The 144179-nt window shown below is 36.7% G+C and overlaps 3 protein-coding genes across 4 annotated transcripts; 2 read left to right on the forward strand and 1 right to left on the reverse strand.

Moving 5' to 3' along the window:
• The first annotated feature begins 23625 nt into the window (after nucleotides 1-23625).
• Nucleotides 23626-89675, forward strand: LOC131143472 (pentatricopeptide repeat-containing protein At3g13880). Of its 2 annotated transcripts, XM_058091797.1 has the most exons (5): nucleotides 23626-25422; nucleotides 25899-27237; nucleotides 27348-27453; nucleotides 80102-80388; nucleotides 89319-89675. In XM_058091797.1, exons 1-2 carry the CDS (start codon nucleotides 23642-23644, stop codon nucleotides 26650-26652), a joined length of 2535 nt encoding a protein of 844 aa, XP_057947780.1. In that variant the 5' UTR covers nucleotides 23626-23641; the 3' UTR covers nucleotides 26653-27237; nucleotides 27348-27453; nucleotides 80102-80388; nucleotides 89319-89675. The 2 variants fall into 2 exon arrangements, with proteins under 2 accessions (XP_057947780.1, XP_057947781.1); XM_058091798.1 differs by lacking the exons at nucleotides 80102-80388; nucleotides 89319-89675 and adding an exon at nucleotides 49938-50183.
• On the forward strand, nucleotides 66402-68539 carry LOC131143473 (agamous-like MADS-box protein AGL80). The gene has a single exon (XM_058091799.1). It carries the CDS (start codon nucleotides 67581-67583, stop codon nucleotides 68235-68237), a length of 657 nt encoding a protein of 218 aa, XP_057947782.1. The 5' UTR covers nucleotides 66402-67580; the 3' UTR covers nucleotides 68238-68539.
• A 36172-nt stretch (nucleotides 89676-125847) lies between the features above and the next one.
• LOC131168104 (mitochondrial uncoupling protein 1) lies at nucleotides 125848-133253 on the reverse strand. Its single transcript, XM_058127310.1, has 9 exons — nucleotides 132898-133253; nucleotides 131797-132015; nucleotides 131626-131704; nucleotides 131152-131285; nucleotides 130969-131067; nucleotides 130770-130874; nucleotides 127594-127668; nucleotides 126768-126854; nucleotides 125848-126429 (listed from the first exon to the last, which is right to left on the reverse strand). Exons 1-9 carry the CDS (start codon nucleotides 132979-132981, stop codon nucleotides 126394-126396), a joined length of 918 nt encoding a protein of 305 aa, XP_057983293.1. The 5' UTR covers nucleotides 132982-133253; the 3' UTR covers nucleotides 125848-126393.
• Between the last annotated feature and the right edge of the window lie 10926 nt (nucleotides 133254-144179).

Here is a 144179-nt window from a genome sequence, read left to right on the forward strand (position 1 = left end):
TGAAAGTTGAAATGTGAATACTGGAAAGGTGAAAATTGCAATGAGAATTCTACAATGTGAATACTAGAAATGTGAATATTGCAATGAGAATATTACAACGTGAATACTGAAATGAGAATATGAAAATGTGAATATTGCAATGTGAATGCTGCAATATGAATACTAAAATATGAATGCGAAATGTGAATGATGAAATGTGGAAATGAGAACCCTGATGGACGATTGTTGATATAGAGCTCGGTACCGTTGCTAATGAGGTGTTAGTGCAACCCCACGATCTCATGGTGAGTGTGGTGTTGATTGTCAATTGAGCTAGTAAGAAGGGTAGTTTTGCCCCCTAGGTCTAAACTAGGTTTATGGAAGACCAATCGTATTACAGACACATGGATGAATTTCCTATTTTGATCTAACTGGGTAGGCTAATCGCGGTTAGATCCCGCCTTTGGGTTGCATAACCTCGACCATGGGGGGAAGCATGGCGTGGAGAGAATATCCTCAAGGCAGCCATGAGTAACATATGTGGATGTATTGGTTATTGAGGACACTCATGTGCTAGATGATGAAATGGAAATGAAAGAGAAAAGAAAGAGTGTGAGTATAATAACATAAATATATAAGGCGAAGTAAAACTCTCCGCCTAAGGGCTTACTAAGTAAGGTGAGTGCCCTGATAAGTATCAGCTGTAGTCATACCCGAGTTAATCAAACAAGGTTACAAACGATATCAGAGGAGAGGGGAGCTACATGTATGGGCGTGTAATCTCCCCTATCCTTGGAAACTTTCGCTATTAAATATGTGTTGTATGTGAATGAGTTGAAAAATGGAAATAAAGCTTATAAAAGCTTATGTTTTATATTAATATGATTATGAGTATAATTGGTATATTTTCTTAGATGGTATTATCACTAAAATGAATAGATATAATGATATAAAGAAACTTATACTGCCACACACTATAAATAATTTATTCCATCTTACTGAGATGTGTCTCAATATCTAAATATTTCAGGAAATTGTGACAGACCAACAGATAGAGCTTCGAGATAGAAGGGAGGCTGCACTCTGTGTAACGACCTGCCTATTTTTTCATATATATATAACAACATACATAATAACCTTGTTAATCTGCTTATAAACTAGACTAATCAAGATCAACTCGGACCCGTGGGTACCGAGGAAATACCTGTCATACATCTCTGATACCTAAACAGCGGAAAACATAAATTACATACATACCGTTCAACCAGTCACAATACCAGAGTTTCACTAAATCTGCCATATACGTACAGTCATCCACAAAAAGACCCAAAAAGTCAACCTAGGATTATAATCCAAAAACAACCTAACCCTAGCTCATCTACTTACCTTTCGGACAGGGTAGTTCAGTCAATCTCTACTGCTATGGAGCCCAGTCTGCCTACCTATCTAAATTTCCTGAAATGTTTGTAATGCTGGGGTGAGACACCTTTTAGTAAGGGAGATAAACTAATATCATTGTGCGGTAACATGAGTATTTTTCGTGATTTACATATAAACAATACATAATTCATATCTAAATAAAACATGATTTGTCATAACATAGGTTAACATACTAAATTTCTGTATAGGAAAATTATCTTATAGGACTATACCGTAATTGAAATATTACCCAGGATAGATAGATAGTTAGCTATTGTCATGTCTTACCCCCCACATGACAGGGTTATGCGGCTCGCAGGCAGGACCTAGCAATGGCTAGCCAACCATGCTAAGCCAAACATAGGTGTGTAACTACAATGGACTTGTTCCACTTGTACCAGACTACCAAGGGAACTATGACACTCCCATAAAGCCACATCGACTACCATCTCCCACACTACATAAGATATGTGGTAGCACTAACGTAAACGTAAACACACAATTGCGGTATTGTGCTTCATGAACTAAACTAGGCTATCCGAAATTGTGATAACATATAATACATTTCATGATATTGAACATACTAGTTTCATATTTCAGAGTAAAACATGACATGATAATATTTTCTTGAATCTTGACATAACATGCATAATTACGACATTTTATGTTGTCATATCATAACGTAAAAATCATGACACCGGCACCGGCATAACATGACGTACTTGTACATGAAATTCTTGCACTTGTTAACATAATATTTTTAAAACCATAGTTTTTGTATTGTTTTTATGGTTTTCCTAAAAAATGTTATAACATGCTTATCTTGGAAAAATCATAATATTTCAAAATAACATAATTTTTATGGAAATATTGTACTCATGCCACACAAATGTAATAGCCTCATAATGTAATGACCCGAAGAATAATGGTATTTAAATAATAAAAAGAAAGGAAAATGGAAACAGGAATAGAAAGAGGACGTCGACGATGTTGCATTTTGGATGGGATAATTTCGAGAAATTTTTCAGCTCCTCGTCGACAAACACAGGGGACTCACGAGGAGGGTATAAGAGGAACTCGTCGATGAGGACAGGTCTCATCGACGAGGATAGGTTTCGTCGACAAGAAGATACCGAGAGATGATTTATGGAAACCTAAAATTCGTCGATAAGGGTTGAAGTTCGTCGATGAACTTTCTACAGGACTCATCGACAAGGTGATGTGGCTCATCGATGAATCTCGTACGATAAATAGGGTTAAGCGTGATTTTTCAGTCATTTTCCTGCGCAGAACTTCTCTCTCTCTTACCCTTTGGTTCCTCCTCCTTCTCTCTTTGATTTTGGGCCAGATTTCTGCCGGTTTGAGGATATGAAGCCACCACAACACTCCTAGGAAAATTCTCTACAAATCTGCCGGATCAGATCGTTGGTGGGGCTGAGTTGGAAACCATCCCAAATCCAGGATAAGACTTTCTACTCAGTATTTTGTTATTTGACAGTTGTAAAAAGCGTAGTACACGTAGAAATATTGAACTTTAGTTTTGGGGAATGTTATTTCCAGGGTGTTGAGTAGGGAACCCTGCGAGTGCGGGAAAGATTTTCTTAGGGGTTTTTCAGGACTCAAGTAAGGGGATAAACTAAGCTAGTATTTTATGAAAAGTATTTATAATATTATAGCATTTGATTTCAAGGAAATAAATATATTTATATATGATTTATATTTGGGAAATACTGCTAAAAATGATGGTATGTTAGATATATGAAAAACCTGTTATTGTGGCATGAGTAGAAATTGTTATGAAATACTATTTTCTGAGAATGTATTAATTATATGAATTTTTATAATGAAAACTGGCGTATGGGCCAAGACTTTTATATATGTTTGCCGGCGTATGGGCCGAACTATGTGTATGATTTGCCGGCGTACGGGCCGAGTTATGGAAATGATTTGCCAGCATACGGGTTGTGCTATAGATATGATTTGCCGGCTTATGGGCCGAGCTATGGAAATGATTTGCCAGCGTACGGGCTGTGCTATGGATATAATTTTCCAGCGTATGGGCCGAGCTATGGTAAAATGTGAAATACTGGCGTACGGGCTAATGATTTTCATGATATACATATATATATATATATATGCGAAATGAGATGATTGATTTGATGATTAATGATATGAAATATCCATGTATCACAGTTTTAGTATATGTTATATGATATAAAAACATGGTTGGTTTGGTCTAAGCTAGCACTTGCACAGTACCGTTGCTATGTATCCATGGTCATCATGATCATGATATTTGTGTTAACGCTGTTGTATAGAGTGGTGTCAGATTGGATGGTCGATGTGGTTTTAAGAAGTGTGTGAGCGCCCCTGGTGTACAGACCAGGTCTGGTAGACCCATCAGACTTATAGACTGTACTTTTGACTTGGTAGTGGTCGGCCAACCATCGTCAGGTCCCGCCTTCGAGCCACACAACCCAGTCATGTGGGGGTAATACATGACAACAGCCAGTTAACCTACCAAGAATGTTTTGTATTATTATTATATGAGATTATATATGTTTATAAAAATGCAGTATGTTCTGCCAAGTTTTGATGAAATATATGTTTTCCCATATTTGACATAACGGTTTACTGAATATGTTCTGTATGGTATATGTATAACACTGAATACTCATGTTGCCACACACTAGTATTAGTTTATTTCCCTTACTGAGAGGTGTCTGACCCCGAATTTTATAAATATTTCAGGAGCCCCTAATAAGAGAGTGGGTAAAACCCCACTGATCTAGTACGATTGGTCTGCCCTTCTAGAAGGGTAAGTGTTTTGATAGGGTCAGATGTACTTTGTGAGATGGCCCTAGCTATCTTTTGGGTTGTGTACTGTGTGTATATAAATACAATGGATGTAGTAACTCTATTATTATGATGGATGATTTTGTATTTATGATAGTATGATTGTGTATTTCCTGCTGCTTAGGCTTCCGCACTGTGTTACTGATATATCCCTGGTACTTACGGGTCCAGGTGGATTATGATCTGTTGAGCTTTGTGATATTGTATTATATTATGAAAAAAAAATGTGAAAATTAAGCAGGTCATCACACATAAATTCATAATTTGTTCTAAAATCATATTTTCTTATAAAATGTGTTAAAATCATTTCCCTGTTAAATAATAGTATTCCCCAACATAGTTCTATAACATACATATTTTCTTGAAAATAAATGGTGTATAATAATAATAATTCCATGAAAAAGGTTGACTTAATTTATCCTCTTACCAGACTTACTAAGAAACTTACAAAAATAACCAAACATACTCCTATGGTGTTCCCAACTCAAAAACCTGAAATTACATTTTTCCTAACAAAACTTTAGTATTATTCTATCTAAAGAATTTTCCTCAGTCTAGAAATACCAAATACCTTATAAAACTTAAAATAACCAACTTACCCAAATTTTGGGATGGTGCCCAAATTGGCCTAACCAACGAACTACTTCAGCAGACTTGAAGAGAATCTTCCCAAGAGTAACATGGCAGCTTCCGATGGTAGAACTGGCAAAGGACGAAGCCAGAAACCTAGAGAGAAGGTGGGGAAGTCTAAACTTAGAGAGAGAAAGAGGTTCAAGCAAAATTCTCACTGAAAAACCTGAGCTCAACTTATCTATAAGGCGCGGATTCGTCGACGAGACATGTCACCTCATCGACAAGTCCATGAAGGGAGTTTGTCGACGAACACGTACCCCTCATCGACGAATTTAATGCCCTAAAATCAGCCCTCTTGCTAATGTCTCATCGACGAGACACGCATCTATGTCGACGAGCCCAAGAAGCCTGTTCATCGACAAGCACTCTGCACTCGTCGACGAGACCCTACTAAATCCCTTTTTTTGAAAAATTCTTTTCTCTCATTTCTTTTATTATTTAATTACTATAATTCTTTGAGTCTCTACACCCTGATAGACAGGGTGAGTGTTTTGAACTAGGGATGTATGATGCCCCTAGGGTGTTTTGCTATTTTGGAAATGGGTTAGACCTGTATATATATATGGATATCTAGTACTCTGGTTATTTGTATTCTGGATGATTTGTATATATTGACTTCCGCTGATAGGGTTGTTATATAAGTTTGACTGATTACTCGGTATCCCACTTCGGGTCGGGTTATGTTTAAATGGTATCAGAGCTTTTGACGTGACCGATGTTTGAGTATGCTTGATTATTAATTATTAATATATATATATATATATGGTATAATCGGAGCGTCACAGTTTGGTATCAGAGCCTAGGTTACTTGGTTCTGCAGACTTTAGTAAACAGCTGAATACAATACCAAAGTATAGGAATGAATTGTGAGGAGAATAGGAGATGAGTAGATTGAGATATGAATCAGTTACTATTAGAGGATGAGATTGGAATTTAGGGTTCTATCTTGCAGCCTGGACGCAGGAGTTCCATGGTTGTTTCTATGATTTTCCTAGGGTGACGATTTCTGGAAAACCATGGATACTATCGCCGGTTCTTATTTTTGAGTTGTAGGATTGAATCTTAAATTGGGATTGAGGATATTGGAGAAAAATGATTATAGAGGAATATTTTATGAGTTTAGTTTGTTAAGTGTATTAGTGATGTTGAGATGATAGAGTTCTAAGACTATTTTATACCATTTTTAGGATTAATCCAGAGAATAGCAGTGCACAGGCTAGAGGGGACGATGCAGGGTCTTCCAACATGTGTGGTGGAGACCCTGATGCAGTACTATGTAGCATCACCCAGCAGGTGATGGCAAAGATGGCTAGAGGTTCAAGGGAGCGGAGCTACACGATTGTGCAGTTCACGCGCGTGAGACCTCTGTCGTTCTCCGGAGGAGTTGACCCACTAGTAGCTAAGAAATGGGTCTAGGATATAGAGGATATGTTGGCGGTTCTTGCATGTACAGATGAGTAAAAGGTACTGTCTGCAACGTTTAAGTTGACTGGGGAAGCTAAACGCTGGTGGAGATTAGCGAGACTTTTAAAGGAGCAGAGACTTGAGACTGTAGCGGTGACCTGGAGTCGCTTCAAGGAACTATTTTTTGAGCGGTACTTTCCCTCTACTGTTAGAAGTGCAAAGGCAGCGGAGTTTTTGCACTTGACGCAGGGGTAGATGACGGTACAGCAGTATGTAGCCAGATTTGTCAAGCTGTCCCAGTTTGCCCTGTATTTGGTGTCGGATGAGGAAAAAAAGTGAGAAAGTTTGAGGAGGGCTTGAGACAGAGTTTGTTCAAGCAGGTTATAGGCTTCCAGGCTCAGACTTTTGTAGAGATAATGGATAAAGCTGCAGTGGTTGAGAATGACTTGCAGAGAGGCGCTGCAGCACCAAACCAAGGAAAGAAGCTCGTGCCTTCAGATTTTCAGGTAGGGTCCAGCTGAGTACCTTGGAGTAGGCAGGATAAAAAAGGAGGATGGAGACAAGGAGTGGGAGATCTGGCAGTACAGAGCGGACAAATGCCCCCTCATTGTCCTTGTTGACTTTGGTGCAATCCCAAGAGGGGGGTGAATTGGAGATAAAATTCTTCCCAAGTTCAACTAATCCAGCAACAGTATTACACAACCTAGGGTCAGTCTAAATATGTAATGCAGAGATGATATATCTATTAATTTTAAGCGCATGCAAAGCAATTTAAGTATCTCTCAACCAAAAACAATAACGTGTCAACTAGATATGCAGTATATTCAATAAGGAAATTAAACCAAGCACAAAGCAAAAATATAAAGTAAGGAAAGTAAAGGTGACACCAAATATGTTATCGGGGTTCGGCCAATACTGCATATGTCCCCACCTCGGCTCACAAGAACAAGGATTCAACTACGACTCACTTAATGGGTGGAGAGCGACACCGTTTACAAATAGATCAAATTAAAGAAGGGCTAACCTTAACCTTTACACACTCTCCTTGCAGGGCGAGAAGATCCTGATAACTGATCCTTACGGGCTAAATCAAATCCCCTCAGGTCACGCCCAGAATACAATAAATGAATATGAAATTTTGTGTACAATTCAAGCGCGTCTACACAAGCATATATGTACTACAATATGGTCCCGATAAATGCAATCACAAATGATATAGATTTACTGCTCAGGTGATATCCAATATGTAAACTCTCCAAAATATGTGAGTGTAAGTATAAGTGAGAGTTCAAGCTTTGATTCAAGATATGATATTCAACAAACAATTAATAAAAGGAAGTTAAACACAATCCAAATCAACTATCCCAAAGATTTTGTAAATGAAAAGTACAATAGGTATTATGGATTGATTCTTGCAAAACCAATATCAATGATTATATGTAAGTTTTCAAGTCTTACAATATGAGGGCCAAGAATAGCAAGAAAAAATTGAGATCTTCCTAATCGAGTATTTATAAATGAAATACTATGGGAAAAATCAAATAAGCAAGAACTCTTAAAACGGTTTTTTCGAAATGTATGCGTTTGAGAGACTAGTTGCCAAAGGAAGGATTTGTAAAAATGTATACAATAACCACAATAACTTCCCTTCTATCTTGTAATTGATTTTGCATGAGATGGGAACAAACAAAACCAACACTCAATCTCAAAAGATGTTTACAAGAGAGTATGAATGAGTTTTTTCACAAATATGAGCTTCGAATGAAAATAGTATAACAAAAGAGTATGAAAAATTTGAAAGAAAAAATTATAATCACCTTTTTCTAATCATGTTTCTAATTAGGTCAAATGAAGTGCTATATATAGGAACCCTTAAAATTTTGACCGTTGGGGACCTATTTGGAATTTTGAATAATGTTTAATGACCTTTTAACCCCATTTGCTCTTAATTACCACTATTAAAAAATATGCAACTCGAGAATTTCAGTCGACTGAGTTATAGGTTCGGCCGCCCGAACAGACACATGCAGAAAAGCTACTTTTGAAGTTCAGGTGCTCAGGGTTATGTTTGGGTGACTGAGGTCAAGGCCATTTTCAAAATGTCTGAGGCTCAGTCGCTTGAACCTAAGTTCAGTCGTCTGAGGTGAAAATGAACATGATATTCGGGTGCCCGAGGATGCTGGAAAAAGTCAAGATTTGAGTTAGGCCGATCGTGAACACTCAGTTCATTTTGGTTCGGTCACCTAAAGTCAGGTCACTATTTGACTTTTCTTCGTTCGATCAACCGAGACATTTTACCTTGCCTGGTTCGGTGGCTCGAAGCCTTTACAATTTTAAGCTAAGGTCCTGTTTATGATTTAAAGTTCACCCCTGATTACATAGTTGATAGTGGGGATTATTCTAAGTATTTGTGCAAGGACCTAGAGTCTATCTAAGGTCTTTTTACTTAGTCCCAAAAATCCGATGTCGGTCGACCGAAGGGTGATCCCTAAGGTCAATCTATGGTCTTGAGCATTTAGTCCTATCATCCATGTGATGCAGTTATTACAGACCATACTATATTACAGTCCAGAAAGAAGAATATATAAAAATTACAATTACAAATGAACACAATATTCTTCCTTCTTCCTTAGGGTCACCATACACCACCACGAGATAGGATTCCTTTCAATTTCATGCGTAGAGTGAACCTGCATACATGCTCAGGGCAAACATCAATACTAAGGTATTTGTCATTATCAAAATGGGATATGACCAATTAGGGCAACAGTCTCATATGCTACAGGAGACACCTAGGGGAGTGTCAGGTCAGGGAGATTGTTTGTTATCGATGCCATCAGCTTAGGCATATGGCGAGAGACTGCCGCGCACTGCCAGCTATCGCACCTGTTCCTAGATCATACAGAGGAGGTCACCAAGCACCTCGAGTCAGACAACAGAGGAATACCGTCCCAGCACGAGTTTATGCACTGACACCAGGAGATGTAGAGACGGCAGTAGATGTTGTGACAGGTACTATTTTAATGCTGTCATATAAAGCTACTGCTTTATTTGATTCAGGGTCAATTCATTCTTTTATTGCCCGGGAATTGCTTAAGTTGTGTGGGTCAGAAACTCAGCAATTGGATGTTAGTTTGTCAGTGGCTACGTCAACAGGGGTTGTAGGGATAAATAAGAAGGTACTCAGGAACTATCTAGTCGATATTCAGAGGAGGTCTTTATCAACTAACCTGGTAGTGTTGGATATGCATGGGTTTGAAGTGATTCTAGGGATGGACTGGCTAGCCACCCACTATGCTAGTATTGACTGTTATCAGAGAGAGGTAGTATTCAGAACTCCAGGAGGACAGGAGTACATATTTGTGGGGTCATATGTGTGCACCCCACCACAATTATTATCCATCATTCAGGCGAGGAGGTTGTTGCTAAAGGGTAGTCAGGGATATTTGGCTTGTGTGAAGGAGGTATCAAAAGGGGAGTTAAGATTATAGGATATCCCGGTAGTGAGGGATTTTCCTGATGTTTTTCCTGAGGAGTTTCTGGGACTACCTCCTGATCGAGAGGTAGAGTTTGCTATTGATCTAGTTCTGGGGACAACGCCGATTTCGAAAGTGCTGTATAAAGTGACACCAACGAAATTGAAAGAATTAAAGGAATAGTTGTAGGAATTGTTAGATAAGGGGTTTATTCGGCCCAGTGTGTCGCCTTGGGGAGCACCGATTTTGTTTGTAAGTGAAATTAGGATAGCTTCCCAAGAAGGGGGTGAATTGGGATTTTAAAAACTTTCTTTTAGTTCATTTTAAGAATACTTAACTTTTTTTTATTGTTTAACCAATTCTTTGACTTGTTTGTTTAATTTGTAAAACACACAATAACTTGGTTTCTTTTATACAATCAACAACACAACTAATTAAATCCAATCTTCAACCACACTATCCAAACCAATCAAACACAATTGGAAGCAAAACAACGAAGTCAAGATTAAGATAATTGCATCACTATTTAGATTGAAGAAAGCATTCAAAATTCAATACTTTTGGAATATAAACACACTCCATTCAATATCAAACTTTAAACAATTTAACTTTCAGTTTTTTTGTTTGGTTTGCAGCCATGTAGTGAATTTGAATCAAACCCTGTATTAATGAATTTGCTTCTTCAATATGATGTTCAATATAAAATCCAATCACTCTTTCCAAATATTTAGAATTCAAATAAACTCTTAGTAAATTTATCTTTGGGTGTTTAATCAAGTAACATACTCCCGTATGGTTTCCACAAAGTAAGGTTTAACCAACATACTCCCTTTCGATTTCTGCAATCCCAAATCAAAATTGAACCTTTAAGTTTATTTAACTTCGAAATTATGTAGTTTGTATGTTTATCAATTAAACCATCGACGCAATTATATATGTACTGAAAGTAAAAAGTAAGGGAAAGAGAGAGAAACACAAGATTTTACGAGCTTCGGCTTCAACACAGCCTATGCCCTCGCCTTTGGCAAACCACCAAAGAGTTCCACTATCGTAGTTCATTCACCAGGTGGAACAAAACCTTTACACACTCCTTCAGTAGGTTAGAGTCCGCCTCTCCAAACGATGTCCCCTCGTTCGGTCACTCCTTAATTAGGCTAGAGCCCGCCTCTCTAAGCAATATCCCCTTGCTTAGCCAACGATCCGAACACCTCGAACCGTCCAAGAACTACACAAAATATAAAGAAAATACTGCGTACAAAGCACTCTCAAAATAGAGTAGATTAGTACAATTTTAGCTCTAAGTACTTTAATAATTTAAATACCACAAAGAAGGAGAATTGAAGCTCAAGAGTAGAATTCACCAAGGGTTCCTTTGTGATTTAAGAAAATTCAATATGAGAACCTTGGGTTGGTATTTCAACAACAATTCAAATGATCTTCCTTCAGCAAGAGTTTGAGCAATTCAAAGCTTTGAAAGAGGTTAAGAGATTTTATACAAGTGTGCTGTGTAATTGCTTGTCTTTTTAAATCTTGAGATTAAGGAAGTATTTATAGGCATTCTAAGCTTAGTTTCCTTGTTCCCCAAGTGACTTTGAGTGTTTCCCAAGTTTCTACAATGTTCATATTTTGAAAAACCAATTTTTGAAATCTTCCTGTTGGAGTTTAAAAAATAAAACCCGTGGAGTCAGTCAGGTGGACAGGAGACTGAGTAGTTTAAAAATTACAGGGTCAATCGGTTGGACAGGTGACTGACACCATTCTGTCTCCCCAAAATTAATTCAAGAATTTGTCAGTCGACTGGAAAAAACACAGTATATTTTGGGTTAGTCGGCTGATTGTCAGTGTGCTGGGTGATTTTGCCTTTGTTAAGTCAGTCGGCTGGACAGACAAAAAACTGGTTTTTCTTTTATGTTTTTCAAATTCAGTTTTACACTCATGATGTGATTTTTCATAAAATATTTCCAGGGATTTAAAAATAATTTTCTTAAGTCCATATTGGTCTCTTAAAGAGCTTCAACAATATTTCAAAAGATATTTAAATATTAAAGCACTTACATGAAGACTTCTAAACTTTTTGTTAATCTTGAAAACTTTGAGTCTACATGCTTTGGTCTTTTTATCTTCAAGCTTTAAGATACTTCAAGCTTTTCATTGAGTTCTTCTTTATCTTCAAGCTTTAAGATACTTCAAGCTTTTCATTGAGTTCTTCTTTATCTTCAAGCTTTACCTTTGATGCTTGATGTCTTGAAGAAACTTTCACTTGACTTGTCTTTAATTTCCAAGCTTGTATCTATGACAAATGTGAGTGACGAGATATATTTACCTGAAATAGAATCACTCAACAACATATGTTAAACCATCTACATTTGTTATCATCAAAACAAGATTGAAAAACCTAGTTAGGCCAACAGTAAGGAAGAAAGATGGGTCGATGAGAATGTGCATCGACTACAGGGAAATAAATAAAGCGACTATCAATAATAAATACCCGCTTCCCTTCTTCTATGATTTATTTGACCAGCTACAGGGGACACAGACTTTCTCGAAAATAGATCAACGGTCTGGGTATCATCAAGTAGAGGTTAGAGCAGAGGATGTTTCAAAGATAGCATTCATGACTCGATATGACCACTACGAATTCTTAGTTATGCCATTTGGATTGACAAATGCTCCTACAGTATTTTATGGATTTGATGAACTAGGTATTCCACCAGTATTTGGATCAGTTCGTAGTGGTGTTTATCGACGATATATTGGTGTATTCAAAGAGCCCAGAGGAGTACGAGGAACATCTGAGGATAGTGCTTCAGGTGCTGAGGGAAAGAAAACTGTATGCGAAATACAAGAAGTGCGAGTTTTGGCTAGAGCAAGTTACTTTCCCTGGACATGTGATATCTAGGGGTGGTATTTCAGTAGATCCGAGTAAAATTGAGGTAGTAGTAGACTGGATACAACCAAAGAATGTGTAGGAGATCAAAAGTTTCCTAGGATTGGCTGGGTACTACCACATATTTGTTGAGGACTTTTTGAAGTTGTCGGGTTTATTAACTAAATTGACCAGGAAAGGTGTGAAGTTTGAGTGGACCAACAAATGTGAATGGAGCTTTCAGGAGTTGAAGCAGCAACTCATCACTACACCGATTTTGATGATTCTTTTAGGAGAAGAGGGTTTCGGGATTTATAGTGATGCATCACATAAATGGCTCGGATGTATGCTAATGCAGCAAGGGAGAGTAGTAGCATATGCCTCTCAACAGTTGAAAGAATATGAGAAGAATTACCCTACCCATAATTTGGAGTTAGCATTGGTAGTTTACACACTGAAAATTTGAAGACATTATCTCTATAGGGGGTAGGTGTGAGATTTTTACCAATCATAAGAGTTTAAAGTACTTCTTCACATAGAAAGAATTAAGCATGAGGCAGAGGAGATGGTTGGAGCTGATTAAAGATTACGACTGCACCATCAGTTATCACCCCGGAAAAACTAATGTGGTGGCTGATGCTTTGAGCCGAAAATCAGTAGGTTCCAATATCTGCAGTAATGATGTTGTAACACCTTGAACCCTTAAACCCGGGTCTAGTGCGTTATACCTGATAATCTATAATCCATAATATATGTAGCAGAAAACATAAACATAATCTCCATATATAATACCATAATACCGTAATACCAGAGTTTACTATTCCTATCTAAATTCCATATAATTCATTTATCACCTGCATTTCCATAAATCTACATAACTCCCAAAACATTTCAGTATTTTAACAATCATTCCTTACTCAACATCCTTAAAACATAACGACATAAAACATAAAACATATACTTAAACTTAATATAATCCCACAGTATATAAAAAATATACCCTTTCTCTTTTACAATCCTCAAAAGACTATAAACCCTTGAGCTCCCTAAGCCTGACCTCGAGGATATCCTGAAAAAGAAATAATAATATTCGGGTGAGACACATCTCAGTAAGGGAAGAAATATACATATTAAAACAACGTGTGGCTAACATGAGGTATATGAATATCATTTTAAATACATTTGCAAATCATTAACGTAACATTGAAAACATTCTTTGAACCTAATCATTCACAATCAAAGATTTAACCCACTAGATTACCCAAGGATAGGGGTGATTACCCACCCATACATGTAGCACCCCTCTGCTCTGACACTTAGGCAACCCGGAGGTCATTACTGAAGCATACGAGGGCACTCACCTTACTCAATAAGCCCTCAAGTATTAGATTGATCTCGTACTCACACAGTTCAACAATGGTTTACCAGCAAAGGCCCTAAGGATAGGGAAATCTACCCGCCCATACAAGTAGGTTCCCTCTGCCCTAGTACGTTATGCAGCTACTACCACATCCAAAGTTACTAGTGCATTTGCCTTACTCAGCAAGCCCTCAGGCGAAGAGTATGTCCTGCCCAATCATAAAATGTTCTACATACATAGATACTTCTAATATCATAAACATTATTCTTTTTATCATTATTAAATCATACTCTATTCATGTTCATAGCTTAAACATTGCATTGCATTTCACTTTACGTAATCTTCAACATTGCATCGTTCACATTAGTCATTTCATTCCATTGTCATTCCTTTGTCATTTCATTGCATTTTCTTTTCTTTCCTTCGTACTACAACAAGTCTTTAGCCATCATCAATTAGTCTATAGCTCCTTTTAGCTATCATCAGTTAGTTTACACATAAGTGTGCTAGAATCTGCTAACATGACTCTTTTTAGCTATCTTATATTTACATGGTTGCATTTAACATAGACAAGCAACATAGTCCATATCATATTTTATTCGTAATGCTTTACTTACTTAGCCCGCATCTCATACATTTATCATATATTTGCACAAAATTTACATTTACTTATGCCACACAATTTAGTCGTAAAATTCATACATATTCCTGTAAAATAGGCCAACCCACATTTAAAATTTATATGCTGAAAATACATTTCATTTCTTACATAATTTCTCAGAAGTTACTTTTCACTTTCATTCGTGTACTTTCACATATACATAGCTATATAAGCAGTCTTAGGCTCAGAAAACATAATTTTACATTGTTGACATTTTATAATTTACACCAAAACATACATATAATGTAACATAATTTACTACCTTTAATTTCATAAAATCTTATTTAATATATAATTTCCCCTTACCTGAATTTCGAACTACACTGGTAGGATCCCCGAACTGATACCCACAACGTTTACTTGGATCCTGAACCAAAAATCCTATTTTAATTAAAATAAATTCCAACTAATTCAAATCTTAAGAAAAACACTTATTTACTACTTCCTAGGCTTCATATAACATTATTCATTAAGAACATCTCAAAATAATTCACTTACCCTGATTTTGGGATGTTTCCCAAACCCCACAAACCAACGATCAGCTCCTACAGCCTTGAAGAGAATGATCCTACGAACCTCGTGGTGGCTTTGGATCATCAAATCGGGTCAAATCCAATCCGAAATCGAAGAGAGAAGGCTGGTAGGACTGTTTTAGAGAGAGAGAGGAAGAAGGTTCATGAGTTTCTTGCTGAAAATGAAGAAAACTCTATTTATAGACAATGCTTCGTCGACGAGACACATGGGTTCGTCGATGAGGCACTGTAAATACTTCATCGACGAGAAGATACTTTTGTCGTCAAATTTCAGAGTTTCCAATATACCCTCTCGGGATTCCTTTGTTGACGAGGGACTTAGTTTGTCGACGATCTCTAGAAGGACTCTCATAGACAAAGACAAGACTTTCATCGACGAGGCCTATTATTTCTTCTAAAAATCCTTCTTTTTTCCCTTATTACCCATTAATCCCTTTCATTTATTGTATTTCCTAATTATTTTAATAATTTTAATTTCCAGGTCATTACAGATGTAGCATCCAATCTAGATGGATTTAGAAAGGCTTGGTGTGAAACTAGTAGAGGGTGATTACCAGGCTTTTATTGTCAATCTCGTGCTGCAGCCAACCCCACAGGAAAGAATTAAAGTGGCTCAGAGGGGTGATGTAGAGTTAGTAGAGCTTATGGGAAAAGTATCGAATGGTCTGGAGGTAGATTTTAGTATCTTAGATGATGGAGCCTTGAGGTTCTGTACCAGGCTGTGTGTACCTTCCAACCCTGAGATTAAGAAAGTTATTCTAGAGGAAGCGCATCGGTCCCTGTATACTGTACACCCTAGTAGCACTAAAATGAATAGAGATCTTCGAGAGTCTTTTTGGTGGAGTAGTATGAAAAGAGAGATCACCGAGTTTGTGAATCAGTGTTTAATATGCCAGCAGGTAAAAATTGAACATAAGAGATTGGCAGGATCATTACAGCCACTCTACATACTTGAGTGGAAATGGGAACATATATCGATGAATTTTGTCATAGGATTACCGCAGACCTTACATGGACAGGACGTCATTTGGGTAGTGGTAGATCGACTTACGAAGACTACCCATTTCTTACCTATCAGAATTAACTAATCATTAAGCAAACTAGAAGATTTGTATATATAGGAGATAGTTATAATGCATGGCGTGCTAGTTTCCATAGTTTCGGACCAAGACCCACGGTTTACATCTTAGTTGTGGAGGAGTTTGCAGAAGGCCATGGGTTCTCAGTTATTGTTCAGCACATCGTATCATCCTCAGACAGATGGCCAGATGGAGAGAACAATACAGATACTGGAGGATATGCTGTGAGTTTGTGTGCTGGACTTCGGAGGTAGTTAGATAAAGTTTTTGCCATTGGTTGAATTTGCATATAATAACAGCTATCAGGCCAACATTGGGATGACACCATATCAGGCGCTATATGACAGGAGGTGCCGATCCCTGTTATGTTGGGATGAGATTGGGAAAAGACAGATATTGGGGTTAGAGCTGATACAGCAGACCCATGATAAAGCTAGACTCATCAGAGACAGGATCAGAACAGCATAGAGTCGGCAGAAGAGTTATGCATATACTCACCGACGAGAGTTAGAGTTTGACGCAGGAGATCATGTATTTCTAAAAGTGGCACCGTTGAAAGGAGGTATGAGATTTGGGAGGAAGGGTAAGCTAAGACCTAGGTATATTGGACCATTTGAGATTCTTGAAAGAGTGGGTCCAGTTGCCTACAGGTTGGCGTTACCACCAGTCTTGTCTAGAATCCATGATGTATTTCATGTTTATATGTTGAGAAAATACGTCTCATATCCCTCTCATGTGATTAGTTATGAGGCACTGGAACTCGATGATACCTTATCTTATAAAGAGATGCCAGTACATATTTTAGACTGAAAGGAACAAGAGCTGCATACAAACAGGATTCCACTAGTAAAAGTGTTATGGTGCAATCATACAATAGATGAAGCTTCCTGGGAATTAAAGGAACAAATGTGCCAGAAATATCCACATCTCTTCAGTGGAGTTTAGTGTTGAGCCAGTCAGAGTAAAAGTAAAGGTATGTATGTTGAATTGTAAAATGACAACCGTGATAGAGGAATTGTGATAGACAGCACGGTACCGATGCTAGCGGATGATAAGTGCAACCACACGGCCTCGTAGAGAGTGTGAAGTGGTAGTTGAATGAGCTAGTGAGAAAGGTAGTTTTGCCCCCTAGAGTCCGGACCAGGGTTAGGCAGGCCATTCGTACTACATATGAGTATATATGGATTGTTTATTTTGATCTAACAGGGTAGGCCAACCGCGGTTTAAATCCACCCTTCGGGTCGCACAATCTCGACCATGGGGGGAAGCATGACATGGAGAATATTCTCAAGGAAGCCATGAGTTACAGACGTGGATGTATTGGTTACCGAGGACACTTATGTGCTAGATGATGAAATGGAAATGAAAGAGAAAAGAAAGAGTGTGAGTTTAATAACATAAATAAATAAGGTGAAGTAAAACTCCCCACCTGAGGGCTTACTAAGTAAGGTGAGTGCCCTGATAAGTGTAGTGTCGATCTTGCCACGGGTAAACAAGGAGCATATCATCATTTTTGGACTTGATGAAAAGTGTAGTGTCGATCTTACCACGGGTAAACCCATTTTCTAATAGAAAACCACTAAGCCTCTCATACCAAGCTCTAGGAGCTTGTTTCAATCCATACAAGGCTTTAGATAATTGGTAAACATGATCGGGATATTTATGATTTTCAAAACCGGGTGGTTGTTCTACATATAATTCTTCATTAATGTAGCCATTTAGAAAAGTGCTCTTAACATCCATTTGAAACAATTTAAAATTTTTAAAAGTGGCAAAGGCAAGTAGCATGCGAATGGCTTCTAATATAGCAACATGAGCATATGTTTCATCAAAGTCAATCGCTTCCTGTTGGTTATACCCTTGGGCAACTAGTCTAGCTTTATTCCTAGTTACTACCCCATTCTCATCTTTCTTATTTCTATATACCCATTTAGTTCCAATGATTGTGTTCTCATTAGGCCTAGGAACTAAGGTCCACACTTTACTTCTTTCAAATTGATTAAGCTCTTCTTGCATGGACATCACCCAAGACTCATCTTCTATGGCTTCTTTAATAGTTTTAGGTTCTTCTTGGGATAAGAAAGCAGAATGATTCACTATATTTCTCAAAGAGGATCTTGTGGCTACACCACGGGATGGTTCGCCTATGATTTGATCTATGGGATGATTTCTAATGTATTTCCAATCTCTAGGCAACTCCTGATTTCCATTTTCATTATCTTCAAGCGATTTTTCATTTACTTTTTGATTTTCATTTGCATTGTTTTCAATAGACATTTTCTGTAAGCATTTTGTAATATCAATATCATCTTCATCATCTTTATTAGAAAATGGATTAGACTCATCAAACACAACATGAATGGATTCAATCACAGTTAGAGTTCTTTTATTGAAAACCCTATATGCTTTACCTACCCCAATGATGCGTCCTTTGGCATTGTCGCCAAATGTCACATAACCTCCATCCTTGGGAACAATTGAAGTGAATTTTCCCTTGTCTCCGGTCATGTGTCGTGAGCACCCACTATCCAAGTACCACCAGTCCTTGGAGGAGGATGATCTTAGGCATACCTGCAAAATAAGCTAAATGACTGATGCTGGTCCCCAAATTTTGTTGGGTCCACGGGGGTTAGTAGCAGGATCTCCCTTAACTATCCATACCTTCCTAATTCTAGCATGCTTATTCCTAAGTGGACAATCAAATTGAATGTGACCAATCTATTTACATTTAAAACATTTCAATCTACACTTAGGTTCTTTAGGGGGAATATGAGATTTTGACTCACGTGTGAAATGTCATAAGTAAAGATTAGGTCGTCTAACACTTTCAATACCATTAAAACAAAGACCCTCTTTACTTAAGGAGTTTCTTTGGGCACCAAGTAATTTTTCAAAATTCTCTTTGCCCTTGGTGAATTTAAAAATAATTTTGGAGCTATTCTCCAATTTTCTTTCAAGCTCAACAATAGTAGTATTCTTTTCTTTTAAAATAAAGGCATTAGAGGTTTTTGCCATATTAAATAATTTTGACCAATTTTCACATTTCTTTTTCAAATCATTATTTTCTTTGGTCATTTTGCCTAGCAATTTTGAAACACGAATGTATTCAAATTGCAATTCTCTAAATGTAGGCATGCTGTCATAATCACAATCATCAGATGAATAATAAGAAGATGATGAACAAGAAGACAATACCTCATCCTCGTGTGCCATCAAAAACAGATTAGCGACCTCCGTGTCACTATGATCCGAATCTGAGTCGCTGCTGTTGAATTAGTCCCATGAAGTCCCAGCCTTCATGGCTTTCTTCTTTTTCTTAGCCTCCTTTTTCAACAGTGGGCAGTCAGGTTTGACGTGCCCCACTTTGTTGCAGTTGTAGCACGTAGGAGCATTTGATTTTTCCTTTCTTTTGCTGGACTCTCCCTTCTCATTAGTGGAGTCTCTGCATTTTCTAAATGGCTTCCTGTTCTTCCTGAAAAATCTGCTAAACCTTTTTGTTAGCATAGCCATTTCATCATCAGTGTCAGACTCACTATACTCACTAGACGTGTTATTAGATGCTTTTAATGCACTCACTTTCTTAGCCCTGTTATACTCATTAAGTCTTTCATTTATGGACAGTCCATAAGTGATCAAGGAACCTATCAGTTCATCTAAACTCATGGCCTTAAGGTCTCAACCCTCAGCAATGGTTGTAGCCTTAGCTTCCCAAACAGGAGGTAAGCCTCTAAGGATCTTCCTGATCATCTCATATGCGGGATAAGTCTTTCCTAATGCATGTAGTGAGTTTATGATGTGTGTGAATCTAGTGTACATGCTCTGAATGGACTCACCTACACTCATCCTAAAGGCCTCATACTCACTGGTCAACATATCTATCCTACCGTCTTTCACATCTCTAGTACCCTCATATGTGACCTCTAACTTATCCCATATTTCTTTTGCAGTAGAACATGCCATAATTCTGTTAAATTCATTTACATCAAGACTACGGTATAAAATATTCATGGCAGTGGCATTAAGACTAACAACTTTCATATCATCCTCAGTCTTAGGAACCCTAGCTGCACCCTCAGTTTTCATAGGAACATAGTTTCCTTTAGAGACAATCCTCCACACCTTCCAATCAGTATTCTGAAGGTAGATGCGCATCCTCTGTTTCTAGAAGGTGTAATTAACACCACTAAAAATAGGAGGTCGTGTGGAAGATGGTCCCTCAGGGAAAGGGGTCACGGAGTTATGAGCCATATGTGATCTTTTTGCAAAATAACAACTAGTCTTTGCAACCTGTCTCTGATACCAATTGTTAGCTTTATCGTGATCCCAAGAGGGGGGTGAATTGGTGTTTTTAAAATTTATCCCCTAGGTAATCCTCCTAATAAGAGTATGTTCACAATCCTATGGTCAATCTAGTATGAGTAATATCAAAAATTAAATAAAACAGTTTAATCAATTACACAAGCACCAGAAAGCAGTAAAGAGAAAGGTGACACACAAATATGTTATTGAGGTTCGGCCAACTGCCTACGTCCCCGCCTTGGCTAACCAACACAAGGATTATCACAATAACTTGCTCACTTAAATGGGTGGAGCGACACCTATACAAATCAGGTCAAATTAACATAGGGCTGACCTGAACCTTTACACCAATCCTTACCAGGCTGGATTACTGCCCCCTCAGGCCACGCCTGGAATCTCTCAGATATACAAACAAAAGTTACAGTATAAGGGTACTTTCATGTAAAGCAGATTTGTACCCCAAATGCGCACAATCACAAACACCACAGATGATTTAAAATGTAAGCTCAATGTGGTCTAGATAGTTCAACTCTCAAAGATATTTTCTATTAGTGTAGTGAGTACGTGAGAGTATCAATAACAATCTGTGTATTTCAAAATGTTTCAATCAAATGTGTTCACATAGAATACCAAGCAAGCCTCAAGAATATCAATCAGTAGAATATCTCAATTACATGAATATTTATATGCTTGGATTGCAAAATAGATAATCTTTGTATTCAGCAAATGATATATACACTTGAATAAATATTGCCACACAGATTAATGTAACAAACACAAATATCTTTTCACAAATAGTTCAATAAAGATTCCACAAGATATTTGAGTAAGTTTGAAAATGTTTTTGCAAACCAAAAACAAATACAAACTTCCAAAGGTATTGCAATGAGAATGCAACACTCGGAAGTTCACCACAAGCCTTCTTAAGGTAGGCTTATTAGAAAAGCTTCCTAAGAATGTTTAAGTTATGCTCTCGTGAAAATAGATTCAAGCACTCAAGAAAAGAGAGAGCAAACCTCTAAATAAACACACTCAATACACTTACAAATGATTCAAAGAAATGAAGAAAGTAAGTTTGAGTGGATTTGGAAATAGTACAAACAGTAGGAAGTATTTAGCTTGAGAGAGAAATATGATTTTTGTTTTTGCTAATCAATCGTTAATTCTCTCAAATGAAAGGATATATATAGACATACTAGAATTTTTTGACCGTTGGGGACCTATTAGGAATTATTAAAAAAGTTTAATGACATTTAAACCATTTTAACCCTGTTTAAAAAATATTTAACCGCGGTAAAAATCAGGGCAACCCGAGAGGTACGGTCGACTAGAAATGTTTCGGTCGACCAGGTCTTATATGGTTCGTTCGACTAGGCGAATTTTGAACTAAGAGCTTGGTCGACCAGGAGAGGGTGATTTTTCAATTTTCTAAGGTTCGGTCGACCGGGCCATTTTGAACTGGCTGGTTCGGTCGACCAGACCATTGGGATTTCTCCTGAGGACCCTCGGTTGACGAGGTAGTTGGTGTACAAACCTAGCTCAGTCGACCAAATGATCAAAATGTTGACCAGAGAGGGTTTCGATCGACCGGGCCTTTTTTAACTATTCTAGTTCGGTCGACTAGGGCCTTAGTCAACTGTTGAGCCAGGCTTGGTTCGGTCGACCAGGGCAGAATGAACTGTTTGGTTCGGTCGATCGAAAGTGCACCAAGTGTGCATTTCGGTCCCATTTTGAGACATACAAACCCTATTCAAGTGTCTAACAAACATATGCGCAAATGTATGTGTCCTAGGGTCACTTGGGGTCCAATTTGAAGACACCGAAAAAGTCTGGTGTCGGTCGACTGAAGGGAAAACCCTAAGGTCTTTTTACGCTCACTTTTAGATCGTATCTGATTTGAGCTTAAAAGATAAACCATGCATGTGTTGTGAGTGCTTATTACAAACCAGATATCCTATTTACTATTACAGACCAAATAGATGTGAAATGCATTACAAAAAGAGATTGGGTCTTCAACTTTACTTCCTCTTTGTGCTGCCAATGTATCTGCTAATGTAGACCTGCACATGAATTAGATTATTTATTAAATACAAAAGTATTTGTCATTATTAAAATCGAGCGTGACCTATAAGGTCAACAATTTGTCTCTTCCAAGATACAACAGTCTAATTTGAATTGTTTTACTCTCTCAAATTCCACACAAATGGAGGAGTCCAAAGTTCCACAAAAAAAAAAAAAAAAAAAAAAAACACATTTCTTTGCTTATCAAACTCTCTAAACTCAAAAGAAGGATGATATGATGAGAATGAAGAGAAGAGATTGGTATATTGTGCTAATGTCCCAAGGGTCTATCTATAGGCACAAAATGACCCTTCATTCTCCATGTACTTAATAATTAAGATATGTATATATTAAATAACCCTAAATTCAAGGTACATTCATATAATTAATCTTATGCATTTATGAGATACATGAATGAATGACCATAACCCAATCCAAGGTACATTTTTTTCCCCCAAGATAACAATAAAATAATAATTATTATAATACACTAATAATATAATAATATTAAAATACACTAAACTTAAGAAATATTTCTTTTTATGTCAAAAAATTATTAAAATTAATAATTTAAGTTTTTCAAATTAGAACTAAAACAAGTTGACATAAATTGGTTCTCTTGTCTCAGGCACAACTAGAGGTGGCAAAACGAGTCGGAACCCGACGAGTGACCTATAACCCGTGTTCCGTCCCTTTAAATCAGTTTTAAGTTTAGCATGTGGTGATATGTTTGAACTAGGCGGATTAAAGAGGCACAAAGAGAATACCTACTATTATCCCCATGTAAAAAATCTATTTCAAATAGTATTTTTAAATAAAAATTTGGGTTTTTATTTTATTTTATTTTTTTATTGATTGGTCGTTATTTTCTTTAAAAAATATTAGTCCATCCAATTTTTTTGGACACATCAGTACCGAAAATAAAATTTTACCCGAACTTTCGTATTTTTAATTAAAATAAATTTAAATTCATAAGAAACTCGGGCTTCCTCCGCCCTCCTTCCAAGGGCAAACTATGGTACTGGTCCTACTGGAGGCGAAGCGGACAAAATTCAAAATCTCCCTGAGGACGGTTGCCTTCTATGATCGCTTCAATTTGTGCCGGCACCCCAAGAACCCTTTAACAACGTTGCCTCAATCCGCAGACGCCCCACCGCAATTTGCTCGAACATGTTATCGGGGTTTCTTTCTGAACTCCGTTGCTTACACAAAGCTAGTCCAATTCTCAGCAAGAACTGGGTCCCTGATCCATGGCAAGCTTGCCCACGCCCACATGATTAAAGTCTCCTTCAAGCCATGCCTATTTTTGTTGAATAATCTTCTCAATATGTACTGCAAATGCAGTGAAATTGATATTGCCCGCCAACTCTTCGACAAAATGCGTAAACGTGATGTTATATCTTGGAACTTATTGATTTCTGGATATACCCAGATAGGTTTTTATGATAGAGCAGTGGGTGTATTTAACGAAGCAAGAACCGCTGGTTTAAAACTTGATAAATTCACTTATTCATGTGCTTTGAATGTGTGCGCTCAAACTGGGGATCTAGAATTAGGTGAGATGATTCATGGGTTGATCATTGCCTGCGGGTTAGGTGCACAAGTTTTTTTGACCAACTCGCTCATTGACATGTACTCCAAATGTGGGCGGGTTGATCAGGCACGGTTTGTGTTTGAACATTCTGATGAGTTGGATGATGTCTCTTGGAATTCCATTATTGCCGCTTATGTTCGAACTGGCGCAAATGAGGAGATGCTGAGACTACTGGTAAAAATGCATCAGTTGGGATTGAATTTAAATACTTACGTGCTGGGAAGCGTTCTTAAGGCCTGCTCCTTGGACTTCAGTTATTCTTTAGAATGTGGAAAAATGCTTCATGGCAGCATTGTCAAAACTGGCATCAATATGGATATTGTTGTTGGGACTGCACTGCTTGACATGTATGCCAAAATAGGGGATTTGCATGACGCAACCCAAATATTTAAGCTCATGCCTAGTCACAATGTTGTCACCTATAATGCCATGATTGCAGGGTTCCTCCAATCGGAGACTCTTTGTGAAGCATCGGTGAATGAAGCCCTAAATCTTTTTCCTGAGATGCAACAAAGAGGCATTAGACCTTCAAAATTTACATTCTCAACCATACTTAAAGCTTGTAATGAGGTTCAGGATTTTGAGTATGGGAAGCAAATTCATGCACAGATATGCAAGAGCAACCTTCAGGCTGATGAGTTCATTGGAACTGCACTTATTGAATTGTATGCTGCGTCAGGTTCAATTGATGATGGTTTAAAGTGTTTTAATTCGACTCCCAAGTTAGATATTGCCTCATGGACATCTATGATTTCTGGTCATGTTCAGAATGGGCTGTTTGAGAAAGCAGTGACTCTGTTTCTTGAACTGCTGGCATCTGGAAGAAAACCTGATGAGTTCATAATATCCAGTATGTTGAGTGCTTGTGCCAATTTTGCTGCTGCAAGGTCTGGGGAGCAGATCCAGGGTTATGCAGTGAAAACTGGAATTGAGAATTTTACTATTATCCAGAATTTGCAGATTTGCATGTACGCAAAATCTGGAGACATAGATTCCGCTCAACTGACCTTTGAGGAGATGGAGAATCCTGATGTTGTCTCATGGTCTGTGATGATCTGTAGCAATGCACAACATGGATGCGCAAGAGATGCTCTGAATCTTTTTGAACTGATGAAGGGTTTTGAGATTTCACCAAATGATATTACATTGCTTGGAGTCCTTACTGCGTGTAGTCATGGGGGACTTGTCAAGGAAGGATTACAGTAAGTTTCAAACCTCAATCTACCTCCACTTTAAAGCCTCTTTCTCTGCCACTCCCATTTTTTTGTGGTATTCTAGATTTCTTTTTCTTTTTATTTTTTTTTCTAAAATGACATGTTCGTTATTTAAGGTTCTGCGTTGGTATAACTTTTTGGGTACTGGAATCATTTTAAGACATAGCATGAAGTAATAATGAAAAAATTAATGTTAGCGGAAAAAGAAAAACTTCCAAATTATTTTAAATGGTTAAATTATTTGGCAAATATTTGGGAAATTTTCAGATTTGCAATGTTTGGTAATTTTCTGCTTACCTAATTGGGCTATGCATGATTGATCAAAAGGCAGGTTATAATTATACAATGGGAAGAAAATTGTGGAACTATACGTGTATGCTTTTCTAGAATTATACTTGGATAGTATTATTGCATGGTTTATTTCATGTAACTGGTGAGGTCTCATTTATCTTTAATGATGTCAGATTCTTTGAAAGCTTCAAGAAAAATCTTGGCATGACTCCAAATGTAAAGCATTCTGCCTCCATTGTTGACCTTCTAGGCCGTGCTGGAAGACTTGCTGACGCTGAAAATTTCATTATGAACTCGGGCTTTGAGGATGATCCTGTAATGTGGCGGGCCTTGTTGAGTGCTTGCAGGGTCCATAAGGACACCTTTGCCGGGAAACGTGCTGCAGAGAGAGTGATTGAGCTTGAACCTCAAGCTGCTGCATCTTATGTGCTTCTTTACAACATATACATTGATGCTGGAGTACAAATGCCAGCCACCAAAATAAGGGAATTAATGAAAGACCGTGGAGTTAAGAAGGAACCTGGGCTAAGTTGGATTGAGGTTGGAAACACAGTTCATTCTTTTGTAGCGGGTGATCGATCGCACCCTAAGAGTCAAATAATTCTTGCACAGTTAGAAGAAATGTTGGAGAAGATAAAGAAGATAGGTTGCATCCATGACAAACTCGTTTCTGATTCTTCTGATCTTGAACACAAGGACAACACAGTGGTGAACTACCACAGTGAAAAGTTAGCTGTGTCTTTTGGTATAATTAGTTTGCCAGCAATTGCTCCTGTACGAGTGATGAAGAACTTGAGAGTTTGCCGTGCTTGCCATGAGACAGTGAAGCTCTTCTCAAGGGTTGAAAAGAGAGAAATAATTCTTAGAGATCCAATTCGTTTCCATCGTTTTAGAGAAGGTTCTTGTTCTTGTGGAGATTATTGGTAGGGATTGAGTTTGGATATTTGGAGTACTACGTTAAGAAACATCTCTTTATTTTAAATTCAGGTGGATGGAACAGTCATGCCATTCAAAAAGTCAGAATTCATAATTCAGTAAAACAAGGGAGGTTGGAGCAGGAAATGATCTTCAAAGATACAGAAGTCATTATATTTTAGATGATTGAATACCAAACCTCCCCCCCCCCCCCTCCACGCGGTCCCCCAAACCCCAAAAACAAACCGCAGAATGATTGTGGCATGTTATTATGATGACTACTTGGGACACATCGCTCATCATTTCCAGTATGGAAATTTAGGAAACAGGATTGATTTCAGCAAGGAAAGTTTCCACCAATTATTACTTGCTCTATTAGGGTTGGGGCAGTGCCTGCTGTCACAGTTGACAAGGTCAAAAGAAAAATTTTCTGCAATTTGTAGAATGTGGAAAATTTGGTGACTAATCTTTTCATGTAGTTTATTGAAATTGGAGTTCATCAATTTATCTCGTTAAACTTCCATCCCAAGCCTCATTCTGGGAACCTTACTGCTATTAAGGAAGCTATGGACCACGTCACCATCTTAATTATCTCAGGTAACTATTATTTACCATTTTTTAATCCACAAGAAAGAAAATATTTCACATCTATGTTGTTCCATATGGCTTCTGCTGATTCATGAGTTTTCATCTTCTTTTTCCTACAGTTTGAAGCTTATATTGTATCAGGAAACTAGACACTCTTTCCTTCTGTGTTTCTGAAGCATATAAGCATGCAAATACTTGGTTTCGCTATTTGCTGGCACATCTGAGGTATGCCCTTGTTCCCAAGATGGACAAGATGTTGTGGATATGGTAAAGCAAGTGCCATGTTAATACTAATGCCTCACCAAACAAAAGCATTGGAATATCTAGGCTATAGCATTGTAGCTTTGCTTTGGACAGATGAGTCCACTGATTTCTTTTTTCACTCTTCCCTTTCTCTTGTCTATAGTTTATATGTTTTTACACATGCTAAAATTGAGCAGATGACCATGGGTTCATTACTATTTTAATTTAGGTAAAGTTCAAGCATTTTAAAAGCAAAGTGAAGCCTAGACATTGAGTGATTTTATAAATGTTCTCAACTTTGACCTGCCATAAAAGTTCAAATGTGGAATAACATTTAGTTTTGAATTTGTGGGTTATCCTAGGTTAAACTTTAGTAGTGCTATAAGGAGTTTAAAATTAAGTCATTTTTTAAAGTTTTACAAGGGCCCGCCCTTCAACTTCAAGTCTTTTTGAGAGAGAATTTAAAATAATGCTTTTTATTAGATCAACAGTTATCCCAAAACTTAAGCTATGTGGGGTTTAACAATAAATATCAAGATACCCAACAAAATTCATTACTTGTGTGCCTACCATGGGCTTTGAGGATATAACAAATGAAACTTGAATGAGTGTACAAATGCAAACAGAACAAAGTTCACTATAACATATATAACAAGGAAGCACAACCATATCACACGACTCTGGACCAAGGATGTCTTACAGTTACATCTACTACTTCGATGCTATGTTAGACCACCAATTATCCAAAAATGTTAAGTTGTTAGGAATTAGGCCCAACAATTTATATTGAGTTACCTTAGAACTTTGATTGGTATGATCTCTTTATCCTTCTTGCCATTATAATTTTTGGATGTGGTAAGGGTGCAATTAAGATGGTTGGATCAATTATGTTACAAGAAATATCATGTTGTGAAGCCATGTGTTTTGGCACTAAATAGTGAAGGTGCCTGGGAGGTATTGTGCCCAATCATTGCAATGCGGGCTGCATGGATTTGGCTGAAGGCTGACTAAATCCCAATTAGAAAGCTGCTCAATCACAACCTATCATACTCTCAGGCTAGACTGGAGGTATTCAACACAAGCTTGGGCGAGGTTAAGCTATGTTCGGTTGGTAGGTTGGGGTGCATTATAGAACAGTTGAAGTTTCTAATGCACTAATAGTCTGTTTGGGTCTTTTTAAGATTGAGTTTTACAATGTCAACAAACCAATTATTATAACTTCAAATATGTCATATTATGTAAATTGAGAACTGTTGTAAAGTTAGAGATGGAGGAGAGAAGAAGAGAAGGAGAGGAGAAGAGGAGAAGAAGATAAAGAAGAGAGGAAACAACTGAGCAGCAGTTTCCGTGGAGTCTTATGTACAGCTCCAGGTCTGCCCTCTTATATAAAATATAATAAAAATCTTAAGGGAAAAAATACTCCCACTCACACAACCTAATTGCTGAAATAACCTATTCTCTCCCAATACTCCCCATCAAGGTGGAGGTGTATAAATATCACCCAACCACAGCTTCTTTGAACCATGAGACAAGGTTGGGTTAAATGAAGGCTTTGCAAAAACATTGGCTAACTGATCCACAGATTTCATAAAAGGAGTCCTCATTAACTTCTTCAATTCAACATCCTTCACAAAATGACAATCAACTTCAATGTGCTTTGTCCTCTACAGAATACTGGATTGCCAGTGATATAAATGGCAGCTTGGTTATCAAAAAGCATATCCATTGGCTTTGTTACTGAAAACCCCATCTCGGACATAAGAAATCTTAGCAGCATAAGCTCAGTCATAGTATGAGCCATATCTTGGTGTTCTGCAACAGCTTTAGATCTTACTACAATAGTTTGTTTCTTGCTATGGCAGGTAACAATATTACCTCTGACAAATGTACAATATCCAGTGGTAGACCTTCAAACATCAACAGAGCCAACCCAATATTTTGCAGAGTGTCTATCTTCTATGGTCTTTTTTTGTCTTAGTAAACAGTGAGGCCAAGTCTTGGTTTCGTGCTTCCAGGGGTCTAAGACAGGGAGATCCTCTTTCTGCCTTTCCCTTTAGTGCTTGATGTCTTAAGTAGGATGATTCAGAGAGTGGTAGATAGAGGGTTGGTGGAGGGGATTAAGGTAGGTTATGAGAATTGCATCATTTCTCATATTCAGTTCGCAGATGATACTATTCTCTTCCTATCAGATAGCATAAGCTGCTTCTCTAATTTGTTGACTATCTTACAGGAGTTTGAGAAAGTGTCCGGGCTGAAAATTAATTTCTATAAGAGCGGTTTGGTGAGTCTGGGTATTAATGTGGATTCTTTTGCTAGGCTAGCTGGTTGTGCCATTTGGACTTGGCATATTACTTAATTAGGTGTTCCTGTTGGTGGTAATCCCAATGCGGATTCTTTCCGGGACCGTGTTTTATAGAGAGTGGCATAAGGTAATTTGTAGTAAATTTCGAATGCTAAAAATGGGTGGGGATGCTAAAGTGGGAATTAACATTACTTATTCAAGTCCTTGGAATTTGTATCTCAGATTTATGATTATTTCTTTCGTAAAGTGCATTATACAGTGGGTAATGGGGAGCTTATTCACTTTTGGAGGATCATGGGTGGGGAGATGCCTTTGGCCAGTACTTTCCCTTGTCTTTTTTGTTTATCAAATCTTTTTGACACCCCAATTTCTGCTTTTCTTCTTTTGCAAGAAGATGGGCATTCTCGGAACTCACATTTTGGGAGAAATCTAAATGAGAGAGAAATTGATGAGATGGTTCTTTTGTTCGGGTTGCTTGATTCTTTTCATGTTCATTCGGGGAGTTATAATAGGGTTTGGAGTTTAGATCCTTCTGTGGAGTTCTCTTGTAAATCTTTTTTCACCTACTTGGCTTGTGATTCTACTGCAGATCCTTCTGCTTTGTATACTTTGTTTTGGAAATCTAAAGCTCCCTCAAAAAATAAAAGATTTCATTTGGACTGTGATACTTGAAAGAATTAATACTAATGATTTTATTTGGAAGAGAAGACCTAATTATGCCCATCCCCCGACATTTGTGTCCTTTGCATGAGGAGTGAAGAGACTTGTGCACTCTCTTTCTTCATTGCCCTTTCACCTTGGCTATTTGGAATAAGTAATTTGCTCTATTTGGCGAAAATTGGGTGTGTCCATACACTTTGATGGCCTTTTATACCATGACTTTGAGGAGATTTGGCAAAGGACAGGAAATCTCAATGGCATTGCACCGTTATGGCTATTATTTGGCATGTTTGGTTGGAAGGGAACACTAGAATATTCAAAGGTGTGGCTACTACTAACAATTTGCTTCGGAGTAGAGTGGTATATCTTGCGTCGCTGTGGGTGTCAGCAAATGGTTTTTTTCGTCATGTTTCTCTAACTAGCAGCAGGGTTGGTTGGCACTGTTACATTGAGTTTAGTTCTCTATTTAGGTTGCATTCTTTGTAACTAGTTTCTATTGATGTAAAGGGAAGATATCTTATTCTCCCTGCCTTTTCTTTTTAATTTTCCTTTCTCTTTCTAATTTCTGATGTACGTTCTTCTCTATTTTATAAAATTCTTTTGTTTATAATTTTTTTTAATACACCTTCAGCTTGAGGGGTAGTGTTAGGAGAGAATATGTTATTTTTGTAATTAGGTTGTGTTAATGGGGGCATTTTTGTCTGTAAGACTTTATTATTATTAATAATATATAAGAGGGTAGACCTGAAACTGTATGTTGAACTGTTGCCCAAATTTTGCTCTTCTTTTTTTCTTGTCCTCTCTCTCTTATTTTCTCCTCCAACTCTACAACAGAATCCAACTCAGTTCCCCCCCTCTCGTGCACTCTCTGCCACCTTCTCCTTCTTCCTTGTTCTCCTTTTGTTCTTCTATGTCTTGTTCTATTCTCTGCTGCTTAGCAGCCTTCTTTCCTCTCTCGTCTCTCCTTCTCTTCTTCTCCTCTTCTTTCTAATTCTCTCCATAACTCTCTCTCCCTCTCTCTCTCTCTCTCTCTCTCTCTATATATATATATATATATATATATATATTTATAATTTTCTGTTACTTGTCCTACATCAATTTGGTGTTTGAGAAAATTCAATTCAATCCCAGGCATCCTTGTGTTGCTCCGCCCGTTAACTGCCACCATTGTACATGGTAAGGCGATAACAATAGTTGTCATGTCTTTAATTGACTTCCAATTTCTTCCTATATTGCTTCAAATTTGAGAATTTCGACATTCATGCAAAAAAAAATCAAGGAAATTTGGAGGTTCAAAGCACTGTTCATCAACTGCAAATTTTCTAGAAAATTACAGTCGTGCCCCTTAGTTTCAACCTCCTCTTTCCAAGTATAATTTTATCACACCTCCATCACCACCAGAATCAGAACCCTCTGAAACACCACCTGCTGAAGTTTCCTCACCATTTGACCACTGGAGAAGTCCCACGTGCTGGCCAAACATCTTCTAACCAACCACCCTTTAAAATCCCATACCTGAAATTTTCTTGACATACCACCACCATCACTGAAACCACCACCCTTTGATCCACTGTCAGCCAGAGGACCATATTGGAGGCTCCTTGCTGGTGCCACATGCACCTCATGCTCTGGTGATGCGGGTGTGAGATAAATTCCAGCAACTTTTCTTGCTTTTATATTCATGAGGAATTTCCTCCAACCATGATAAATTTGTTTTTTCCCTTGAGATATTGAATTTGAAATGAGAAAATTCAAGTGTTAGTGTATGATACATGTTCTTCGAGGATAATTTGATTCTGACCCTGGATTCAAACATTTTTGGTGCTGTTTGGAGGCTATTTTTGAGGATTTGAGAATTCGGGAGTTGAGAAATTTCATGACTATGCTGAGAGCTTGATAATTGTCGTAATTTGTGCTTAAAGACTTGGTGAGATAACCAAAATTCTCCCATTCATCTAAATTAACGTTTACATGATTATAAATATTAGTAATAATTCCAAGTTTTTAGTTACCATCAAATTATTTTTTTTTTCTTTTGTCATATCGATTCCCATAATTCATTCATTGCCTGAATCATTGTTCGAACCCATACTCCATTGTTGTCACATTATGTAGGACCATGTCAACTTATGTGCATTATGTTCAATACCTTCATGTGTGTGCATTGACCTGTATCACTTGTAGTCAAGTTTAGTCTTCCATAGCTAGTAGGATTGTACCATATTGCATTACCTATGGACACCAACAAAAGCATTGAAACCATCCTCACTTAACTTGCACTAGTTAATACCCAATCTTTGTCTCTTTGGTTAGATTGTTAGCCCACTAGGTTTCATATTGATTTTGATGATGACAAAACAAATAAGAATTAGTATATATGTTATAGTTATTTACTTTTATGTTTATATATGGAAATCATTTTTGGTATTTAGGGCTAAGTATGTTAATACCTAGCTAGAAAGCAAATGTATCAACTCGAGTATCATATAGTAAAATGACTATATATTTTTATTGAAAGCTCCAAATGTGACAAGACTCTTTATATTGAAAAATTAACTCATAAATCTTTTCAAAAACATTCAGTTTGACTCTTATATATCTAGAGCTAAATTGGGTGTTTTTGTAAAAGTGCACCCTATGTCTTAAGAAAAAAGTCAGGCTATAATTCTATGCTATTTGTGAATCTAATTCTATATTTTATTCCGTGTGAGTCCAAAAATTATAATATTATTTCATATAAAACTAGACCCATCATTCTCTCTAGAAAAATTTTATGTAGACTTTTTGGAGCTATAATGTAGGATTAATAATTAAAACAGTATGGTCATTCTGTACTGCCATAAAGTCCGAATTAGAAATAAGTATGCTGCAGTAATTAGACATATCTTATTGTAGAATCTTTGAAAATATATATATATATATATATATTTATCTATTTATATGAAAGTAGATGTTATGGGGATTCCATAATGATATGACACACTTTATTTGTATAAATATTCAATTTTTTGTGATGAATTGTACAAATCAGCCATCAGATTCTGTCCTTTGTCATAAAAGCAGCTCATCTTATCTGTAGTGTTTGAATCTTATCTCTTCAATTGCTACTCCAATTGGCGTGATTCTTTTTTTTTCTTTAGAAACTAGACTCGTTGATAAGTCAATATGAATATTTATAAAATTTTATTTGATTTTTACTAGACCGTTTGTGATTTTATAAAATATATCATCTCACCTAAAACTTAGATTTCTTGTCATATCATTGATTGTTTAGCTCTAACTTTAATTACATGGAGCCAAAACCTCTCCAACTTCTAGCAAACAATTTTAGCTATAAAAGGAGTCCAATTTTAAGGAAAAAGCAGAAGAGAAATGGCTATAAAAGTGGTCTCCCATTCTCCTCCATATTTCTAAGTGATAGAGTGTTTTGTTCTTGCTTAAAAGAGTACTTTCTTGTAAAAATTCTTTTCATTAGTTTTAGCTCTCTTCCAGTTCCTAGTCTCATTTCTTTGAGAGAGTTTGAGTTGTAAGCTTGAGTTGTGGCATCAATCTGCTTAGAGATATTAAGCGACATCATTTGTAATTTCTCATCATTGTAAGTGTTATTTGAGCCCCGATGAAAGGCTAGGTCTTGTAATTGTGCTCTTGCCCCAGTTGAAAGACAAGAAGTTTGCTAGTGGAACCTCAGCTTGGATTCTATCAAGAGAGTGCATGTAGGCGCTCGTGAAGGAGACCGAACCACTATAAAAGAGTTTGTGCATTTCTCTCTCTCCTCTCTTACATTACTTATTATTTGATTGAATTAATTGCTCAATTGTGTTTGTGCATATTTCATACATTATCTTGGGTTATTGAAGCATATAGGGTGAGTTATGAGTGAACATAAACTTATTTTTATCTAAGCTTCTGCAACGCATTCACTTGAATATACATACTACACTATTACTCACTAAGAGTTTGATAAAAGGAGTAAGGGTCATAAAAATTAGAAAATGACCCAATTCACCCCCTTCTTGGGTTTTCTAAAGGACCAACATACACAAGCTTGGATTTTGTGGACCAAAAATTTAAGCATTTCAATTTGTACAAGTGTCACGAGTCAAGCTTGTTCAGGGCATTATGCTTGCGTATGACCGCATGTATTTTGTATATGGGATGGGTAACCATCATGTATATAGTAGAATATGTTTTATTCTTCAAGTAAGATAATTCTTTAATGCAAAATGGAGAATCCTTGGTTAGTTTTATATTTCCTAGTGCAAGAGTTAGAATAACATAGAAAACTCTTTGGGAGAGGGTGAGTGCTCATCAATCAATTTTGATTTTAATTTTTTTATTTTTATTTATTTTTATTTTTATAGTAAAAAAAATACATCAAACAACAAAAATCAATGCAACCAATTCCTCCAATCCCTATTTAAATATTGAAAACTAGCTTCTCTAAAAGTTCCATGCCTGATACACCATAAAGAAGTCAAGAACTGAATCTTTTCTCACACCAAATACGAATTCAACTTCTTCTCGGAAAAAATCCGTGCATTAAGTTCCAACCAAATACCCTATAAAACTGCATACTTACTACACTTCCGTGGAGCTGCCCTTTCCTCCCTTCTTCCAAAGCCCGCAAAAGAAGTGATTAACAAATATTCCACTGAATAAGGGCAAACCAAACTTCATCAATCGTTGTACGACTAATTAGCTATTGTAGTTGTGTTTAGCCTACTTATATCCCTCTCTAAACATACGTTGCCTACGGAGGTGTTAAGAAGGAATTGTGCTACTTTATAGTTTACCGCTTGACTCTTGCCTACTTTCATACTTGTTTTTTTTTCTTCCGCTTAACTTTGCATCGATGGTGGAGAATTCGTTCATGTGGTGAAACCATGCTATATTTTTAGCTAACTAGTTAAGAAAGAGTGCTATAATAGTGTTGCATGACCTATCACAAGATGTGAAGTGTTGGACCCGTGATAATTGGTATCAGAGTTTGGTTAACTGCTTCGTGAATTTTGTTGCCTTTTTATTGTGAGATTGTGTGAAACATTGGTAAGACACCATGCAAATATTGAGAGAATTGAGTTGCTAGAGGCATAGGCTAAGGCAGCCAACCATGAACCATGTGGTGGCGAAGATGGCCAAACTTGCTGAATGTTGATCATGAAAACATCAATAGGGTTCTATTGTGGAAATGTCAGAGGACTTACACACTATTATAGAAGATATATAGATCTAGATGGGAATCTTAATCCCATGATGAACTTGATGGTTTGTGCTGTTGGGAATTCCAAATTTACGGGGGTATATTATGGAGCCATAACTTCGAGCATTTAGGGGTGCCCATGGTGCTAAGGGGTTGAATATTTTCTTTTTTGGCATGGAACAAGACTTTTGTGTAGCGAGGACCGACTCGAAGGAGGCGAAAGTATCTGCGAAGATAATGTACTTGAGTGTGAGCTAAGTTGGGATGGTGTACCAAGTAAGATGAGATACATAATGGATGGTGTGTAATTGATAGTTAGACATACTTGAAGAGAGAGTTCAAGGCCCAATTCTTCCTTGAAAATGTTGAGTACAATGCTTAGCATAAATTATGAGATCTTAAGCACACTGGTGCAACAAGGGAGTGTGTGAAACAATTTTTTTCTTTGATGTTGCATATTTGGACATGTCAAAAACAAACAAGTTATTGCACAAGCTAGCAAGGAGTTGAAGTCGGTTGAAGGGGTTGAAGTCGTGGGCAAGGGTTGAACTTCGCTAGCAAGGAGTTCAAGACTTGCTTATTGCACAAGCTACCGCAAAATGCTTAATTGACTATGTTGGAGAGAGTTCCATAATGTCCAAAGAGAATGACATCTTGGGTGGAAACAACGTAAAGCTTTTCAAGAGGAGCAACCCCAAAAGTGGGGGAGCTGATAATACCAAGGCATAAACTTCCTTTGTCTTAGTCATTCAACATAATCAATGGTAAGAATAAGCTAGCATGTTTCTTATGTCAAGGCCCTCACAGAGTTACTGATTGCTTTTACCGGTCATCGCTCAATGCCTTGTAAGATTCCATGCGGAGGGAGCATAAGGAAAGCATAAGGATGAGGAGAAAACCTCAAGGATGGGTGTAGTGCAGTTAGTCAATGTGTTGGAGAGACAGACCAAAGAACTAAAAGTTACCCAAGATTTAGGGTTAATGTTTGTGGATTTGTAGATCAATGGGAAGAGCACTCATGCTATGGTGGACACCAAGGGTACCCATAATTTTATCTCGTAAGTGGAGGCATAGAGACTTTTAAACTTGGAAAAGGATTTACGATGAATGAAAGCGGTTAGCTCTACAGCTTAGCCTACTCCAGGAGTAGCCAAGCAAGTGATTGTGAAGCTTGAACAGTGGGCAAGATATGCCAATTTCACAGTTGTGCTGATGGATGATTTCCAAGTGATACTTTGAATGGAAATCTTGAAGGAGACTAAGGCGGTACTGATGCTAATTGTTAGTTACCTTTGCCCAATGGGAGATCGCCCTTGCATGGTACAAATTGCTGAAATAAAGGGGTCAGTGGGAAGTTTCTTTTGGCCATGGAACTTAAGAAGGGATTTAAAAGGGATGAATAAATATATTTGGCCACGTTGGTGGTGAATGAAGAGGTCGGCCAAAAGCGAGTGCATATTGCCATCCAAGATGTGTTGGATGAGCATAAAGTGTGATGCTGAATAAACTATACAACTTGTCATGTAATTGGTGTAATTTGAAGAGGGAGGGGGGTGGGTGAATTGGAGATTTTAAAAATTCTAGGTCAAATATTCCACAACAGTGTGTCACAACCTAGGGTATATCTAAAACAAGTATTAAATTAGCAAATAGATGAACACACAAATAATTTGCACAGGTATTTACTTCCAGTATTTTCCAAACAATCGCAAGTAAGTATCTAAAGATTAGTGCAGTAAGTTTTGCAGATAAATATATTCAAGAAAACGCAAAAATGTAAAGCAAATGAAATAAGAGTGACACCAGATATGTTATCGAGGTTCGGAAACTGTGCCTACGTCCCCGCCTCAAGCTAACCAGCCTAAGGATTCCACTAATGCTCACTTACTGGGCGAGGAATACCCCAGCTCACATTCATAGGGCTAAACCCAACATATACAACCTCTCCTTCATAGGGCGGAGAATACCCTCCTTAGGCCACGTTTGGAATACAATAGTTAATAACAAATGTGTACAATAGAGATGCTTCTACAACAAGATAATGATGTACACCAATAAGCACAATACACTCAATAATGATGGGATATTAAGCTCAAGAGAGATCTAGTTAAACTATATGTGTGTGTGTGTGTATATATATATGTATGTGTGAGAGAGTGAAATCTTTGATTCAAGATAATATATTCACTAAGTGTATTATCAAAAGATCTTTAAGACCCCATGCAAATATCTCAAAGGATGTTCTTCAAATATGTAGCAAAGGAGATATTAGGGTTTGAGCTTGCAAAAACGTATTTATAAAAAGCACAATGCAAACCTTTGAATCTTGCAATGAGGATGCAAAGATTCACAAGCAAATGTAGAGTTTTTCCCAAGAAATATTTATGAATAAAATACAATGGGATGAACTCAAACTTACTCTCTTAAAATCGATATTCAACAAGCAAGAATGATTGAGAGTATAAGCTTTGAAGTAAAATATATAATGCTCACAATAAAAAACACTCAACCGAGCTTCAAATTGCAATCAATGTGCAAATGAAGAAGGTGGGTATTATGCTCTCTTTCTAGATGAGTATGCAAGTAATAATATGAAAGAGAGTAAGAAATATAAGCTTGTATGTGAGTAAAATAGCAAGAATAGAACTAAAAATTTTAGAGAGAAATTTTGCTAATCAAGTGTGCTAATCTAGCTTTGGAATGGAGTATATATAGACTCCCCAAAAAATATAACCGTTAGGGATATGGTTGGATTTTTGGAAATGTGCAATGAGGAAAATAATCATGTTTAGCGCTTAAAATTTCAGGCAACCCGAGAGGTTCGGTCGGTTGGTGAATGCGCCGATTGGCTGAACCATTGAAATTTAAAGCAGACCCGAGAGGGTCGGTTGACCGAGCACAAGGCCGGTCCGCTGGCCTCTTTGTAATTTTCAAAATAATTCAAGGCTCGGTTGGCTGAGGACAGAGCCGGTCAGTTGAGCCAGAGGTGAAAACCTAACTTACATAGGTTTGGTCGGCCGGGGTACTTTTAGGTCATTAAGACCGGTCGCCTGAGGACTATCTGTCGGCCGATATTTTTAGTAGTAAATGGTTCGTTTGACCGAGGCTTTACAGAGCATGCCTCACGTGGCATGGTCAGTCGATCGGGTTATTTAGTACATGAGGGATCGGTCGGCCGAGACTAGTTAAAACTTGAGTTTTTTGTCCTCTTTTTGGCCTTAAATTTATTTGAAACCCTTTGTAATTGTTTAATAACTTAGGTAAAAGGGTTTTTGTGAAAACATGTGTTCCCTAAGGTCAATCTAGGGTCTCTGTTGAGCTGTCATTCCCATCATGTTATGAATGCGTTATTATAGACCCAAAAAATAAATGCAATTACAATTGAGAAATGTGGTCTTCATTCCTTTTGCTCTTCAAATGCCATCCTGTGGTGTAAGCATTGAGGTTCTTATGGCTTCCATTGTATCCTTACCATTTGTGCGTGTTAAGAGTAATCCTATCAAAATGCTCAGTGCATAGGTAAGATACAAAGTGATTTGTCATTATCAAAATGGGATTGGACTCATAGAGTCAACAATCTCCCCCTTTTTGATGATGACAAATACACAAGCAAAATTGGGTATAACCTTAAAAGGCTCCCCCTAAGAATATGCATTAAATAAAAACTTAACGTTGTAGTTCAAGCATAAATGGAAGGAAGACATTAAACAATCAATCATGCATTCAATTTTTTGGTAGTCAGTATAGGTCAATTATCATGTTGTTGTCTTTCCTAGTTTTTCTAAGTTATTTTCACCCCTTTTGGCATCAACAAAAGGGCTAAAGGTAAAATTATATGAATTTAAATGAACCTTAAGCAGAGAAATTTTCTATTTGAAAAGGAATGAACTGTTTTGAATAAAGATTTATCGTTTTGAGCACAAAACAGTACTTCAATCAACATACAACTTCTTAGTTATATCAGCATGCATTTATTAATTCTGCAACAACCTTGCAGATGACATTCCATATAAGCATGCAGGCAATTCAGTATAGTCCAAGAGAGTTCATGCAATAAGTACAGTATATCCAATATCCATGAAAGAATATAGAACATGCAGTTCATTATGGATAGCAAATACATTTCTCATAAGAAGTATATGAAAACATGAAGTATATTAAAAACAATTTGTGAGAAATGTAAGTTTTCAGAGCCGTAATATTTTAAGTTAAGTTGCTCCCCCTCAGTTTATGCACTTTAGTATATTTCTAAGCAACTTCTCCAGCATGCAGTAAGCTTAATTCACATATAATCGATATAAATCTGTCCTCTTGAAGAGGTTTCGTGAGAATATCGGCTCACTGTTCATTAGTGCACACGAATTCAAGTACCACATCCCCCTTTTGCACATGGTCACAAATAAAATGATGTCTAATTTCTATGTGTTTGGTTCGTGAATGTGATATGGGGTTCTTTGTGACATTAATTGCACTAGTGTTATCACATTTTAAGGGAATTGTGTCATAGAGCTATCTGTAGTCCATGAGTTGTTGCTTCATATAAAGTGTTTGAGGACAACAACTTCCAACCGCTATGTATTTAGCCTCGGCTGTGGACAGTGCAACTGAGTTCTGTTTCTTGGAGAACCAAGAAACCAGAAATTGTCCTAAATAATGACAAGTGTCGCTAGTGCTCTTTCGATCTATTTTACTACTGACAAAATCAACATTTGAATAACTAACAATCTCAAAAGAAGTGTTCTTAGGATACCACAATCCTAGCTTAATGGTCCCAATAAGTTATCTAAGTATTCTTTTGACTGCTACTAAATGTGATTCTTTAGGTGTAGCTTGAAACCTCGCACACATGCATACACTAAACATAATATCAGACCTGCTAGTAGTTAGGTATAGCAGGCTACCAATCATGCCACGGTAGAGCTTGACATCTACCGATATACCTTGTTTATCTTTGTCTAGTTTTGTGGAAGAGCTCATTGGTGTTCCTAAAATTTTACTATCTTCCATATTAAATTTCTTGAGCAAGTCTCTAACATATTTTTTTTGGCATATGAAAGTTCCATGTTTGGCCTACTTAATTTGAAGTCCTAGGAAGAAGTTAAGTGCACCCATCATGCTCATTTCAAATTCATTTTGCATACATTTGACAAACTCACAACTCATCATTTGTAGCTCCAAAAATGATGTCATCTACGTAGATCTGTACTAGGAGCATATTATCGTTTTTAGCCTTAATAAATAGTGTTGTGTCAATTTTCCCTCTAGCAAACCCATTATCTAATAGAAAACCATTAAGCCTCTCATACCAAGCTCTAGGAGCTTGTTTCAATCTATACAAGACTTTAGTCAATCGATAAACATGATTAGGGAGTTTATGGTCTTCAAACCTTGGAGGTTGTTCTACATATACCTCCTCATTGATGTAACCATTAAGAAATGTGCTTTTAACATCCATTTAATATAATTTGAAGTTCTTAAAAGCAGCATACGCTAATAACATACGAATGACTTCCATCCTAGCCACAGGAGCATATGTTTCCTCAAAATCTATACCTTCCTCCTGATTATACCCTTGGGCTACTAGTCTTGCTTTGTTCCTAATCACTATTCCATTTTCATCATTTTTGTTCCTGGAGACCCATTTGGTTCCAATAACAGTGTGATCAATAGGTCTAGGAACTAATGTCTAGACTTTGTTCCTTTCAAATTGATTAAGTTATTCTTGCATGGACATTATCCATGATTCATCCTCTATGGCTTCATTGATGTTCTTAGGCTCCTCTTGAGATAAGAATGCAAAGTGGTTACACAAGTTTCTAAGGGATGAACGAGTAGCAACACCTCGAGATGGTTCACCTATAATTTGCTCTTTGGGGTGACTCCTCACAAATTTCCACTCTTTAGGTAGTTCATGTACCTCATTCTCTTCCTGATTATCTTGAGCCGGTGTTTCATTAATTTCTATGCTTTTTCATTGTTATTTTCAACGGATAGTTTCTCTAAGCCCTTAGTTATTTCAATATCATCCTTATCAGACCTTTTGGAGAAGGGATTTGATTCATCAAAGACTACATGAATGGACTCAATAACAGTCAATGTCCTTTTATTGAATACCCTGTAGGCCTTGCTATCAGGTGAATACCCTAGAAATATTCCCTCATTGGATTTTGCATCAAATTTACCTAGGTGTTCATTATCCCTAAGCACAAAGCATTTACAGCCAAAGACATGAAAATAAGAGATGTTTGGTCTATGGCCATTCCACAATTCGTAGGGGGTTTTGTTAAGAGAGGGCCTGATCAATACTCTGTTCATTACGTAACAAGCAGTGCTCACTGCTTCGGCCCAGAAATATTTGGGTAAATTATGTTCATTTAGCATTGTTCTACCCATTTCCTGCAAGGACCTATTCTTTCTCTCAACCTTACCATTCTGTTATGGAGTCCTAGGTGCTGAGAAATTGTGAGATATACCATGTGTCGCAGTAGTCCTCTACATCTTTATTTTTAAATTCTGTTCCCTTATCACTTCGGATGTGTGTTATTTTATACCCCTTTTCATTTTGAATTTTTCTACAAAGTTTAGTAAATTGCTCACATGTTTCATCTTTGTGTGCAAGAAATAATACCCATGTGAATCTAGAATAATCATCCACAATTACAAATGCATATGATTTTCCTCCTAAACTCTGAACTTGATTAGGACCAAATAAGTCTAAGTGTAGCATTTGAAGTGGCCTAGTAGTAGAGATGATTTTATTTTTCTTAAAACTAGATTTAGTTTGCTTACCCAGTTGACATGCATCACAAATTTTATCTTTCACAAACTGTGTTTTTGGTAAGCCTTTAACTAATTCCTTTTTGATTAGCTTTGACAATAAATCCATGCTAGCATGCCCTAGTCTCCTATGCCAAAGCCAACTAGCCTCATTTATAGTCGAAAAACATGTCACATGCTTAGAGGCTAAATTATCAAAACTAGTTGTCTACACATTTTCAAATGGTTCAGCAGTAAAGAGCACTTTATTTTCAGATGTGTTTTCAACGCATTTATCATGCTCAAATGATACCCTATACCCTCTATCACATAATTGACTTATGCTCAATAGATTGTGTTTCAAACCATCAACAAGCAATACATTATCTATCACAAGGGAAGGTTTCTTACCTATCTTACCTACGCCGATGATCTTGCCCTTTGTGTTATCCCCGAAGGTCATGAAACCTCTGTCTTTGGGGTGTAATAGATGCGAACTTGGCCTTATCGCTCGTTATATGTCATGAGCAGCCTCTATCCATATACCACTTGTCCTTTGTAGAGGACGATCTCAAGCACACCTCGTGGTCACTATGCGCCATTAAACACAAGTTTGCAACCTCAGTGTTGCTGGATTCAGTTTCTGAGTCGGTGGTACACTGTTTATCCCAAGATGTGCCGTCTTTCATTGCCCTTTTCTTCTTTTTTGAATCCTTTTTCAGTAGTGGGTATTCAGGTCTGATATGGCCGACTTTGTTACAGTTGTAGCAAATGAGAGGATTTGATTTTTCCTTTTTCCTGCTTGATTCTCCATTCTCATATTTTGAGTTCCAGAATTTTCTGGACGTTCTCTCATTCCTTTTAAAGAATCTATTGAACTTCTTGGTCAGAATTGCCATGTCCTCATCTAGCTCCTCATCTTGTCCTCACTTGAGCAGTTGGTAGAAGCTTTAAGAGCTGTCACTTTCTTTCCTCTATTGAGCTCACTCATTCTCTCATTTGTAGCCATTTCATATGTGATGAGTGACCCTATAAGTTCATCCAGTGTCATAGCTTTCAAATTTCTTCCTTCGGCTATGGCAATAGCCTTAGCTTCCCAAATTGGCGAAAGACCCCCAAGTATTTTCCTAATCATTTCTTAAGTAGGATAAGTCTTGCCAAGTGCATGTAATGAGTTAGTGATGTGTGTGAATCGAGTGTGCATGCTTTGTATGGATTCACCAGAGTTCATCCTAAATGCCTCATATTCACTAGTTAACATGTCAATTCTACTATCCTTTACATCTTTAGTGCCCTCATATGTAACTTCTAATTTATCCCATATTTCTTTAGCCGAGGTGCATGCTATGACCCTATTAAATTCATTAACATCAAGAGCACATTATAAAAGATTCATGGCAGTAGCATTTACTTGAGTTGCTTTCATGTCATCATTTGTATATTCGTCTTCAGTCTTAGGTACATTTTCTCTTTCTACAATTTTCATAGGGACATAATCTCCTTTGGAGACAACCCTCCACACCCTCCAATAAGCATTTTGAAGAAAAATACACTTTTTTTTTTTTTTTCCAGTAGGTGTAATTAACACCACAAAAAAATAGAAGGTCGTGTAGAAGAGCGTCCCTCCGCAAATGGGGTTACACCAACATTAGCCATTGCAATTTTTTACAAAAACGTTCAAGTCTATGCAATGAGGCTCTGATACCAATTGATGTAATTGATGTAATCCCAAGAGGAGGGGGGGGGGGTGAATTGGAAATTTTAAAAAATCTAGGTCAAATATTCCACAACAGTATGTCACAACTTAGGGTCTGTCTAAAACAAGTGTTAAATTAGCAGATAGATGAACATGCAAATAATTTGCACAGGTATTTACTTCCAGTATTTTCCAAACATTCGCAAGTATCTAAAGATTAGTGCAGTAAGTTTTGCAAATAAATATATTCAAGCAAACGCAAAAATGTAAAACAAATAAAATAAGAGTGACACCAGATATGTTATCGAGGTTCGACAACTGTGCCTACGTCCCTGCCTATAGCTAACCAGCCCGAGGATTCCACTAATACTCACTTATGGATGGAGCGTCACTGGTTACAACCTCTTCGCCTTACTGGGCAAGGAATACCCTAGCTCACATTCACAAGGTTGAGCCCAACCTATACAACCTCTCCTTCACAGGGCAGAGAATACCCTCCTCAGGCCACGCCTATAATACAACAATTAATAACAAATGTGTACAATAGAGATGCTTCTACAACAAGCTAATGATGTACACCAATACGCACAATTCACTCAATAATGATGGGATATTAAGCTCAAGAGAGATCTTGTTAAACTATATGTCAACTCTCAAAAAATGTGTATATATATATGTATGTGTGAGAGAGTGAGATCTTTGATTCAAGATAATATATTCAATAAGTGTATTATCAAAAGATCTTTAAGACCCTATGCAAATATCTCAAAGGATGTTCTTCAAATATGTAGCAAAGGAGATATTAGGTTTTGAGCTTGCAAAAACGTATTTATCAAAAGCACAATGCAAGTCTTTGAATCTTGCAATGAGGATGCAAAGATTCACTAGAAAATGTAGAGTTTTTCCCAAGAAATATTTATGAATAAAATACAATGGGAAGAACTCAAGCTTACTCTTTAAAAATCGATATTCAACAAGAAAGAATGATTGAGAGTATAAGCTTTGAAGTAAAATATATAATGCTCACAATAATGAACACTCAACCTAGCTTCAAGTTGCAATCAATGTGCAAATGAAGAAGGTGAGTATTATGCTCTCTTTATAGATGAATATGCAAGTAATAATATGAAAGAGAGTAAGAAATATAAGCTTGTATGTGAGTAAAATAGCAAGAATAGCACTATAAATTTTAGAGAGAAATTTTGCTAATCAAGTGTGCTAATCCAACTTTGGAATGGAGTATATATAGACTCCCCAAAAAATATAACTGTTAGGGATACGATTGGAATTTTAGAAATGTTTAATGATGAAAATAATCATGTTTAGCGCTTAAAATTTCGGACATCCCGAGAGGTTTGGTCGGCTGGCGAATGCGCCGGTTGGTTGAACCGTTGAAATTTAAAGCAAACCCGAGAGGGTCGTTTGATCGTGCACAAGGCCGGTCAGCTGGCTTCTCTGTAATTTTCAAAATAATTCAAGGCTAGATCGACTGAGGACAGAGCCGGTCAATTGAGCCAGAGGCGAAAACCTAACTTACATAGGTTCGGTCGGCCGGGGTACTTTTAGGTCATTAAGACTGGTTGCCCGAGGACTGTCTGTAGATACCTGAAGAATCATAGTAATTAAATAATAAAATGAAGGAGAGAAAAGGAATTTTAAGATAGGGATTTCAGCAGGGTCTCGTCGACATGGACGCATGTCTTGTCAATGAGACATTACCGAGAGGGTTCATTTCAGGGCCTGAAACTCATCGATGAGGAGTAAGTGTTCGTCGATGAACTCGCTTCATGAACTCGTTGACGAGGTGACGTGTCTTGTCGACGAATCTGTATTTTATAAATATCCTAAGTTCGGGTTTTAGCGAAGGAATTTTGCATGCAAGGGTTCTCTCTCTCTCTAAAATGTCTCCCCCTCCTCTCCAAGTTTTTGGCTTTGTCCTTCGCCGGTTCGACGATCGGAAGCCGCAACACTACTCCTGGGAAGATTCTCTTCAAGTCTGCTGGAGAAGTTTGTTGGTTAGGCCAACTTGGGCACTATCCCAAAATCTGGGTAAGTTGGGTATTTTAAGTTTTATAAGGTATTTGGTGTTTTTGGATTGAGGAGAATGTTTTAGATAGAATAATACTGAAGTTTAGTTAGGAAAAATGCAATTTCAGGGTGTTGAGCTGGGGAGCGCACAGGTGTAGGGTTGAAATATTTTGTGGGCTTCTTAGTAAGTCAGGTAAGGGGATAAATTAAGTCAGTATTTTTCATGAAATTATTATGAATTAAACAACATTTATTTTCAGGAAAATATGTATGATATAGAATTATGTTTGGGAATACTGTTGTTGAATAGGGAAATGGTTTTAACACATTTTATATGGAAATATGATTTTAAGATAAATTATGAGTTTATAAGGCTATGAACATTTGTGTGGCATGAGTACAATATTTCCATGAAATTTATGTTATATTGAAATATTATGATTTTCCAAAGATAAGCATGTTATAGCAGTTTTCAGGAAAACCATAAAAACAGTACAAAGACTATGGTTTAAGAATATTGTGATAACAAGTGCAATATTTTCATGTACAAGTACGTCATGTTATGTCGGCGCCGGTATTATGATTTTTACGTTATGATATAACGGCATAAAATGCTGTAATTATGCATGTTATGTCAAGTTTCAAGAAAATATTATCATGTTATGTTTTACCCTAAAATATGAAATTGCTATGTTCAATATCATGAAATGTATTATATGTTATCTCAACCCGGATAGCTTAGTTTAGTTTCACGAAGCACGGTACCGTAGCTGTACGTTTATGTATATATTAGTGCTATCACACATCTTATGTAGAGTGTGTGAGATGACAGTCGATGTGACTTCATGGGAGTGTCGTAGTTCCCTTAGTAGTTCGGCATAGGTGGAATAGGCCCATCGTACTTACACTATAACCGATATTGACTTAGCTTGGTCGGCCAATCATTGCTAGGTCCAGCCTTCGGACTGCACAACCCTGTCATGTGGGGGGTAAGACATGACGATAGCTAACTATCTATCTATCCCGGGCAATAATTTAAGTATGATATGTTTATATAAGATGATTTTCTAGTACAGGAATTTAGTATGTTAAACTATGTTATGTTAAATTATGTTTTATTAAAGAATGATACAACTGTTTATCCCTGATATGAATTATGTACTGTTTATATGTTAATCACGGAAAATACTCATGTTGCCACACACTGATATTAATTTGTCTCCCTTACTGAGAGGTGTCACACCCCAGCCATACAAATATTTCAGTAAATCCAGGTAGGAGGGCGGATAAAGCTCTGCAACAGTAGGGGTTGGCCGAACTACCTTGTTAGGAGGGTAAGTAGGTGAGATAGGGTCAGATGGGTTTTTGTGATTATGACCCTAGGATACTTGTTGGGTCTTTTTGGGGATGACTGTATATATATATATATGACTGATTCAGTAGAACTCTAATATGGTTTCTGGTGTTTTATGACATGTATGTGATTTTATGTTTTCCATTGCTTAGGTATTAGAGTTGTATGACAGGTATATCCCTGGTATCCATGGGTCCAGGTTGATCATGACTTTGGCAATTTAGCAGGTTATTAGAATCATTATGAATGTTATTATGTGGAAAAAAAATATAGAAAAATAGACAGGTCGTTTCACTGTCGGTCGGCTGAGATTTTTAGTAGTAAATGGTTCGATTGACCAAGGTTTTGTAGAGCATGCCTCACGTGGCATGGTCAGTCGACCGAGTTATTAAGTACACGAGGGGTCGGTCGGCCGGGACTAGTTAAAACTTGAGTTTTTTGTCCTCTTTTATTTGAAACCCTTCTTAATTGTTTAACAACTTAGGTAAAAGGGTTTTCATGAAAACATGTGTTCCCTAAAGTCAATCTAGGGTCTCTGTTGAGCTGTCATTCCCATCATGTTATGAATGCATTATTACAGACCCAAAAAATAAATGCAATTTAAATGCAATTACAATTGAGAAATGTGGTCTTCATTCCTTTTGCTCTTCAAATGCCATCCTGTGGTGTAAGCATTGAGGTTCTTATGGCTTCCATTGTATCCTTACCATCCGTGCGTGCTAAGAGTAATCCTGTCAAAATGCTCAGTGCACGGGTAAGATACAAAGTGGTTTGTCATTATCAAAACGGGATCAGACTCATTGAGTGAACAACTTGCCTCCACGATGAGGTGTGGAGCACAAGATCGAGTTGTTACCAAGGGTGAAGCCTCTTTGCTAAATGGCTATCTCGGGTGGTGCCTACAAAGTTTAGCGAAGTTGAGGAAGGAACTTGGTGAGTTATTTGAAGTGGGTTACATATGTCCTTCAAAAGCACCATTTGGAGTACCAATGTTGTCTAAGTGGAAAGTGATTGGGTGCAATACGTATCCCATTCCACTGATTGTTGATTTTTTTGTTGAAGTAAATCATGCCAAGTACTTCTCCAAACTTGACTTGCGGTTAGGGTACTATTAGGCAAGTGTTGACTTTTTGAGTCCGATCTCGTTTTGATAATGACAAAACACAATTATCTCATCTGTGCATTGAGTCTTTTAGCATGATCATTATATAGCACGCATGAATGGTACGGATGCTATGGAAGCCATGAGGAATTTGAAGCACATACGACCTGGCATATTCCATGAAATTAAAAGAGCAAAAGGATGAGGACACCTTAGATTTTCAGTTGTAATGTGTGTTTAGTCTCACTTGTATTTACATATTTCATAAGATATAGTTGGAAGCTCAAATATACCCTAGACTAACCTTTGGACTCGTGCATTTCATGAAAAATATGTTTACATTAGTTCTAGGTTGGATGGACTTGTTAGAGGCAAAATAATATTGGAAAATAGAGGCCTCATCGACGAACCCCATGGCCTCATTGACGAACGCATGAAGGCCACTTGGCAACGAACACTTTGTTCTCGTCGACGAAAAAATACCGAGAGCCCAAAAAGTTCAGACAGGTCTCTCGTTGACAAACTCAGGTTCTCGTTGACGAATGGGTGTTGTACACTCGTCGACAAATGTGTGCTATCGTTGACGAATGTCGCAGTGCAGAATGGCGTTTCAGCGCGGACATGGACGTAAATATAATGTTTTAAATGATCCAACGGCCATAAATGGTTTAGATGACGAGATTGCTTATATACACTAACCCAAAACCCTATGAGAGATAACAAGACAAGGGGAGATCACTTTGAGCATACTTTTGGAAAGCCTTTGCATACTTTGCCTACACTCTATCAAGTTCATTTTTTGGGCATTCTCTCAGCTGTTCAAGGGCATTCACGCACACATCTTGCTAAGCACGTTTGATATTGAGGTTTGGTATACAAGGTTTTATATTTTGGCACTTAATCTTCATTGTAAAAGTTTTTCTTCTTTCATATTTTTATTTAATATTTTATTAAGAGAGCAAGAACCCTAAATTTCATATTTTTGTTTGAAAAATCTTGTGGGAGAAGTTCATTCTAGGACTTTAAATCTTTGAAGCATTCTTGATATTATTTTTATTCAAAGATTTAATATTCTTTTATGCGTACCAAAAGTTATTTGAAAAAACCCTAGATCTCCAACACATATTATTTGAAAAATCAATTTTTGGAGATATATTGCATTGGGTGTAGATCTTTGAGAAAACTCATCATACATATTTTTTATATACAAAGATCATATATTTGATTATATTGAAATCATCACATACATTCATTGAGCTTCAAGTTATATCCTATGAATGTGTTTTACGAATTTATTGTACTCATTAGCTTGTTGAGGAGCATTTGAGTGTTCAGGAATTTCATTCAACTATTGTATTAATGGTTCAGGTTGTGAACTGGGAAGGAAGAAGCTGTATCTCTTGTAAGCAGCGGAGTAGGAGGAAGTTGTGCCTCTTGTAAGCAGCGGGTTTGTAATTGGAAGCTCCGCCCGGGTTTCAGGAGCAGATTAGTGGAACCCTTGGGTGTTTTGCGCAAGGCGAGGACATAGTTTGAGTTTTGCCGAACCTTGTTAAAAATCCGGTGTTTGCGCTCTCTCTCTATCTCTCTTTATATTTTCGCACTTATATTCATATTATATCAGCTGTGCATGTTTTAAATATTGGTTTATATGAATATCTAAAATATGTGAGAATAATTGGGTAATACTGAATTAATTGAGATATCCACTGATTAAATCAATTAAGTTGTATAATACTAAAATCGGTGTATGTCCAAATTTGTGTTTGTATGGTTGGGTTTTCAAGTAAGGATTGAAATACCAAAATATTTTTAAATACCCAATTCACCCCCCTCTTGGGATTACACCTAAATTAACAGCAAGGATTAAGGGTGTATTTGAGTCGAGTCTAGTCGAGTCAACACAATAGAATACTGAAACTCGACTCGACTTAAAAATGTTGAGCTCAAAACTTGTCTCAGACTTGATCAATTTCATAATTGTTAAATTTGAACTCGACTCGACTAGAAGTTCTTATTGACTTAAGCTCAACTCGATTATATATTAATATTGAATACATATATAAATATATGTATAATGTATATATAATATAAAAATAATAAATTTAAAAAGCTCGATTAGGCTCGAAACTCGACTCGAATACTATTATTAAGTTCGACCTCGACTTGTTAAAATACTTGAGTAGCTTGAACTCGACTCAAACTCGAGTAGAATCAAGTCAAGTTGAGTTAAGGGATGAGTAGAGTTCGAGTAGCTTGCGAATAAGCTTGACCCACTTACACCTCTAGCAAGGATAGAAGATGGCGATGAGCCGAAGACTTCTTGCATGGGGCATATGAATTCTTGGTGATGTACTTTGGTTTGATGAATGTGCTAGCAACTTTCTGCATGTTGATGAATCATGTGTTTCATGACTACCTCGACATGTTTGTCGTATGTATCTTGATGACATAGTTGTCTATAGTTCCACTTTGGAGAAATACGAATATGTCTATGGAAGGTGTTCCATAGGCTGAACGAGAATAGTCTTTATGTGAAGAAAGAAAAGTGTTCTTTTACTTAGAGTATAAAATTTCTTGGTCATGTGGGTGAACAAGGTTGTATCTGGATGGATATGGAGAAGGTGAGGGCTATTCAAGATTGAAAATCCCAACAACAGTCAAGGAATTGCGTCCCTTTCTTGGAATTGCCAACTACTATTGAGAGTTTGTTGATTGGTAATTGAAGGAAGCTATGATGCGAGATTGGGTACTTGGTGGTGTCTTGTTACAAAATGAGCATCTTGTTGCATACGAGAGATGCAAGTTTAGTGAAATTGAGCAGAAGTACACAACTCAAGAGAAGAAGATGCTAGCGATAATACATTGTCTTTGTGTGTGGCGACATTACTTACTTGGGTCAAAGTTCATGTTGAAAATAGAGAACTTGACTATCAACCATTTCTTCACACAATGTTAATTATCCTCCAAGAAGGACTGTTGGCAAGATGATGGAATTCTTGATCCTTATTCATATGCGATGACCTCAGAAAATTCAATAGAGTCCCAAATGGAACCTAGGCTAAAGGCTGAACTTAGCAATATGTTTAAGCTTTAATTTGAAGAGATTCAGACATCTCTAGACATCTCTCTTTAAACTACTCATTGCATCTTCCCATATAGAGAGGGAGAAGATGATGCCTCTGCATAATCTGATTATGGGGAGTAGCTATGTGTGGGTGAAGTAGGTTACCAAAGAGAGCGTGATCATGGTCCTTCTTGCGTTAAGGTGGAATTTCCTCAGCGGGACAATGATGACCCTATTGGTTAGTTTTCTAGGGCTGAAAAATACTTTCACCACACTTTAGAAACATCTAAAGTTGAGATTGCTACTATTTGTCTGGATTTTGATGCTATTCAATGGTATGACAAGTTTGAACGTATTATGGAATGCCTTCTTTGGCAGGATTTGTTTTTGGATTACTCGTCTGATTTGAGCCCATTGGATATGAGAAAATTAATGGAGAGCTTGCCAAAATTCGCTAAACTAGCACTATCTTGGAGTTCCAGACACGATTTGAGCAGCTATCAAATAGGAATAATGATTGGAATGAAGGCGAACTTGGTGGTACCTTTATTGAAGGTCTCCTACCTAACATTCAGCGTGAGGTCAAAATGTATTGGCCATGAACTCTGCAATTTCTTTTGCACAGTTAGTAGTAGAGAAGTTTGGAGAAGAATAACGTCACTCTAGCATGACCATTACTAAGCAGAATGTGCACTATCACACCACCTGTTCCTCGCAATCCTTTTGCTAAACAATTGACTCGAGACAATTTTAAAGAGCAAACGACAAAGGGTTTGTGCTGGCATTGTGATGAGAAGTGGCATCGTTGCAAAAAGGGAATTGATCCAATAGAGGAGCCTTAGGATGACTGTGCTTATTCAAATCATGAAGGTATGAAATGTGATGATAATGATGAATCTATCACTTTTTCAATTCATGCTTTAGTTGGGTATGCTAATCCTAAAACATGAAAATTAATGGCTTTCTAAAACACCAACCTTTTACTATCTTAATTGATACAGGTAGCACTAATAATTTCATAGACACTAAAATTGCTAAATGGCTAGCCTATCTTGTGGAGCAATGTGAAAAATTTGATGTGAAGGTTGCAGATGGTAGGACATTGATATGTCAAAGCAAGTGTCCAAAGGTTAAACTTATTGAGCAAAATCACGTGTTGCATGTTGATTTCTTTTTGTTTCCATTAGGAGACTATAAAGTGATTTTGGGTATTGAATGGTTAAGGACTTTTAGTGATATAGCTTGGAATTTTTTTAAACTGGTTTTGAAGTCCATAGTGAACGGCCAGAGAGTGACTCTTAAAGGCAAAATGTTGTGGTAATGTCATTACAATTTCAAGCCATTGTATAGATGAGCTCCTTCAAAAGGGTCTGGTACAACTTCGAGTACTAGAGTAGTTACAACATCAATTTGACCAGGATGAAGGGCTTGAATCTTTTATTTCAAAATTTACTGACCTATTTGTGGAGCTATAGGGATTGCCACCTTGGTGAACACATGATCACTGCATTCCTTTATCGCCAGACTATCTCCAGATTCGAGTATATGAGGTTGACATTTAGAATATTGCATTTAGAACTTGTGATGGCCATTTTGAATTCTTGTTTATGCCTTTTTGGTTAACCAATGCCTCTTCAACCTTCCAAAGTCTTGTGAATGACAATTTTTGACCTTACCTATGTTCTAAGCCATAAGAAATTTTGGATTGTTGAGGGGTCAAACGTAGAAGTTTCAGTTCACTAGTCTCACTTACCTGCTGAAGATGCAACTTGGGAAACTTGTCAATCCTTGTAGGAGAGATTCTTGGAGTTTATTGCTGCTTAGCCTTGAGGGCAACGTTGATTTGAAGGGAGCAAGAATGTTAGGATTCCCAAATCAATTATAAGACTAATGGCATACTTGATTATCATGTTGTAGATGCCATTGAGCACTCTAGAGATAAAGGTGACTTGTTGATGATTTTGAGGGGGTTGATAGCCTATTTGTGTGGTTAGGTGTGTCTTATCCACTAATATGAATAGTAAGAAGTGGAAATAGACCACTATTTTTCCACACTTTCATTCGATGTGGGTATAGAATTTGCTAGCTAGTTATTGATAAGGGAAGTAGAATGTGTTCTCCAAAGTTGCTCTAGGAAGATTGAATCTTAAGGGAGCACAACACCCCCATTCTTTTAAAGTTAATTATGTAAACATGACAAATATACTAGTGACTAAGAGGTGCCTTGTACCCATCCAGAGGGGAGATTATAAGGATTGTGTTTATTGTGTGTATCTTGAAGGATGTGGCCCATGTCCTGTTAGGGTGTTTATGGTTATATGATTATGATTGACCAATCATGGTAAGGAAAATACTTGTGTGTTTAGGCATAAAGATAAGGGGATCATCTTGACCGCCACCTAGCCCACCCCCAAGGATCCCAAGTTTAGAAACAAGATAGCCACTCAAGTCCCATTTCAAAAAGCATCCACTAGTTAGATCATAGGGCTTTTGAGTGAAAAGCTGAGAAAATAGGTGTTTATTAGCAATCATCACCTAAGAGGTCTTCCAAGGATAGAGAATTTCCATACATGTACCACTCGAGTTAGGAGAGTTGTCAGCTGAGTTCTCTTATGTAGTAGCTAATGAGCTTCCTAGCATGGTCATTAAAATCGTCATTCGGATCATAGAATCATACAATCACTTTTCTTGCTCCTTTTCTTTTTCTTAAGAAAGTATCTACAATCACTTTTAAGATATTTAACTTCATTGAATTTTTCTCTTTTTGATTGCTGTTTGCTCTGGTTATGTTGTTGTGAACCTAACAACTTCTTGTGCTGAGACTTGTATAGTTTGGCTTATTGCTTATTTCCACCTATTGCTAACATGTCTAGTGGTGCTGGTGGATTAGGGAAGTTTCAAAAGAAAACACAGCTGGTAATAGGTTTGATGTTGGATGGGAACATGGTATTGAAGTGGATAATAATCCAAAAAAGGTGAAATATCGGTATTGTGAAGTTATTTGAACTGGTGGTATCTATAGGCTAAAATGTTAGTATTACCGTATTAATGTTGGATGTTTCAAATTAAAAAGAAAATCTGTTTAATAGTCATTAGTTTTACTTTAATTAAATATAAGTTCAATTTAATATATTAGTTTTAACGTTTTTAGAATATGAACTACTACTTTAACGGTTTTGTATTTGAATGCTGGAAGTTATAGTTAATCTTACCTATATAAACTGTGATACAACTTCATTCCAATATACGATTTTTCTTCTTTAAAATAACTTTATCTTCTTCTCTCTCTTGAGATTTATATTTTGTTGGGTAACTAAATGACACTACATCTCCTATAGCTCTGGTGTTTGTGATTGCATACAAAACTGAGCTAGCTGAGTAATCCTAGAAGTTGTGCGTGTAGTGACTATATGCACCAAGAAATGTTCATTGTAGGCACGAAATCAGGTTTAAGGACCATCCTTCCATGCCTCAGTTCTAATAAGTATTTATGTTTTATTTAATCATAATTTTATTAGTAAATATATTTTCCTTCTATTATATTTCCAACATAAAACACCATCTTATTGGAACTAGGAAAAATGTCGATGCAGCAAAGCTCCAAAGGATGTGAGGAGAAAATTCCTTGACATTTTGCAAACCCAATTACAAGAATCTCAAAAGAGAAAAAGATCCATTCATAGTCTAGATGATGAATCCTATGAACAAGTGCAACCAATAACAAAAAGGGGTAAATTGGATGGTCTTTTCTCCAAATCAAGAAATCAAGCAACATTGAATCAAATTTTCAAAAAGGAGACCGGGTAAAGTTTGTCAGCAAATTGCTAGATTTTTCTAGCAATTTAGTTGTGAACAATCCAAAATTTGTGCTAATGCTTGATATGGTTGGGGAAATATGGTCTTAGACTTAAACCACCCTCTTATAATGAAATTAGGGTGAATTTATCAGAAATGAAGTAATTAGGGTTATGGATTTGATTGAAGAGTATAAGTAAGAGTGGAAGAGAATGGGATGCACTATTATGTCTGATGGATGGACTGGTAAGAAAAGGCATTCTATTTTTAACTTTTTGGTGAATAGCCCTAATGGAATGATCTTCTTATCGTCTTTTGATGCTTTAGAAATTTCAAAAATGCAGAAAAGGTTTTTGAAATTTTAGATGAGGTTGTGGAAAAGGTTGGAGAAGAGAATGTTGTCCAAATAGTGATAGATAATGCTTCACACTACAAATTAGCTGGTGAGATGCTGAAAAAGGAAAAAATTGTTTTCGACACCTTGCACTGTTCATTGCATCAACTGGATATTGGAAAACATGTAGAAGAAGCTCGATATATATATCGTGTGACAGGTAGAAGCATTATGGCATATATATATATATATATATATTCTAAGATCACTTGGTTGAAGGAGTTTACTACAGGGAGGGATCTCATTAGATCTGCTGTGGCACTTTGCCATTGCATACTTGACTTTATCTTGCCTTACCAAGCATAAAGGAGCCTTGATTTCTACGTTTTCCACACAAACAAGTGGACCTCTAGTTGGTTTGCAGCCTCACAAAAAGGGAAGGAGATTCAAAACATTGTGTTGGACACTCGAGGTTCTCGACGACATGTCACTTCTTGCCTGTAGGCTGCATTACTACCAATCAGGGTATTGAGGATGGTAGATTCAGATGCAACATCAGCAATGAGGTTTATTTATCATGCAAAAGGAAAAATACAATTGAACTTCAAAAATGTTCAAAAGAGGTAACTCAAGTATCTTTTGGTTTGTTTTAAAATGGCTTTAATATACAACTAGAGTACTTATAAATTATTAAGTCTCTTATTTTGTTTGTTCTTGTTTTAACTTTTGTTGGGGCATCATTGATGAGAGATGAGAGTTTCAACTCTACATACTGCAGCCTATTTTTTAATGTCCATTATCATTGTAGCCCAAATTTTAAGGTAGATTCGGAGGTTGAGATAGGTTTGAACAATTTCCTCCAAAGAATGGTGCATGATCTTGAAGAAAGAGTCAAAATAGATATGCAACTTGAAAAATTCAGGAATGCTACTGAACTCTTTGGCTTTGAATTGGCAAGAATGACAATAGAAAAGCTCCAGCTGATTGATGGGAATCTTATGGTAATGAGCATCCTGAGCTGAAAAGGTTTGCAATTTGAATATTAAACTTGATGTATAGTTCGTCTTGATGTGAGAGAAATTGGAATGCATTTGAGATGGTAAGAAAGACTAACTTTTTCGAGTCTCTTTGCATTAAAATTTACATTATGAAACTTTTGAATGATAAACTTGTAACTTATAATAGTATTGTGTATTTATATAGGTTACAAAGAGAAGAAAACGTTTACTCCTAAATAGGATGAAAGATTTGGTTTTGTTAGGTACAATTTGAAGCTAAAAGAAAGGCAAGTAGGAGGAGGCTGATTCTAAAGCTGGGAATTTGTGTTTTGATGATATCCCATCTCATGATGAATGGATAACAAAAAAGAAAGTCCTACTTTTTCACCCAATGGAAGATGGTTGGATGTTCTTGATAGGGGGCAGTTCATATGCAAGCCTTGAATGGTGATGAAAGTGAGGAATCTTTGGATTATGGAGAACTGATTACAGGACTTTACGAGAAGCATGTGAGTACAGAAAACTTTATATATATATATATATATATATATTAAAGCTAAAGGTCATTTGACGTCAAAAAAAATATTATAAACTCATAAATTTGTGTATTGAATAGGTGGTTCAAATATTGATGTTGGGATTGAAAAGGAAGATGAAATACAAATTCATGAAGTTGATAATAATGACAATGAAGTTGATGAACCCATGACTGATTCTAGAAATGAAGCATCCAATACATTTGATGATGATGAGGCCCTCAATGATGATATTGATGATGGGCTGGATGAAGATATTGATGATGGTCTTTATGCATATGACTTAGATTGTACCAATATTGACGATCTAACTTGATAGTTGGTTCTTAGTTGTTAATAAAACCTTTTTAAGTTTGTACGGTTATGAGTCTTAAGACCCAAGATGGTTTATTTGAGTGGTTGCTCATGCCCTTAGGACTTTTAATGCTCTTAGCACTTTATATATATATATCAAAAGACATTCATTAGATAGAATAAGAATGTACAATTAGGAGAAGAGACATCTTTTTAACGAAGTTAGGGAAACCCCATGGGGAAAAAAAAAAAAAAAAAAAAACCAAGGGGTGTAAAAAACAGCCCATGGAAATCAGCACAACCTAAGAAGTCAACAGAGAATGCCAAGCCGCTGAATATCTGAGAAGCATATCCCCTTAACATTGCCATTACACACACACCACAGAGAAGCCAAAAAATGAATCTTCTCCCACACCAACAAAAATGCCAATTTCTTCCCTGAAAATATACGGGAGTTTTGTTCCTTCTACAAATCCCAAAATACTGCAAATGAAGCAGTAATCCATAGTGCTCTTAGCACTTTTATGAGGGTTAACAACACATGCTTTTGCAGCCACTCATTGTAAGATTCCAGTTGTCTATTTCAATGATATACTGGTCTATAGTAAGACTAGGGAGGAGCACTTGATACATCTGTTAGAAAATATGTTACTTTAGTAATTAGGTTGTGATAGTGGGGGTATGTTTGCCCTTAAATCTTTTTATTCTTATTAATATATAAAAGGGCAGACCAGGAGCAGGATATAAGGCTCCAAGAAGAACTGAGTAATGGCTTTAGTAATTAGGTTGTGATAGTGGGGGTATGTTTGCCTTTAAATCTTTTTATTCTTATTAATATATAAAAGGGCAGACCTGGAGCAGGACATAAGGCTCCAAGAGGAACTGAGGAATGGTTTTAGTAATTAGGTCGTGATAGTGGGGGTATGTTTGTCCTTAATCTTTTTTTTCTTATTAATATATAAATGGGCAGACCTGGAGAGGGGCATAAGGCTCCAAGAAGAACTGAGGAATGCTTTTTCTTCTTTGATTCTTCAATTTATTTCAGATTTACAACATGGTACAGAGCAGTTTTTCTGTACCTGATTAATCTGACGTAGTTACAGCCCTCTCTTCCTCTCCTTTTCTCTCCCTTGTCAACCCTTAAAGTAGAAATCTATACATATATATATATATATATATATATATATATATATATATACACACACTATTTTTTCTGGTTTTGACAATAGGCGATGATAACACCTTCACCGATGTGCCTGCCTTTCACTATAGCTTCCTGATTAGGCCAGCTCTGGGAGGATCGGCTTAAGCCTATTGTTGCTAGGATTTTTTAGATAAGCTTGTAGACAGTGTTACACAGGCTTTGAGGAGAGGCCTGAAATCTTTCAACCGATTGGCTCCAAGGGACTTTGGAAGAAGAGCAATAAGCGTAGTGTTGAACTCTTTCAGTAAGCACCTCATTTAGGGTTATTTATCCTTCTCTTCTCAGCCACGAGCCACTTGTGGGTGTTGTGTGGCTCATGGTAGTTATCTCATGTAAAGACAGCACCCCACTGTTTCTTACAGACCGTTGTTACTGTTTTGATGTTTCATCTGACTGCTAGTCTAGTGATGATACTGTTATGATGCTGTAATTGTCATTTTCATGCCTGCCAATGCTTCTACCTGCTGCCAGGTTGGTTGTGGAGTGCCTGCACTGCTGTTTAAGTGTCTGTGCGGTGCTTTGTTGTTGTCTGCCCTGTTCTGTGTGGTCAAAGTGTGATCTTATCAACTGTGTGCTCAAAGCCAACTTTGACGTGGTGAGCAAGGAACTATTTATGTCTGTGATTCCTCCTAGGATACTAACTTTAGCTCTGTGGTTGTAGCTTCCTGTTGAAGTTCAGGAATACGTTTTGGAGAGCTATTGTGTGCTTGTGTGTTGCCTGATTTTGCAGAGTTTCTATGTTTATTCATTCCTGATATCGATGTATGCTTATTGCGGTGTATAGAAGGTGATTTTGATGGCCTCTACAGAGAGGCTAACATACAGATCACAGGCTCACAGCCATCAAATTGGTTGGATCCTCCGATTAGGCAACTACTGATTGTGGTATCAGGCAGTTCGTGCATATATATATTAAAAAGGAAGTCCAAGTACTTGTTGCATTATCCTCCATCTCCGGACTCTTAGGATTATAAAGATTGAATGATAGAGAATGGCATATTGCTTGTGTGGTTGTCGAATACCATGGAGCCACGAATTGCTGTGAACCTGATGTTTCATAGAACAGCCAAGGTGATATGGATGATCTTTGTGAAAGCTTCTCACAAGTTAAGAATCAAACTCATTCTTTTGACCTATATAAGAAGTTTTTCAGAAATGGTTTGTCATTCGCAACCATTCTAGCACTGTAACAGTCTGTAATGTTCCTTAATGGCTGTTATAGTGTCATAACGGACCATAACAGACTGTAATGGCTGTTATAGTTGTGAATTGAAGCACCTTTGGGACATCATCCCATAATAGTCTCGAAAGCCACCGATACCATTAATGTCTGTTATGCACTGATTTTTAAAACTATACTTTCTTGTTTTGAGTTTTCTGTGTGGGGGAAAGCGTGTTAAGACATCTTTGTCATCTAGGATTGAGTGTTGTAGTAACGCATTGTTTTCTCTTACTCATTTAGATATTTGGGGCCCTAGTAGAGTCAAAAATTTGATTGGTCATCAATATTTTTTGTCCTTTGTGGATTATTTTCATGTATCACATGGATCTATTTGTTAAAAGACAGGTCTGAGTTTTTGAATGTATTTACTTAATTTTATGAGGAAATACAGCTCGGCATTGGCAATAAAATTTTTTGATATGATAATGAATTTGAATTTGTTCAAAATGAGCTTTAGTATTTTTGCTTTTCCAAGGGGATTATTCATCAAATGTCATGTATACATACCAATGGAGTAGCTGAAAGAAAAATGGACAGTTACATGACATAGTATGATCTTTACTTGATGCAAATTGGTGTTGAAATAGAATAAGAAATTCAGAAATAAAGACTGAGATTTCAGGATAGTGTTTTAGCGACCTTTCTTGATTCAAATAACTACTAAATTTGTAAAATAATAAAGAGATGACTACTGTGAGTTTCAGTTCAGCAAATAAGACAATTTCTAGTCACAACAGCAACTTAATCCTCAAATCAATACCTGTTTTGACATTGTTTCAGAATGGTACAGCGGCTTTCTGCTAGCCTCTCGCACCTTTAGCTGTGATGGAGGGATTGAAAGGCACCGCAGGGTCGAATCCTCAAAACCCTAGCCTCCAAATCTTGACAACCCTAGCTGGTCTGGAGCTGAGCTCTGGAGAAAAATCCTCTCAAAGATAAAATGCCCAAAAACGTCCTGGAAAAGTGGCTGGAGACTCTTTTATATACTAGGCTTGAAGCTTCCAAAAGAAGCCAACTCCTATTTTGCACATAAAAGTCACTTATCTTCTAAAGTCCCAGCAAAAATAACTACAATCATAAAAATACCCCTGATTTTTGCAAAAATGAACCCTGAGAACCAATTTGACCAAATTAAATCCTAAAGTTCAGAAATTACAAAATTAGCCCAGCACCCAAAATAAGCAACACTCTATAGAAGTAGAAAATTAAATAAACACTGGCTCTAGGTCATGTGCTAGACATTTTAGGTTAAAGTTGGAGTAGATTAACTAGATTTAGGGTTTGAGTTTCTAAATCTCATGATTTAATTTTTTATAATAGCTTGCATCAACCACTTACTGACTTTCAATGATAACTTGCATTGTTTAGGTTGAAATCCAATACAATGTGAGAATTGATCATTTCTAATTCCAAGAAAACTATAATTTTAGGGTAATTTAAGAATTTTTAGCAATGACCTTTTTTCAATAACAACTAGCTTTCTTTTTGTTTTCAGGTTAGGTCACACAGCCTATGTTTTTTAGTTTAAGCACTAGTCCTTTTACAACCCAGATTTTTCGAAATAGAAGTATATGCGTAAGCCTCATGTCCAATTTTCAATATAGGGCTACAAAATTTTATTTACCAAATTATATATTTCTTCAATTAGTAGGTACTTATTCTCTGCTTGTGTAGCATTAAATGCCCAAACATCTTTGCACAGAGCCAGTCCCAAGCCCGGATAAAGGAGGAGGGTTACATTAGGTAGCTAACAGCCAGCATAAAACTTGTCAAATCAGATTTTATAATATGAATCTTTACCAAATGTTCATTGGGGCGTCTTGTATGAGCGATATGTTGCACTTATACCACTTGAGTGTAACAAAAAATGGACAAGGATGGGCTAGGCCGAGCTATTCTAGACAAGAGAGAGTCAAGAAGGTGGCACATGAAACTGGGGCTGGATTAGCAACTTGGACATAGGGACACTTATGGGAAAAAACTTGGAGTTAGTTGATAGAATGATTAGAAGAAATTTTAACGTAATATGCCTCCAAGGGACTAAGTGTGTAGGGGGACAAAACTGAAGAAATTGGAAAATTAGGATTTAAACTCTGGTACATTGGAAAAGAAAAACATAAAAATGGGATAGGGAATCATTGCAGAGAAAGACTTAAAAAATAATGTGGTAGATGTTAAAAGAATAGGAGTACTATCATAAAAATCAAGGTAGAGATAATAAATGTCTTTTGTGTATATGCTTTTGAACTAGGATTAATAGAAAACCTTAAAAGACAATTTTGGAAAGATATGGATAGTATTGTACAAGGGATACCAAGGTTTGAAAAAACATTCAAAGGAGTTGATTTGAATGGACGCATTGGAAAGGATAATAAAGGTTATGAGAGGATACATAGAGGCCATGGATTTGGAGAAAAAAAAAAGCCCAAAGAATGATTTTAGATTTTGCCATGTCATATGATCTTGTTATAATGAATACTTGCTTTAAGAAACGAGAACAGTTAATAATCTTCAAAAGCAAACAAAATAAAAACCAATAGATTTTTTTCTTAACATTAGGAGGGGAGATCATTTATCTTGTAAGCATTGTAAATTTATTCTAGGGGAAAGCTTGACTTCACAACATAGAGTTTTAGTATTAGATATTTGTATAAAGAAGCGGAAGAAAAAGAGGAACATAAATCAATGCAAGAGGATATGGTGTCTCAAGTGAGAAAATATAATAAAATTTAAAGATAAAATTATCAAAGAGGGTGATTGGACAATAAGGGATAAAGTAGATGTGAACACTTTGGGGAATAGAATGGTTAACCCTATTACAAAGATAGCAAAACAGATTTTAGGTAAATCCAAAGGAAGATTCCTGGACAACAAAGAAACCTGGTGGTGGGATCAAGATGTTCAAAAAGCAGTAAGTATAAAGAGGCAAGAAAAGAGGCCATTAGTGAAGTTAAATGTAGAGCTTATGATAATTTATATGCTAAACTAGATAAAAAAGAAGGGGAAAAATACATATAAACTAGCTAGAGCTAGTGAAAGAAAGTGCAAAGATTTAGGGAATGTAAAATTTATATAGGATGAGAATGATAATACCCTAGTAGAAGAAGAAAACATAAAAGAAAGGTGGCAAAATTGTTTAATGAAAACCAAATTCAAATCTTAGTACTAGAAGTGACAAATGATGAAAAAGACTAAAAATCTGAAATTTATTTGCAAAATTAGACTCACTAAAGTTAAGATGACTTTAAAAAAATGAAAAGTGGGAACTCTATAGGACTAGACAACACCCCAATTGAAGTTTGGAAATATCTAGGAGATAAAGGAAGTATAATTAATTTATGTAACACTATTATAAAAACCAAAAGAAAAAGGTAAGAGGAATGGAGGAAAAGTACATTAATACCTATTTATAAAGTAGAGGGACTTGCACGTGGTTTTTAATTGACTTAGAGAAAGCATATGATAAAATACATACAAAAATTATGTGGTGGGTTTTAGAAAAGAAGGAAGCATGCAACAAGTACACTGATGCGATTAAGGATATGTATGATAGAGTAATGAGTTGCATTAAGACTGCAAGAAGAGAGTCTAGAAAATTTTCAATCACAATTGGTGTATATCAAGGTTCTACTTTGAGCCCCTATCTGTTTTCTTTACTAATGAACTTAGGAATATCCAAAACGAGATCCCATGGTGTATGCTATTTGCAGATGATATTGTTTTGATGGGTGAAGTAAAAGTGGGGTAGAATCTAGTTTAGAACTTTGGAGAACAACTTTAGAGTCTAGAGGTTTGAGGATAAGTAAAAATAAGACAATATATGAAATGCAATTTTAGCCATGTAAAGAGGAATATTGAAGACAACATTAAACTTGATAATCAAGAAATCAACGACACTAAAGATTTCAATATCTTGGATCTATTATGCTAATGAAGGTAGAAGTTGAAGAGGATGTAGTACATAGAGTTAAAACAAATTGGGTAAAATGGAGGGGTGCGTTGTGTGTGTTGTTCGATCATAGAATACCATTGAAATTAAAAGGAAAGTTCTATATGATGGCTATAAGACCAACTGTGCTCTATGGATGACAATGTTGCGCAAGAAACATGTTCAAAAAGTAAATGTGGCTGAGATGCACATGCCAAGGTGGGTGAGTGGTATAACATCAAAGGATAAATTAAGGAATGAACATGTTCACAATAAGTTAGACATAGTGTCACAAACCCCCGAATAGGGGTTGGGGGTATCTGTTGTGGATATTGTAGATAATAGAGGTGGATGTTGCAGTCTTGCAAATAATAGATGTGACATTTCCGGCGGAGACTTTGAGAAGATGGTGAAGCCTCCCTAAATGCTTGCGAGAATATAGACCAGCGAGGACAGTGAGAGAGAGGGAGAAAAAGATGAGCATAGGGATACTTTTTTGCATTATTCCTCTTCCGGGGTTGAATTCCCTAACTCATGGGATCCCTTCACCTCTTAGCCATGCTACTTAACTTTCACATTCTCAGTGTCATAAGCATGAAATCACATAGGGGAGTGTTAAGCTTAAGCTTTTAGGTGAAGTGGTAATCTAACAACTTCAAATAATCTTGTGGTCCTCTGTACGCATTGAGAGAATCTTGCAAATGTGGAGCCCCAAAGTTTTTAGAGTATGCTGTTAGGTGATTTGGAGTAGCTTCATTGCTTGATATACATTGTTGAACCACAACCTAATAGCTTAAGCTTTTTGGTAAAAAGATACTCTAACAATGTATCAGAGCTGGTTACCAAGAGGTCCTAGGTTCTAGTCACTTTGCCTGCATTTATTGTGTGGTGTTTAAAAACAATTATTTATTCCCTATAATGGGTGTTATTTAGTGTTCATCTCTCCATGTGGTGTTGGGCTGCACATGTGGGTAAGTGTTAAAGCTTGATGTTGGCCCACAACCTAATGGCTTAAGCTATTAGTGAAAGTGGTACTCTAACATTCATGATTCAGTAGGAGAGTTTTGGACGCACGCAACATTGCATGGGGCAGGTATTGCCTTGGCTCTACTAAATGGCATTGGGGAAGTACTTAATGCACTCAAAGGGATTTTGTTTCTAGGCCTTAGCTGAACTTTGCGGTTCATTTGATAGAGTTCTGTAGATGTTCAGGATTCAAAAGGGACAAATTTGAGTCTTACTTGGAGATGATTTGGTGGCAATGGCTCTGATATGGTGGTGACAGTGGCAGTGCCAGTGGCAGTGACTACAATGACAATTGTGTGGTGGTGCTTTGTGGAAGAGGCATTCAATGGTAGTGATAGCAGTAGTGGTTGTTGGCAGCAATGCAGAACTGTTGTATGGTAGTGGTTGTTTGTACTGGCGCTGGCAGTGCAGGCAGTGATGGTAGTGTCGGCAGCAAGGTAGTGGTGCTGTGAGCAATTGAGGTAGTGATGTGATTGTGAAAGATTTGAAATGTCTTAATGGCAGGCATCACATTTGTTAGGCATGTATGTTTTGTATTGGGGAAACAAGTCCAACAACCAAGGGTAAAAAAGCTGAAGTGGTTTTCTAGTTTTCCATGTATTTTCCCCCCCTGACAGCAAAAGAAGAGATTTCATTAATAGATTAAGAATTTACATTAAGGAAAATAAGAAATCTCCAATAAAAATCTGGAACAAACCAGAAGGAAAATCCAAAACAACAAAAGAAAGAAAAAAAAAACAAATAAACCACAATTCCCAAAATCAAACCATCAGATTACTCCAATCTCCCAACTTCCAAAAAACTCACTCCCTTGAAGTACCTAAACCCAACACTCCTCAATAATATGCCATATAGTGAATCTTTTCTCAAACCAGTACCCAATTCAACTTCTTCCCTGAAAAAATACATGCATTACGTTCCAACATAATCCCAAAACACGGCAAAGAAACCACATTTCCATAAGCCAGCCCTGTCCTTCTTCCCCCCAAATCCACAAATGAGACAGCCAAAAATTCCTCCACGATCCTAGACAAACAAAGTTTTTCCCAAAACACCAAATAACTTGTTCCATACCCTCGAAGTGAAATCTCAATGCAAAAAGAGATGAGATGCTTTCTTTGAATTATTATAGCAAAGCACAAAAGTATTTGGAGAAGGTGCCTTCAATTTCAATGGTTTCCTAATCTGCTACAAGTTATTAGTATTGATTCTATTGCACGACCAACGAGATAAAAGCCTTAATTTTTGGGGGTACTTTGGCCTCCCAAATAATAGAATAAAAAGGAAAAGAAGAATTAGAATGGGTCAAAAACTTGCAAAAAGATTTACAAGAATATACCCCTGAATGATCCAATGACCAAGAGGGAACATCCATCCTCAAAGAAAGATGACAATGCCTCAATAAAATCAAGGAGGAGGACAGCTCATCCAGCTCCCTATCATTAAGAGGTCTCCTGAAATGAAAATCCCAAGAAGCAAAAGGACTATCTGAATCAACAGCAAGGAAATAAATAACGCTACTCTGCCCTGAGCTCAGACGGAGGATTTAACCCTAGCATCACTCACACAATGGAGGCTCACAGCCACAGCTTAATTTTATCATCTGTCTTCATCAATTCTTTGTGGAGTGTAAATTTATTAATCACTACATGCAATAGGTTGTTCAATTAATGCGAAAAAGCATATAATTTTCCTCTTTTACCAAACATACTTGTTTTGAATGTTTACGCAATGTGAACATTGATCTGCTTTCACATTGTCATGAAAATATATTAAGGAGTGTTTTGCAGTAATATGATGAGAAGGGCACTCAATTGCACTTGTTAGTTGTACCCATGCTAATAAACTGGTTGCCTTTTTTAGGATTGAGTTGCGAATTATCCTGCATTTAGTGTGCAGTTCTCAATTTTGCAATTAACACAAAGTGCCTTAAGTATAATAGACGCTGAAAATCTTCCTTAGTTGTCCATCTTTATTGTATTCAGTTCAATGAACAATGAAAGTGCTTCAATGAACAACCATCTCACAGCTGGAACTTGAACAGAGGTCTTTTGAGTGTCACAAAAACAGGTAGGAATGAAGAGCGCTAATAAAAAATATAAAAAAAGCGTTGCAAGGTTTATTTCTTTTTTATGTATGGGTTAGAAAATTTGTAAAATAATAACAGCCACCCCCTTTAAATTTTATACTTTTGTTTGTATTTATATGAATGTTGGTAACTATATGAAGCAAACTGGTAACAATAGAAAGAATATAGAAAATTAAAATAAATATATATAGATTTTTTGTGCTGTTTTATATTTTTATCTTCTTTCGTTATATTTCTTTCTTTCTTCTCTTTAATATATATAGCCATTTTATATGTTTGAAACCAATCAATTTTCTTTTAAATGCTTTGCTTCAATTTCATCTTTCTTTCATATTTATTACAATTAGTATTTTATTTATTTTTCTTTCCTTTTGCTGTGTTTTTATCTTGGTCCCTACAACTGTGAAATTCCAGCTTTGTCACAGTTCTAAAAACTAGTTTAGCCTCATCTCAATATTTCACAACTCAGAGGTTTTTTCTCATTTGCCTTTTGACGCGTGTCGCAAACCAAGACTTTGGTAATGAATAAACTATTCGTTCTTCATTTAACACCATTTACGTATTTCCTCGTGTCTCCACCTTTATATAAATCACTAGTTGGGACACTCAAGCACATCTATTTTCCTGAGGTGTGCGCTATCCTTGCTCCCTTCATTATGGGTAGAAAGAAGGTGAAGCATGAATTGATAGCTAATGAAACTGCCAGGAGAACCACCTTCAGAAAAAGGAAAGCAAGTTTGCTGAAGAAGACGAGTGAGTTGAAAATCTTATGTGGGGTGGAGGCATGTGCAATTATTTATGATTCTCAAAATTACCAGCTGGAAGTTTGGCCCTCATCACCAGAAGCTTGTCGTGTGCTTGAAAGATTTAAAGATTTGCCTCTTGCAAAGCAAGGCAAATATATGATGGACCAAGAAGGTTTTCTGAAGAAAAATCTGTGTAATCTGAGTGGAAGTCTGAAGAAGGAGAAGGAGAAAAATCGAAGGCTCAAGATGGAACTGCTCTTGTCCGAGTGCTTGCTGACTAAAACTCTACACTGTCTGAACAATATGGAGGATATGAAAGAGTTTCCCTGTTTTCTGGAGGAGAAGAATAATCTGATCACGAGGAAGATTGAATCCTTTTGTATCAACCCTTGTCAAGATGCTAATGGGAAAGATAATAACAATGCTGTGTAGCATGGGAAATACAAGCAGTCCCCCCTAAAGATAATTATTGAGTCTCGATACAGCATCATGCTGATGGCAGTGGCACAGCAGTGCATGATGTGCTGTTTTTATCCTATTTGAAATAAGTATTTCCCTATTATCCCACCATAATAAATGTATTTCCATTTCAGAATCTCTTAATTGAGTGGTCTTTGTTCTAATTTCTTGCTGTGTCTTTAGTTTTCTTTGTTTCTTGAATAATCTTTTCTAAATTGCTTTTCTACAGCAATTGAACTCCTTGTAATATAGGAATGGTTGTAAAAAACATAAAATGATTACAGTACATAGTAGATTCTCCTCATTTTGGAGAAAAAATGACGGCATTTTTTGCTATTTTGATTTAATGATGAGTGTTTTGATACTTTTTAATTGGAAACATTTCTTATGGAGAAAAAATGGACCATTGAGGAGTATGCGGATTCTTGGCAATATGTTGTTTACTGCCGAAAAAAGAAGGTTTTGGTTGTGTTGGTGGTTCTGTGCATAACAAGGGATGTTCTGCTAATGGTGGAACAGGAGTTCTTGGGTTTTTAGATGTCGAAATGGCTTAACATCTAGGCAAAGCAGTATGGCAGTGCTTTGATTGTCCAACATGAACTAATGGAGGAACATTAATTTATTAAAGATAACTAGAGAACTTAAATTGAACAGTGCATTTGGTGGAGGTTTTACATCTATCAGCTGAACTTTTGGGGGAGGAGAGGGGGGACTCCCTCTGATGGCTTGTGCATAGTTTTGAAGATATCGCTCCTTCTGTTTTTTTATGATGCTTTTTTCTGGTCCCCCCCCCCCCCCCCCCCCCAGGGGTTAGTTGTCGGCCTCTCTGTTTACTGGTATGTGTGGAAGATTTAAATTGCCTAGTCTTTGCATATCTTACATTTTTCAGATTCACTTTTTTCTGGGACCTATGATATTCGCTTTTGATGCATTGGGAGTTTAGTTGTGTTGGGTAATCCATTGCGAGATTAGTATTGTGGTGGTTGTTCTAGTGGGCAAGTTCAGTTTTTCAGTATGTTGGTGTTGTTTGTAGATTTGGTGTTCCATTTAGATGTATTGACAATTTTTATATTGTTGGGAGATCTATTGGAAGATTGTGTTTGTATTGAGTATTTCATGTGTTCGAACCTTTGTTCTAGTTTGAAATTATTGATATAATTAATTTTTTTTTTTTTTCTGAAAAAAATTGTTTAATACAGAAGTTTCAACTTCTTTACTTGCGACATTGCCTTTTATTGAAAGTAAATTTAATGTTGCATTTATTAGCCATTGGAAATTGTCTTTACTATATCTATTCATGTTTGACCTAGCACTTTCATTTTCCTTCCTTCCTTGTACAGCAATCTAGAAAACTTAAAAAATCATTGAATGTGAAAATTTGCCCTCTAGCAATTTTGTAGAAATATACATTCTAATTAATCAATTAGGTTTTCATGGCTTTATTTTGTGTATGTGTATTTGTGTATGTGCATTTTTTTTTTGTTATACTACCATATTGAAAGTCAGATGTCAGCAAAGTGCTTTTGAGTAGTGCCACCTTCTGCTTATTCATTTATCAAAAAATTGAATTTTAGAAACTTAACATATGTTGGAAACATGGGTTTTAGGTATCGGATTTGGATTTATGCAGATTTGGACAAAATACAAAACAAAGTTTGAACCCACACTAATCCAAATCCAAGATATGAAACATAGGCGGATTTATGTGTGCATAAGTGTATGTTTGTGTGTGTAAAAAATGAGAGGAGTGGGATGGAAAGGACCGATTTGCTATCACTTAAAACTGTGGAAATTATTTTCATTTTCTTAAATTGATGATGTAATAGAAAAAAGCAGAAAAATGTTGTTGGTTTTTGGATCACTTCTAACTGTTAGCAGATGTTATTCTTTGAGAGAGAGAGAGAGAGAGAGAGGGAGTAATAAAAAAATAGTCATGGGTTTTGTAAGCTGTCATGAGGGTCTCAATAGGGTTGAGGCTGTAATAGAATTGATCGATGAGTTGGGATGTCACTTGGGGGCTAGGAATATGAAATGGACCAACGTGGGTATTGAAGTATTTGGTGAATTAAGACAAGTTCAGGTATGCTCAACCACATCATCACGTATTTGTGACTAATAATATCTCTGCTTCAACAATGCCAAAGTGTGTTGCCATCCTGGATGACCTGTCCACATGGTATAATGGCACACTCTCAAAAGTGTCTTCCTCAGATCTCCAACTTGAGCCACAAAGATCTGGTTACCATGCGTCATTAGCAATCCATCTCCTAACTAGAGCTAGCATGTTTTGTCCACTTCCTTTAACTTTTATGAGATTTTGTACAACTAAATATGTGGCAAGGTTCTCCTTACTGCACTCCCACATTGTTGTGATAACCTTACTTATCATCAAGTGTGTTACCATTTGTAAGGCCACAAGCTTGGCATTCTTTCGCAGTGCATCTACAACTTGGTTCATCCACCCCACCTTGTGCTCAAATAAGAAATCAAAATATGACAAGAATTCTTGCCAATGTTCCTGCTTGGGTAATAACTTTGGTTGTGTAAAGAAATGACTAACAACCAAGTTATCTGTTTTCACCACAAATTTTGACTAAGTACGTAATGCTGCCACATGTAAAGACAATAGATCGCCGCTAGCATCTCTTTCTCTTGAGTTGTGTACCTTTGTTTAGCTTCACTAAGCTTACAGCTCTCGTACGTAGCAGGATGCCCATCATGTAACAAGACTCCACCAAGGGCATAGCTTGATGCATCTATTTGCACCTCAAAGGGTTTCATGATGTGCGGAAGAGTAAGTACTAGATTTCTCATCATGGCTTCCTTCATGTTGTTAAAGGCTCTCTGACACTTCTCTGTCCAGTTTCACTCATAACCCTTCTTCAACAGTTTTGTCAGAGCATCAGTTCTCCTTGAATACCCCTCCACAAATTTTCTGTAATAGTTGGCAAGTCCAAGAAAGGAGCACAACTCCTTCACTATCATTGGGATCTTCCAATCTTGAATAGCTGTTATCTTCTCCATATCCATCCTGACATGACCTTGCTCAATAACATGATCAAGGAATGTGATGCTCTGCTAAGCAAAAGGCACTTCTCTTTCTTCACATACACACTATTCTCCTTTATCTTGTCAAACACCTTCCATAGATGCTCTCTATGTTCCTCCAAAGTGAAACTTTAGACAACAATGTCATCCATGTATACCATGACAAACTTGTCGAGGTATTCATGAAATATCTAGTTCATCATGGTGCAGAATGTCACTGGTGCATTCATAAAATCGAATGGCATTATCAAGAACTCGTATGCCCCAGATCATGTCACACAAATCGTTTTTAGTACATCCCATAGGCTATCCTCACTTGATAGTAGCCTGATCTTAAGTCAAGTTTGGTGAAGCATTTTGCATGACTTGGCTAATCAAATAAATCATCAATCAATGGTGCTGGGTACTTGTTGCACATAGTCACCTTGTTGAGCTTGGGGTAGTCCACACGCATCTGCATGCTCCCATCATATTTTCTTTAAACAACATCGGTGCTTAGAACATCTCTTTAGAAGGATGTATATAGCCCGCTTCCAATAGTTCATCAAGTTCTTTCCTTAACTCTGCTAAATCTAGAGGCGCCATCTGATATGGCCCTTTAGAAAGTGGCTTCACTCTTGGTAACAACACGATCTCATGCTCCATAGCCATCATGGAGGCAAGTTGTGTGGTAGTTTGTTTGGCATCACAACTTTATACTCACCCAACATAGCTTGGATGGTAGAAGGGACCTACTCTTGGCTTACGTCTTCATTTACCACTAGTGCGGCAAGATATGTTCATTTAGCCCTCCTCAATCTTTTCTCAAGTTGCATGGCAGAAAGAAACTTCTCATTGTATCCTTTCTTTGCAATGGCTTGCACCATGCAAGGGTAGTCTCCCATCAAACAAAGGGAACCAGCAAATAGAATCTGTATTGCCTTAGTCTCCCTCAAGAATTTCATTCCAAGATTCACTTGGAAATCACTCAACAACATAGCTGTGAAATTCACATATCTTGCCACTATCCAAGCTTTATAGTCAATTTCTTGGCTACTCCTTGAGCAGGCTGAGCTGCGGAGTTAATTGCTTTCATGCCTCCTGAATCCTTCTGTAAGGATAAGTTGAGTCTTTGTGCTTTTGTTTGTGAAACAAAATTATGGGTAGCCCCAGTATCAACTATAGCACAGGTGCTCTTACCATTTATTTGTAAGTCAATAAACACTAACCCTTTAGCTTTAGTAACTTTTGGTTCTTTCATCTCCCTCTCCAACAAGTTCACTAACCGCATTGCACTCATCTTTGTGGTTTCCTCTTCATCCTCATCATCTTGTAATGCCCCGCTGCAATGTAAGCTTGTAAGGTATTAAGTGATGACTTGTGAGGGCAATCGGCAACTCTGTGAGGGCTTTGACGTTAGAGTATGTCATCTTACCTTTACCACTGGGTGCGTTGAATAATTGAGATGATGGAGCTTATTTGGAAGTTAATGCCTTGGTGTCAACTCTCTAACTCTTGGGTTTACCCTTCTTGAAATATTTTTTTGCTATTTCCACCCCGCCACTCTCTTTGGACATTGTGGAATTCTCTCCAATGTAGTCAATCAAGCTTTCCTAAAAAAACTTGTGTGGTAAGCAAGCATTGAACTCTTTGTTAGTGAAGTTTTTTCCTTGCCCACGATTTCAACTCCTTGAGAAAATAGAACAACTTATCTTTATTTGACATGTTTTGGATATCCAACATCAAAGTAGAAACTATTTCACATACTCCTTGATTGACCTATTGTGCTTAAGGTTTCTTAGTTTACGTCGAGCATTGTATTCAACATTCTCAGGAAAGAAATGAGCCTTGAGCTTTATCTTCAAGCATGCCCAACAATCAACTACACAATGTCCATTTTTAATTTTATCGTACCTGGAACGCCACCACAGCTTAGCATTACCAACCAAGTTCATTGTTGTAGTGGTTACTTTCACCTTTTTTGAGTCGGTCCTTATCATGTGAAAGTACGACTCCATATCAAATAAGAACATCTCCAATTCCTTAGCATCATGAGCACCCTCAAATGTTCTGGCACCTTGGTTCCTCTTACAAGAACCATCTAGTTCATCTTTGCATTCAGATTCTCCATCTGAGTCTGCAAAGTTTCTATCATGTGGTGTAGGTCCTGTGGCATTTCCACTATGGAACTTTGTTGATGTTTTTGTGATCCCTCCAAAGCATCAACACGTTCAGCAAGTTTGACCATTTCCATGGCCACATTGTTGGTTGTGTTAGCCTGTGCCTCTAGCGCTTTAGTTCTCCTAGCATTGGTCGGCATGGTGCTATTAACAATGCTTAACACATCCCACAACTAAGGCTATTAAATTCACGTAGCAATTAACTAAGCTGTAATGCCGACTATCATAAGTCGAGTGTTTCACAAGGTGTGAAATACTCGGTCTTATGAAATATTCGACCCCTAACACTTACACAACCATGCTCGATTTGTCTGTGTAGGATTTTGAATTTTCTTGAGTATCAATAGTTTATTACTCCTGAGTTGTGGTTAGTCTTTCACTTGTAGTAGCCACCTATACATACCCAAAGGAGAATCTGCTCTATAGCACTTTGATGCAGTATGCATGGAGGAAAGATAGTAGGATCCATCATATTAGACATATGACAAATTGGCGTTAATTACAGTAAGATTTAGTGGCAAAGAGAGATCCTCTCACATGGAAACTCAAAGGCTACAGAAAGGTGCCACTGGGTGAATCCTCAACCCACACTTCCACGTTCTTAGGAAAATTTTGAACATATTAGAATTTATAAGCAAAGTGAAATGGAAACTATGTATTACCTCCTCATTTACTTGGACTAACATATAGTGAAATGGAAACTATGTATTACCTCTTCATTTACTTGGACTAACATATACAACTTGACAAACTTGTGCAGTAAATGAGCCAAGGAAAATGACTGTTCTTGACTACAATTGTTTTTAACTTCTCTAGGCTCGAAAGACTTTGTAAAGAACTTTGGACTTGACTAATAAAGGAATTTTTTAATTGAAGTCGGAATTAGGAAATGACACACTTTGACTAGACCATAATAATGACTCTTAGAGAACAATAATTAGTAAATATGATCAAAGTCTTTAATTTTGATTTCGAATCAAATATCAGAGCTCCAAAAGTATGGAAATTTCAACGAAAATTTCAATTTCAATTTCAATTTCAATTTTGATTCGAAAAAATAATGGAAATCGGTAATAAATCATGGAATTCTTTTATGAAACTTTAGAAATGGTTAATAGACGTAATAACGTAAATTTTAGGACTAATATATTACAAGGTAAATGCATCTATGTTGTGTATGAGGTGGAAAAGTTGTAATATAATTTGTTTATAAGATAATGTGCATTAAAAATATTTAGTTAATACAAATGAAATTCCTAAATCATTTAAATACTACTTATTATACAAATAATGATAACTTAGACATGAATGCATAGATAAAAAATGTTGTTGTAAGTTTATTTTTTCATATAATTTCAAGGTCCCTTGTGATAATCTTTTTGTTTCAATAAAAAAATAAAATAAATTAAAATAGAAATTTCACTTCGCTCCTAAATCTCTTATTTGAATTTTGAGAAAATTACGTTATATAGCTAAAATTTCGACAAATTTTGTTAAAATTTCAAGATTTCGATAAATTTCAAATGATTCATTGAAATTTCAATGGAAATTATGTCAAATAGAAATTGATTGCCATTTCAATTTTTAGGGTGATGGAAATTTTGACAATTTCATGGAAATTTAAGACCATGGATATGATAACAACTACATATTAACTATGCTTCGCTGGTTAAGCAGTATTGCATCCGAAGAGCAGATAACTTAGCATGCATCGTCTGCATCCAATTAGGATCTGTACAAACTTCCTCAAAAACTGTGAGGTTCAAAATAATTGTAAACATATGCCAAGAAGGTAAAATAAAGAGAAACCCAAGTATTGAGGCTCAAGTACCTAACCTGTTATGTGTGAAGAGAGCATCTCCATTTTCAGATATCTCGTCAGATTTCTTAGATATGGATCAGAATGTTGAGGGCGAAGAAACAGAATATTCAAAAAGTAAAAGTTGCTGAGATGAGAATGCTTAGATGGATGAGTGGAATAACATTGAAAGATAAATTAAGGAGTGAACATATTCGCAGTAGTTAGGTGTAGCTCCTATAAAAGATAAGTTAAGGGAGGGACGACTCAGATGGTATGGACACTTGTAACATAGGCCACATAGTGCGCTAGTGAGGAAGAGTTAGTTAGTTACTGTTTGGGGGGGGGGGGGGAGTAGAAGGGGTAGGGGTAGACCTAACATAACTTAGGAGGAGATAGTGAGTAAGGATTTAATATCCCTGAATATGTCAAAAGAAATGGTTCATGATCTCATAAAATGGCGGAAAATGATTCATATAGCCGACCCCACCTAGTGCGACTTAAGGCTTGGTTTTGTTGTTGTTGTTGTCGTCGTCAGATTTCTTAGCATTGATAGTTTTCATGGGAGGAGAATCAGAGCTGGGCACAATAGAGCTGACGAGCGGAAATGGAGGTGGTTGAGGTAGGAGAATAGTCAAAAAGAGAGGAAGGGAAGGATCATCAGACTTGTTATGAGTAAAAAAGATGAGTAGATATGTCAATAAGTGGAGCTTACTCCTTAGAGGATTCATCTAGAGGAAAGGAATAAATACGAGTAAGTTCTTTGGAGATTAGATCAACACGAGAAGGGATAGTATAATAAAGAATATGCTCAAGTAAGATAACATTGTGAGATGCATTAAACCATCTGATTGATACCATATACAAAGAATATAAATAAAGCACAGTTGTGCATTAATCTTGTTGTTTTCCTACTTAAATAGAAGAAAAAAACAAGCAGAAGAAAATACACAATGAATAGACTAATTAGGAAACTTATAAAACAGATCTTTGTAAGAAGACTCAGACATGTGGTGGGCGTAGAGTTCAAAGATAAACTGCAATAAGAACTACTTCATCCCAAAAACAAAAGGCTCAAAGGACAAAAGCAAAAGAGCATCGGCAATTTCAAAAATATGTCTGTGCTTCTTGACAATACCATTTTGTTCAGGTGTACTTCAATAGCAGGATTGATGAATGGTACTGGCTGTAGTGAGAAAAGTATTGAAATTATTTAGGAAATATTCACGATTAAAATTGGATGTGAATAGTGGAACAGAAATCACGATAAATGCTAAAAACTATATTAATGAGACATCAGATACATCTAGTAGTAGCAACTATAATCGTGAATAAAGGAAGCATGTATACTCTTAATTAAGAGAAAAGGCAGCAATTTTCAGTCTCTATATTTTTCCCTCATTCTTCCTAAAGCACCCTAAATCTTACTAGTTTTCTTTGAATCATAAGATTTACAAATCATGGGTACATAATTAATCTAACAGAATAATTTTAATTTTAAATTTTCATTTTTTTAACTTCTCATTATCTTCTCAATTCTCATTTATCTCCTAAAAAAATTGTAAATTTGAAAAAAGTGGTGTGTGCCCACTACTAGTATAAATTAAAGGAAGAGAAATTAGTTTTCAGTCAATATTTTTCTCCTAGTTATTCTTAAAATGCCCCTGGCCTACCAAGTTATCATTTATTTACAAGATTTACAAACCATGGATGGATAAGTAATTTGATAAAATAATTTTAATTTTAAAATTTTTAATTTTTATATAACTTCTCGTTGTCTCCAGTAATATGCCAATTATGTAATATCTACATAATTTCCACTCTTTCTTTTGGTGGGGGGGTCGCTGTGAAGCATACACTGTGTGCCCAGGAGATGGTCTCCATATGTTTTGTGTGAAGAAAAAAGAGAATGGAGAACTAGAAGTAGAAATTATTTTATTAATTGGTAAAGCAGATGTACAACTATACATTCACTACAAGCAGGGATGTCACTCATGCTCACCGGACAGATGACATAAACCCGAATGCCATAAATTAAAATGAGAGGATGTTTTTTGTTCAGATGAAAGGATAATAATGTTGAAGACCCTCTAAGCTGCAAATATCATCAGCTCAATGCCCAGTCCCAATCAACTTCCCAAATTACTACATTAAAAATAAAATTGGAGGAAGAAAACACAACATCAAAGTTGACTGATGAATAACAAACTAAGAGATACTTGTGAACATAGAAAAAATTAGGGATAGATAATGCAAATGAAAAGAGGGGCGAATGGCATCGAAAGATACTGCATGCACATCTATGGGAGAGCCCCTGTTAGTGAACCTTGTAATAGGAGTTGGAAATGCACAAGTAACACAGTTACTGAAAGATGACAAGTTAGGTGTCATATGATGAGAAGAACATGCATTAGGAGATATACCTGGGCATGTGAACTGGTCAAACCTGTATGTGTCAGAGAGACAGTTGTAGCATAAGATTGATCCATGACAGAAGCATCAGATATAGAGTGTAGCTACACAATTGATCCATGATAGAAGCATCAGATATAGAGTGTAGTTACACAATCATCAACTGAATAGTGGTAGGGGGGGTGGTGTTAGTACCAAACTGTGGAGTTGTTAGTGCTGCCACAGTGTTTGGTGATTTCTAAAGAGATGGAGAATGAGGGACACTCTTAGAAAGGTCAGTTGAGAAGATGTGTGCCCTTTTTGACATTGTAAATTTGTCCAAGAAGATTTCTAGTCATTTTTTTCTTAATATGACAAAAACTATATTTTAACCTATACCAACTCTTGCTTTTGGCTTCCAGTAGGAGTAGACAATAGTGAGGCTATTTAATTGAACCGGCAAAAACTAACTGAGAGGGCAAACCAATGTTGCCACTTTAATGCACGACTTCTCAGCAACGAGTTCACTAACAGCCCAACAAACAGTGGGTAGAGGGGTACAATGAAGAACAACACCATGGACATAGTTTGCATAACTATTGAATTGCTGTAGATCATGCCATTCTGTAAGAGCTACTCGATTTCTATGAGAAGTCATTTGATTGTAGAACTCCTAGCTAGACTTAATCTTCTTGCCTTGCACCTCAAATTTCCATCTCTAACTCATACTATTACACAAACTCAGATTACATCACAAGAAATTCATACCTTTTCTGGCTCCAAAAAATTGTGCTACCAAGTACCTAAGCATTCGCCATGTGCCAATTAGTAACTGATTTGTAGAAGTCTTGAATCTTTGACTCAGAAGGCTTTCATTCAAACTATGTTGCATAACCCCATATTCATTTTTCTTTGCTCTCTTCTTCTTTCTAAAATGATGTCAGAGCAATAACTTCCAATCCTGTTTTGGCTTCTTCTGACTTTTAAAAAAAAAAAAATCTATTTTGAAGTGTTGTTTGTGTGATTTATACTGATTGGTTTTTTTTTTTTCTTCTATTTATGTGGCCTCTAAGCTGCTGTGTTTGATGTTTTATAGGTTTCTTTGACATCTCTTATGATCTATAAAGTATTTAAAGTCTCTTGTGATCTCCAGGAAAGTTTTCCTTTAGACCCACAGGCAAAAGAGGGATGGATGGATGCTCTCACATTTTTAGTTTTTGTACCTGTGCTAGATAAAATTCAAAGATTTTAAGTGTTCCTCAGCACCTGTAAACTGTGTTCCATCACCTCTAAGTGCTTGATCATCTATACCCAATATATCTGTTTTCTTGATTCAGGATAGTGAGGTTTAATTTCTAAAGGTTTGTAGCTGGTTTATTGTGCTATTTCAGCAGCAGAACAGTGACAAATACCTTGAAGCTATGACTAATCAGAACACTCCTGCTCTGCTGCTCAAGTTATTGCCAGACCTTGTATTTGAAATTTGGAGTTGATTTATTAGGTCTACAAATAATCTCTGATGGATACAAAGGAATGCCTTGGAACAACTACCTGATCATGATGTGGTCATGGAGCAAACAAGGACATATGCGGGCTCCAAAGTATGTGTTTTGAACACTTGTAAGCAGATATGGGAAGCTGCTTGTGAATGCTATTCTCAGTAGAAAGAATATTTTTTGTCTGTATATCAGCTGTTTGTAAATGTGATCAACTCGAAAATGACTGTGGATGAGTAGCTGGATGTCTACTGCACAGCCTTACAGGGATGAGAGGAACTGAATTGTTTATTATCCCCTCTCAGGGTTTTATTGAAGTCAGAAGATCTTAAGAGGTGGCCTGAGAAGTTCCTAGTTACCAAATCTTGTCCACTCTGCAAGTACCTACAGTCATGTCAAAGAAAAATACTTAGAAGGAATGGTTCCTCCACGTAGGATTTGGAATGCACCAATTAAAAGTTGTTATGTTAATATTTGGGCCCACTGAAATTATGTGGGACCCATATCATTGGGACACCTAACAATACCTCTCATTTGTATGGGTCCAAGTGCTAACATGACATCTTAGAGGGTTCTAAATCTTACGTGGAGGAACCGTTCCTTCTAAATGTTTCTTCCATGTCAAATTACATGCTTTGGCAGTTGGCTAATTAGACCCTACCTTCTTGTGGGGTTCATGTGAGATTATGGCAAGCTATTTTTACTGACATCACACTTCATTGGATATGTTACACCGCACTAGTGCGTACCTTTGAGTGCATTGTTTTTATTATAGTTGCAATTATGTTTAGTATTCTTCTCAAATCTCCCAACACACTCTGTGGCACAAAATTTCACGCTATTGTATTATATGTTTTATTTTTTCCTTTTATTTATTTTTTTTCTTTAGGGTAAATTTCACCATTAAATGAACTTGTGACTTATTTTCAATGTGGTCATTGGCAGCACAATTCACACCAAACTACTAAATGTGTTGCAATTGCATGGGATAAACGTTTGTATGCATGAACAGAATGTTGTCCTGGAAACCCAGTCAGCATTCGCAGTGCCATTTACTCGAATGTGCCATTTACTCTTTAGCAGCAATGCCCATTACACTCCACTCATTTCCAAATTAAGGGTTTTAGACACCTCCCAAATCTTGAGGATTACACTCCTTTGCCAGGGATCACGCTCCATCTTAACAATGCCTTCGAGGAGGAGATAGCAAGGGAGGGATGAGCCACTTTACGGTAAGTCATATATAGATCCTTTTTGTTTTGTAATTTTGTAATTTTGTAATTTTGCGAACTTTTTAGCGTCTGCATGTTCAACAGTAAGCTGCTTTATTGGCTTGTTAAGCCAATTTTTCCCACTGCAAATAGTTACCATTGTTTTTGAAACTAAATTTTTGCACAATTTCCATCAATTTAATCCACTAATTTGCTCCATTATTTATCTTTATTGCCTTTGGTTTGTGCTGCCATTGTGTTTGTTTTCTGCTGTTATTATATTATTTTTATTGTATGGATAAAATGTTGATTCACTTTTTGACTGTATTTGATTGAACATTTTGTTCCATTAACTTGGCTGAACATTGTTTCTGGCATTGTATGAAGAATATGTTATTTCATTAATTCATTCCTTCAATATTTGGCTTCAATTCATTCCCTTTTCTTTTTTCAGCTTTTGTTCAACAAGACAGTATTTGGTCGATTTTTTCTTTTACTCATGATTATGGGGGTACCGGGGACTATTTTTTTTTAAAAAAATTTTTATTCTATTAACTTATCCCATTAAGATGCAGGGGCAGCATCAAGGTCCTGCAGCCACGGAGGAATTAGAAGAGGGAGGGGAAGAGAGGAGATACCAAGGGGGGAAAATTCACGTTCAATTAAATTCAAATTCATCAACAACTGCCAATAACATGGCTTTCATACACTGTTTGTAAGAAAGCCTCTTTACATGAAATTACACATAAACCCCTAAAACTACATTACATTACAAATGTACCCCTACTTTTCACAAATATTACCAACAACCCTCGAATATACATAATCCTATACTAATTAACACTAAACACATAATAAACTACTCACTTAACCTCCCAATTCCTTAACCCTACTTTTCTTAATTATTCTCTAGCAAGATCCTCCCAAGATCTTGCTTCTTGTCCTACATCAACTCTCCCCTGGTTAGAAAAAATTTGGCCTTGAATTTTGAAATATTGCAGGATCAAAAGGGAGAAGCAAACTTGAGTTCTTTGAAAGCCAACGCTTGAGTGATACAAGGTAGTGTTATCAATCAAAGATATGTCATAAGGCTTTGGATGGGGTTCCGGATAAAGTTGCATACGAATGACTCCATTTTATGGAAACCAAATTCATTGGACATCTTCCATCAATAATGATTTTGCAAACCTTTTATCCACATTTGAGAAAGATATTGAAGAGCTTAAAATTGTGCCTAAGGTATGATAAATGACATTCCTTTTTCCTTTAATTTGTCACCATGTGGCTGAATTTATGGATATATATATGCTGCAACATAGATATCACCAATAACCCTCCAACACAATTTTTACCTAGCCTTACTCCCAATTTCTCAAAAACTATCTTCAATTCACCTCGATATTGATTGTCCTGCTGAAATGAAACAAATTCATGAAGAAAACTCACAAATTACAGCAAGAAAACCTGATTTTTAGTGCAGGAGTAACAATTTCTAGGGTTCTGTGCAAAAAATTATGGCATATGCTTGCTATATATTATGTCCACAATCAAAATATCTTCTTGCAGCTCAAAATATCGCGGAGAAAATCCAAAATATCCTGGCTGGGCAATTTCTTGTGACACTGGAAATAGGAGATGCTAGCAGACACTCACTCGCAGTTTTCAGCATGTGGGGCGCATGGCGAGCCAGAAAATTAGAAATGGTGCTCCGCTGATGAATGTTCAGGCAAGGGTAGATCAAGGGGTGGGGAATACGGTGCTGGTGGCTGTGTGTTAAAAAAAAACTCCGGAAATGGTGGATTTTGAAGGGGTTGGCAGCTGGTGAAGTTTGGCCGGCGCATGGTGGTCCTCTGGTGGTCGGCCAGCGATGCAATTTTGAGGGTGGTATGCGTGGTGTTGCAGGATGGTGGCTGGAAGCTGGTGTTCGAAGAAATGGGGACAGCTGGAATTTCCTGAAAAGTTCTGAAACTGCAGAACTGCTTTTTGTTTTTGTTTTTGTTTTTGTTTTTTTTTTTTTTAAATACTGAAATTTCAGAATAGAAGCTGGGATATGAGAGAGTAACAGAGGAGGAGAGATTAATGGAGATAATGGAAGAAGAAGAATACCAGAGAACAAGAAGAGAGGAAAGAAGCAGCAGCAGCAGAAAGGGAGGGAGAAGTTACACAACAGAGGAAGAGAAGGAGAAGAGAAACAGACAAGGAGAAGAGGGCAGACTGCTGCTGGGCAGCACAGAATTATGAACCGAACAGGATATCAGAAACAGAGAAGGAGAAGAGAAGGAAGAAGAGGAAGAGAAGAGGAGAAGAGTGAGTGGATTGAAGTGGAAGTATGGAGATTGTGGTTGGGGTCTGATACCAAATGATGCAGAGGCAGCATCGAGGTCTTGCAACCGTGGAGGAGTTAGAAGAGGAGGAAGGGGAAGGGAGGAGAGAGGAGATACCAGGGGGGAAAACTCACGTTCAATTCAATTCAAATTCATCAACAACCGCCTACAACATAGCTTTCATACACTATTTATAAGAAAACCTCTTTGCATGAAATTACACGTAAACCCCTAAAACTACATTACATTACAAATATACCCCTACTTTAAACAAATATTACCAACCCCCAATGTACATAATCTTATACTAATTAATACTAAACACACATAATAAACTACTGACTTAACCTCACAATTTCTTAAGCCTACTCTTCTTAATTATTTCCCAGCAAGGATCCTCCCAAGGTCTTGCTTCTTGTCCTAACATCACATTATTTATATCTAATCTCTTTGATTTGTGCAACCATTTTGTTCATTTGCCACTCATTATATTATTGCAGTAGCATTTTTTTTTTTTCCATTGCTTTTGTTCAACCTGCGGATAGTATTTATCGCTATTTTATGGTATGAGAATTTGTGGTAGAGTGTTTAAGCTATTGGACATTGAAGGAAGCATGTGGTGGTTTAGTTGAGAAGTTATGATTGTTCAATGGAGATGAACGATCACTCTTGTATAACAAGGACATGATTGAAGAGATAGTGCATGTGTAGGTATTTTTTGGAGAAATTTTTACAATGGAGTTCGCATAACGCAAAATAATAGGATCTACTTTAGATGACAGGTGTGTTCATGTAAGTAAGTGTATAGACATATACTTACAGGTTACAATATAACATTAGAGGAGGTAACATTGGTGGTAACATTTGTGGCGGTAATATTAGTGGTTGTCAGAGTAGTGGGTGTAATGTTATTGGGGAAAGCAATTTAGTTGAAAATGAAGACTATGTTTATTAGAATGAATACAATTTAGATAATGATGAGATATTCAAGGTACATTTGGGATTGAAAGTGGGTATTAGGAGAACATGGTATGGATGAGGGGAGCATAGTTGGTATAGGTGTTGTTATAGAAGAAGAAGCTTGCGCGTCACATTATGCTTCCTCAAATGATCTACGGAGTGCAACTCACTCTAACTTGGCGTTGAGGAGGCACCTTAATCTCAACTTAGGATGTTATTGAGTTTAATGCAAATGCTGATGTGGAGGCACCTTAATCTCAACTCAGGATGTTATTTTAAGTCATTCGATGAGTTCAAGGAGGCCATTAGACAATAATCACGCCAGGTTCCACTTCCAATTAGATTTGAGAGGAATGATAGGACTAAGGTGAAGGCAGTTTACAAGAAAAGTTGTCCATAGAATATATTAGTTTCTCATGGGAAGAGTGAACCCATAATATAGATTAAGTCCACCGAACACCTATATTAAGGAATTCCATAACAAATTTGCATTGTCAAAATGGTTGGCCAAACGGTATTTGGAGACTTATAAAGCTTACCAAACTAGTTAGGGCAAGGTTGCTCAAAGGGTGAGCTGTGCTATGTGACTATAATATCAAAGTGTTTAAAAGCAAGGCATGAAGAGAAAGGAGAATTAACATTGTGTTGATTGAAGATTGTGAGGACCGATATACCATGAATGAGTATTGTGGGGAGATTTAGAGGACATATCCAGGGACAACATTGATTCTAAAGTTACATAGAAACATTTCCTAGAGTGCTTCTTAGCTAGTATAGGAGGGTAGCGAGTTTAATTAGATGGCTGCTTATTAAAAGGAAGCTATAGGGGTCAGTTGCTTCCAACAGTCAAGATAGATGCTAATGATTGCATCCTTCCTGTCATATGCTGTTGTAGAGGTAGTAGAATGTGAAGACAATTGGGGTTGGATTCTTAGACTTCTTATGGAGGACACTGGTGTTGAAAACAATCACTTTTAGATTTTCATGTTTGATACAATAACTTGCAAATTTACACTTTGGTTATTGATTAATCAACTTGCATATTTCTTATGGATGCAGGGGCTTGTGCCTGTGTTGCAGCAGTTATTTATGAAGGTTTTGAGCATAGGTTTCGTGTGCAACATATTTACATAGGCAGTTCTTGAAAAATTATATATGCTATGCAACTAGGGCTATCCATGTGGCTGAGTTTGAGAAATGGATGAATTGCATAGCAGAAATATCCCCTACAACAGATGATTGGTTTTACTAGAGGCCTGCACAACTTTGGTCTAGGTCCTATTTTTCCTACAATGTTGAAGTGTGATAAATTATTGAGTATTCTTTGTGAATGTTTTAGTGACTTCATTCTTGAGTCTAGGTAGAAGTCAATATTTATCATACTTGAAGAAATTCGATGAAAAATAATGTATTGGATGTGTTTAAAAAAAAGGATGCAATGAAGAAAGCCAGTGGCCTAATATGCCCAAAAGTGCAAAGGAAGTTTGACTAGGAAAAAAAGGGACACTCTTATGCGCACCACAGTGATTTGGTGGTCTGGTGGTACTAGGTTCCAGGTTGCCTACCAAATGGCCAATTTGTAGTCTAGATAGTAGATGTTGCTCATGTAAGAAATTGGGCCTGATAGGCTTGTCATGCGCTTATGCAATTGCTTGCATGTTTTATAATTGTCAAAGAGCAAAGGACAATTTGAGTGATCGTTACAAAAGTAAAGGCATATATGAGGATATATAGAACATAATTAATCCCATTGTGATCCTACTAGTCTCATATGTTAGAACTCCCTACGATACAAATGATGTCATCTCTACCCTGAGTCATTGACTCCACCTGCATCACAATTTTCTTTTTGTACTAGTTTACACTGTGATACTACAAGTCTTTTGAGTTAGAACTCCCTGCATTTCTTCCCCGAGTCTCCAACTCCACTTGCACAACATGCTCGTTACTATTGCAACTTTCTGGCACTTGTTTCTCTTCATCTACCTGAGTACGCTGCACCATGACTTTAATCTCAAAAACCATGTCTCCACCAATTGCCACCTTGTTTGTCATTGGATCACATAGCTTGAACATACCATTCTTATACCCCAGAAAGATGCACCGTCTAAACTTTTCACCAAGCTTAGATCTCACCTCACTAGAGACATGCATGGCTGGACCTCCAAACTTTCTCAAACCAGAGAAGTCTACCATATAACTTGTCCAAACCTCTCTTGCAACTCTCCCATCTAGTGATACCCTTGACGATCAGTTAATCAAGAAACACATTATACTCACTGACTTTACCAAGAAATTCTTTGCAAGCCCTGCATACAACACAAAATGTTGTTCGCAAAACTCCTTCAACACCAGCATATTCAGTTCCAATGTCTGACCTAAAGAACTTTCTCCTAGTCTGGTTTTCCACCTTAGCCACAAGTTAAACCCAGCAAACATCTCCTACTTGTGCCGCATGAAGTACTCCCAAACCTTTCGTGATAAACGCACAAAATACCTATGTACAACTCGTAATGTTGCCCTTATCGGTCCCCAAACTTCCAAAATAATGTAGTTAAGAATACCCTTCATTTTATGTGTGGTTGTTTTACACAAAATAGAATTATCTGACTCAGAACGTGCAGCTATAGCTCCACCTACAACTGTGTTACCCAGCCATGCATAGATATTCCCTACTAACCTATGTCCCTTCCTCACCATCAAGACGGCTTTATGCACCTTCATTATTCCACTTTTAGACTTGTAACTATACCCGTTACAATCTAAAGTGTCCAATGAAATCACATTCTTTTGTAGATCAGGTACATGTCTTACATCACGTAACGTCCTTACCACACCATCATACATCTTGATTCTAATATCCCTCATTCCGACAACTTTGCAAGTCGCATTGTTTCCTATCAAAACGAAACCAGAAATCACTAAAGTGGCGAACCAAGCTTTGTTGGGCATAATGTGAAAAGAACATCCCGAGTCCAAGAATCCTTGAGGCATTTTGAACCCAATGAAATAGAAAGCATATCACAATCACTGCTCCCTAAGTCTCTTTCTTTCACTACATTCGCACATTTTGACGAACCTTTTTGAGTTTCTGTGTAATGACCCCAAAAATATTTAGGTGTAGTGATTTCAAAAAAAAATAAAAAATAAAATAAAATAAATAAAAAATATATAATAAAATAAATTAAATCAAATTAATTAATTAATTAATAATAATTATTATTATTAATTAAATAATATAATATAATATATTAATACATATATATATATATATATATATATATATATATATAACTTAACCTAATCTGAAGGATTTCAATCCTTCAAGAAAGTAATTACAGAGACAAAATTTTGTCTCTCTCTCTAGCTCTCTCTCCTTAATTTCTCGGTAAATTTTTGACTGATTGAAGAACGGAAAATACCCCTGAGTTCCATTTTCGGCCATCAACATTTTAACTAAAGTGAATTTGTGATTAGAGCGTTGTACGCACCACTCCTAGGATAAGGTAAACACATTCTCTCTCTTCAATTTCTTCCCAATATTCAGGCAAATTGACGATCGGACACCACCACAGGGTCTTGGCTTCGATCCTCGTCAATTTTATCGGAGCAAATTTTTGATTTGGAGATCCTAGTCACCACTCCAAGGCTAAGGTGAGAAATACAAATTATGTCAGTTATTTTAAAAATTCACCTAGTTAAATTATGATATATAATTACTGAAATATTGTATATGGATTTCTAAATAATTTAACGGGTATGAAAATTACGTTTATTTATTAAATTATAGTATTTGATTATATTAGATTTTTGGAGATATTCATGAGATTAAATTAAACTGTATGATTGGATTATATTAGTTTTTTAGAAATATTCCTAGGATTAAATTAAACTATAAGGATTTGATTAAATAGAATTTTTTGGAATATTTTGGAATTAGGTTAAATTGCAGGGATTTGATCATATTGGTGTTTTTAAATATGTTAGAAATTAAATTTAAATATGGAAAGTGGATTATACCCATGTTTTCTTTAGAATTTAATCGGTTAGCGAAAGCGCATGAGCCAGGAATGTTAGGATAGTAATTATTCCGAGGTTGAGCTGATTAAACTAGGGTGTGTGAATACAAGGATTTGTGCAAACACCACAGACACTGCTTTAGGATCCCTATAGGCATTTCTCCAGGAATCAGGTAAGAGGAATAGATTAGGTCAGCTTATTTTCTAAAACTTAACCGTTTAAAACTGAGATTTTAAGTATCAAAATGTTATACGTGATTTTTTGAATGGTTAGGCATATGGAAAGTTTGGATTATTATGGTTATAAGTATATTTGTGGGAAACAGGTATTTTGGGATTGAGTAAAACTCTGGAGTTTATTATACCATTATTTTCAACAATATAGTTATCCCGGACAGATTTTATATTATGAATTATTATTCAAATTGTGTGGCATGAGAATAAATATTTTTACTATGAATATAAGTATATTGGATTTTGTTATGATTGCATAGAATAAACATGGTTTGATAACAATGTTAGAAGGTTATGAATATTATAGAAATTACGATATGGTTCAATATATTATGACAATATAGTCGGCCCAGTGTCGTGATCAGTATACCTAGCCTAGTGCTGTGACAGTATAGCCGATCCAGTGCCGTGATCAGTTGTGATATGACAATATTTTATACAAAGATACGATATGATAAAATTTAACAGAGTTATAGAAAGTGTTTAATACAGAGCATTAGCATGACAATGTTTTTATATACAAGAGCTGTGGTATGATAATTTGTTATATTCATGCGGATGATTGGAAAATTGTAGCTCAACCACCTACGAATACATTTAGAAACTCTTACCTTACACACAAATTATATAACCTAAATCAAACAAATTATAAAACATGAAACATATGATCTTAAACTATGAAACATGTAATAACAATAATAACGCACAAATTATGTTTAGGACAACCCAAATTGCAAATATAACTACACGACGAAAACGCTTACCAAAACATAATATTGTTTGTCATGGTAGTAGTACAAATGGCAGGTCTGAGGGACGGCGGTACAAAACGCCTCAGACTCAGCAAATGTATGTGATGATTGGCTGGTTTGAGGGACGGCGGTATAAAATGCCTCAAACTCAGCGAGAGCATAGTATGAATAGATTATTGAGGGACGACGATACGAAACACCTCAATCATGCAGAAAAAGTTTGATATGAATCATGGTATATGTATATGATGAATATGAATAGCTAATTGAAGGACGGTGGTACGAAACGCCTCAATCATGCAGAAAATGTTGATATGTATCATAGCAAATGTATGTAATGAAATTGTGAATTGAATATGACTGGCTGACTGGGGGACGGCAGTACGAAATGCCCCAATCTCAACAATCGATTTATACGTGTATGCATCATGTGACTTGTAATTTATATATATATAGGGTTTTTAAGCTGAGTTATGAATTGAAAAAGAATGTGTGATATGAAATTGTACAGGTATGAGTATAGTTTAAATTGCTATGTCATTTCAGTAATTAAGAGATGAATCATATGTTTATATATATATAAACTCATTGCTACACACTAGTACTAATTTATTACGTCTTACTGAGAGGTGTCTCACCTTGATAATATTTTAACATTTCAGGATCACCAGGTAACCAGGCATAGAAGCTCAAGGTCGGGGTGTAGATATTACAGATAGTGTAAGTCTTAGTCTAGATCTATGTATATAAATATTTTAAGTTTTTGGATTATAGTTCCATCTTGGGAAATGGTATAGTATTGGTTGAGAGGTAGTACTCTGAAATGGATAGCTTTGGATAGGGACATTTTTGCTTCCGCAGACAGTGTATGGGGTAGATGTAATATTTATATTATCATATCTCTCTCTCTCTCTCTCTCTCTCTCTCTCTCTCTCTCTCTCTCTCTCTCTCTCTGTTGTTATTAAAATGAAAGAAAAAAAAATATATGGGGAATGTGATAGTATGGTATCAGAGATGTTATGTTGATGTCCCGATGGTGTATTATTATGATTATATTTATTATATCAGCAGGTATTTTTTGGGGCATTACATTCTGCATTCCTTTCCTTCTACTCTGGATACTCCAGTTTTATGTGCCCAATTTTCCCACACTTGAAACACCGAACGTCCTTCCTCTTCCTGGGCTGTGACTAAGTTTCATTATTACTTGATCCGCTCCAGGACTTGCCTATCCCACGATCCCGATTACCCTTCGCCTCGAGCCCTTCACATCGTTGGCCTTCTTCCTCTTATGGAACCCCAGCAATGCACTTGTGATATCCTCTAACTCCGGGGTTTCTTTCCCGCATGTTAGAGTCGTAACCAGATTCTCGTACATAGGAGACGTTGGTAAGGAATTGAGCAGCATCAACACCTTGTTTTCTTTCTCAAACTTCACATCAACTCGTTTCATATCACTGATGATCTGATTGAATTCGTTGATGTATTGATTCAGGTCCAAACCCTCTGCCATCTTAAGCCCGTAAAGTCTTTGCTTAAGATACAACTTGTTTGATAAAGACTTGGAAATATATTAGCTCTCTAGTTTTGACCAAACTGTTGCCGACGATTCCTCATCCATGATGTGATACATCACGTCATTAGCCAAACAAAGTCTGATAGTAGACACAACCTTTGCTTCGAACTCGTGTCATCTATGCCTTCCAGCTTCTTTCCGTATCGTGTCTTCACCATACCTTGCTGCACAACATGTCCTTAACCCTCCTTTGCCAAAGTCTAAAATTTCCCGTTCCATCAAACTTACCAATCTTGAACTTCGCAAAAGAAATCCCAGCCATTGCAATTTTATAGCTTTGATACCAATTATTGATACGAATGCGCAACGAAAACTCACAAACTCGAAACATTTCGAAACAAGCAATGCAAACACTCAACAATGAATATACGGAAATTAACAATCAACCACAATGAGAATAATGGAAAGTAATAAAATTAAAGACACAAAAATCTATGTGGTTCGGCAATTTGCCTATGCCCACGGGAGCAAGTGGTTGATTTTCACTATCTTATCAAACAAGGGCTACAAATATAGTTTATATACTAACCCTTAGGGGTGACAAAATGGGTTGGAACCCGACCCGGGTGACCTGTGACCTGCCCGTTTAAAATCGGTTCAAATTTATGCAAGTCAACCTGTTTATAAATGAGTCAATCCGTGACCCACTCGTTTATAAATGGGTCAACCCAGGTTTGGGTCGGGTCACGCACCAGGTGACCTCCTAAACCCACCCAATAACCCATTAACAGTGGAAGTATGGAGTGATGATGCCCAAATTTCAACAACGTTTGATGTTCCAAGATTGAGTCCTTCGCCACGGCAAGCACAAAGTTTGAGTCGCGTGAGGTTTTGACACCCGAGCGAGATGAGAACAAGTGCATCGTCGCCGATGCTAATAGATGTATGGTCACATTTGAGAGCAAGTTTGGTCACAAAGTCGAATCGAGAAAAGAGGGAAGGAATCATGGAGAACAGATCCGACTAGGCATTGAGCGACAGACGGTGACCTCGACCTCCAGCCACCGCCGGCAGATGAGAACAACGTTTCCCGTCATTAGGCCCAAGAGATTGGAAAACGCAAGCCAGACACTCGTCCGACAAGTCGAAGACCCCATCGATAATCCCCTGGAACTCGTCCCTTTCTTCTGGGAGCATTGGGGAGATCAGGGTCGTGGTTTTGCTCCTGGAGCGGTGGCTGTGACAGGTGTCGTGGCGGCTAAGGCCTGATCAGTGATGAGATGCCAACAATAGAAGGTGACTGGCCCATCAATGGCGATGGGAGGACTTCCGGTGGACTTGCGCGCACGTCACCTTCCTCCCCTTAACCTATAAGCAGCGTCGGGGTAGGAAATGAGAGCTACTCTTTGTCTATTGTCTTGTTCTTCCCCTTAATCTCTGCTACTCTATGTTGTTCTTCAAATTAGCATACAATTTTTATTTTTATTTTTATATGAAATGTTTAAAAAAATTTAAAATAAATAAATTAAATTTTTAAACGGAAACCCGAGACCTGCCCATTTTTTACATGGTTGGGATCCGTTTATGACTCGACTTGTTTACAACCCGCTCAGACCTGGCCTGTTTACACTCCTGTAGCAATTCCCGAAGGAAAGTCCTCCGAAATCTCTCAATATACTAATCTCATGATTCAAAATCTATGATCTGCAAATAACAAAATTGTTGACGGTTTTAGGCAAACAGTCAACGGAAAGATACTGAGAGCCGAATCCTACAAATGACTGAAACCGTCGACAGTTACCCACCGAGAGTAAATCGTCAATGCAACTGTCGACTACCTATCGATGGTTTTCCTTTGCAGCCTCCTTCCTTGTTCTTTGCATCACCATGCTTCCTTAACATATACATTCCCCTCAAATATGAGCCACATATCTAATAGTAAATATCAAAAGGTTTTTAAGAGGGGGTTCTTAAAATTAAATCCATAGAAATATGCTCAATTCATCATGAAATTCAATCATGCTCAACAATATACTCAACTTTCTTGGCAAGCTCGGTATCCACAACAACATTTTCAATGTGTTTAAGGTGATCATTATTCAAATATTTTCCATTTCAACAAAACATTCAATATTTTCAACCATGATTATCATCAACAAGAAATTTTTAATAATTTCAATCATGTCAAGATATGCATTGTGAGCTCAATATTTACAACATAGTATTCATTTAAGCATGTTTTTCACATCATCAATAAGTTAAATGTTCTTCAACAAAATAAGATCAACTTTTCAATATATATCCAATATTGCCAATCAAGAAATAATATTCAAATCTCATCAATATATATTTAAGCAACTCATCATGCTCAATTTTCAAAAGTGATCAATAAGATATTCAATTTTAGAGCATGCTCCCCTTAAATCAACACATACAAACTCAAGATTTAAGTAAGGTTTTCACAAGGGTCATTTCAACATAGAAGAATTTCAAAATTTTGAAATTTTGAGTAAGGTTTTAAAGCATGCTCCCCTTAAATCAACGCATACAAATTTAAATGAAAATTTTCAAGATGAATTGCACAATACCTTTAAATTTGGAATTTGATTGAAAATAGCTTTCATTGAAAAATTCATTAAAAAATGAAACTTGGGTTTTTTCGAAATCTTTTATCATTTTTGAAAGAAATTGTTTTTGCCCAAGGTTTCGTAAATAAGGGATCAAAATTATGTTTAAACTTGTGTTTCCCTTAAATTGCTTGAAATATAGCAAAATATATGCACAAAATATAATCAAGAACAGATATGAAGAAAGTATAGATGAGTTGAAATGGTGGAGGGAGTCTCTGGTTGTCGAAATCATCGTAGCTTCACATTAGAATGACAAGAACAGATATGAAGAAAGTATATAGAATAGCGTGGAAATGGTGGTTATTATAAGTATTGTATTAGGATAAAAGATACTAATCTTCTCTTAAAGAGTAAAAGAGGTAGACCTCTTTTGAAATTTAACCAAAAAAAAAAGAAAAAAGTATAATTTTTTTAGATTTTAAAAATCATAAATTTTTTTTTGAGACTTTACTAATTTTACAAACCCCACAAAATTTGTCAAAAAGAAAAATATTTCATTTTATATTTACTAAAAAGAAAATAAAATTTTTGAAAGTTATAAGAGTTTATAAACTTAATATGTACAGAAGTTGTAAGATTTTCAAAATATCAAAAGAGATTTAAGAAAATTTTAAAATATTAGTGAAGATTAGTATCTTTTATTCTAATACAATATTTATAATTTTGAGATTCTAATTTTTTTTTAAATTTTATATATATATTTACCTATATTTAGCAATATAAATTCTAACTTTTAAATTTAAATTTGTGTAAACTTGAATAAGTTTCAATACAATTTTACATAACACAAAATTTAAATTTTTAAAATTTCTCACAAAAAAATATTAATATAGTGTTTGCAAGTATAAATTTTAGTATTTAAATTCAAATGTGTATATATTTTTTTAAAAAAATTATAATTTTATATTATATTTTATTTCCATATATACAAAAGTGTCATGTCTCTCATGCATAATCTTTATATTATATTTTATTTACATATATACAAAAGTGTCATGTCTCATGTTCAATCACCTTTTTTACTTTTGCTTGCTTGCCTCTCTCTCGTCCACCATGTAAAACTCATTTGACCATCAAGCGAGTTTTAGAGGTATTAAAGTGAGAAATAAAGTTCCCACCAAACCTTCATTAAATATTTTAATATAAAATAAAATTTTTTTAAAAAAAGGTCCAATTTAAACTGATATTCGCCTATGATGAGATAATCAAACAGCCATGAATATGACTTTTTTTTCTCTACCATGAATAAATAGCTTTCTCACCGTATGTAACCAACATAGGATTGTTGAAAGAAAAATGTCTCAAAATTATGAGGTCATGATTAGCTATTTATTATTTTATATTTCACAAACTCTTATATTATCAAATTATATCTTATTAAATGTAGGTTGTCAATATAAGTCATTGGCCACTTATGATGGGTTGGTCTAAATAAATCTCTAGATAGGATCTTTACTTTTGTCCTTACAATAAATAACCTATTTTTACCATATACTAGATAGTTGAGGAAGAGGGACCCATGAAATTGGAGTTTAGTTTTAAAAATATATTGCTATTATTATTATTATTATTATTATTATTATTATTATTGTTGAAATTTAATTATTAATTTTTATTACTATTAATTATTTGTTTTTAGTCATTTTCTCTCTTCTTTAAAAAAAATAATACTAATTCAAATTCTTTTTTAAAACAAAATTATTATGTATTTCCTTATATATATCTTAATCCAATTGACAATAAGATAGGTAATATGTTCTCCTAGATTCGATTTACTTTCTCACTCCGTTGGCATGACTAAGTGACTCATCTCCTCAGATACTGGAATGTTGAGGACAAATGAGGTTCACAATTAATGGAATTAAGATAAAAGGAGCATAAAATAATAATTTATTTTCTTTTCTTTCTCCTTACATTAATAAGAGATATAATAATGATTACTGGTCACCCTAACAGGTCATGCGATAGTTCATTTTTATTAAATGTTACTATCTGGATCCTAAGGGACATGTTTGTAAAATATTTTTATAATTTTTTTTCAAGTTAGCAACCAAGTATTCATTTCTTAGTATTTTAGGTGAATATGATTTAGTGGTAATCATTCTTTTGAATGAGTGATGATAAGGCTGTTGATTATTGATCACTTTCCTTACACACAAATGACTCCCAAACCTATTTTATTGGTTCAAGATAATTTTATTTCTTTATAAAAAAAAAAAAAGGATTTTCTCTATATTATTTAATTTAATTAAGTAGGGTGGATACTTTTTTTTTTTTTTTCTAACCAATTTTTTATGAAACACCATTGGGCATCACGCACATAGCAACACCTTCCGATCCTTCTTTCTTGAATCTTGTAAAGCATATTTTTGTGCTTAATTCAAGGTATCTTAATCTTGTGGTTCTACATAGTCCTTTCCAACAATTTCCCGAACATCTTGAGATCCAAATAAAACTTTCATTCAAATACTTCAGTTACCAAAATTATCTCTGGTAAGGAGAAGAACTTGAAATAAACTTATTATGTATTTCCTAATATCTTAATCCAATTGACAATAAGACAGGTAAAATGTTCTCCTAGATTGGATTTACTTTCTCTCTCCTTAGGCATGACTAGGTGACTCATCTCCTCACATACTAGAATGTTGAGGGGAAATGAGGTTCACACTCAATGGAATTAAGATAAAAGGAGCATAAAATAATAATTTATTTTCTTTTCTTTCTCCTTACATTAATAGGAGATATAATAATTATTACTGGTCACCCTAACGGGTCATGCGATAGTTCATTTTTATTAAATGTTACTATCTGGATCCTAAGGGACATGTTTGCAAAAAGTTAGCAACGAGGTATTCATTTCAGAGTATTTTAGGTGAAAATGATTTAGTGGTAATCATTCTTTTGAATGAGTGATGATAAGGCTATTGATTATTAATCACTTTCCTTACACACAAATGACTCCCAAACCTATTTTATTGGTTCAAGATGATTTTATTTCTTAAAAAAAAAGGATTTTGTCTATATTTTTAATTTAATTAAGTAAGGTGGCGACTTTGTTTTTTCTAACCCATTTTTTATGAAACGCCATTGGGCATCATGCACATAGCAACACCTTCTGATCCTTCTTTCTCAAATCTTTTAAAGCATATTTCTGTGCTTAATTCAAGGTATCTTAATCTTGTGGTTCTACATAGTACTTTTCAACAATCCCCCAAACATCTTGAGATCCAAATAAAACTTCCATTTAAATACTTCAGTTATCAAAATTATCTTTGGTAAGGAGAAGAACTTGAAATAAACTTATTATGTATTTCCTAATATCTTAATCCAATTGACAATAAGACAGGTAAAATGTTCTCCTAGATTGGATTTACTTTCTCTCTCCTTAGGCATGACTAAGTGACTCATCTCCTCTTATACTAGAATGTTGAGGGGAAATAAGGTTCACACTCAATGGAATTAAGATAAAAGGAGCATAAAATAATAATTTATTTTCTTTTCTTTCTCCTTACATTAATAGGAGATATAATAATTATTACTGGTCACCCTAACGGGTCATGCGATAGTTCATTTTTATTAAATGTTACTATCTTGATCTTAAGGGACATGTTTGTAAAGTCTTTTTGTAATTTTTTTTCAAGTTAGCAACCAGGTATTCATTTCAGAGTATTTTAGGTGAATATGATTTAGTGGTAATCATCCTTTTGAATGAGTGATGATAAGGTTGTTGATTATTGATCACTTTCCTTGTACACAAATGACTCTCAAACCTATTTTATTGGTTCAAGACCATTTTATTTCTTTAAAAAAAGATTTTGTTTATATTTCTACTTTAATTAAGTAGGGTGGCGATTTTTTTTTCTAACCCATTTTTTATGAAACGCCATTGGGCATCACGCACATAGCAACACCTTCCGATCCTTCTTCCCTAAATCTTTTAAAGCATATATATGTGCTTAATTCAAGGTATCTCAACCTTGTGGTTCTACATAGTCCTTTTCAACAATCTCCCAAACATCTTGAGATCCAAATAAAGCTTTCATTCAAATACTTTAGTTATCAAAATTATCCTTGGTAAGGAGAAGAACTTGAAATAAACTTATTATGTAAGAACCCAACCTGAGAATTTTGAATTAAATAATTAACAAAAGAGGAAGGAAATTAAAAAGGGAAAACTAGTAGCGCTCGTCTACAATACTCCTTTTCTCGTCGACGAGGTCCCTTATACAGCTCGGCGACGAAATTCAGAGGTTCGTTGACGGGAGGATGCCGAGGGATTTTGAGAAATTCTAAAATCTCAGGCTCATCAACGAGGCAACTTTGTCGTCGATGAACTCCTTTCTTATGCTCGCTAACAAGGACGCCGTTTCATCGACGAGTCTGGCCGGGTCAAAGGGGTTATAAATATCTATTCATTTCTTCATTTTTAAGTAAACTCAAAACCTCTTTTTTCTTTCTAGAAATCTCTCTCTCTCTCTCTCTCTCTCTCTCTCTCTCTCTCTCTCTCTCTCTCTCTCTCTCTCTCTCTCTTTCTCTAGGGTTTTAGGCTATATGTTACCTGAATCGATGGTCCAACGTTACCACGTGGATCAGGAAGAGAATCTCTACATTTATAGTAGATCAAAATTTCGTTTTGAGGACTTTCAGGTTTTGATCCAAAATCGAGGTACGAGTCCGATTTCATTTCTGGTTCAGAAGATCTGTAGTAGTTGTGAATATATTGAAGTATTTCTGTTCAATTTCTAGGTTTTGGGGGTCCTATGTCGTTATTTTAGACCGATTAAGTTCATGTTTCAATTTTCAAGAAAGGTAATGGGTTTCTATTAATATCAGTTGTTTTTGTAATCTATATCGGTAAAACTATAGTTTACATTTCTGCGGATGTTTTGGTTACTTGTTTGGAAAAATCTATTAGGTGAAATTACGGGATTTTTGGTGTACAATTTTTGGTAAAGTTGGGGGTTTTGGATATCATCTCCGTTTCTATTAGAAAGCTTTATATTGGTATAAACTGTGATATAGAGATGACCGTGCCTTTGATTATTTTAAACTATATTTTTGAAATACATAATATGTGATTGTTTATTTAGGCAAATGAGTGTGGAATAAGATGGTAAATTTGAATAATGTATTTTGTAGTAAAGTGTGCCGATTAACTATCGTAGGTTGTGAATTATTCAAATGAGATATAGGGACGTGAGTTCCAAAATGTTCTAGGTTTTATGAAAACACCTTGGCGGGATAATACCGATGGGGATATATCAAAGTGGGCTGGATTAAAACATTGTAGGCTGAGATATAGAACCGAGTCAAAATAAGATCGCAGGCTTTGATGTCTGGCTTTTGCCGAAGGGTGTGCAATACCACCAGATCGATTGATTTTTATCGAAGGGTGTGAGAACACCAGACCTGCACCAGTTCAACACTGTGAGGGCTTATGCTATGCTAGGTTACCGAGTGCATCGGCTTTAGCTAATAGGTATGAAATACCACCAGATCGTCTGACTTTTACTGAAGGGTGTGAAATACCACCAGATAGTCCGGCTTAGGCCGAAGGGTGTAACGGCACCAGATTGTATTGCTTTTTTATTGTATGTATACTTGAACTATATTTGTGAAAATACTGGTATTGTGAAATGTATGTTTTACTGTTGAAAGAACACTTATGTATCCACACACTGATATAACCTATTTCTCCCTTACTGAGAGGTGTCTCACCCCTATTATACAAATGTTTATCAGGTCCTTCGAGTAGCCGAGACTAGCGTCCTAGCATATCAGGAGCGTGGTGGTTAGTTAGTTGTGTAGGAGTACTTGTGTAAGTACTGATCAGTGACTGGGTTGTCATTTTGGGTTATGTAGACACTCGGGATTTGTTATGTAGTTTTGGGGGAACTAGATCCTGTTTTGTATAAACTCTGGTATGGTACTATAAATGTATTAGGTTGAATTATTCCATTGCATATGATTGTATATATAATGGTGGATAGAGCATACGTGAACCCTACGGGGTCAGACCCTTATATTGTATAGTATCATGGATGTTTGTATGATACAAGGAAAAGTTAGGTTATTAAATCACACCCTGGGGCCTATTTCCGAGTTTAGGGCGTGACAACTTGGTATCAGAGCTAACCAGGTTGTTAGGTCTTGTAGACTTGGTTAGGCGTAATTATGTGAACATACCAAAGTATAGGATGTAGGGAATTGGTAGAGTAGGTCGAGGGTTGTCTTGTAGCTAGACAGGGATTCATTGACGATGTTTTGTGTTTTTTTCTGGAATGACGATTTCAGTAGAATCACGACAAACCATTGATGGTTTCGTGTTTGTGTGGTAGGGCAGACCTAAGCCTGAGAGTTTAGAGTTTAACATGATTATTCTGCAATGACTGTGTTAACTGTGTTATGATATAGGAATGCTAATCTATTCCTATACTATTTTTAGTATGGAGCCCAAAGATAGCAACTGGGATAGTAATTCGGAGGGGACTGCGAGTGAAGGGTCACCTTCTATGCCTCGGGGCTTGACCAAGCATATTATGTGAGAGATCGGGCAAAGTGTTAGGGGATGGGAGCGTCCACCTACGGTTGCGAGTTACACTATTGAGAAGTTCACCCATATGCATCCTCCGACGTTTACTGGGGGATTCGACCTAATTGTGGTAGAGAACTGGGTGCATAAGATAGAAAAGATACTAAAAGTTCTGCATTGCACCGACGAGCAGAAAGTTCTCTATGCTACGTTTTAGCTGGCAGGAGAAGTTGAGAAGTGGTGGGTGGCTGTGAGTTTGCTTGAGAAGTAAAGAGTTGATTCACCTGGGATGACATGGGGCCGCTTTAAGGAGGTGTTCTTCAAGGGATACTTCCCGGCTTCTGTCTGTGATGCAAAGGCAGATGAGTTCTCGAGTCTGACTTAGGAGACCTTGACAATGTAGAGTTACGCTACTAAATACATCAAGCTGTCTCACTTTGCACCATGTATGATCTCGAACAAGTACGAAAAGGTTTGGAGGTTTGAGAAGGGTCTGAGGAAGGACATTTGTAGCCTGTTAGGAATGCTACAGATTCAGGAGTTTCCTGTTTTGGTGGAGAAAGCCACCATAGTTGAGGCTGGTCTCTGGGAGGATGATGTGGCATAGGATCAAAACTGGTTCTTAAATTGGTTCTAGATAGGGACAATGGAAGAAGAGGAACTATGGTTTAGGAAATTTCCAGAATACGAAACAGCAGGGTCCGCAAGGGGATCCACCTCCTGTGCATTTTGCCAAGTGTCGTAAGTGGCATGATAGGGAGTGCCAGCCATTCATGGGTAACTGTTACCGTTGTGGCGAACTGGGCCACGTATCCTGAAATTGTCCTACACCAATGATTGGTACAACTGCACCAAGTCAAAACCGGGGACAAAACCAGGTGCCTCGGGGAAACACAGCTCAGAAGAGAGTGTACTCGCTTACTTTAGCGGATGCAGAACACACTAGCAACGTGGTGCAGGTACCTTGTTACCGCTTTTAAATAAAGTTGTTGTTTTATTCAATTCAGGAGCAACCCACTCCTTTATATTTGCGAATTTTGTGAAAATGTGTGGGGCTAAAACCCAAGTGATGGATGAGGGGTTGTATGTGGCTACGCCATCTGGGAGTGTGATGATATCTAGGAAGACGTTAGAGAACTACCCAGTGGCAATTCAGGGAAGGTTACTACTGGTGAATCTGGTAGTATATGACATGTATGGGTTTGATGTTATAATGGGGATGGATTGGTTATCCTCCAGTTTTGCGGTGATTAATTGTCATAGAAAAGTGGTGGTGTTCATACCTCCTAGGGAAATGGAATATGAGTTAGTAGGATCGTGTCTACATTCGACGCCACAAATTCTGTTAGCTATACAGGCGAGAAGGTTACTCTTGAATGGTTGTCAGGGGCACCTAACTTGTGTGAAGGAACCACCACAGGATAATCTAAAACTTGAAGATATCCGAGTGGTTAACGAATTTTCGGATGTATTCTTGGAAGACTTACCCGGTTTACCTCCTGATTGTGAGGTGGAGTTCGCTATTAAATTGCTACCAAGCAAGGCACCGATTTCTAAAGATCCATACCGGATGACTCCAATTGAACTTAGAGAGCTAAAGGAGTAATTACAGGAACTACTGGATAATGGTTTTATCAGACCTAGTGTTTTGCCCTGGGGAGCTCTAGTATTGTTCGTGAAGAAGAAGGACAGGTAAATGAGAATGTGCATTGATTACCATGAGATCAACAAGGTAACAGTGAAGAATCGATACCCGTTTCCTCGTATAGAGGATCTGTTTGACCAGCTGCAAGGAACACAGGTCTTTTCGAAGATCGATCTACGGTCAGGGTATCATCAGGTGAGAGTTAGGACTGAAGATGCTGCGACGACTGCTTTCCAAACCATATATGGTCACTACGAGTTTCCGGTCATGCCTTTTGGGTTGACTAATGCTCCAATGGTATTTATAGACCTAATGAATAGGATTTTCCATGAATACATGGACCAGTTCGTAGTGGTATTCATCGACGATATTCTGGTATATTCTAGGAGTTCGGAAGAGCATGAAAACCATCTGAGGTTGGTGCTACAGGTACTATGGGAGAAGAAGTTGTATGCCAAATTGAAGAAATGAATATTTGGGTTGAAGCAGGTCGCATTTCTTAGCCATGTCATGTCGGGAGGTGGTATCTCAGTTGATTCAGGTATGATAGAAGTAGTGGTTGACTGGGTGAAACCGAAGAGCGTGCAGGATGCTCAGAGGTTCTTAGGACTGGCTGGGTATTACTAGCGGTTCGTGGAGGGATTCTCTAGGTTATCCGGCCCTCTGACACGGTTGATGAGGAAGGGTGTGAGATTTGATTGGACCGATGAGTGCGAGCAGAGTTTCCAGGAGTTTAATCATCGACTGGTCACTGCTCCGATTTTAACCATCCCATCTAGGGACGGCGGTTTTTTGATTAAAATGACACATTGCTAAAGGGTTTGGGATGTGTTCTGATGCAACAAGGGAAAGTAATTGCTTATGCTTCTCGGCAACTCAAGGAGTACATGAAGAATTACCCCACACATGATTTGGAGTTGGCGGTAATAGTATATACGTTGAATATCTGGAGACACTACTTGTACGGTGAACAGTGTGAGATCTTCACGGACCACAAGAGCCTCAAATACTTTTTCACGCAGAAGGAGTTGAACATGAGGTAGAGGAGGTGGTTAGAATTGATTAAGGACTACGATTGCACCATTAGCTATCATCTGGGGAAAGCTAATGTGGTAGATGATGCATTGAGTCATAAGTCAGAGCATGCAATAGTATCTACAGTGATAGCTCAACATCATATCAAACGGGATCTTGAAAGCCTTGGTATGGAGATCATCAGACTTTCATTACTAGCTTGGTGATCCAGCCGACATTATTAGATAAGATTAAAGTCACGCATGTAACGACCTATTTAATTTACTACATTAAATATGTAATTACCTGCTTATCTTAATATATAATAGAATATAATAAATAAAATAGTCAACCTGAACCCGTGGGTAGCGAAGACACCTGTCATAAACAGCGGAACCTAGGTAGCAGTAAATGTAAATCACATTCATCAACTATAAATTACATAATACCAGAGTCTACTATATTCCCAAAGATATTGTATTTATATACAATCTCCAAAACATCAAAATAAACCTAAGATCTTACCACAAAAATCTTCTAATCCTAGATCAAAACTTACCCTTCTAGTAGGGTAGCTCAACTCACTCAGTGGCGAGCCTGACCCGTCGGTCTCTCTGGGTTTCCTGAAAATCATTTAATGTTCCGGGGTGAGACACTTCTCAATTTGGGAAAATAAATTAAATACAACTATATGTCAACATGAATATTTAATGATAATATAGATAAACAGTACAATCTTCATACCAGAAAACATTCATCATTTAATAACTGCAAAAATGTGTACTTTCATATTTCTAATAAATCATACTAATCATAACTGTCTAGCATAGCTAATAATACTGAAAACATACTTAGGATAAATAACTAGTTGATGTCATATATTACCCCCCATGACGGGTTGTGCAGCCCGAAGGCGGGACCTAACAATGGCTGGCCGACCACTGCCAAGTCAAAAATGTCTGTAAGTACGATGGGCCCGCTACACCCTAGTCTGGACTTCTAGGTGGACGTCTACAACTCTACACTGAAAGTCACATCGACTATCCATCTCCCACCCCCTCGTGGGATGGTTAGCACTAATCTGAACATAGATATCTGAATTAAACTAACATTCGGGTTCTGATAACATATAATACATGATAATATAGCGTTTAACATAAATGGATTGATAGCATTTTCTATAATTTTATAAATACGGCCTCGTGTCGAACATTTCATAAATACGGTCTTGCGCTGAAATCATACGTAAAACATGGCCTCGCGCCGACTATCAATCACGACCTTGCGCTGAATATCTTATACATATAATTCTGAATAATGAATCAATTATCATGTATTTTCAGCATCATTATGTATTTATTATTCCATATTCTTGAAAACATGTTTTACTCGTAAAATTGCCATATCATAATACTTTTCATGAAAAATAATATTCATGCCACACTTAGTTGAGTAAATTCGTACATTTCATTCTAAAATTACATTTCCTGTGTAACAGCAGTATTTTCCCAAATGTGCATTTTCTCAATAATAGTCAAATATAATACATGCTTCCCTGAAAATTAATTTACTAATAAATAATAATAATAATAATAATACGTGTGGAAAATAACTGTTTTAGTTTATTCTCTTACCTGGTATTGGAAAGAAACCCCCTAAAATTTCAGGTCCTGCACTCGCAGGGTTCCCCATTTAATTCCCTGAAAACAAAATCTCCCAGAACTAAACTTCAGTATTTTCACGTGAGTATCATTTCTTATAACTGCGAAAAGATCAAATTTGGCATAAAAAGACTTACCTCAACATAGGGATGAATTTCAACTCGCTTCCACCAACGATCCGCTCTAGCAGATTTGGAGAGAACTTCCCCAGGAGTGGTTTGGTGGCCTCAGATCATCGATCCGGTGAACAACGGAGCAGAAATCAAAGAAAGAGGAGAGAGAAACCATAGGGAGAGAGAGAGAGAGAGAGAGAGAGAGAGAGAGAGAGAGAGAGAGAGAGAGAGAGAGAGAGAGAGAGAGAGAGGAAGTGATTTTTGATTTTCTTCTGCGTTAAAACCGAGTTTCACACTATTTATACTAGGGGCTTCATCGACGAGCTCACTCCTTCGTCGATGAAATTCAGAGTCACCCAAAATTTCCTCTCGGTATTTTCTCATCGACGAAACATACCCTCGTTGATGAGACCCTATGTTATTCTCGTCGACAAATCCCTTGTATTCATCGACGAGTCCTTGATTAAATTCCTTAATTATTCGTGTTCGTCAACGAAGTCTGCTGCCTCCTTCTATTTCTGTTTCCATTTCCCTCCCTCTTTATTATTTAAATATCATTATTCTTTGGGTCATTATATTCTCCCCTCCTTGTAAAATTTCGTCCTCGAAATTTACTATTCATACAACTCATTATCCCTTAAAGGCAAAATGGTCTACTTATTTTATTACTTACCCTCACTTATGGCAAAGGAATAATGTGATTACATTCCAAGTCCTAAGAGATTACATAAATCAAAATAAAATTTCCCTCAAAACTAAAATACCACTTACTAACTAAAGTATTACATGTACCTGCAAAAGAAATACTACATTTTTACTCACATTTTCTAACTACATCTAAACTTCTTGGAACAATTGTGGGTGCTTTTGTCTGATCCATTCCTCGAGCTCCCAAGAAGCCTCTTCTATTGCATGATTCGTCCATAGAACCTTTACTAGAAGAATCTTCTTATTACGTAGTTCCTATTCTCTTCTGTCCAGAATATGCACTGGTACCTCCTCATAGACTAGAAAATCACTGAGTGCTAACTCACCATAGCTGATAACATGAGAAGGATCTAGGACGTATTTCCTCAATATAGATACGTGGAATACATCATGCATCCTAGATAGTGTAGGTGGCAAAGCTAGCCTATAGGCCACCGACCCCACTTTCTCTAAAATCTCAAACGGACCGATAAACCTAGGGCTAAGTTTACCCTTCCTACCAAATCTCACAACCCCTTTTAACGGAGCTATCTTCAAAAATACATGATCACCCACATCAAACTTCAAATTCCTATGGCGATTGTCGGCATAACTCTTCTGTCAACTCTAAGCTGCACTGATTCTATCCCCGATGAGCCGAACTTTATCGTACGTCTACTGCACAAGCTCTGGTCCCACAACTAGTTGCTCACCCATCTCGTCCCAATATAACGGAGAACGACATTTTCTACCATATAGAGCCTCAAATGGTGTCATGCCGATGCTGGACTGGTAACTATTATTATACGCAAGCTCTACTAGTGGCATGAACTGAATCCAGCTACCCCCAAAATCTAATATACTTGCTCGGAGCATATCTTTTGGTATCTGTATCATTCTCTCAGTACGCCCATCTGACTGAGGATGGAATGTCGTACTAAACGATAGCTGAGACCCTAGAGCTTCCTGCAAACTTCTTTAGAAACATGACGTAAAACATGGGTCTCGATCTGACACAATAGATATAGGCACTCCATGAGAATGAACTATCTCCTGAATGTAAATCTCTATTAAACGATTGAGGGAATAGCTGATCTTGATAGGGAGGAAATGGACGGTTTCAGTCAACCGGTCTACTATCACCCAAACCCCATTCTACTTATGCGATGTCGACAACAGCCCTGACACGAAGTCCATGGATATATGATCCCACTTCCACTCTAGGATAAATACTGTAACTGACCCGTTGGCCTCTGGTGCTCAGCTTTTACCTGCTAGCACGCCAAGCACTAAGCTACATACTTGGCAATCTCTCTCTTCATACCACTCCACCAATAAAACTTTTGCAAATCCTTGTACATTTTCGTACTGTTGGGATGAACTGTATACAAAGATCTGTGAGTCTCCTCTAAGATAGTCTTCCTGATGTCAACGTCAGCAGGAACACACAATCTGGAACGGAACCGTAAAGCTCCATCATCTGAAATGCAGAATTCCTTACCCTGACTAGTCTGCACTCTATCTATCACCTTTGCTAATTCTAGATCTTCCTTCTGAGCAGTTTTAATTCTTTCCTGCAGAGTAAACTGTACTACTAGGTTAGCGATACATACCAGAGGATTACTCTTGATCAATTCAATGCTGAGTCTCTCTAGATCCATTATATTCGGACGCTGGATCTCCATAGCTGTCAACGCTGATTCCCCAGACTTCCTGCTCTGTGCATCAGCTACTACGTTTGCTTTCCCTAGGTGGTAACTGATAGTACAATCGAAATCCTTAATAAGCTCCAACCATCTTCTCTGTCACATATTTAGTTCCTTCTGAATGAAGAAATACTTTAAGCTCTTGTGGTCGGAGAAAATCTCACACTGCTCACTGTATAGGTAATGCCTCCAAATTTTCAATGCGTGTACCACTGCAGCCAATTCCAGATCATGGGTAGAGTAGTTCTTCTCATACTCTTTCAACTGTCTGGACACATACACCACCACCCTGCCATGCTACATCAATACACAGTCAAGTCCCTTCAAGGACGCATCACTGTAGATAATATAACCCTTACCCTCAGACGGGATGATCAGTACTGGCACTATGACTAGCCTCTGCTTTAATTCCTGAAAACTCTGTTCACAGCTGTTGTCCCATTCAAATATGGCATTCTTCCTAGTCAGTCGTGTTAGAGACCCTGATAAAGTTGAGAACCCCTCGACAAAATGACGGTAATATTCAGCTAATCCCACGAAACTCCTAATCTCTTGGACATTCCTCGGTCTAGCCCAATTCACTACTGCCTCGATCTTACTAGGATCCACAGTAATTTCATCTCCTAAGATAACATGCCCTAAAAACACAACTTTCTCGAGCCAGAAGTCGCATTTGGTAAACTTAGCATACAACTTCTTCTCCCTGAGCATCTGCAAAACCTGCCTTAAATGTATCTCATGCTCCTCATAGCTCCTTGAATAGACCAGTACATCATCAATAAAAATAACAACAAACTGATCTAAATATGGATGAAAAATCCTATTCATCAAATCCATAAATATCGTAGGAGCATTCGTCAGACCAAATGGCATAACAAGGAACTCGTAATGCCCATACCTAGTTTTGAAAGCCATCTTCGATACATCTTTTGCTCTTACCTTTACTTAATGGTAGCCTGATTTGAGGTCGATCTTAGAATACACTTATGCACCCTGGAGCTGATCAAACAAGTCATCAATACGGGGTAAAGGATACTTGTTCTTGATGGTCACTTTATTAATCTCCCTGTAGTTTATGCACACCCTCATAGACCATCTTTCTTTTTCACAAACAGTATTGGAGCTCCCCACGGAGATACATTAGGTCGTATGAAACTCTTATCAAGTAAATCCTATAACTGATCTTTTAGTTCTGCCAACTCTACTGGCGCCATTCGATATGGTGCTTTAAAGATCATCGCTGTACTTGGAAGTAGATCAATAGGAAAATCTACCTCACGATTAGGTGGCAAACCTAGTAATTCATTTGGAAACACATCAGTAAACTCCTTTACTACTGGCGTACTGGTGAGCTTCACTTCATTCCCTGTTGTTTCCTTCACGAAGGCCACGAATCCCTAACAACCACTCAAGAGCAGTCTCCTCACCCGAACAGCTGAAACCATCTGAGGTAGATTGCACTTGTGACCTTGTAAATATGAATTCTGGTCTTCCTCGAGGTACTGTTTTCTCCTGCTCTAAAAGTTTAACTGCCGACCACCATCTCTCGGCCTCCCCAGTTAGTTTGTAGGTAGCAAATAGCACCCTATGCTCCTCTGAGCACTGCAGCACTACAAATATTTTTTCGATCTCCTACACCCAGTTTTCAGAGACTACAGGATCTATTCCTCTTGAGAAAGTCGGAGGATTCATCTTAATGAATTTCTCTATTGAGCTACCATGACCCACCGACAGACCACCCTGATCCCTTGAACTCTTGGCAATTTGTGTCATAACTTGTCGTGCTATGCTGCGCAAAACTACATTCGAATCACTATCTGCAGTGCCTGAGGGTCCAGCACCCTCATTCTCACTAGCATGGGCACTACTGCCACCCAGGACCATCCTGAAAAACAAGTAACTTAACTCAGAACCCCTTTCACTATACATATCACCCAACCAATATAGTATATACTCCTAATTACTTCATGACTTTTGATCTTAATTCAAGGTTTAATCCTGCAACCTAAATACCCAACCCGACGATAGTTTACCATGACTTTCCTGAAATCATCACCCCAAGAAAATCACAGAAACCACCACGGAAGTCCTGCATCTAGACTACAAAACCAGACCTCAAATCCCCTTATCCTATACTCTAGTATTATTATTGCTGCACTCTATAGTCTACAGAACCTAGTATCCTAGGCTCTGGTACCAAATTGTAATGACCTACTTATCTTAATATATAATAGAACATAATAAATAAAATAGTCAACCTGAACCCGTGGGTAGCGGGGCACTTGTCATACACAGCAGAACCTAGGCAGTAGTTAATATAAATCACATTCATCAACCATAAATTACAGAATGCCAGAGTCTACTATATTCCCAAAGATACTTTATTTATATATGATCTCCAAAACATCAAAATAAACCTAGGATCTTACCACAAAAATCTTATGATCCTAGATCAAAACTTACCCTTATAGAAGGGAAGCTCAACTCACTCAACGGCAGCCCTGACCTGCCGGTCTCTCAGGATTTCCTGAAAATCATTTAATGTTCATGGGTGAGACACTTCTCAGTAAGGGGAAAAAAAAAATTAAATACAGTTGTGTGGCAACATGAATATTTGATGATAATATAGATATACAGTACAATCTTCATACAAGAAAACATTCATCATTTAATAACTGCAAAAACGTGTACTTTCATGTTTCTAATAAATCATACTAATCATAACTGTCTAGAATAGCTAATAATACTGAAAACATACCTAGAATGAATAGTTAGCTGATGTCATGTATTACCCCTCCCATGACGGGTTGTGCAGCCCGAAGGTGGGACCTAACAATGGCTGGTCGACCACTACTGAGTCAAAAATTTCTGTAAGTATGATGGGTCCGCCACACCCTGGTCCGGACTGCCAGGTGGACTTCTACAACTCTACACTGAAAGTCATATCAACTATCCATCTCCCACCCCTTCGTGGGGTGGTTAGCACCAATCTAAACATAGATATCTGATCTATAAGCTACGGTACCGTGCTCCTGAACTAAACTAAACTAACATCCGGATTTTGATAACATATAATACATGATAATATAGCGTTTAACATAAATGGATTGATAGCATTTTCTATAATTTTATAAATACGGCCTCGCGCCAAACATTTCATAAATACGACCTCGCGCCAAAATCTTACGTAAAACACTGCCTCACGCTGGCTATCAATCACGGCATTGCGCTGAATATCTCATACATATCATTCTGAACAATAAATCAATTATCATGTATTTTCAAATTCATTATGTACTGTATTATTCCATATTCCTGAAAACATGCTTTACTCGTAAAATTGTCATATCATAATACTTTTCATGAAAAATAATATTCATACCACACATAACTGAGTAAATTCATACATTTCATTCTAAAATTACATTTCCTGTATAACAAAAGTATTTTCCCAAATATGCATTTTCTCAATAATATTCAAGTATAATGCATGCTTCCCTGAAAATTAATTTACTAATAAATAATAATAATACGCGTGGAAAATAACTTCTTTAGTTTATTCCCTTACCTGGTATTGGAAAGAAACCCCCTAAAATTTCCAGTCCTGCACTCGCAGTGTTCCCCGTTCAATTCCCTAAAAACAATAACTCCTAGAACTAAACTTCAGCATTTTCACGTGAGTATCATTTCCTATAATTGCGAAAAGATCAAATTTGGCATAAAAAGCCTTACCTCAACCCATGGATGAATTTTAACTCGCTTCCACCAACGATCCGCTCCGGCAGATTTGGAGAGAACTTCCCTAGGAGCATCGTGGTGGCCTTAGATCGTCGATCTAGCAAACAATGGAGCCGAAATTGAAGAGAGAGGAGAGAGAAACTGTAGGGAGAGAGAGAGGGAGTGATTTCTGATTTTCTTCTACATTAAAACCAAGTTTCACACTATTTATACTAGGGGCTTCATTGACGAGCCACGTCACCTCGTCGATAAGATCAATAGGAAATTCGTCGACGAGCTCACTCCTTCGTCGACGAAATTCAGAGTCACCCGAAATATCCTCTCAGTATCTTCTCGTCGACGAAACATACCCTCGTCGACGAGACCCTATGTATCCTTGTCGATGAATCCCCTGTATTCGTCGACGAGTTCTTGATTAAATTCTTTAGCTATTACTCCCAAAGTGCAATGTCATCGACAAACGTGAAGCGTTCTTTGACGAAGTTTGTTGCCTCCTTCTGTTTCTGTTTCCATTTCCTTCCCTCTTTATTATTTAAATACCATTATTCTTCGGGTCATTACAAAATACCCAGACACCATTAACTTATAGCATAACAAAGTCAACCCACCCGTGGGTAACGGGGACACACTTGTCATAGCAGTAAATATAAATTTCGTTCACCCAACCATAAAATACAATACTAGAGTTACTTACATTCCACCATATTTCTGTAGATGTATATATACAATTCTCAAAAACACCAAAAGATAAAACTAGGATCTTACATCAAAAACCTACTAACCCTAATTTAAAAACTCACCCTCCTAGCTGGGTAGAAAAAACTGCCTCTAATAGCGCGGAGCTTGGTCTTCCTGTCTGTATGGGTTTCTTGAAATAATTAAGCTGGGGTGAGACATCTCTCAGTAAGGGAAATAAATTAAATTCAATTGTGTGGCAACAAGAATATCTATGTGCTATAATAGATATACAGTACATATTACATGCCTGAAAACACTGATAATATCATAACTGAATAATCATACATTTCATAGTTATATCGAATCAAACTATATCTCAATGTTGATAAAATCATCTGCTATAAATAGTAGTACTGAAATATACCCAGGATGAATAGTTAGCTGGTGTCATGTATTACCCCCTATAACGGGTTGTGCAGCCCAAAGGCGAGACCCGACAATGGCTGGTCAACCGCTGCCGAGTAAAAATTATATGTAAGTACGATGGGCCCGCCACACCCTGGTCCGGACTGCCAGGTAAACGTATACAACTCTATACTAAAAGTCACATCGACTATCCATCTCCCACCCCCTCTACTGGCAGGGGTAGTTAGCACAAGTCTGAACTAAACTGAATTGTATAGCCATGGTACTGTGCTCCTAAAAACTGATCTGAACTATCATCCAGGTTCTGATAGCATATAGTACATAATCATATACCGTTTTAACATAAATAGATTGATAGCATTTTCTAAATTCTGTCATAACATAAATAATCACGGCCTTGCGCTGGATAACATATATATCTACGGCCTTGCGTCGAATAACATACATAACTGCGACCTTGCGCCGGCTATCAATCACGACCTTGCGCCGAACATATCATAGATACTGAACTGAGCATATGTACTGTTTATCATATATTATGAAATCATAATTTCCTATATTAATCATGTTATACCTGAAAATAAGTGTAAACATGCATTTTCTGTAAATCTAACTTAACATAATACAATATACATGAAATAATATTCATGCCACACAAACTGAATAAAATTATGAATTCTGTTCTGAAATTACATTTTCTGACATTTTATACTAAAAATGTAGTGATCCTAATAAATAAATAAATACATAAATAAAATAAATAAAATTATTATTTAAAATAAAAATAAAATTTAAATTTAAAAAATTAATTAATTAATTCAATAATGATTATTATTAATTAAATAATAATATAATAATAATAATATTATTATTATTATTATATTATAATAAAATATATTATATAATATATGCTAAGTTATCTTGAAGGATCCTTTCTTTTTCTTTTTCATTCTACGCACAGAGCCTGGCGTCCTTTGTCTCATCTCCTCTCTCCCACTCTCCTCAATCTCGTCTCTAATATTCGACCGATCAAAAATCTAAAAATACCATTGGGCTCTATTTGTTGCTACCGACACTTCTACTGGGACAGATTTGTCGTGGGAGCGGTGTAGGTATATCTCCTAAGGTAAGTCCAATTTTCAAACTTACCTTAATTTCTTTTAAACTATAAGCCCAATTAAAGAATAGAAATTTCCAGAAGATTCGTGGGGAGATTCTCTACAATCTATCTAGAGCGGGTTTTCAAATTGGAGCTTCAGGGTACCAATCCTAAATTGGGGGTAAGTTTAATAATTTAGGCTTTATTAGGCTATTTAGAGTATTCAGAGCCTAAAGGACTTTTAGGGAAAGTTACTCTAAGGATTGTGATGAGTAATGTAGTGAAGTTTGACTTTTAGGGTTTTATGGATTTGGAACGTGTGGGGCGTAGGCCGGAATGTTAGCGGGCTCTTCAGAAATTGTAACGACCCGAATTTAAAATGGTTTTTAAATAATAAAAGAAAGGGGAATGGAAACCGGAAACGAATACCCTGTATTCGTCGACGAAGGCTTAAGAGAATTCATCGACGAAGACTGAATTTTGTCGACAAAGAAATACCGAGAGAGGTTTGAGCCGACTGAATTTCGTCGACGAAGGATTCAATTTCATCAACGAAATTAATGAAGGATTCGTCGACGAATGACGTGGCTCGTCAACGAAATCCCCTATTCTATAAATATGAAAATCCGAATTTTGACTTCCTAAAGAAGCTAAGTTTTCCCTCTCTCTCTCTCTCTCTCTCTCCTCTTCGGTTTTCTCTCTCACTCTCTCTCTCTCTCTTCGATTACAGGCCAAATTTATGCCGGATCGACGATTTGAAGTCACCACAACGCTTTTGGGGGAGTTATCTCCAAATTTGCCGAAGCGGATCGTTGGTGAAAGCAAGTTATGAATTATCCCAGAGTTGAGGTAAAGCTTTTTAAGCCAAATTTGGCCTCATGGTAGTTATAAGAAATGATATACGCATGAAAATACTGAAGTTTAATACTGGTCGTTTTCATTTTCAGGGTATTGATCAGGAAATCCTACGGGAGTTAGACTAGATTGTTTTGGGGGCTTTGTCAGTAGTCAGGTAAGGGGATAAATTAAGTTAGTTCTTTTGAGAGAATGCATGTATATATATATATAGCATTTGATTTTAGGAAATAAATATATTTATATATATATATATAATTTATATTTGGAAAAATACTGCTAAAATGATGGTATATTGAATATGTGAAAAACCTATTTGTGTGGGATTAGTAGGAATGTTATGAAATACTGTTTTCTGGGAATGTGAATGATATGGGTTTTTATAATGGAAAATCGGCGTACGGGCCGAGATTTTTATATGTTTTTCCAGTGTACGGGCCGTACTATGTGGATGTGATTTGATAGCGTATGAGCTATGCTATGATATGTTTGCCGACGTACATGCCGTGCTATAATGTGATTTGCGAGCGTACGAGCTGTGCTATGTGTTGCCGGCGTACGGGCCGAGCTTTGTTAAAATATGTAATACCGGCGTATGGGCCGATGATTTTTATGACACACATATATATATATGAAAAATGATATGATTGATGTAAAAATTAATGATATGAGATATCCATGTATCACCGTTTTAGAATATGTTATATGATATCAGAACTTGGTTGGATTGGTCTAGGCTAGCACTTGCACGGTACCGTTCTTATGTGTCCATGGTCTTCGTGATCATGATATTTGTGTTAACGCTATTGTACGGAGTGGTATGAGATTGGATGGTCGATGTGGTTTTCAAATAAGTGTGCTGTGATCGCCCCTGGTGCACGGACCGGGTCTAATAGACCCATCGGACTTACAGACTAGACTTTTGACTTGACAGTGGTCGGCCAACCATTGTCAGGTCCTGCCTTCGGGTCACACAACCCAATCATGTGGGGGTAATACATGACAACAGCTAGCTAACCTACCAGGAATGTTTTATGTTATTATTATTATATGAGATGAAATATGATTATGAAAATGCAGTATGTTCTGCCATGTTTAGATGATATATGTATGTTTTCCCAGATTTGATAAACAGTTACGGAACATGTTATGTATGATATATGTAGAACACGGAGTACTCATGTTGCCACACGCTGGTATTAGTTTATTTCCCTTACTGAGAGGTGTCTCACCCCTAAACTTTACAAACTTTTCAGGAGCCCCAGATAGGAGAGCGAGAAAAGCCCCGCTGATCTAGAGTTGTCTATTTGCCCTCTTTGAAGGGTAAGTTTTTGTAGGGACAGTTAGATTTTGTGGGGAATGTCCCTAAATTTGATTTTTGGGATGTATATACTGAAATTCAGTAATTGTAGTAACTCTGGTATTATGATGTATGATATGATGGTATGTATATGATTGTAAATTTTCTGCTGCTTAGGCTTCCATGTTGTGTCCTGATTTATCTCTCGTACTCACGGGTCCAGGTGGATTGAGACCTGCTGAACTAGAATGTATGATGTTGATTTTATTATTATAAAAGAAAAAAAAATGTGAAAAATAAGCAGGTCGTCATAGAAATCAAGTAAATAGATTAAGTTAAATCAGTAATTTTATGAAATTTGAATCAATTTAATTGTTATGTTTATATTTATTTATTTATTTATTTGGGAATTTAAAGGTTATATTAAAAACCAGCCGTTCAAAATGAATTTTACAAACCTATGCTATATGGTAGGGTATTTTTGAATAAAATGAATGGTGGAAAGTCTGTTTGTTTATATGGATATATTAAAATGTGGAAAATCGTGTGGCGGATGATTTAATTTGTATGTATTATTGTATATCTGGATTTGAGATTTTGAAATACTGAATTGTTTGTGAAATACTGAATTATTTGAGAAATACTGGAATTGTTGTAAAAAATACTTGAATTGCTTGTGAAAAATGCAGGACTTTGATTTGACGGCCGAGGGCCGGGGTTTTAATTAACGGCTATACGTCGGGTTGTACTTTGTGGTCGGGGGCCAAGTTTTTAGAATAACAGGAAATATATGTGAATTGATGTTTTAAATGGTATTTTTTTTTATTATTATCTAAATTGCATGATATGTTTTAGGAACCTTGGAGACTAGTGTATTGTGAGCACAGTAGCGTTACAAGTGATTTGTTATGTGGCTGTGTGCACCCACACCTGTGCTCAGAGGTGTAGGGTTGCCTTGTTTGATTTGCTTATGTGAGGTAAATGCACCCCCTGGGTGAGGGCAATCGGATCAGTAGTTGGAGCTGCGTATACCCATGAAGTATGTTAGCAGAGAGTACAGATGACTACTGTCTGGGTGGATCCCTCAGGACATTAGTCCAGTCTTCAGACCGCACAACCCATGCCATGGGGAAGTAAATGACGTGTTTATCACAGGGAGTGTCTTATATGCATATCTATTAATTTATGTGAATATGATTAATTAATAAGATAACTTCAAGGGCTTACTGAGAAAGGTGAATGCCCTGGTAGCAGTAATGGTACTAGAGCAGAGGGAAGCTACTTGTATGGGCAGGTAATCTTCCCTATCCTCTGCTAATTGTGTGTGTGAGTGTAAAATAAGAATGTTTTCGTAAATGTGTTTATCTACTTAGTGAACTGGTTATTTTCTGTACACTAAATGCATGTTGGCCACACACTGACATTAACTTAGTCTTTCCCTTACTGAGTTGTGCCTCACTCCGACTTTACAAACTATCTTTTCAGGAAATCCTAGAGATCAAGTCTAGCGGGTTAGAGGAGCCATACTAAAGGTGTAAATTTATGTAGATGGTGTGTAGATAGAGATTTCATTTTCATTTAGTTTCATGGGATGTAATTATGTGAAAATGGATATATTTGTGTATAAAGATAGTTAGAACTCTGGAAATGTACTTTGAGGATTTTGTATTTTATTTTCGTTGCATATATGTGTTTTATATATGATGAACAAGGTATTAGGTACACAGACGTCACTAAAGTAGCACTCCAGGCCCACGTGGCGGGTCGGGGTCGTTACAAAAAATATATATTCCTGTGTAATAACAGTATTTTCCCAAATATACATTTTTCCAAATATACTCATACATAATACATGTTTTTTGAAAATTAATCTGCTATTACTTAATAATAATTTTCATGAAAAATTACTACTTTAATTTACTCCCTTACCTGACTACTAGAAAGCCCCTAAAACGACTAGTCCTGCACCTACAAGGTTCCCCAATCAACACCCTGAAAACAACATTGTCTCGAACAAAACTTCAGTATTTCTTCAAATGCTACTTTTTCTATAATTGTAGGAATTCCAAATATTCAATAAAAAGTCTTACCCTGAACTTGGGATGGAGTCCAAGTTAGCTCCACCAATGATCTACTCTAATAGACTTGAAGAGAACTTCTTCAGGAGTAGCGTGGCGGTTTTGGATCATCAATTTGGCGAAGAACAGACCCAAAATCTTAGAGAGAAGGCATAGGGGATGAATAGGAGAGAGAAAATATGATTTGCTTGAAAAATTTGCGCTGAAATCCGAGTTTAGAGCTATTTATACACCCGCCCTCGTCGACGAGACATGTCACTTCGTCGACAAGGACATGAAGGGAGTTCATCGACGAACGCTTATTCCTCATCGACGAAATTCAGAGCTGAAAATAGTCCCTCAATAACTTCTCGTTGACGAGACGTATGTCTACATTGACGATCCCATCAAGCATGTTCGTCGACGAGATCCTGCTGAATTCCAATTACAATTTCTTTTTCTTCCTCCTATTATTTAATTAATATAATTCACCGGGTCTCTATAGCGCAGGCTAATGATGTGGAGTTAGTCAAGGTTGTAGAGAAGGTGCAGCAAGGGCTGGCTGTAGATTTTAACATCTTCAAAGGAGGTGTATCAAGGTTTGAAAATAGACTGTGTGTTCTAAACGGCAAGGGGATAAGGAGGACGATTCTTGAGGAGGCGCATCGTTCTTTGTAAACGGTACATCCGGGTAGCACGAAGATGTATTGGGATTTGCGCGAATCCTTCTAGTGGAGTAGCATGAAAAGGGAGATTGCTCGATTTGTGGAGCAATGCCTGACGTGTGATAATAACCCAAAAAAAAAAATTAATTAATTAAAATTATCAATCAATTAATTAATTAAAAATTATTAAATTAATGTATTAAATAAACAAGTAAAAAGAAATAATATGAAAAAAAAAAAGAAATAAAATGAAATTAGATTAGTTATTAATTAATTATTATTATTTAATTGAATTAATAAATTAATTAAACGTTATTTAAATGAATTAATTAAGTAAATAATATGATGGGTATATATATGTATAAGGTTAAGGTATATATATGGTTAAAGTAATAAATATATATATATATAATGTTAATATAAAAATATATATATAGTATTAGATATTTAGTTGAATCTTCCAAAGGAATATTTAAGAAGCCAGACTTCTCTCTGCTTCTCTGCGCCTCTCACTCTCTCCTTTCTTCGTCTCAATCATCTCGTCTCCTTCTCTTCTCAATTTCTCGGTGGATATTCAGCCGATCGAAAAATCGAAGGTACCGCTGGGTTCCTAACTCTGCCACCGACATTTCTATTGAAGCAGATTTGTCGTGGGAGCAGCGTAGGCACCACTCCTGGGGAAAGGTATATTTCCTCTAAATCCTTAATTTCTCCTTAGATCTTCAGTCGAATCGACAATCAGGCACCACCATGGGATCCTAGTCGCGATTGTCGTCATTTTGGTTGGAGTAAATTTCCAATTGAGGTTTTCTAGGCCCCACTCCAAAGCGAGAGTAGGATTTGGGGAATTAGGTAAATTGGTTATATTTGAGGGTATAACTGTTTATTTGGTATTTAAGGGCCCAGGAAATATTAAAATAGTATTTTATTTATGATTGATTTAATGGAATTAGGATTTTTGATTCAAAGTCCAAGTGAGCGCCGCAGGTATTTTTCGTGGTCCTTGTTGACGTAGTTCAAGAAATCAGGTAAGGGGAAAATATATATATATTAAACCAGAATTTTTATGAATTTAATGGAAAATGAATTATGTTATATATACGTGTATATGTTTTGGTATGAGTTTAAAATGCCAACCACTTAAATTATGTTTTTCTGAGTTTAGGGTTGTTTATTAGATACGTATATGTGAAAATGAACTAATGAAAATGGAAAATATTTTCAGGATAATTATGTAAGAAATGAAAGGTAATTTCAGTATATAAACGTTAAATGTTGATTGGTTTATTTTACAGGCAATGTATGAATTTTATTACTAAATTGTGTGACATGAGTAAATGTAAGTTCTATGCAAATATATGTTAAATGTATGAGATGTAGGCTAAGTAAGTAATGCATTGAGAATAAAATATAATATGAACCATGTTGCTTGTGTATGTTAATGCAACCATGTAAATGTATAACAGCTGAAAGTCGCGTTAGCAGATTATAGCGTATTTCTATGTGGACTAACTGATGATAGCTAAAAGGAGCTGTGTTAGCAGATTTTAGCGCATTTCTATGTGGACTAACTGATAACGGCTAAAGAGTAGTTATAGTACGAATGAATGAAATGAAAATGGAATGAAATGACAATGGAATGAAATGTGAAATGTGAACGATGTAAATGGGAAAAAGTCACTTAAAGTGAAATGCAATGTAATGTTTAAGTTATGAATGTGAACAGATGTGAATGGTTGAATAATGATAAAAAGAATAATGTATTATGATATTAGAAATATCTATGCTCGTAGAACATGTTACTATTGGGTGAGGGGTACTCTTCTCCTGAGGGCTTGTTGAGAAAGGCGAGTGCGCTAGTAACTTCAGATATGGCAGTAGCTACATAACGTACTAGGGCAGAGGGAACCTACTTATATGGGCGGGTAGATTTCCCTATCCTTGGGGCCTTCACTGGTAAACCTTATTTAAACTGTATGAGTATGAGATCAATCTAATACTTGAAGGCTTACTGAGTAAGGTGAGTGCCCTGGTATGCTTCAGCAGCAACCCTAGGGTTGCCTAAGTATCAGAGAAGAAGGGTGCTACTTGTATGGGCGGGTAATCACCCCTATCCTTAGGTAATCTCGTGGGTTAAATCTTTTGCATGTGTTTGGTAGGCTCAAAGAATGATTTCAGTGTTTATGATAACGTTTTGCAAATGTTATTAAAATCATATTTATAAACCTCATGTTTGCCACACGTTGTTTTAATATATTGTTTCTTCCCTTACTAAAATGTGTCTCACTCGAATATAAATATATCTTTTTCAGGCTCGAGGTTTTATAGCATTTTTGGGAAATAGAAAGAGAAAATGGTATATTTTTATGTTAATTTTGAGATGTATATTTATGTTTTATGTTTTGAGTTTTGAGTTTTCTGAGATATGGATGGTTGAGAATACTGGTATTTGGGGATTATGTTTTGGAGACATATATGTGATTACAGGTGGTGAATAGTTAATTTGGATTATGGATAGGAATAGTAAACTCTGGTATTATATTTTTGGAAATTATATTTATGTTTTCCGCTGCGTACATGATATTAGTATGTGGATTATTAGGTAAATGAATGGATTAGTAGCACTCCAAGCCCATGCAGAGGGTCAGGGCGTTACACGTGTTAGCAGATAAAGGCTGAACATCAGAGGCCGACAAGGCTGTTGTAGCCATTGAGCATCCCAGAGTTGAAATGGGAGCACATCTCCATGGACTTTGTCATCGGGTTACAACCAGCAGTTTATAGGCAGAATGCAATTTGGGTGATCGTGGATAGGTTGACAAAATCTGTTCACTTTGTACTGATGAAGGTTAGCTACTCCTTGAGTAGACTAAGAGATTCATACGTGCAGGAGATAGTCAAAATGCACGGGGTAGCGATGTCCATTTTTTCAGATCGAGACCCGAGATTCACTTTTTGATTCTTAAAGAGCTTATAGGAGGCACTAGGAATGAAGCTTACTTTCAGTACATCATTCTGCCCCCAGACTAATGGGCAGTCAGAGAGGACGATCCAGATCTTGGAGGATATGTTATGGGCTTGCGTGTTAGATTTCAATGGTAGTTGGATTTGGTTTTTACCGTTAGTGGAATTTTCCTATAACAATAGCTTCCAAGCTAGTATTGGGATGACACCATTCAAAGCATTGTATGGTCGGAGGTGTTGGTCTCCTCTATACTGTGAGGAGGTCGGTAAACAGTAGGTATTGGGTCCCGAACTCGTACAACAAGCTTCTGATAAGGTCAAATTGATTAGGGATAGAATTAAATCAGCTCAAAGTCGACAAAAGAGTTATTTGGATGTTCACCGACGAGAGTTGGAATTTGAGGTAGGAGGCAAGGTATTTCTGAGAATCACTCCGATGAAAGGGGTGATGAGATTCGGGAAGAAGGGCAAGTTGAGCCCGAGGTATATTGGGTCATTCGAGATACTTGAACGAGTGGGTCCAGCAGCCTACAGGATTGCACTACCTCCAGCGCTCTCTAGGATCCATGATGTATTCCACGTATCTATGTTGAGGAGGTACATGTCGGATCTGTCACATGTGATTAGTTATGAATCCTTAGAGATTGGGGATGTTTTGGCGTATGAGGGGATACCCATTCAGATTTTGGACCAGAAAGTTCGGAAGTTGCATACTAAGGAGATACCATTAGTGAAAGTACTGTGGCGGAATTACGTGGTTGAGGAGGCTTCTTGGGAATTGGAGACAGAAATATGCCTAAAATATCCACATTTGTTCTGAGGGTAATGTTTATAGATACAGTTTAGGTAAGTATGTGATGTATTTGTTTAGAGTATTAATGTGTGGTTAGTTTCTGGGAGAGTTTTGTGATATTGTGAACTCTCGAGATACTGTGTATGTAACCACGGTATTCCTCCGCCCTAAGTGAGGGTATGTTATATATTTGGGACGGGGCTACTATGTGGGTGGTCGCCGGCTCTTTCTAAAGTCGGGTATATGTTTTGGTATGTGGGTGGGTTATCTAGTAAGAGATTACAAATTTCAAGGGTGAAATTTTTGTAAGGAGGAGAGGTTGTAAGAACCTGACCCGAGAATTTTGAATTAAATAAATAAGAAAAGAGGAAGGAAATTAAAAAGGGAAAACTAGTAGGGCTTGTCGATGAGGCTCTTTTTCTCATCGACGAGGTCCCTTATACAGCTCGGTGACGAAATTTAGAGGTTTGTTGACAAGAGGATGCAGAGGGATTTAGGAAATTATGAAATCTCAGACTCATCGAGGAGGTAACTCCGTCGTCGACGAACTCCCCTCTTATGTTCATCGACGAGGACGTCATCTCGTCGACGAGTCTGTCATGGTCAAAGGGGTTATAAATATCTATTCATTTCTTCATTACTAAGTAAACCCAAAACCTCTCTCTCTCTCTCTCTCTCTATCTCTAGAACTCGAATCTCTCTTTCTCTCTCTCTCTCTCTCTCTCTCTCTCTCTCTCTCTCTCTAGGGTTTCGGGCTTTCTGTTACCCGAATTGAAGATCCAACGTTACCACGTGGATCAAGAGAAGAATCTCTACGTTTATAGCGGAATGAAATTTCATTTCGTGGATTTTTGGGTTTTGATCCTTAATCGAGGTAAGAGTCCGATTTTATTTCTAGTTCGGTAGATCTATAGTAGTTGTGAATATATTAAAGTATTGTTCTTCGATTTTTAGGTTTTGAGGGTCCCGTATCGTTGTTTTGGACCGATTAAGTTCGTGTTTTGATTTTTGAGAAAGGTAAGGGGTTTCTGTTTATATCAGTTGCTTTTGTAATCTGAATTAGTAAAACTATAGTTTACGATTCTACGGATGTTTTTGGTTTCTTATTTGGGAAAATCTATCGGGTGAAATTACGGGATTTTCGGTTTACCATTTTTGGGAAAGTTGGGGATTTTGGGTATCATCTCCGTTTCTATTGGAAAACTATATATTAGTATAAACTGTGATATAGAGAAGACCGTGCCTTTGATTATTTTAAACTGTATTTTTGGAACACCTGATATCTGATTGTTTGTTTACCCAAATGAGTGTGGAATGAGATGGTAAATTTGAATAATGCATTTTGTAGTAAAGCATGTTGATTAACTACCGTAGGTTGTGAATTATTCAAATAAGATATAGGGACATGAGTTCCAAAATGTTCTAGGTTTTGTGAAAACACCTTGGCGGGATAATACCAATGGGGATATATCAAAGCGGGCTGGATTAAAACGTCGTATGTTGAGATATAGAACTGAGTCGTAATAAGACCACAGGCTTTGATGTCCAGCTTTTGCTTAAGGGTGCGCAATACCACCAGATCGGCCGGTTTTTACCGAAGAGTGTGAGAACACCAGATCTGCATCGGTTCAACACTGTGGGGGCTTATGCTATGCCAAGTTATCGGGTGCACCGGATTTTGCTGAAGGATGTGAGATACCACCAAATCGTCTGGCTTTTGCTGAAGGGTGTGAAATACTACCAAACAGTCCGACTTAGGCCGAAGGGTGTGATGACACTAGATCGTATTGCTTTTGTATCGTATGTATGCTAGAACTATATTTGTAAAAATATTGGTATTGTGAAACGTATGTTTTACTGTTGAAAGAACATTCATGTATCCACACACTAATATAACATGTTTCTCCCTTACTGAGAGGTGTCTCACCCATATTATAAAATATTTTTCAGGTCCTTCGAGTAGCTAACACTAGCGTCCTAGCGTATCAAGAGCATGGTGGTTGGTTAGCTGTGTAGGAGTACTTGTGTAAGTACTGATCCGTGGCGTGGCTATCATTTTGGGCTATGTAGACACCCGAGGTTTGTTATGTGTTTTTGGGGGAACTAGATCCTATTTTGTATAGACTCTGGTATGCTACTATAAATGTGTTAGGTTGAATTATTCCGTTGCGTATGATACTGTATGTGATGGTCGATATAGTATACGTAACCCTACGAGGTCGGACACTTATATTGTATAGTATCATGGACGTTTGTATGATATAGGGACAAGTTAGGTTACTAAATCACACCCTCGGGCCTATTTTCGGGTTCATGGCATGACATATTATGTATTTCCTAATATCTTAATCCAATTGACAATAAGACAGGTAAAATGTTCTCCTAGATTAGATTTACTTTCTCTCTCCTTAGGCATGACTAAGTGACTGATCTCCTCATATACTTGAATGTTGAGGGGAAATGAGGTTCACACTCAATGGAATTAAGATAAAAGGAGCATAAAATAATAATTTATTTTCTTTCTTTCTCCTTACATTAATAGGAGATATAATAATGATTACTAGTCACCCCATGCGATAGTTTATTTTTATTAAATGTTACTATTTGGATCCTAAGGGACATGTTCGTAAAATAATTTTATAATTTTTTTTTTCAAGTTAGTAACCAGGTATTCATTTCAAAGTATTTTAGGTGAATATGATTTAGTGGTAATCATTCTTTTGAATAAGTGATGATAAGGCTGTTGATTGTTGATCACTTTCCTTGCACCCAAGTGACTCCTAAACCTATTTTGTTGGTTCAAGGCCATTTTATTTCTTTAAAAAAAAAAGGATTTTGTCTATATTTTTAATTTAATTAAGTAGGGTGGTGACATTTTTTTTCTCTTTTTTTTCTAACCAATTTTTTATGAAACGCCTTTGGGCATCACGCACATAGCAACAACTTTCGATCCTTCTTTCCTGAATCTTTTAAAGCATATTTCTGCGCTTAATTCAAGGTATCTTAATCTTGTGGTTCTACATAGTCCTTTTGAACAATCTCCCGAACATAGTCCTTTTGAACAATCTCCCAAACATCTTGAGATCCAAATAAAACTTCCATTCAAATACTTCAGTTATCAAAATTATCTTTGGTAAGGGGAAGAAGTTGAAATAAACTTATTATGTATTTTTAAAATATATTAATCCAATTGACAATAAGACGGGTAAAACGTTCTCCTAGATTGGATTTACTTTCTCTCTCCTTAGGCATGACTAAGTGACTCATCTCCTCATATATTAGAATGTTGAGGAGAAATGAGGTTCATGCTCAATGGAATTAAGATAAAAGGAGCATAAAATAATAATTTATTTTCTTTTCTTTCTCCTTACATTAATAAGAGATATAATAATGATTACAGGTCACCTTAACGGGTCATGCTATAGTTCATTTTTATTAAATGTTACTATTTGGATCCAAAGGGACATGTTTGTAAAATCTTTTTATAATTTTTTTCCCAAGTTAGCAACCAGGTATTCATTTCAGAGTATTTTAGGTGAATATGATTTAGTGGTAATCATTCTTTTGAATGAGTGATGATAAGACTATTGATTATTGATCACTTTCCTTGCACACAAATGACTCCCAAACTTATTTTGTTGGCTCAAGACCATTTTATTTCTTTAAAAAAAAAAAGACTTTGTCTACATTTTTAACTTAATTAAGTAGGGTGGCAACATTTTTTTTTTTCTGTCCCATTTTTTATGAAACGCCATTGGGCATCACGCACATAGCAACACCTTCCGATCCTTCTTTCTTGAATCTTTTTAAAGCATATTTCTGTGCTTAATTCAAGGTATCTTAATCTTGTGGTTTTACATAGTCATTTTCAACAATCTCCCGAACATCTTGAGATCCAAATAAAACTTTCATTCAAATACTTCAGTTATCAAAATTATCTTTGGTAAGGAGAAGAACTTGAAATAAACTTACCATTATTGGAAACACTAGACCCACTTTGATACCACTTTGTTAGAAATAGATTAAGCGTATAAAGTAGATGGAGAGAAGTGAATAAAGGACACAACTCTCTTGATACAAATGACTATAGTACATGACTATTTATAGACTTCACTTAGAGTCTAGTACATGAATCCACAAACGCATTTACTATAGCTTATTTATGTTGTTACATGAATCCCCATACATGCATCTTCCAATTCAAAAGATTTTTAGTATACTCGAACCAAAAACAATGAATATATATCAAGTTTAATTTATTTATTTATTTTAAAAATTTCCAACATCTTCACGACAATAGTTTTAACAAAATCAAATAAATTAATTAAATTTTAAATTCTTCATTCTAAAATTAAAATACCATCATGGTCATTTTCAGAACCCAGTCTTCTAAAAACAAAACGAAGGCAAACAGTTTTACATAATCTATATTTGTGGTTCTTGGAAAATCAGAGAAAAGTTGTGCTTCTAAAATTTTAATTCAAGAAAAATAGAATCTATTAGTAAATATACATTATAATTATCAAAATCCAAAAAAAAAAAAAGCAAGATAAAAAATAATAATAAGTTCATATAAAACAATTTAATCCCACACACACACCATAGAACTTCAACTTTTTCTTCTAGGATTAAATGTTGACATGCTAGAGGTGTGTATTATTACACCATGTCAAAGCATTATACAACACTTCCCATAAAATGTCTAACACTTGAATTCAAAATTTAATTATAACATAACAATGTATCAGCAATTTAATTTTTTTTAGAAAAAGAATACAAATACATACTTCAAACTATATATAAAGTTAAATAGTTACAAATTATATATATATATATATATATATATTAATTTTAAAAAAATAAAAACACAAATACATACTTCAAACTGTGTATAAAGTTAAATATTTACAAATTATATATTTATATATATTCTCAATTTTTAAAAATTGTTGCGACTACTTCCCAAGCTTTTTTTGGTCAAATAGACCTAAATTTGATACAACACACAAAATATAAGTCGACAAGAATTATAGAGAGTTTCGTAAATTTTCTTCACACTGCATTTGGAAACACAAATTTCGAATGTTGGATCTGAATTTAAGTGAATTTGAATAAATTTAAATATAATTTTATATTATATCTTATTCAAATTTAACACAAATCCAAACCCGAGAACTCCCCATACATAGATTCAAGAATTTTGACAAGATAAAATAAGAGTAGATCGTCCATTGTATCATTCCTGGTCATGCATGAAAGCTTCTGTGCCCTACTAATTTTGGAGCTCTCACAACTTTGCCTCTCTCCTTTGCACGTTTTCTAAAACAGCCATGCTATTCAACAGATCCTCAAAATTTTCCTTTTTGAAATCGCGGCATGGAGAAGAACAATTAAACTGCTACAGGGTCCGGATTTTCATGGCAATCTAACATATTTTTTCCAGCAGAGAAAATGTTTAGCAGCCTAATCCCAAGAAGGGAAATTTTTTTTGCTAAGAAACAGCAAGTTCCTGGGTAAAAAATTTGTATCCAATTGTTTCCCCGGCAGGGCTCTTTATCAACAAAAGGAGGAAAATGGATTTATTCTTCTCTAACTTCGAATGTAAGCAGAGATGACGGCCCAGCCATTTTGCTGTTGATTCGATCATCTGCTTCCTAGTCAAGCTGATTCTATACTTCTAACAAATTTCTTAGCCTGTAACATAAAAAACACAAGGCACATACACAATAAGCTTAGTAACATTTCTTTCAATACCATCATTAAGGATTAACAAGTTAAGGTCCCGAACAACAGAGCAGCCAGGCAAAACAAGAGTATTTTCTTTCCCTTCGAGCTTTCTAGAAAATACACGGGAATAGTGATGATGTTTTAATCCGAAACACTGAGTGAATTTTGTAATGTAAAATTTATATCAAAAACTCCCCCAATTATATGCATGTATTGTTCAAAAGAAAAAATAAAAATAAGAAAATCAGAAAAAGAAATGAGGTGAAAATAAGCGCCAAAATGAGCAAATATAATTTAGATTGTACCTGCTCCAAGGTTAAAAACATGATCACATTCCAAGATCCTAGTCGTCCAAAATTTGGAATAAAGCCCTTATAGAAAGCAAAAGGTCCCTGCAAAACATAGAATGCTAAATGTCAATTGTTTTCAGTAGGGTTCACTATACTTATGAAGAGTTATTGAAACACTCAAAAAAAAAAAAAAAAAATTAACACAAGCACTGCTCACTAGGTGCATGGGATTATAAGTTATAGCTGATATGAAGGCATAAAACAGCAAAAAGGATAAGATTTTTTTCACTGCATTCAGAATGTCACTGCAAAAACGCAAATAGAAATGTTGGTGAGTGAAAATGGGCCTTCAAGTTCAGCTGTGTAGTTTCTAGATTTAAATTAATAATAATACACAGCATGGGCGTATGTGTTCTTATTCCCAAACATCAAGATTTTTTCCCGTAAAAAGTTAATGTTTTTTAGTGTTGAACTCTTTTCCTTCTGAAAATTTTGAGAGAGAGAGAGAGAGAGAGAGTATAGTAGTAGTAGCAGTAGTAGTAGTAATAATAATAATACACACTTCTTGGGCATGTGTGCTCTTATTCCCAAACATCAAGTTTTTTCCCCATAAAACGTTCATATTTTCTAGTGTTGTACTATTTTCTTCCAAATATTTAGAGAGAGAGAGAGAGGGAGAGAGCTAGAAAGGGAATAAGGACAATGAACATACATCATCCTTCAAGGTTTTCACGAAATAATCAAGTGTTGTCCGAGTTCATTGTCCCCTACCTAGAAGGGCCTTGGCCCTCCAATGCACACACACACACACACAGCCATAGCATAAGGATAATGAACATACATCATTCTTCAAGGTCTTGATGAAGCAATCAAGTGTACTTTTGTATGCAGAGTCTCCCATCATTCTTGACTTCACCTGCAATGAAACCATTATCCAATTTAAGCCTGCCTCTAGTAATTGATTAAGAGTAACTTAAGCTACAGCTTTAATAAAGTCATCCAATATTATAATTAACCTATGAAAATTTAGACAATATCCAGTTCATCAATTAGAAAGAAAAGAAATTATTACTAAGATGAAACAACAACAACAACAATAACAAGAACAGGCCTTAAGTTCCACCAAGTGGGATCAGCTACATGAATCCTTTTCCGCTAACTTGCAACATGATCTTGGGCAATTTCATCTAACAAATTGAGGATTGTTAAATATTTGTTCATTATCTAATTCTAAGTTATTTTAGGTCTACCCAAAACACTCGTATTGCTACTAACATTAACTCACTCACTCCTTGTCACTGGGGCATTAAGTGCCCAAGTCATCTTAACCGCACCTCCCTGTCTCATCTTCTACGTGATATCCCTAACTTACCACAAATGTGTCCGTCCCTTAATTTATCTTTTAGACTAATACTAGTCATCCACCTCAGCACTTTCATTTCAACAACTTCTACTTTTAAGAAATATTTTAACTTTTTAGTTGCCCAACATTCTCATATGGATAGCATAGCTCGTTTTACAATCATCCTATAAAACAAACTTTCTAGTTTTTAAATATGACACACTCAAAGCACTTCTTCATTTTACCCAACTTGCTTTGTATTGCATTATCAATTTTTTCTTCTGCTTGTATAATATATACTAGGTGTGGAAGTATACTATTGCTTGACCATTAAGTTTAATCTTTTTACAATTGCTTGGCCATTAAGTTTAATCTTTTCTCCAATATTCCTCCTAACATGACTAAAATTCATATATTTTTTGCTAGTTCTACTTATCTTACTCTTGATTCTAAAACTTATCTTCATGACATCTAAAAATAGGATACACAATAGAACCTCATTTTGGATATTCCTACTATGTTAATCCCTCATTAATGCACAAAAAAAGGTATTCAAAGTAGACCTTTGATGTACACTACATTGAAAATTAACTAGGCTGTATGCCGGTGGTCCTAATACTAGTCATTATTCTATCATATGTACCTCTCATGATACCTATGCCTACTATATACTCCCTTGTAGAACCTACCATAGAACTTCCCTCATGACACCTATGCCTACTATATACTCCCTTGTAGAACCTACCATAGAACTTTCCTATGTATCCTATCATAAGGTTTTCTTTAGGTCAATAGAACTATGAACAAGCATCTTTTATTTTCCCTAAAACATTTTCATTGATCTTCTTCATAGATATATAGCTTTTGTAATTCCAGGCATATGAACAAACTAATTTTCTAAAAGCGTGGTTTCATACCATATTCTTTGCTCAATTATCCTTTTCCCAAAGCTTCACTCATAAGTTTAGTTTCATTATAGTTATTATAATTTTGAATATTTCTTTTATTTTATATATACATATATATAGGTATTCCCATGCCTTTCCACCATAGCTTTGGCATTTTCTTAGTTTTTATAATTGTATTAAATAAATTAGTTAATCAAATAAATTTTTTATCACCTAGGAATTTCCAAATTTCAATTGGGATGCCATCCGGTTCTATATGTTTTTCATTCTTCATCTCCTTTAAAGTAGGTTTAACTTCATTAACACTAATTTTGTGGATGAATGTACTATAGTCTTTTCCATATTAGTCAATTCTAAGTTCAAGCCTTCTCCTTGGTTTTCATTGAATAGCTTATTAAAATAAATTGTTCCATCTTTCTTTTATATCTTCTTATTTAACTAAAACACAGTCATTTCATTTTGCATACATTTGATATAAATCTTTGATTTTCTTTCTACCGAGTTTAAATGTCTTTTTCCCCTTCCTTTGTGTCTAGTCTAGTATATAGATTATTATATGCTTGGTGTTTAGCTTCGCTAATAACCTCTTTTGCATTTTTTTCCTACCTCTTTATGTTTTTTGAAGTTTTCCATGTTTCTATATTTTTTTGGCGATTCTTAACCCACATTCTTTTTGTCTTAACGGCTTTTTGGACATCTTCATCCCACCGACTCTATTTACAAGTCAAGAATTTTCCTCTAAATTCACCTAAAACATCTCTTATTATGATTGAACAAAAGAAATTATTACGAAGATTAAACACAAAAATTATTGGGCAGTTTTTTAGTATCATAACATAAATTAAATCATGTCATTCATATTTGACAAACAGCAATCACCGCAAATGACAACTAACAAAAATCACTGATTGCAGGTTTGATCACAAAATCAAGCTGGTTAAATATTAGCTTGGTGTAGAAATTAAATCCACATGTACATGTTACATTTTTGAACCATTTCTAACTTCAGATATAGCTGCATTTAAGATAATGATGACATGCAATAATATAAACAAACATTATCAGTAGATCTCCAACTGTCATATTTGAGAAATTATGCCTGAAGAAGTTTTTGAGTTCTTTAACAGCATATTGGTATACAATAATGGGATTCATTTTGAGGTCTTATTGCATACCACATTTGAGAAATTATACCTGAATACATTTTTTTCTTGAACTGACATATTGACAAAACAGCAAAATGACATTCATTTTTGCGGTCCTATTACATGTCTCTGCTGAAAATCATTGTGATATAAAATTTGGATTATCTTATCTCTCAGTTACCATGCAGAACAAATTTTAATCGCCCAAAGAAACATGACAAAATTACATTCTCCAAAGTATCTAAGTTGAGAAAGCTTCTTTTGTAGAATATATAATACTTAATTTCTATCAGACAGGGGTCTATGGTAATGCTAATGGATCAGTCTCGGTGGTCCTCAACAAATTGGGAAAATAGAAAAGTAGAAATCACGAGGGAAAAAAAAGGGGGAGGGGGAGGGGGGGGGGAAGGGAGACCAATTATAAGCAATTTCCAAGTAATACAGCTGCAGATTCAGATGAGGACTATATGAACCCCCCCCCCCCCCTTTTTTTTTCAAGGGAAAAACTACAACAAAAGCCATGTGTATTAAGTAGACAACACACAAACTTCTTAAGCACAAAGCAAGAAGATCACCAACAGGCACTCAATTCTAAAAGAACTGGTGAATATAGGTTGCATACCACATCAACTGGGGAGCCAATGCAAACTGCAAAGAAACCTGCTCCCAAGCCAGCTAGCAGGTGGGTGAAAACATTATCTGTGAAGCCTGGAATCTTCAAAATTGACTGCATCGCAATATGCAAATGAGATGGAAGTGAAAAATATAAGCATTCAGCAAAGGGAAGCTCATTACTAAGGGAATTTAGATTGCAGGTTTACCTGCTTGACTTGATCATAACTAGCCAGTTCAGCAGCATTTATAATAGCATTCCTTGCTATGTTGGGTCCAAGGCCAGTCCACAAAGCCCCAAGTCCTTCCTGAATTCTATATACAAGTTAGTAAATTAAAAGCGTTAAATCAAAATATATCAAATGGCCATTTTTCCCAGTTACAAATATAACCTGTCTCATGATTGTGGAATAAGCACTTAATGCCCCAGAATAACGCCTTGGTACACCAGGCGGCAATTTTCCCTCAGCTTGAAGTCGAACTTTAACAAGATCAGTCGGATTAGCAATTGTAATTGCTAGAGCACCTGCAATATGATATTGATGTTGCTTAGATTGTGAAATGTTCAAAATAATGTAAGCTGTTTAAGAAATGTATTCACTTGAAAATATAAAAAAGTGAAAGGATTTGTATCAGAGTCCATTATTGCTTCATTACAAGGTAAATTAATATCAAAATATTAAAAAGTGAAAGGATTTCCATAATTGCATCACAATCCATCATTGCTTCAGAACAAGGTAAATTAATATCAGCGACAATTTTATTTCTAAATGCATCAAAGAGCATGGCCAGTATGCATGTAAGTATAAATATCCATATCAATGGAAAAAATAACAAAAAACAAAAGCAGCCAAAATATATCTTACCAGTTGTAAGTCCAGCAAGTATTTTCTTGGATAAAGGAACATCACCAACGAAATCACTACCCACATATAAATTCTTAACCTGTTTGTCATGCAAATTAAGCAACAAAATCATGGATTCAGCGACAAAGAGTAAACGTATGATTAGTTGACTGAAGGAAAATTGAGACGCACAGGTTCATACAACCCAATTCGTAAACCTCCAAATAGACACTGACGATGCAATCCAGGTACAATGCCTTTCCAGAGCGCCGAAGCACCTTCCTCCCTAGCAATGGTGGCAACTGTCCCAAGCATGCCCCTGTATTTGGGTAAAGCTGCTGCATCACCAGCAACTGCTTTCTTCTGAAGCTGAAGCCTAACCTTAGCAGTGTCCAGAGGAATGGTACATATCTGCACAATATTAAAGTACACTAAGAAATAAAAGCATTTCATATTGACAAAAATACATAAGCAGTGAATAAAACGCATGCTGAGTCAAATGACACTAATTATTCTTCCTAAGTCGTTTCCTGTATTTATTTTTCTTTCATTGCATGCTGCCTGAATGGCAAAACAAAAGTTTTAATACAGCCAACGAGTCCTGATTAAAAAATCAAATGGGTGCAGACTGAGACCCAATTCAAGTTTTCTTAGCGTCATTAAGCTGAATATGTTGAAACTAGAGACATAATTCTTTCGTTTGCAAAGCATAATTATACTGTATATATAGCACCCTTAAGATGAGTCAACTCCAGTGTGTTTGGTAGCAAGGAGCCGAACAAAGAAAAAATAAATGTCAGCCACCCTTTTTATTGTGTAATCCAACCACTGGAAAAAAACAAAAAACAAAAGGAAAAAAAAAAATTCCATCCATCCTCCCAAACACAGCACAGCAAACAGTTAATGAATTTGATGCACAGGGCAGGATCACATGACCAAGACATTTTTTAGAATTCATTAGAACTCTGTGATTCTAATCACCGCTGGAACAATTTTGGCCTTTATTATGATTTCGCTGCGGCCAAACCGCACAATGCACAAACAATTTCATCTGAATCAACGCCAGATCATTGTACCACCACCTGATCTACGATAAACGAACAAGCAATCAAAACAGAATTTTCAACTTCACATCACCAATCTCCCACACGAGTAAGTTCTAAAACCCCTTCAAATTCAGCAAAGCATCATCACTAGCAAGCTCAGAAAATTAAAAAAGGCAAACACAATCAGCAAAATCAAGATGCATATATATACGATGATAATCAGTTATTGAGGATATATAACAGATACCTCAGCGAAGCAAGCAGCGAAAGCGCTGCTGGCGAACGTTCCGGCGAAGGAAATGTTAGATTTGGGATCGGCCGGAGGCGACATCGCAGAGGTACAGCTAGCTATGAGGAGAGAGAGAGAGAGAGAGAGGAGAGCAACGGCCTTTGTCGTAACGGGAATATAGGGAAATGGGGAAACCAATGGTGGCGCTTTTCCGCAATTGCCTCTCTCGCTGTCTCTCTTGAAGAGAATATATAATCTATGGCGAGAAAGGCGAAGGCATGTCAGAAAATTTCACGTTCTGCGATTTTGAGAAAAGGCTAAGAGGATACGCGGGCCACCTGCCGTAGCGAGTGCGTGGAGTTATGCAACTATTTAAGCTTGGTCAGGATATTATGCTTACCTATAATCACTTGTTTTATGTGCGTGGAATGAGTTTTCATCATATAAATATTAGTATAAGATTATTTTCTACTAGTAGTATCTTTGTATACCAAATAAGATAGTATGACTCTTCGATCACTTTGATGTTTCCTAGTATTGGAGTAGGAATGACCTAAAAAGCTATTTAGGGGAGGGTGAGTATTCATCAATCATTGTAAAACTCACTAACTATTGTTAATGTGTTTAACTTACTTGTCTCCCTCGCTAAGCACACGATATCAATGGAGGTGTTGTTAATGAATTTCGTAGATTCAATGTTTACTGCTTGCTTGCCATTGCTTTCATGAATACTTACTGTTTCCGCTATCATTTGATTGAATGTTAATGAAAGTGTTTCGTGAATGAATGTTGGTAAACGATAGGTTGACTAGTTAAATAAGAGTGCTTTAGCTAGCGTCGCACAGCCCTTTCACAACAATGTGAAAATAGTCGGACCATGACACTTGGTATCAAAGCCCAAGGTTGAGTTGCTACGTGAGTCCGATTGCCTTCGTTGTGGGATTTGGAAAGCTTTGGTCAGTGACCATGGTACTAAACAATGCTGAGAGGATCAGCGTGCTAGAAGCACAGGTTGAGGCAACAACCAACACTGTGGCCGCGACAGTAACCCAAATGAGAGAACTTGTTGATGAAGTGATGAGATCATAAAAACATCAAGCAGGTTTGATAAGCGACATGTCAGAGGACGTTCGCCATACAGTTGGAACTTTGCAGTCACGGATGGCTGATCTACATGCAAAGGTGAATCTGATGGTTCTTGCTATGGGAAACTCCAACACTCCGCAAGTTAGCAAGACCAAGGTACCAAAACCCAGGACGTATGGTGGTGCCGAAATGCCAAGGAGTTAGAGAACTTCTTGTTTAATGTGGAGCAGTACTTTCACACTGTGAGGATGGCCTCAGAAGAGGCAAAGGTGGATACTGCAACCATGTACTTGGTTGGTGATGTCAAACTATGGTGGCGTACCAAGTACAGAGAAATTGAAAATGGAAGTTGTGTAATCAATAGTTGGGCAGACTTGAAAAGATAACTCAAGGCCCAATTCTTTCCTAAGAATGTTGAGTATAATGTAAGGAGAAAGCTAAGAGATCTCATGTAATAACCAGGAGAAAGCTAAGAGATCTCATGTAATAACCCAAGAAATTAATCAGGGCCTCGTCGACGAACACAGGGGATTCGTCAATGAGGGTACAGGAGGATCTCGTCTATGAGGACACGCTTCGTTGACGAGAAGATACCGAGAGGGGGTTTTTGGCAGTCTGAAAATCGTCGATGAGGAGTTCAGATTCGTCGACGAAATTCTTTAGGGACTCATCGACGAGATGACGTGTCTCGTCGACGAATCTAGGGCTATAAGTACTCTTAAAAACGGATTTTCAGTAGAAATATCGCGCAAAACTCTTTCTCTCTCTAGGTTTTCGTCCCTCTCCCCTTCTCTCTAGAATTTCGACTCCGTTCTTCGCTAGATTGATGATCCGAAGCCGCCACCTCACTCCTAGGAAGATTCTCTTCAAATTTACTAGAGTGGATCGTTGACGGGGTCGACTTGAATTTCATCTCAAATTCAAGGTAAGGTCTTTTATTCAATATTTGGCTTTCTAGCAGTTGTAGAAAATGTAGTAGTCGAAGAAATAATGATATTTTATTCTGAGAGATGTTGTTTTCAGGGTGTTGAGTGGGGAACCCTGCGGGTGTAGGATCAGTCATAGTAAGGGATTTGAGTAGGAATCAGGTAAAGGAAATATGCTATGCTAGGAAATTTTAGTATGATCTCAGTATAAATTATATTTTTTTACCAGATTATTATTCAGATCATAAAATATAGTCTTCAGAGCCGGAGAATTTTAATATTTATTTGTGTGGCATAAGTTAATATTAGATCAGTACAAAGTTCATACAGTTTTCAGAATACCATGATTTATAGTATATGTACAGAAACCTATATTTTACGGCATTTTCAGAATACTATGTTATGCAGATTTCAGAACCATTATATTCAATTATTTCAGTTAATAAGATAATCCAGTTATTTAAATCTCTCAAATTTTCAGTTATAGAGTTTATTTAGATCAGTTTATGGTTATTTCAGTAGTTTAAGAATCATGGTAAAATCAGATAAATTTTATATAGAAATGTATTATATAGTATCAAACCCTGATGGATCATTACAGATTAGTATTCAGAGCACGGTACCGGGGTTATATTTAGTTCAGAGTGCAACCACATTACTCATATAGTATATGGTATTCAGAAGTTGAACATGCCTACGTTGTGGACAGGCTCCCCTTCAGATAAGGGTTGAGGAGGTCGATCTAACTGTCGGAGTTCAGTTGACTTATCATGGTCGGCCAGCTAGGGTAGGTCTTGCCTACAGGCTGCACAACCCTGTCATGAGGGGTTAAATCATGACATACAGTTATCCATCCAGGGAAATTTTCTTAGTTATTATACGTATGCTCCAATTTACAGAAACAGTAGAAGTAACTATGAATATTAGAAGTATTATAAATAGAAAATTTATAAGAATAGTTATGTTAAGTGACAATAGGTATAATCTATACTATACATTATTTATACATGCTTTCTCAGATTCAGTTATCTGTGATATTTCTAAATAAGATTTTATAAATGTGTAACTCAATTGCCACACACTAGCAATAACATGTTTCGTCTTACTGAGCGTTGTCTCATCCTAGTAATTTAATATTTTTCAGGTGATCCAGTTAGGCGTGTAGATCAGGCTCGCAGATAGAGGGGGCTACAGTACTGCCCTATCTGAGGGTGAGTATTTTGGGAGGTTATTTTTGTATAGTCCTAGTTTTAGTTGAGGGTAATTTGGGAATAGTTGTATATGTATATTTTGGGAATATTCTGGCACTCAAGTATTGTATATATGGTTATGGTTATATGAATCCAGCTTCTTGCTGCTTAGGTTGATGGTTTTATTTGAATTAAAAGGTATCAGAGCAGTGAAATTTCATATTATTTATCATTATAAAAAAAAAACAATAGGAAGCAGGTCGTTACATCTCAAGCATACAAGGTCAATTAGGGAATATGTGAAACAATTTTCTACTTTGATGTTGGATATTCAGGATATGTCGGAGAAGGACAAGTTGTTCTATTTTCTTGAGGGGATGAAATTATGGGCAAGGATGGAACTTCATAGGCAAAGAGTTCAAGACTTGTCAACTGCATAAGCTACTGTAGAACACTTAACTGACTACGCTGGTGATGATACCGCTTCATCCAAACGGTTTGGGAGAGAGGGAAATAGTGGAAAGTCTTTCAATAAAGTAAACCCAAGAGTGGGGGTGCCGACTCTTAATCATCAACCTCAAAGGAAGCTTCGTCATCAAAAGGGTTCAACACACCCAATGGAAAAGGGGAGAGTAAAATTTCGTGCTACTTGTGTGGTGGATCTCACAGAGTGAGTGAGTGTCAACACAAGGGATTACTCAATGCCTTACAAACTTCCACTTCGAGAAAAGTGGTGGAAAGTGAGGAGGAAGAGAATGATGCCCCAAGGGTGGGTTACGTGCGGCTGGTGAGCGCATTGGAAAAGTAGGCAAAAGCACCGAAAGTTACACGAGCAAAAGGGTTAATATTTGTGGACTTGAGGATAAATGGGAAGAGTACTCGTGCTATGGTGGATACGGGGGCTACTCATAATTTTGTTTTGCAATTGGAAGCATGGAGACTTAACTTATCCTTAGAGAATGATACTTGACACATGAAAACAGTTAATTTTGTAGCCCAACCAACTCTGGGAGTAGCCAAGCAAGTGGCTGTAAAGCTTGGACAGTGGGAAGGTCATGCGAATTTCACAACGGTGCCATTGGATGACTTTCCAGTCATTCTAGGAATGAAGTTCCTAAGGGGGACGAGGGCAATGTTGATGCCATTGGCTAGTTCCCTGTGTCTGATGGGAGACCACTTATGCATGGTGCAAGTCATTGCAACGAAAGGATACAATAGGAAGTCCCTTTTAGCCATACAACTCAATGAGGGATTGGGTCATGGTGAGCAGACATGTCTAGCCATGGTGGTGGTAGACAAAGAAGTAGGCCGAAAGCTGGAGCCTACCACCATCCAAGCGGTGTTGGATGAGGATAAGGAGGTGCTATCGAATAAGCTGTCTCACAATTTGCCTCCACGACGGACTATGGAGTATGAGATCGAGTTGTTATCAGGAGTGAAACCACTTGCTAAAGGGCTATGTCGGATGGTGCCTCCAGAGATAGTAGAGTTGGAGAAACAACTTGATGAATTGGAAGCAGGATGTGTTCACCCTTTCAAAGAACCGTTGGGAGCATCAGTGTTGTTTTAGAGGAAACATGAAGAGCATCTACGGAAGGTGTTCGACAGGTTGAGGGGAAACAGTCTGGATGTAAAGAAAGAGAAGTGCTCTTTCACTCAGTGGAGCAACAAATTCCTTGGTCATGTGGTTGAACAAGGTTGTATTCGAAGGTGTATGGAGAAGGTAAGGATGATTCAAGAATGGAAGATCTCCACAATATTGAAGGAGTTGCGTTCCTTTCTTGGCCTTACTATATATTGCAGGAAGTTCGTTGAGGGGTATTCATGGAGAATGACTCCAATGATAGGACTACTGGGGAGGTATTATTGGCAGCACACGCGGGATGATGTGGTTGATTATACCAAAACTTGTCTCACTTGCCAACAAGACAAGGGCGAGTGAGAGAAGTATGGTACTATCATGGCCGCACCAAAGTACTATTCGGTAAAGGAGACGACACTATTGTTCCTTATGACTGTTGTGAAACCTTGGGGTGTTCACTAAGTTATTATTCATGACCGAGACTTAATGTTCACTAACAACTTCTTGACAGAATTTTTGAGGATATTCAGGTCACATATTAACATCTCTTCAAGTTATATCCGACAGACAGACAGAAAGATGAAGAGATTTAGAGAGCTACTGAAAGAGTACTTGTGCCATTTTGTCAACGACAACCAGAAGAATGGCGTGCCACTACTTGATGTGGCTTCGTTCTGTGGCAACGCTCAAAGGAGCTCAACAACCAACAAGAGCCCTTTTGAGCTTGCCAGCTGCCAGTGTTACCTCATGCATTAGGCGAGCCGTACAAACGAAAGAGTCCCAGGGCGTACATCTTCACCAGAGAATGGGAACAGAATGCAGAGTTTGCCCAAGTCTATCTGGAGAAAGCTTTAAGCAGATGAAGAAGTGGGCAGATCATGGGAGAAGACCGCAATTTCATGTCAGTTGCCTCAAACCATTTAACGCCAACACCAATGACCTAAGCAGAAGTCAATCCAACAGAGCAGAGTTGAAGATAGTACAACCTAATAGACGTGAAGTTAAAAAGATCCTTACAGACAGAAAGTTCATATCCTCAAGGAAGAAGCGACAGAAGTTCCTAGTGAAGTGGAAATGCCTTGATGACAAAGACAACAATTGGATTTTAGCGGAAAATATGCAACCGTTCGTGGACAAAGTTCAAGTGCACCTACCACCAAAGTCTACAAGGACGTCGACTGCATAAGTGGGGGAGAATATCACGAGCTAAGCTTGTTTAGGGCATTATGCTTTCCTATGATCGCTTGTCTCATGTGCGTGGGATGGATTTCCATCATGTAAATACTAGTGTAGGGTTATTTTTTGCTAGTAGTGTCTTTGTATGCCAAATAAGGTAGTATGACTCCTCGGTCACTTTGATGTTTCCTAGTGCTAGAGTGGGAATGGCCTAGAAAGCATTATAGGGGAGGATGAGTGTTCATCAGTCATTATAAAACTCACTAGCTATTGTCAACACGTTTAGCTTACTTGCCTCCCTCGCTAAGCACACGATGTCAACAAAGGTATTGTTAATGAATTTCGTAGATTCAATGTTTACTGCTTGCTTGCCACTGCTTTCATGAATGCTTACTATTTTTGCTACCATTTGATTAAATGTTAATGAAAGTGTTTCATGGATGAATGTTGGTAAACGATAGACTATCTAGTTAAACATGAGTGCTTTAGTTAGCGCCGAACGGCCCTTTCACAACGGTGTGAAAATAGTCGGACCGTGACACTTGGGCATGTAAGAAAATTTAACGTTCTGCGGTTTTAGAGAAAGGTGAAGAGGATGTGCGGGCCACTGCTAGCCTGTGCTCAAGTATGCCATGGAAAGCATGGCGTGGAGTTCATACTATATACCCTAAGTGCCACAGTCAGCTCAATTAATGATTGCATGACACTTATCCAAAGCTCCTCGCCAACCAAATCAATCAATAATATACTTTCAAACCTGCAAATATGAGCATCAAATAAGTTTCGAAAATCACTCATAATCGTAAAAGTATTAATACACACAATAATAGATCATAAAGGCAAGAGACACTCATACTTAAGATGTTCATATAGATCAATAGAGTACATTCCAGTCCAAGACAATGAAATTCAATGATAAATAAGACTACTTATTGTATTCAGAAGACAACCATATAAGCCATAACACAAGTAACTTGATATCCATTATGAATTTCTAGAGAATACATGTAAAACTATCTCTTACCCCAATTTAACCCATTATATTGTCACCTCCTAACATCCTCCCCCAATTGTTTTATCGATTTCATAATCAATTTATTGTAAGTCTTCAGTCTTTGGATTTTGGTGTTGTTGTCTTAAAGTTCATGAAATCTTGAATCTTCCATGTGGCATGTCGGAGGTTTTTTTGTCTTCCCCCAACTGTTCTCTTCTTCTCCCACCTTTCTTTGCCTAACTAAGTACCGTTGTTGTTAACGACCTTCGTCGTTGAAAACTCTGCCTGCAAAGATCTTCTCTACGTCTGTGACTATAGTCTTCATTCTGGAAATGGTTGATCTCCTGGACTTCTATTTGTACGAATCTCCTTCATTAACATAGGACAATTTTAAGTTTTTGATGCGAAGTATGGGATGGATTGGTTTTCGTATTGTCTTAGAAGTATTTTAGGCGGTGCTTTTCCAAGCACCAAGTGTCCAACCTCAAATTGTCATGGTCTTCACCCATTGTCTGCACAGTTCTTTGTGAATTGATAGGATTTCAATTAATGTCCATTACATGGGACGTCAAAAGTGTGCGGGGGAGATGGTTGTTAAGATGTCGCCACCTCAATAAGACTTAATTAGTTGCAAAATATTTCATTAAATTAACACAAAATTAATCTATATCTAATAGGGAAACATAATTTTTTTTATTGGAGTTCACAAAAGATTGCAAGTATTCTTCCTACATCCCTCTCGCTAATTAGGCTCTCGAGGATTCCCTATAATCCTTAAAGCTCCCACCATACCCCTCTTTTCTCTTATGTTTGTTTTCAAGGCTTCTGTTCCCTCATGGAATGCTTTTCAAGGCACACAATGTAACGCCCCGATTTTTCATACCATTTTTTTTCAATATATAAAACATATAATCAAATATCGGCCACGTCAACACCCCTGATACCACACAAACATAACTCGACCCGAAAAGGGTACTGGGTACACAATCATGATCATATTCACAAACCTAACAGTGGAAGTCATTTTATATATATACATACCATAGCGAATACACATACCAGAATACTAAACCATCCACATATACATATCTAACACCTTTCCAAAAACAACAAAACTCTAGGAAAATACACATCCCTAGTTCATACTCTCACCCTACCTACACAGGATATCAGCTCCCCTCTATCTTGGAGCTCTATCACCTGGTCTATCTTGGTTTCCTGAAATATTTAAATAATTGGGTGAGACACATCTCAGTAAGACGGAATAAATTATTTATAGTGTGTGGTAGTATGAGCTTCATTATTTCATAACATATATTCATTTTAGTTATAATACTTTCTGAGAAAAATATACCAATTCCACATTTATAATCATATAGATATACAATAAAATCTTTTAAAAGTTTTAATTCCATTACCACATTCATTCGCATGCAACTCATGTTTACCAATGAAGTTCTCGAGAATAAGGAAGATTACCCGCCCATACAAGTAGTTTCCCTCTGCCCTAATATCGTCTGTATTCTTACCCGATTAACTCAGGTTTGGCTACAATTGATACATATCAGGACACTCACCTTACTCAGTAAGCCCTTAGGCGGAGAGTTTACTTCGCTTTAATTAATTATGTTATTAACTCACGCTCTTTCATTTCCCAACTACATCTCACTATCCAGCCCATATGTATCCTCGACAATCAGTACATCTGATTCTGTAACTCATGGTGGCCTTGAGGATATTTCACCACGCCATGCTTCCCCCTATGGTCAAGGTTGTGCGGCCCGAAGGTTGGATCTAACCATGGTTGGCCGACCCGGTTAGATCAAAATAAACAATCCATATACTTGTCTGTAGTACGAATTGCCTGTCATATACCCTAATTCGAACTCAGGGGGCAAAACAACCCTTCATACTGGCTCATTCAAACTAGCACATCACATGCTCCATGAGTCCATGTGGTTGCACTTAATCACCACTAGCAACGGTACCATGCTCAATTCAATAACACATCCATCCATCAGGGTTTTATTTCCACATTTCAATAATTCACAATTGCAGTATTCACATTACAATTTTTCTCATTTCCAGTATTCTTATTTCACATTCATATTGCAGTATTCACGTTACAATATTCTCATTTTCATATACACATTTTAGCAATCACATCTCAAGATTACATTGTAGATTTCACATTGCAGTATTTTCATTTCCTGCATGCACAACTCATTTCATCATTTCAATGATATTTCATCAATTCAATACTCATTTTATCTCATAATAACATATACATATCTCATTTCACGTTATTCAACATTTCTCAATAAAACATTTCCACAATTCATATTTCATCATTTTTCAGAAGCTACTTTTCAGTACATATCACTTTTTATCATTTTCCACATTTCAAATCTCATATTTCAATACACATTTCATAGCCTCATTATTCTCAATGCAAACCATTTAACTCAATTTCTGTTGACTTTTTGAGCCCGATCTCTGGTTTTGAGTATAACAAACTGCATATTACTAATGTGTGTGCCTAGTACTTGAACAGGTCATTAATTCAGTACACACACATGAGAAAGGATTGATGGAAGCCTGAAAGTCTTAAAGATCATACTCCAGGCATATTCAAAGGGAAAATGAAGGGCAAAAGAAGAAGACCTGCTTATGCTTCATTTGTAAATGCATTTATTATATTTGGGTCCATAATAATTTATATCAGTTTGTAATACTCTCTACTTGTCATGCATATAGGTAATTGTAAGTTCAAAATGACCATAGATTGACCATAGGGACTGAATGACCTTAGGGCACCCTTCATTCGACCGACGCCAGATTTTTTCGATGTCCTCAAATGACCCTAAATTGACTTTAAGTCCATGCACAAGCACATTAGATGTACTCAAAATCACTTAACATATCAAGGGAATTAATTGAAGTGAAAAGGAACTAAATAGGAAAATTTGTGAAAGGTCGGGCAACTAAACCCGTTGTGTTCAAAACACTTCGGGCACCCGAACCGCTGGGAAGTCAATGGGTTCACTTGGTTTTGGGTGACTGAACCTGTAATAACCCCAAAAAGGGATATAGAAGATTAGTGGAGTGATTCTCAAAAAAAAAAAAAAATTAATTAATTAATTAATCAGATTTAAGAAAAAAATTAATTAAAATTTATTTTTATTTTAATTAAAAAAATATATTATTATTAATATTAATTAAATATATTATTATTATTATTATTATTATTATTATTATTATTATATCTTGAAGCTTCTAGCTTCAGGATTTCATTCATTCTTCTTCTTCTTCTTCTTTTTCTTCTTTTCTTTTCTTCTTCCTACACACACAGACACTCTCTCTCTCTCTCTCTCTCTCTCTCTCTCTCTCTCTCTCTCTCTCTCTCTCTCTCCCTCCCTCCCTCCTCGATTTCGTAACGGATTTTCGCCCGATCGAAAATCGAAAGATACCGCCGGACTCCATTCTCCGCTGCCGTCATTTCTACCGAAACGGATTGGTGGTAGGAGCGGTGTAAGCGTATCTCCTGGGGTAAGCCAATTTCTCCTTTTTATTTAATTTCTTGCAAAATATAAGTCCAATCGACGAACGGACACCACCACGAGAATCTACAAGTCTAGTGGGACGAAATTCTCGTGAGGTCGTCGTGAGCAAAACCCCAAATTTAAGGTACGAGGGTTATTAAGGGGCTTAATTTTAATTAATTAGTATTAATTTAGAAATGCTAAAATATTGAGCATCTGGAGTTAAAGTAGGATTTCTGAAATTTAGGGCCTAGGTGAGCGCAGCAGGTGTAATTTTGGTACCCGTAGGTAAAGAAAATCAAGTGGGGTTATTAAATGTTAATTTAAATATTAATTTGAGGTATATGGAGCCTACGGAAGGTTAAATGGGTATTATTTTGGAAAAATAGATTAATTAATCTATGGAAAATGCAAATTATAAAAGTTAAATTTCTGGCGCCAAGGGCGTAGGATCTAGGCGTTAACGAGACTCCCAGTAAGTCAGGTAAGGGGAATAAATTATAACAGTATTTTTAGAATTACTGTTTAAATTAATATATAAAAATGAGCATATGGTATTTTCCCTTAAAATGATTATGATATAAATATTAGATAAATTGTGTGGCATGTGAGTAATATTAAATTGCGAATATTAAATGAAAACTGGGTGGTATGTGACTTATATTGTAAAATGTGGAATATAACGATGTGTATTTTCTAAGAAAATATTGAAACGAGAATGATTGATGTGATATTTATACGTGAGTATAAATTATTTGCATGAAAAATGAGTTTGTATAAATTATTGATATGAGTATTTTGAGA

The sequence above is a fragment of the Malania oleifera genome, chromosome 11 (genome assembly GCF_029873635.1).
Source record: "Malania oleifera isolate guangnan ecotype guangnan chromosome 11, ASM2987363v1, whole genome shotgun sequence".
NCBI classification, from domain to species: Eukaryota; Viridiplantae; Streptophyta; class Magnoliopsida; order Santalales; family Ximeniaceae; genus Malania; species Malania oleifera.

Coding starts and splice junctions, on each gene's coding strand:
- LOC131143472 (XM_058091797.1), top strand. CDS start 23,642: ATGGTACTGGTCCTACTGGAGGCGAAGCGGACAAAATTCAAAATCTCC. Junction 25,423..25,898: donor CTTGTCAAGGAAGGATTACA/GTAAGTTTCAAA, acceptor TAATGATGTCAG/ATTCTTTGAAAGCTTCAAGA.
- LOC131168104 (XM_058127310.1), bottom strand. CDS start 132,981: ATGTCGCCTCCGGCCGATCCCAAATCTAACATTTCCTTCGCCGGAACG. Junction 130,875..130,968: donor GTTATGATCAAGTCAAGCAG/GTAAACCTGCAA, acceptor ATTGCGATGCAG/TCAATTTTGAAGATTCCAGG. Junction 127,669..130,769: donor TTGGCTCCCCAGTTGATGTG/GTATGCAACCTA, acceptor GTTTCATTGCAG/GTGAAGTCAAGAATGATGGG.
- LOC131143473 (XM_058091799.1), top strand. CDS start 67,581: ATGAATAAACTATTCGTTCTTCATTTAACACCATTTACGTATTTCCTC.